This window comes from Saccopteryx leptura, chromosome X (genome assembly GCF_036850995.1).
Source record: "Saccopteryx leptura isolate mSacLep1 chromosome X, mSacLep1_pri_phased_curated, whole genome shotgun sequence".
Classification (NCBI taxonomy): Eukaryota; Metazoa; Chordata; class Mammalia; order Chiroptera; family Emballonuridae; genus Saccopteryx; species Saccopteryx leptura.
Genome location: NC_089516.1, coordinates 19,918,402 through 20,062,580, shown reverse-complemented (window position 1 = coordinate 20,062,580; position 144,179 = coordinate 19,918,402). Strand labels below are relative to the sequence as shown.

The 144,179-nt window shown below is 39.8% G+C and overlaps 3 pseudogenes; 2 read left to right on the top strand and 1 right to left on the bottom strand.

The window, feature by feature from the left end:
• Window positions 1-24,839: 24,839 nt before the first annotated feature.
• LOC136385433 (DDB1- and CUL4-associated factor 8 pseudogene) lies at window positions 24,840-41,212 on the top strand (annotated as a pseudogene).
• A 27,856-nt stretch (window positions 41,213-69,068) lies between these two features.
• LOC136385515 (DDB1- and CUL4-associated factor 8 pseudogene) lies at window positions 69,069-72,773 on the bottom strand (annotated as a pseudogene).
• A 2,150-nt stretch (window positions 72,774-74,923) lies between these two features.
• Window positions 74,924-135,669, top strand: LOC136386229 (importin subunit alpha-1-like; annotated as a pseudogene).
• The last annotated feature ends 8,510 nt before the right edge of the window (window positions 135,670-144,179 follow it).

Here is a 144,179-nt window from a genome sequence, read left to right as displayed (position 1 = left end):
TGCCACTACCAGTCAGGCTACATTTAAAACAAATTTTAAAAGATAACCACACGAAGAACTAAAAAGAATACTGTGAAGACAGGTGGGAGGTAATGTAAGTGCAGTATATCCTCTACTTTCATAGAGAAGAAGCAATAAACACTGCATGCATTTTATATTTGGCAAGTACAACTAATTTTGAAATTTTAATGGTAATTACCCTAACAACTACACTCAAAAACCCTTAACTGTGGATGAGTCTGAATTGCATGGGTGGGGGAGGTGTGAGAAAGAAAAATAGATTTCTACTTTGATCTCTTCTGTAATATTTTCTTTTATATGTACATGGATTTTCTTCATAATAGAACATAATTTAATAAAGTTTAAACTTATTAATGATGTATCAAAAAGCTCAAAAAATTATCTTAATGAAAACCATATGATAACAGTTCAATGATGAACAAATGAACTATAAAAAGGAAAGATATTCTGATAAAGAGTCTAAAAAAGTTATAGGAAGAGGAAATATTATTAAGTGAAAATTGTCAGTATACTAAGAAAAGTAATAAATATAAAGCTATTTCTCATGAAATGTGTAAATATTTATATTGTTATGTGAGGGAAGAATTTCTATGCATGAACACCATGATAGGTGACAGAATGGCAAATATTGTTAAATGTAATTAATTTTTTAAATGCCGTAACAATAGAAAGCAAATATATATGTATAAAATATATTTCTATAAAAATGAGTTGTTGGGCAAATGAGTTTGTAAAATTTACATTTTTTTGAGTTTGTTCACTTTTATTGTTAAAAAAAAGGCACCTGGCAGCCACGTGTGTGCTTGTCCTCAAAGAAGGGCAGTTCATTGCAAATTGCAGATTGAGTTCCTGCTTGGGAGGGGCCGTTGTTTTGTTAATGTTTACTGGAGGAGGGGTCTTTGTGGGCCCAGCCAGTTTTGCAGGGAAAGCAGAGAGAATGCAGAGTGCTGAAGAAAAAGCCAGTTTTGCAGAGTAGAAGAAGGTGTGCAGATGAGGAACCAGAGCTGAGGGGCTTTGCAAACTCCTCTGAGACTGTTGGGGCTTTTCTAAGAGGAACTGGAGAAGATTCTCCTTGTTGTGGAATCGGAGAATGCATAAGCACTTTGGGAGCCTTGAATGAAAGGGAAGTGTTTTCCCTGCCTGTTTGCTCCTCGGCTGGTGCAAGACTTTAATAAAGGAATGGCCCACCATTTTTTGGCTCCACTGTTTCTTTACCATCTGTCTGAATTCAATGAGAACCTGTATGGCCATAATGGTGGCAGTCACTGGTCACACATGAGTGAAAGATGTTGTCATTCTTAAAGAATACTTATATAGCAACAGAAACTAACTTTTATATAAATAATTGGAACATAAACTGACAAATTTTAAGAGTATGGGATGACCAATAATTATATGAAAAAATATTTAACCTCAGTAATATCCACATATTTTGAAATGCGAGTTAGGGTCATTAGATTGGCAAATTTTGAAGTTATAAACACATTTTTGGCAATGAGTACTCTTTTCACTTTTTTGTAGGGGTATATAAAGGAAAACTTTTTTGAAAATCCATTTGCAATGAATATTTAACAAGGGCATTTTCATCAGTCCTGTGAACACAAAGAAATGCAGTCAAGGACATGTACAAAATATTATTATATTATTATATTATATTGTCCATTATATTATTATACTATATATAGTAGCAAAACAATGGAAATAGCTTTTCAAAGAAATGAAAATATTTAAATATATTAAGAAAAATCTATTTTCTTAAAACAATGGAACTTGAAACAAGGACTAAATTATTTAAATTTCACTTGGGAGTTGTCAGCCCAGTCAGTAGGGGTGAGGGGAAGAAAGGAAATGGGTTAAGATCCAAAGAAATGTCAAGCAATGCATTGCTGTATTCACTACTATTTTAAATAAGCCGCAAAGAGACAAAACAGATCACTCTGGAGGCATAGTGACTTAACATATGAGATTTCTCTTCTCTGGAAGGGTAGCCAGTCTCAGGAATAATCCACAGAAAAAAGAAAAGAGGAGTACTTATCTGCCCTTATCTCTTCTGTTGTTTTTTTTTTTTTCCTCTTGGCCAAAATCACCCTCTTGAAGCTGGACTCTGCTCTTTATAATATACTCTATCATCCAAGTTCAAAGAGGGGAAGCATGACTCAGAAATGACTTGATCACAGCTAAGAAAGGGAAAGAAGGAGATGGTCAAGGACATCTGAAAAGTAACACAAGGTTGAAGTCCCAATAATATCTAGATAAATACCTACTATGGAACCCTTATAATCAAGTTTTCAAAAAAAAAGTTACAGAAATAAAATTATGTTACATTTTAGAAAAGCAGAAAAAAATGGTTATATGTATGATAGGAACCCAAGATTATGAGATAGATATATAAATATATAGAGAGATGGACTGATGGATAGATAAATAATCTAGAGATAAAATTACTACCAATATGTTGCTTTCTGTATAAGATGATTTTTAGTTTGAGATTATTTTTTTCCAGAGTCCCTGGAATGTTTATGTAAAGCCAGGAGCCAAGGCCAGAGCCACTACCATCACAGCAGCCCGGCCCATACAGGTTCGCATTGGATTCGGACAGTCGGTAAAGAAACAAAGGAGCCAAAAACTGATGGGCCATAGTCTTTAATTCTAGCTTGCACCCGGCGGGCAAGTAAAAATACACACTGGGCTCCAAAACCCACTCACATTCAGTGCTCACAAAGCTACTGACTTATCCGAGTTTCCTAGAATCAAAGGTTTCTAGCTCACCAGCCTTATTCTCCTCAGTTCCCCATCTCCTTCCTTATCCCAGATACAAACTCTGCACAAACTGGCATCTCACTCAGCACTCCACCATCTTGGCTGCTTCTCCTGGCCTCCTCCATGTGGCCTTTCTCTGCTCTCCTCTGCTCTCTCTTCTAATTATCCCAGGAACCAAGGGCCAATTCCTGTTCTGCCCCCACTTTATATTGTAGCTTCACAACCTCTAATCCAATATACAAAATAGGGAAGTCTCTAATACAAAGTCACTTCTCTGAGGCATGATTGGATTGTACCACCCCACATCAAAAAGGGTGGGAAAGGCTTAACCCCAAAACCAAGCCCCAGGCTACAAGGATTCTCAACACACATTAATATCACCTGGGCGATGGCCTCACGTGGGCAGCGGAGCCATCTTTAACAAAGTGAGCATAATATATTTTATCTGCCCAACAGTTTAAAAACTTACCATGCCCTTGTATTAGTTTTATAATGAGAGTGAACAACAACAACAAATATACATATATTTAATATTTATATCTATATAAAATGATACCTGATTTTACTAAATTTTAATAAATTATCTTTCAATATACATGTTAAATTTCAGCATACTTCAGACAACAGAATAAAAACTCCATGGTATGCATAAAATATAAAATTAAAAAAAACAGTTGATGTGACAGATGTTTGCTTTCTATCATGTCAGAGAAAAAATAGTATACCTTTTTTAAGAAGCATTTTTTGAGTAAAGCTCACTAAACAAATCATCTGTGTTAGTTTGGCGTGTAACTTGACTAAATAAGAAGTCGATTCACATTTGTGGTACCAAGAACCTTTAAAAACACAAAATAGGATCATTTCTCAGTTATAGTTATGTCTTTATTAAAGTAATCTCTGGTACTTTGACTTTAAATTATGTAAAAGGACTGGAAAAATTTCAAGGGCATTGCATAAAGAAGTACTGTGACATAATTTATATTCAGATGAGAGATGGAAAAGAGACCAAACATTTTAACATTTTTATAGTTTAAATCTATATTTTTTCATCTTTATTCTGATAAGATTGCCGCAATACTAAGCTTTTCAAAACAAAACAAAACAACTAGCATTTTGCTTAAATGATTTTGGAATTAGATAGAATAATTTTCCAAAGTCACTGAGATCTTCTAAAGTCTGGTTACATGTGTTTATTTTGTTGTGTTTTCTTTTCTATTTGTTTGATTTGTTCTCTGAAAATCTCACTAGCGCACCATTTGTCCTAGGTAAAACCTCTGAAGCAAGAGAGAGAGGGTTAACAAAAAGAGGGATCAAAATAATAGCGAATACTTAAAGAACTCTATAATTGCCCGCTATAATTCTCAGTACTTCACACTTTAGTAGCTCATTTATCATTGAGAAAACTCTAACAGTGGATATTATTATTGTCCTTCCAATTTCACAGATGAGAAACTGAGGCAGATAGGTTAGATACAAGATTTGAACTAAAGAAGGCTGGCTCCAGAGGCTGTTGTATTAACCACTAAAACAAATACTACCTTTCATTGTCATTTAGGTAACCTAGTTGCTGGAATATCAAAATCATACATTACATAAGAAATATTCTGCCATGAAGAATCTCTTTGACTTCTCTCTGGTGGAAATGCCTAAATATAGCTGATTATTTATGCTACACATACCTACAGAGCTAAGATCTTACATCTGCTTTATGGTCCTTCTTTCTATGAAGTACTGTTCAAACCAGCGTTCCTGAAACTTTTTACACAGGGGGCCAGTTCACTGTCCCTCAGACCGTTGCAGGGCCGGACTATAAAAAATACTATGAACAAATCCCCATGCACACTGCACATATCTTATTTTAAAGTAAAAAAATAAAACGGGAACAAATACAGTATTTAAAATAAAGAACAAGTACATTTAAATCAACAAACTGACCAGTATTTCAATGGGAACTATGGGCCTGCTTTTGGCTAATGAGATGGTCAATGTCCGGTTCCATATTTGTCACTGTTAGCTGTAACAAGTGATATGACTTGTTACATCACTGGAAGTAGTACTGTATGTGAGTGATGCCGCGCTTTGCGGTGCCGCCACATACAGTACTCCAGGAGCACAGGATGCATCTGCCAATGAAAGAAGTACCCCTTCCGGAAGTGCAGCGGAGGCAGATAAATGGCTTCAGGGGGCCACATGCTGGCCGTAGCTTGATGACCCCTGGTTCAAACCATGGAAAAGAAGTGCTTATGTTGATTTGCCTCGTTGGTTTTAATTTTTAGTACACTTTTCATTGGTAATGCTCCTAAGTATTATCACCTTTTTGTGTGTGTGTGTGACACAGACAGAAAGAGACAGAGAGAGGGAAAGATAGGAACAGACAGACAGGAAAGGAGATAGATGAGAAGCATCAATTCTTTGTTGTGGCACCTTAGTTGTTCATTGATTGCTTTCTCATATGTGCCTTGATGGGGGGAGGGGCTACAGCAGACCAAGTGACCCCTTGCTTGAGCCAGCGACCTTAGGTCCAAGCTGGTGAGCCTTGCTCAAACCAGATGAGCACATGCTCAAGCTGGCGACCTTGGGGTTTCGAACTTGGGTCCTCCTCGTCCCAGTCCGACACTCTATCCACTGCGCCACTGCCTGGTCAGGTAGAATTATCACCTTTTAGTCTTTTGATTTTACCATTCCAACATTTAATGCCAGTACATATGACATTGATGATTTAACAATAACATAGCTTCCACAAATTTTGAATTTTCAATTTATTATTTTAGAGGAAGAAAATATAATTTGTCATTTTTAAAGTCATACATTTTATGATTAATAACATGTATAGTATCTGAGAAAGTCTGTAACTTTTATGTATGCAATAAATAAAATATGTTCATAATTATAGATTATCATTAAATTATAGATTTGAAAATAGCTAAGTATAGTGATAATTTTAGAAATTAGCATTTGATGATTCCTGTTAATTTCAATATATAAAGAAAAATAAAGTAAGAATGAAATTGCCTCATGTGGAAGTCTTGAGTTTGATTTCTGGTTAGGGCACACAGGAGAAGCACCCATCTGCTTCTCCACCCCTCCCCCTCTCCCTCCTCTCTGTCTCACTCTTCCCCTCCTGCAGCCAAGGCTCCATTGGAGCAAAGTTGGCCCCAGTGGTGAGGAGGGCTTCATGGCCTCCGCCTCAGGCACTAGAATGGCTCTGGTTGCAACAGAACAACACCCCAGATGGGCAGAGCATTGCCCCCTGGTAGGCATGCCGGGTGGATCCCGGTCAGGTGCATGTGGGAGTCTGTCTGACTGCCTCCCCACTGCTAACTTCAAAAAAATACAAAAAAAAAAAAAAGAAAATGAAATTGCCTGACCAGGTGGTAGGGCAGTGGATAGAGCATTGGACTGGGATGCAAGGACCCAGGTTTGAAACCCCAAGGTCGTCAGCTTGAGCATGGGTTTAAGGCTTCAGTAAGGGCTCACCAGCTTGAGCGCGGGGTCCCTGGCTTGAGCAAGCAGTCATTTGCTCTGCTGTTGCCCCCTAGTCAAGGCACATATGAAAAAAGCACTCAGTGAACAACCAAGGAGCCTCAATGAAGAATTGATGCTTCTCATCTCTGTCCTTTCCTGTCTGTCCCTATCTGTCCCTCTCTCTCCCTCTCTCTGTCTCTGTCACAAAAAATAAAGAATGAAAAGGGAATGAAATTAATTGAAATTATAGAAGCAAAGCAATAGTTCCAGAGACTGGCATGGCACTCACATCTTCAATATAATCTGACTGGACAACCGAAAAAAATGGAAAAATTAGGTAAGAGCAAATAAAACTGATAACAAATGAGATATCCCTTCAGAAATGAGCTAGTGAAAGAAAATTCTGTTGTTTAATCAGTAGGAACTAGATTCAGAAATATGTGGACTTGACATGCTCTTTGCATAAATATATATAAATGAATGTAGAGAGAAAAGCTGTACAAAGAATACATTTTGTTTTAACAGGGACAGGAAGCCTTTGTGATTGCTTACTCAGCTTTCTAAGTTTCAAAATAAAATGAAATACAAATAGACAAAAATAACCCAGGATGTATCCCAAAAGACCACAAGTAAAGTAAATCAATGAATAGTAAGTAAGTATTATACCTCTGAAATTAAGATTAATAATAGTAATATTGGAAAAGACAAATGTTGGATTTGCCAAATTAAAAGATGAACTTCTTGAAGAATCAGACTTGACAGCTTTGTATACCTGAATGGGAAAACAAAAAAACGCAGTTAGAAAAATTTTCATTCTATATCTAGGGTACTGAATATTACTGAATGTTCACTCTCACAGTACTACTTTCATGATACAAAATAGCACAGTATATTGCTTATTGCCTTATTGTTGGGTCTTTGAATTTTGTCAAATTTTCTTTTTTTTTTTTTAACTAGGGTAAGTATCTTTGAACCCAAACTTTCTTCATATTTCTGATTATTTCCTTAGGACACAATCCAAGTGATTTACTACATATTTAATACAGATGATGTAAAAGTAATTTCCAGTGGCTGGTTAGAGGAGAAAGTTGTGACCTAGTTAAAATTTTTTGAACCACACATCTTAGTCTTGCAAAAAAAATGTTTATCTGATATTCTCAATGACTCTTCAATTGAAGCATTTCGCTACCCAAATTAAGTGCTTGATTTTGCAATATGCATTTGAAGATCTTCACAAATATTTTTCTATGAAACCAGCACTGATTTAAAAAGTTCTTTTATTAACTTTTGCCTGACTAGGTGGTCATGCAGTGGGTAGAGCATTGACCTGGAATGCTGAGCACCCACATTTGAAACCCAAAAGTTGCCGGCTTAAGTGTGGGCTCACCAGCTAGAGTGCGGGGTCACCAGCTTGAGCATGGGACCATAGATATCATCCCATGGTCACTGGCTTGAACCCAAAGGTCATTGGTTTGAAGCCTAAGGTCACTGGCTTGAGCAAGGGGTCACTGGCTCAGCTGGAACCCCCCGATCATGGCAATATGTGAAGCAATTAATAAACAACTAAAGTGACACAACTATGAATTGATGTTTCTCATCTCTCTCCCATTCTGTCTGTCTCTCTTTCTTGTGCTAAACGTGTGTGTGTGTGTGTGTGTGTGTGTGTGTGTGTGTGTGTTTTCAAAGGCTCTTTTATTACTTTTTTTTATAAAATGTGTCTTTCACCTATCAGGCAAAGTGATTATAGGCAGGAGAAACTGTGCATTTGCTTGATATAATGTACAAAGACATCTTTGTGACCAAATTTATGTTATAAACTGTTAGTCTTAAGAATAAAGTTGTGGCCCTGGCTGGAGGCTCAGTGGATAGAGTGTCAGCCCTGTGTGTGGACGTCCTAGGTTTGATTTTTGGTCAGGGCACACAGGAGAAATAATCATCTACTATTCTCCCTTTCCCTCTCCCCCTCCCTCTCTTCCTTCTCTCTCTCTTGCCCTCTCACAGCCAGTGGCTCAATTGGTTCCATCATGGCCCCAGGTGCTGGGGATAGCTTCCTTGAAGCACCTCAGCCTCAGGCACTAAAAATAGTTTGTTACCGGAGCATCATCCTTAGATGGGGTTGCTTGGTGGATCCGAGTCAGGGCGCATGCAGGAGTCTGCCTCACTATCTCCCCTCTCACCTAAAGAAAAAAATAATAATAAAATTGTACATTTTATTTATACTTAATACTATGTTTATTTAGAATGCAAATTAGAACTGGTTATACTTCAGTTTGTATGCCTTGAAATTAAGCTGTCAGCTCTAAAAGGAGTGACACTGTGTACTATTGACAAAAAATATGACAGTGTTAAAAAACATGAAGCTGAAAAGAAAAACTCTCAAAGGCCCATCACATGGTTGAGAATAAAATCCAAAGCTTTTATCCAGGCCTAAAGCTCTGTGTCTATCCCCATGAGCTGGCTCTTGGACCCCTCTCCAAAGTCTCCTGTCATTCCTGCCTGCCCTTCCTCTTTCCAGTACTTCTACCTTTCTCACAGTCTCTCTGTCACTTGTTCCTTCTCTCAGGGAACTTCCTATAGAGGTTCACAAGACTCACTCTTCTAGTTTTTTCAGTAAAAAGCTTTTCCTTACTAACCAACCATTCTCTAAGTCTTCACCTGCCTTTTTTTCCCATAGCATTTACTTGTACCTGGTATTATAAAATGTGTATGCTTCTTTATTAGTTTTCTTCTCAATGAAATCTAAACTCCATTAGGAGACTTTGTTGTGTGTGTGTGTGTGTGTGTGTGAACTACTGCACTTTCTATCACCTGGAACACTGTCACATAATATATTCTCAGTATGTATCAAAGGAGGCCTGAAGTGACACAGTGGAATCTTTATATTCTCCATATGAAGTCAGATAATACCCAAACTTTGATTGTAATATGAAAAAAAAATCAGTAAGGTGTTGCATAGATTAATATATGTGATCAAGTGATAAAAAATTTAAAACTCATTATTTACTATAACATTATAATGTATGACTTTTTATGTTGGAAAACACAGTTATTTAGTAATTTATTTTTATCATTTTAAACTAAATTTATTGGGGTGACATTGGTTAATAGGACCATATAGGTTTTAAGTGTACCTTTCTATGATACAATTCAACTAATTATTTCCCTAATAATTACCCACTACTTCCCATAACACTGTCTTCCCCTACTCACTTCATTCAAGTGACTAAGTTAATTGTTTCAGGGGAGGAATGAGAAAGGAGAAAAGAGACTTCAAGTTTCTTCTGGATGTAGACACCTAAAATCTCAACTCCTTCGATAGTGAACATTTTGAGCGGTGGTGAAAATGGAGATTAAATCATAAGAATGAGCAGCATTTCTTCATTTTCTTGATCTTCTCTACACAAAATATCTTCTGAGTTTTCAGGGGACTGCAGAACAGTAGAGTGATTTTCTAGATATAGAAAAACCAGTGCTGCTCTGCTGGAGACCTATAGGGCATATATGTTGGTTGTAAATATCCTACTATATGAGCTATTTTTTTTTTTGTATTTTTCTGAAGCTGGAAACAGGGATAGACAGTCAGACAGACTCCCGCATGCGCCCGACCGGGATCCACCCGGCATATGAGCTATTTTTGAGGTGACCTCCTAGATAAAAGTCTATGTATTGGAATACCCCAGAGAGAGAGGCCAAGCCCTGGGAAAAAAAGAATGGAGGAAAAGAATAGCTACACAGTGAGCCTAATCACCCAAATGGCCTTACTAAGAATCTGTCCCAATTCTTCTGCAACTTGAAGTCCCCAGGAACTTTGACCAAATCTCTAAGAAAAGGAACAAAGCCCCAGCAGACTGAGAACAAGTTGCCACCACTTGTAGAATAGAGACTGTATATAAAACTTAAGTGGGTAAGAGAAAAAATTAAAAGAATTGAACTTTTTGCACAACTAAGCTCTATACACTGATTACTCACAGTGTATACCCAGTAGCAGATTTTTTGTAAGAGCAATGAAACTTAAGCTTCAGGTCCAAGGGTTTCTAGGAATACTTGGAGTCATAGTACATTCTGTAAACAGTTTTCACAGAAAACATTTCTCTATAAGCATTTATAGAAATTTGTCTAAAGATAGTACAAATAAATGAGTCTCAATTGAAACTATTTATAAACATATAATTTTGTATCTTTTTTCTTAATAAGGTATAAATTTTAAGTTTTGCCTAACCTGGGCCCACCTTTATATATGATCATATATACAAGGTGGGGCAAAAGTAGGTTTACAGGTGCTTGTATAAAAAATACAATAATTAATAAACATTACAAGAATAAACTGTTTCACATACTCACAACTGTAAACCTACTTTTGCTCTACCTTGTATTTACAAAGAGACAGCTGGCAGATGCATGCATTGATCTTTGGGAAATAGTTGAGGCAGACTAAGTAGGGAAGGCTTTTCAAATCTTACCTCACATACTTTCATCATTTTTTTCCCGCATCATGGTTTATATTACTTTTCTTTCAGTTTTATTGAGAAATAATTGACATACATCACTGTATAAGTTTAGTGTGTACAACTTGATGATTTGATTTACATATATTGTGAAATGATTCGAATAGCTTTAGCTAACATCCGTCTTTTCATATAGATACAGTATTATATTCTTTTTTTAAATTCCTAGCAAACAGATATAAGATTCTTATTTCTTCAAAATAACTTAGCTTCCAATAAAAGTGCCAAGAAAAAAACAAATTTAAAAATGAAACCAACTGTTTGGATTTGGCAATAAAGGAAAAAACGCTACATCTTTGTTTCTTCACAGCCTAATTTCTACTGTTATTTTAATTTTTAGGTTTTGTTGGGGTATAATTTACATAGCATAAAATGCACACATTGTGTCAATTCAATATTTTTTAGTGAATTTATGAGTGTAGGAAACCAATACTACACACCAGAAATATGCCCATCACTCCCATAAACTGCCTTAAGCAGGTACACAGTCTATAAACATAATTTTTTTAAATCTATTTTTATTTGAAAACCGTTGTCTTCACTAGTTCATCTCTTAATACTATCCTTACTTCACTCCTTTTGACTTCTCCTGTATCACTCATTGGAAATTCCCTTGCCTTGGTCTCCTTTTTGTTGTTACAATTATTGGATATTTCTGACTTTTACCTTACTTGATCTTTTGGCTCTCCTCAGTGCTGTTGGCAACTCCTTGCTTCATGAAATACTCTTGGCTTCTGTGGTAGTGAGTCTAAACAGTGTCTTTTCTTTTTCCTTTCTCCTTACTAAGAAGAATGTTGGCCCTGGCTGGTTGGCTCAGTGGTAGAGCATCGGCCTGGCGTGCGGAAGTCCCGGGTTTGATTCCTGGCCAGGGCACACAGGAGAAGCACCCATCTGCTTCTTCACACCTCCCCCTCTCCTTCCTCTCTGTCTCTCTCTTCCCCTCCCGCAGCCGAGGCTCCATTGGAGCAAAAAAGATGGCCCAGGCGCTGGGGATGGCTCCTTGGCCTCTGCCCCAGGCGCTAGAGTGGCTCTGGTGCGACAGAGTGATGCCCCGGAGGGGCAGAGCATCGCCGCCTGGTGGGCATGCCGGGTGGATCCCGGTTGGGCGCATGCAGGAGTCTGTCTGACTGCCTCCCTGTTTCCAGCTTCAGAAAAATACAAAAAAAAAAAGAAGAATGTTATAGGTTAGATGTGACCAGCTAAAATGTATATATTATCAAGGCCACTTGCATCTGAGGAGGTGATAAGATTTAAGAAATTGGCTGGCATTTCTGGGAAAGATTTTGGTTCCTAATGTAGATGCCTCCACTTCTTGCTTTCCCCATTTTGTTCTTCCTGCTTGAAACACAACAGTTTACTGAAATGTCACAGATTATCTTCTCACCTTGATAAGAATGGAAAGGCATAAAGGTAGTTGCTTGGGATGTTGAGGGCATAATGTAACATGTAGAACAGCCTATCTTTGGACTTGTTTAGGTGAGAGGCATTGTATTTAAGGCCATGATGTTTGGATTTTCTCTTAACAACATCTGATTATCATTACTAACTAAAACAGCTTAGATGGCTTTCTTATTTTGAGCCTATTAGTAATAGTGTCTCCTGGAAAAGCATTTGTAGAAAAAGTCCAGGGATGTTATCTGATGAATTGATCCCTGATATTATCCTATTTGACATCTTCTGTTTCAGAGAAGGTGATTTTAATGGTTGGTTGTCCAAATCTAGTATTTATATATAAGGGAGACCACAGATTTTGTGGACCAAAGTTCCACAGTTCCTTGTAAGAACAAACTGGTGTTCTATGGCAATAAGCAAAGCGGTTTGGAAAATTAGAAGTACCATTTACATGTTAAGGTTATGGTCCTGGGAGGAAACTATCATTTGGTTATCCAAGATACCAAGATGAAGTTCTCTGTAGAGCTATGCTCTTCCTTCCTTCGTTCTTTCTTTCCTTCTTTTCCTTTCCATTCTCTTCTTTTCTTTCCTCCCTCCCCACACACCTGAATCATTAATAAGCCCAAAAGAGCATATAGGAGAAATAATGAAGGAGAGAGTGACCTTCATTTTTGTCACTTCATAACACAGATCTTTTTCATGATTTTCAATACAATGAAAGGATATATTTTGATAGTTAAAAAATATCAGACAGAAAGAAAAATAGAATAAATACTGTAAGAACTGTTTCAAAATATGGTTTTCATGTTTATAGAGTAAGGAAGCAAGCAATGTCTAAAATTGTTGATGGGATAAAAACTCAAACAAATGCATGGAGGCCAACTTTGAGATAACAAAAGCCTTATCTTTTATATATATATAATTTTTCTCAGTGATGTTATTTCTGTAAATTTATCCAAAAATAGAAAATTGCTGAAGCTTGTTTGTAATGAAACCTTATATTAAATTTAAGATCTTGCTTAACTATAATTCTTGTGTACAAGCAAGGCAGTGAATCAGGGTAGGAGGAGCTGCAGGAAGGAATGACATTCTTTTTCCATAAGACTTAACAGATATTTTGGGGTTTTCAGTTAAAAATTTTTTTACACTATTTAAAACATTTAGATGCCCCTGACAAGGCAGTGGTACAGTAGATGGAGCATCAGGGTGGAATACTGAAGACCCAGGTTTGAAACCCTGAGTTTGCCAGCTTAACCACAGGCTCATCCAGCTTGAGTGTGGGCTCATCAACTTGAGCATAGGGTCACTGGCTTAAGTGTAGGGTCATAGACATGACTGCATGGTTGCTGGCTTGAACACAAAGGTTGCTGGCTTGAGCAAGGGGTCACTGGCTTGACGGAAGCCACCCCCCATCAAAGCACATGTGGGAAAGCAATCAATGAACAACTGAGGTGTCACAACAAGGAATTGATGCTTCTCATCTCTCTCCCTTCCTGTCTGTTTTCCCCTGTCTCTTGCTAAAAAAAAAAAAAAAAAAAAAAAAAAAAAGCCCCTTAGGACGTATTTTGTATTTTTCTCTGTATCTAGAAAAAAATTGGTTTGTTTATGACCTAGTTTGATAATAACAGGGACAAATTTCTTCCTATATTCAGTATAGTCATTATTAGACTGGCTGGCCCTACTAATTTTCTTAGGAAATTTTTAAATAAAAAACCTAATAACTCAGAAATCCCATTTTCATTAATTATATGGGATAAGCAACTACCCATAATTAGGTCAGAGGAAATATTTGAAAGGAAATTTTGATACTTTTTATTTATCCTAACATCACTCACAGAAATAGTAATTATATTAGGTGGCACACAAGATTACCTTTAAATATAGTTTTATCAATCTCATAAACATTTTCTTATGTATTTTAAAAATAATTGTTTTATGAATGATACATCTGAAAGAGATTAATAAATTTATTATCTTCAATATTTTGCCAAGAAACTGAATAAGAAAACTTTAGAATGCAGCAATGACCCAGGATTTCCTCTTTGTCCTGTGTAATGATTGTATGTGCAGACATTTATTCCAAAATACCATTTTTTATAGACACCAACCAACTTTTTTCCACATAATCTTCAGTAGTTCTTCAGGAAAGGCCTAACAGCCTCAAAAATGGAGGACACAGTCTTGCCCAAGGCTGTAAAACCTAGTATGTTTCCTAATACCTAAAACAGTGTGACTAAGAATTTTAATTCTTCATTATCTTCTCTCTCCCTTTACAAACATCTTCTTGAGGTCATTAAATAAAGTCGATGCCTCAGGGTAACTCACCACTAGCTCAGCACCTGAATTTTCCTTGTGGCTATCTAATCTAGGAGATCAGAATCACCTAGAACTTTCCAAACAGGAGATGTCCAGCCTCAGCCACTTCAGGTAACTCTTTAGAGCCTCAAATTCAACACTCTTTCTGACATTTTTCTTGTTTTCACTGATAAAACAAAGATGCATCACTTCTTTGGGGGGCCTTTTGCACTTGCTTGACTCCTCTAATTTTATACTTAGGAGGTAATTTTACACTTTATCCTTTATATATTTAATATCTTCATATAGTTATCTTTTTAAAAAAATTGTTTTAACCCTGTTCTTTTGACCATGATGCCATAACCAATTGTGCAAAAGAAGTCTCCAAACTGAAAAAAAACATCAACAAATGAAGGTCTTCATTTAGTTGTCTCATGGCACTAAATCTAATTCTTTATTGGGCACACTAAAGCCAAATGATCAGATCAAATGTTAACCTCTTTTCTCTTCCCAGTTCCCACTGTAGTTCTCCACTTAACAGTAGGCAAGCATTATACTTATCTTTCAGGGTTATTACTATCACATACCTTAGATTTGTAAATATTTTCTTTATTAAAAAATAACAGGAAAACATTATCAATATGCTTTTCAAAAAATAAAAAATGTATAAATCAAGGGGAATTATTTGTACATCTTGGACTGTTATGATGAAATGATGGTGAGTTTCAGGGTATCCTGATAGCACTTGGAAGAGTGCAGGCACAAGAAGTACATAGAATTTTATTATTTAATGTGATAGTGTTGCGCATCATTAAGGTGACCAATTATCCTGCTTTAGGGAGGACAGTCCTTTTGTAAGTTCTGTCCTACCTTGAAAAATGTCCTCCTACATGTCCTCCTTTTTGATATTGGAATAATCTGTAAATGTCTGTATTCGATTGATGCAGAGTGGATCCATTATATGTGATGTGACGTATTTGTATTTGACATGACGATTTGTCAAGGATCAGTACAATGTGGTGAGAAGTGATTACGAGACACATGTGCGCTGCACAGGAGACGTTGAGAGAGCGCATGATATACCGAGTGTGCAAATGGCTTTGTGTACTTCTTACTGAAACACGATGAGGCATATGCGACATTGTAGACTCATGATTATTTTTTTCTCAGTGAATATTCAATCATAGACAGGTAAGCACAATTTACGTTTTATTAATTACCTATTTAGTAATTTCCAAATATGTATAATTTTATTTACAAGTATTTTCCCGAAATTCAAGTTCTAAAGTGGAAATCTAACCTCAAACCATATCTACTAATAATGCATTTTGATTAAATAGTTACATAAAACAGACGTTTTTTAATTAGAAAATGATAAATATACCTGAATATCACTCCAAATTAGTGGTTTTATTTGATATTTTTACTAAATGAGTACTTTTTTTTACAATTAATAAAAATTAATAGGCATGTAAGCATAATTACAATATAAAATATTACAAATGTTTTATTATGCATTTATCATACTATAGTGTATTATTGTTGCAATGAATAAGATGTTTCTTTTATTTCTGATATTGTTTTCTTCAATTTATTTTTGTCCTCCTTTTCATTGTAAAAAAGATGGTCACCTTATCATCGTGGAACTCCTAAAAAACCTCAAAGGAGACAAAAATGTGAATGGTTACTCCAAGAAGGTAAGAAGTCTTCAGCTTCTCATGCTAATCATTATATTTAATAGAGGGAAATGTTTGCAATGATGGTACAACAAACTAGAGAACTGTTATAATATGGGTGTAATGGTTACTAATAAAATGCTATGCATAAGAAAATGGTGTACAAGAAGTACCAAAAACATCTACAATTCTATTGGAAAATATACAGAGTACCTGTGGTGGAACAAAGTCAGTAATGGAATACTGAAATACATAAAGCAAACTAGATCTTATATGTGTACAAAGAGGAATGCTGCATAGGATGGAAACCAATCCAAGAGTACTACAGGAGCCTGGCCTGTGGTGGCGCAGTGGATAAAGCGTCAACCTGGAAATGCTGAGGTCGCCGGTTCGAAACCCTGGGCTTGCCTGGTCAAGGCACATATGGGAGTTGATGCTTCCAGCTCCTCCCCCCTTCTCTCTCTCTGTCTCTCTCTCCCTCTCTGTCTCTCTCTCCTCTCTAAAAATGAATAAATAAAGTAAAAAAAAAATTAAAAAAAAGAAAAGAGTACTACATGACTGGAAGGGATTGATGGGGAACAGAGAAAAGCTCTGGAAAAACCAGTAAGGTGGTTATGTGACATAATGCTGTAAAAGCTGCCTATTGAATCAATATTCTCCCTTGTCTACATTCTAATCTCCTAATTTGAGCTAGGGAACTAAGGAACAGGAGCATTTGCACCATTGTAATTTCAGATATTTTATTAAAAATGCCTTTTGCATAAAACTACTTTCATTCCTCACCCTGTTCCATAACCTATCACTGTTTTAGAATCAGGCCATGGTAAACAGGTATCTTACAGACAGAAGAATAAGTCACAAAATTACCCTAAAAAACTAAAGGGCTAGAAAGGACAGTAGAGAAGCTAAAAGAAGTTGGAAAATACAGCCAGATGTTCTAAGAATCTATCCAGCAGGAATCTCAGTAAGACGGTGTAAGGGAGGGAAAATGATTTTCTTTCTATCCTAAATTCTCCTGGGTGGTTTAATAATCAAATTAACATGGGACAGATTAACAAGAGATAATGAAATTAATTGTATATGCACATTTGGGGTTTCCACAGCACTAGAGGTCCCACAGACAAATTTGGGCAGTTGAGGCTTGTATATTTCTGGACTAAGGAGAGGGAGACGATGTGTGGGACTTCAAAAGGGAACTAAGCAGTTCACAGGTAGATGAAAATGAGCAAACATGTGGGAAACAAATTCCTGGGCCACCCAGAAGCAATGGGGCACAGAAGGAAGTTGAACAGACTTTGCTAGATTCCTTCTTGTCTGCCACACTTAGTTTACAACATGATGGTAAAGTGTTGCACCCTTCCTTTAAACAGATTTTACGTCTTTCTTTCTTCCTTTTCTTTTCCTTTTTTCTTTTCTTTCCTTCCTTCTTTCCTTCCTATTTATTTCTTTTTCTCTTTCTCTCTCCTTCCTTCCTTCCTCCCTTGCTCCCTCCCTCCCACCCTTCCTTCCTTTTACTCTCTCTCTTCCTTCCTTCCTTTCTTCCTTCCTTTTTTATATTTGAGAATTTAAATATCAGTTGTAGTTCCGTTTTAGCACAAAATTATTTTCATTGCTATTTCTTTATCAATATTATAAAATTTCCAACTATGATTTAATTCACCAATGAACTAATTAGTTCAGTTTTCAAATATTATACATAGTAGTTTGGGACTGTCTTTTTCTTAGAGATTTCTAATTTTGTTCAGAAAAGGAAATCTTTTTGACATATATTGTTTGATGTTGTTTAAATTCTTTCTTTATGTAAACAGCTTTTTCTAGCTGAATTTCCTCAATCAGGTAAAGAGGAGTAAGTAAAAGTGTCTTCGTGAGTTTTTTGTTTCTTAAAAAATAACCAGCTTAAAATAATCAACAACAATAATTAAAAACAAAATTAACATTAAAAACCAAAAGTATCAATGGTAATATATATGTATTGCAAAACAGTCCTTCAAAACTGAGAAATTGTTTGAAATTAGTTTCCAAACATCTTACCTTGCATATAACAAACTTATTTCCCACCCTGAGAGTAGTCAGTATAAAAAGTAAATCCAATCCATAATTACTGCACTATCAATGCATGACCTACTAGATAAAATGTGCCTTGGTTTTTATCTTATATATGTCTTTATAAAAAACCAGAAGTTTTTATAGGGTGCTTGGGGACCCATGGGGAGGCACAAGCTATCCCTGACACCACTGTCTGAAAGACCACATTTTTGTTCATGATAATTTTAAAATGTTATTTGCTTCTTTTCACCCTCATTGTCCCACAAATGTACGGATGAGTTTTCCAGACACTGCACCACTTGGGATATTGCAGCAGATTGCCTGAAGAAGCAGGTATGAGAATCCAGATGTCTTCTATTAAACCACACAACAAAGAAATACGTAATATTGTGAAACTAAATTTCTTTTATTTGGGGAAAAAAGCTTTTATAAAATGTATTTTTTTATGTTCACATGTAAAGGATATATCATTCATTTAAAAAAAATAATAAAGATTTAATATTCCTCAGCTTTCTTTCCTAGTGTGTCAAATGTCAGAAGATGTAAATCACACATATACAAGTGCTTGGGGATTCTCTTCTCAATAATTTCTTTAAGAATGCCGAGGGGTTCCTGAGACAAAAGGTTGGAGAACTGCTGCAATAACACATTACAGGTTACAGGCAGGCCTTGTCTCAGACTGATGTTTACGCTTACTCTGGGCTCCAACCATACCGAGACTTTCCGTTCTCTACAATAGGTCATGCTGTCCCCCTCCTTCACGGTCACGGACCACTGTTAATCTCTGACTGACCCCCGCCCTGCCAGAACCCACACAGAAGAGAGAGTGAGGCTGGCTGAGGCTGAGGCAGAGGTAGTGGGTACGTGCACCTCAGGACCCAGAAGGACATTCCACTCAGGGGTATGTGTGCTGCTCTCTTGTTCCTCCTTCAAACAGATGCTCAAACACTTTCCCATCTAAGCCCAATGTCCACCCCAAAACAAGCTCCCATCACTGCTTTCACAGGACCCTCTGTTGGTAACTCAAGTAGCTTACAGCTTGCTATTTCAGTTATTTGTTCATAATGAAAATTGTTCAAGAACATAGAGAATTTCTTTTCTCTTAAAGTCCAAATGGCATCCCAAAGTTTGTGGACTTCATAGAAAATTTTGAATTGTTCCTTCAAAAACCTAGAAAGAACATTGAAGTGTAAGGTTTACCAATACCTTAAGAAATCAACAAAAAAATTTTTCTACTAATTTTAATATGTACTTTACCTCATGGTAATTATCAGTTTACAAGTCTGTCTCCCTCAGAGGGGTGTTATTTCGATGAAGGCAGACAAGGTGAAATAGCCTTTTAGAAAACACTGTCTTGAATCCCCAAGCCTGCTGAAGCAATCAGATAAAGACCCCTCCTTCGATTCCGCTTTCAGAATCAGGCTGCCATGCTGCTGGTCTGTGAGGGTAAGTGAACTATTGATAGAGAAAGGCAGATGCCAATGCATTTCCCTTATAAGAGGAATCTGAAACAAAAAACAAAACAAATGAACAAAGCGAAACAGAAACTGACCCGTTAGATGTAGAGAAGAGCTGAAGGCTGCCAATGGGAGGAGAAGCAAAATAAAAATCAAGGGAATAATTTCAAAACCACTGTATCAATCAGTTCAGAAACCATTCTCATAGAGTAAGACAGATGGCTCCAGCCTCAATTCTTTCCGAAAAGCAGTGGAGTCATGTGCTGAGATATTCAAATGGCTCTCTTTTCCTAGACAAGGAAGACCTTCTCAGATTAAGGAAATGGCTTCTGGGAAAATTAACCTTATCAGTCAGTCATGTCTTAGAATGAATTACTTTTAATCAAATTGTTTTTGCTTTAATGGCTTGGGTGCAGATGTAGTGTTCTGGGTCATCCTGTCTTCCTAACCTTCATATATGCATACAGGCCGTGAGGCAGCAGAGCAAAATGAACATTACTTCTTCTCTGGTGGAACAAGCTTGCTTATCACAGCAAAAGGTAACTCCACTGAGACCCCAAATCAATTCACCCTATCAAATTTACACTTTTCTTTTCCCTTTTTTGTCCTTAGTTCCCTTTTTAATAGTTAAATTCATGGTTCCTTAGTTTACAATTTCCCTTGTAGAATTCAAACTCCTTTGACCCTAATCTCTCCATTCTCTTCAACAAGCAAACGAATTAAGATTTTAGTTGAATATGGGTATTTCCTTACTCCACTCCTGTCCTCAGATCTGAAATAGACAGCAACCAATGGTCACGCTGTCTCATTTGACTATTACGGTAGGGGATCCTCTCTGCTCCTGGGCAACAATGGTCCATTCCTCCGTTATATTCTCAATACCATATTGGGTTGACTATGCCACACCTCTGCCTGAAAGATCCAGCACAGCTTCACCTTCCTCGTTTACATCTGATATCCGTCCTTCCTCATTCACTGGGAAAATGCATGCAATTAGAGGAGGATACGCACATTATTCCACCAGGAAAGCTGACAACCTGCATGTCTCTGAGCTAAACATTTTGTCTCCCCTCCTGTTACAATTCTTCTACCAGTGCATTGAATCCGTAACATTCCAACTATTCAAGGCTTTCGTCCTAAAACTTCTATCTCCCTTTCACTATCAGTTTTCTACCCTTACTACTAAATCATTGTCCCTAGCATATTACAGCCAGTGGTAATCCAGTCTTAAAAAGGATTATCTTGACTGCATTCCCCATTCTGAAAAGATATGGATTCAATCTCTAGATCCCCTTGAATAGTGTGGACATTTCCATTAACTTGTGTCTTCTTTAATTTCTTTCATCAATGTTTAAAAATTGTCATTGTACACGTCTTTTTGTCCCTTGGTTAAGTTCATACTTAAGTATTTTATGGGTTTTTTTGGGGTTTTTTATTCATTTTTGGAGAGGAGAGCGAGAGGGAGAGAGAGAGACAGAGAGGGAGAGAGAGAAGAGACAGAGAGAAAAAAGGGGAGAAGAGCTGGAAGCATCAACTCCCATATGCGCCTTGACCAGGCAAGCCCAGGGTTTCGAATCAGCAACCTCAGCATTTCCAGGTCAATGCTTTATCCACTGTACCACCACAGGTCAAGCAGTATTTCATATTTTGAGGAGCTTTTGTAAATGAGAATCTTTTCTTAATTTCCTTCATTATTAGTTACCCTGAATCCAAAATAAGAAGATACACAAAAACCTGTAGACCAATATACCTGATGAGTATAAAAATGAAAAACCTCAACAAAAAGTTAGCAAAAAAAGTTCAGTAGCACATTAAAAGAAAAATACAGCATGAGCATATGGGGTGTACCTCTGGGATGCAAAGATGGTTCAACAGAAGAAGCCAAACAAGGGGATACAACATATTAACAGAATGAAGGGTAAAAAAAAAATCATACCATCACAATAACTGCAAAAAAAAGTGACAAAATCCTTTACCTTTCCATGAAAACATTTCTTAATAAACTAGTTATAGAAAGAAGTTGTCTCAACATACTACAGGTCATATAAGACAAGCTCACAGCTATAACATCATACTAAACAGTGAAAAACTGAAAGCTTTTCCTTCCAGATGAGGGAAAAAGCAAAAATGCCTGCTCCTGACACTTCTATGCTACACAGTATTAGAACTAGCCAGGGAAATTAGGCAAAATAATATAAAGAAACGATATCTAAATTGGAAAGGGAAAAATAAAATTAGTTGTTTGCAGGTGACAATCTTATGAATGGAAAATTCTAAAGACTACACACACACACACCTAATAGAACTAGTAAATTCAGTAAAGTGAGAAGACACAAAATTGGACCTTTCTCACATTACTCAGGGGAAGTACTGCAGGAGAGCAGAGGGAGGAGAAGACATTTGGGAATTTGTCTTCCTGGCTTCCTCCTTCTGACCTCACTGACGGTGGCCAATGATAGCTCCTGTCAGGCCTCTCTCTCCACATTGCCCTTTCCGTGTCAGGTTTGTGATAACTGCACTCTCTCTTCCCCACCTGTTATATATGCCTAGAGTTATAACGTCTTCCTGTTTAGAAGAGCCCTGATTTCCTGACCTTTCCCTACGGATTTTCCTACAGGCTTCTCTTAGCTCTGTAAAAATCTCACTTAGGAACTGTTTCATATTGACCATGGGATTTGAGTTTCTTCCCTGTAGTTTCACACTCATATTCAACTTATGTGAAACATTGTAACTTCCATTTTCAAGTCATATTCCAAAGCTAGCCGGTTTCCACCACCTGTACTATCCTTGTGCTAGTTTCAGGACCTTGATTTCTCACCTGCATTAGAACAATGGCTCAGTATTTCCACACTCCCCTTCAAATTCAATTCTCCACAGAGCAGCCAGTGTCATCTTCATAAAAGAAAGCCAGATAATGCCACCCCCTGCTTACAAGTCTCTAAAGGTTTTTCACTGTACACAGGATGAAATGAAAATAAAAATTCCTGATGATTAGAAACAAGGTTCTGTTCAGTCAGCCTTTGCTTCTCCTAATCCCATTGTTGGACACTGTCCGTCATGCATACTTGCAGGGTTTCAGTCACAGTGGCCTCCCTGTAGGCCATAGGCAGAGGCAGATTTAAGAAGGACACACCGGGAGGGCACTCTGGTCCCTGACTTCTGAAGGGCCCTGCAAAACCCCAACTCTATACTTGTTTCTATTGACACCAAGTTTGGTTTCATATGTGCAATTTTAACATTAATAGTACATAATATCTTTATTTAAAAATATGATTAACATATATTTTTATTTTCCCTGTATTTTTTCTATTTTTAAGGGGCCTGTAAAGCCAGTAGCCATGGCCACCATCACAGCCATCTGGCCTCTGCAGGTTTGCATTTGATTCGGACAGACGGTAATGAAACAACAAAGCCAAGAACTGTTGGGCATTTAGTTTTAATCCTAACTTGCACCTGGCGGGCTAGAAATGCACACAGTGGGAAGACACTTCCCTTTCCACTCAGAGCTCCCAAAGCACTGTCTTATCCGAGTTTCCTAGAATCAAAGGTTTCTACCTCACCAGCCTTATTCACCTCTGTTCCTCCTCTCCTTCTCTCTGCAAACACTCTGCACAAACTGGCTTTTCCTTCAGCACTCTGCCATCTTGGCTGCTTCTCCTCTCCTCCATGTGGCCTTTCTCTGCTCTCTTCCTGCATGGGCTCCTCTGCCCCATTTTATAGTGTAGAAATCAAAAGCTTTAACCCAATATACAAACACGGAAGTCTCTCATACAAGATCACTTATCTAAGGCATAAACGAGATTCCTCACAAGAGTGTACCACCCCCTATCATGCAACATTCAAGGGTGTGGGGAAAACTTACTCTTAAAACTAAGCCTTAGGGCATAATGACCCTGCCTGCTTACAGCCTGTCCCCCACACCCAATGCAAACTATAAGCAAGCAAAAAAAAAAAAAAAAAAAAAAAAATAATAATATATATATATATATATATATATATATATATATATATATCATATTTAGAAACTTATTTGACCAACAGGGCCTAATATTTTTTCTACACCCAGGGCCTCAACTGACCTTAATCCGCCTTTGCCCAATGGCACTCATATTGTACTACTATTTTAGAGCTTTTGCACTCAGTGTCGCTGTATAAGGGACCTTCTTGTCCTAGGTAGATGCATGCCACACTTCTCTTTTCTTTCAACCCTCTGCTTCAGTGCCAGCCTGTGATTGAGACCTGCTTTGAATACATTATCTAAAATAACAACCTCCTCTCTATATCTATTTACACACCTTTATTTCTCTCCGTACTGGTCATCACTGCCCCAATTGATCTATGTATTGACTTGTCTACTGTTTTCCCACTGGAATGAAAGGATTGCCACTTTAGTCACCACTGTGCTATAAGGACCTTCAAGAGCACATAGTGTTTATTTTGAAGCTCTAAGTAAATATGTGAATAAATGAATGGGTGAATGAAATGGAATGGTAATATACCAAATGGATTAACTAACTTAAATACAAACTTAAATGAAAAACCAATTCATACTCAGTTTGCTTAATTACCATGTAAAAAAATGCAAACTAATACAATAGAATTAGATTAAAATAACCTGATTCAACCTCTTTCAGTGCATCTGTTCCTTGCAATGGGATTATACATATTTCCAAATCCATTAATAAACATGCCTGTTCTGGACCATGTCAGGATGGGCATAATATGGTTTAATCCTCTAGATTCCTGACTTTTTTCTTTGTTTTTGTTTTTGTGGTATATGACTGAGCCAGACCCCTTGTCAATGAACACGGTCTGTTAAAAAGCCTACTGTGCAGTGCATCATACATAGGAATGGGTCTATGAGTGTATAGGTCAAGCACTAATAGTAAAAACAAAAACACATTACCTATATGTAGGGTAAACTATATTTATATACCTACATAACTGTGACATCTTAGGACAAGTGGTGCAGGCCACCAGCCATGAAAACTGAGTACAGCCAGTACATGGCTGGAGGAAAAAAGATAAACAACCGTTAGAAATGTAGCAATATTTTCCACTGAACTCTATGTACCCAGATCAAAGAAGCCCCTACTCTAGAGACTTAGCCAAGAACAAGGTCAGCTAATCGCACCTCTCCCACCCTTGTAAACGTTGCTTGCTTGCTCAGCCTAGATAGCCACCCTATAAAAAGGAGACATTTTAGAAGCTCGGGGCTGCAGTGTTCCCTTGCGTGGGTTGCCTGCAGTCCCTGCGCAGGTTTGCAATAAAACTTATAAAATTCACTTTGGGTTTGCTGTAGTCTGTCTCCTGGGATGTAACATATGGACGTTCCAGCGAGATTGGCTGTGTAAGACCCCTCCTCACGGAGTGGGCTGCAGCAGACGTTGGTAGCTGGCCAGCCTACGGCAGTTGCAGTTTGAAAACTGATTTTGGCTGATTCGAAACATTTGGAGTCTGGAGACTGTTTGGTAAGGAAGCTTCCTTTTTGAATATTTGGAAACAGAGCTCTGGTTAGAAAAGGGTGTAGTGGAGCAGGCGGGATGCCACTTGATTTCTCCCCACCTGGTTGGTAGAGGAATGCAGGACGCTGCCTCCTCCCTTTGGTTTTGGTTTAGAAGTTTTATTTGTTTCGTGTGCATATTTGGTTTGTTTGTCTGCTTCGCCCATTGCTTCCTCACAGGATTCCTTCAAGAGTCAAGGGCCACGGGTCAGGGGCAATCTACTGCCCTAACGCCTCTTCAGTGCTTGCTTGATAACTTTTCTGATTTCTCACGCAGGGCACGAGACTATGGGACTCCTGTTGATTCCGCCACATTGCAGACTCTTTGTGAACTAGAATGGCCAACCTTTGGTGTAGGGTGGCCCTTGGAGGACACTTTCAATTTACTCACACTCTTTGCTGTCAGGGCAAATGTCTATCGGGTCCCGCACCCTGACCTGATGCCATATATAGATGTGTGGATGTGTGTGGATTGAAATAACCACGGGAAGACCAGGTTACGTTAAGAATTTTTTTAAGAACTATATTAAGGGAGATAAAGTCCGGGCAGGAGGAAAAGCTGTCCTATTGGCAACCCCAAACAAAGGCAAAGGGAGGCTTCCCTCCCAAAAACAAGAAACTTTGAGACAACAGCCACAGCCTGCCCGTAGACTTTATCCAGTAATACAAGAAGATCCAGGGGCCGCTGAGTCCTTACTAGATCCCATTCCTCCTCCATATCCAGAGCAAGCCGAGGACCTGCCTAAAGCCATGGGGCTACCCCCCCACAGCAAACCCACAACCTAGACTGGCCCCCTCTTGGGAAAGCCCACCCCATACCCGTACAGGGGCCAATTATGGTCATCCTAGTATGCCACCAGCTCCAAAGCTGGCACATTTGTTTCCCCTCCGAGAAGCTGCAGGGGGGGGGGATCCTAGGGGCCCAGCTAGATTAATTTATGTCCCCTTCTCTACTAGTGATTTATATAATTGGAAACATCAGAACCCCCCATTTTCAGAGAAACCCCAGTGTCTAATTTCTCTTCTTGAAACCATTTTCCGTACTCATCGTCCTACTTGGGATGATTGTCAACAGGTTCTTTATACTCTCGTCACTTCTGAGGAAAGAGAAAGAATCTACCAAGAGGCTGCTAAAGCAGCATTAGGGGGTGGAGATCTACATAGCTTTAGTCGAAGGCAAGAATTAGAGGAAGTTCTCCCTTTGACCCCCCCCCCCTGACTGGGACCCCAACACTTCTAGGGGACAGGAGGTTTTACGCAAGTATCATGATTTCCTGCTCAGGGGTCTCCAGGCAGCAGCAAGGAAGCCAACTAATTTTAGTAGAGTCAGCGAAATCATCCAGGGAAAGGATGAATCTCCTTCGGCTTTCCTTGAAAGGCTTTTAGAAGCCCATAGAACATATACTCCATTAGACCTGGATGCCCCAGAGAATAGGAGGCTCATAAACGTAGCCTTTGCCTCCCAAGCGGCCCCAGACATTAGAAAGAAGTTACAAAAGTTAGAAGGATTTGAAGGAGAAAATAGAAGCAAGCTTTTAGAAGTTAGTCAGAAAGTTTATATGAACAGGGAGGATCCAGAGATATGAGGTGTGGAAAAGGTGACAAAAATACTAATCGCAGCCCAACAAAAGAAACCCGCTAAAGGAAAGCCACAAAGGAAAGGGCAGAATAGTAGACCGCCTCTAGACAAGAATCAATGTGCTTATTGCAAGGAGACCGGGCATTGGAAAAATGAGTGTCCTAAGCTAAAGGAGAAGAAGGGACAGGTCCTCTTCGAGGATCAAGACTGAAGGGGCCGGGGTTCCATACCATTAGGCCCCCAGGAACCCATAGTAACACTGTCCATTGATGGGAAGCCCACAAATTATAGGAACTAACTAAAGACCTAAGAGAGTGCTAGAGGAAGTATAGAGTAGAAACTAGTTTCAGATATTCAGATATTCACCTACTAACCCAAAGAAATTTTACCCATTTAGAAAATAAAGGGTAAGAATTAATATTAAGAAGATACATTGAGAACTCTCTGTAGATTAAAATGGCCAACTTAAGAGCAGACTGGCCAAACCAAGAATTGCTAGACCCATAGAAAACATAGAGAGTCTAGCGTACTATCACCAGCACCCACCCGCAGGCAGGTGGCATGGTCAGTATGCAGCCCAGTACGGCAGCAGAGGTAGAGAAAGAAAAGACAGCCAGGCTGCAGCTGGCTGCAGGAGAAGCAGCAGGCTCCCCTCACAGTTTCGGGCACCTGCCCTCCCCCTTGGGCACCAGGAATCCCAGGCACCCTGACTGATTCCCTTATAGTGTATATAACAAAGAAACCTCTTTCTTAGCTCAAGGGCTGAGCCACTGCTTGGTCAGGCAAAAAATAACAGCGCAGTAAGCTAGAGGCTATCATTACCTTGCTACAGCCCCTGCCCTCCTCTGCTTTGGCTCCGGGAAATCTCCGCCTCCATGTGGAGCCAGACCAGAGGAGAAGATTTAGGGAATATGGCCCCTTCTAAACCCACTGCTTTAGCCATAATAGTCAAGAATTATAAGAAAAGGGTCTTCAGGGAATTATAGGGTTACTATGTCCCTGAGGAAATTGAGGACCTTAAGTAAACTAGAATACCCCACTGTTAAGAAAATAAGTTTATAAAATTGTGTGTTTTTTTAGTTTACTACCCCGACCCTTATAATGACTTAATGTTGTAAAGCTCTATAGGTCAAAAAGAGGGTTAGCATCTCTTTGCCAGCTGGGAAGCCACAAAATAGTAACTACATTTTGACCATTCCTTATTTTTCTCTGAAAATCAGTAGTTCATTAGGGATAGTAGTTTATAATCTCTTATTGTGAATCGTACTAAATTTGTACTAATAATAAAGCATATAGAATTGTATAGTCTGTCAAATACAAAGACTTCCTTTTTGTACCAAGGATCTGTTGTTGTAAAAAACATTTTCTATGTTAGAAATGTATATGTTATTTCAACAGTCTTTTGTTAATTCTCCTTTTCATTTGCTATTTCATAGCCTGTGATGTTAAAATTTTAGTTTAAATATTAGGGGACATGTAATAATTCAGTAATTGTTAATTGTTCAATGTTAGGCCACAAAACCCAGAATAACAAATATTACTATTGATTAGCTTAATAGAAGAATTCTTAACATAATAGGTAGAAAAGAGAACTCTAGAGACATAATCCTGAACCTCCACCTGATTTACCACCCTATCAAACTGCAATTGTTAATCAGCTAAGTAAATAAGTACATTAGGAAAAGTGCAGAGGTGAAACTGCTCAGGTTTTACTTAATATTTCCTATAGAAATGTCATAGATTAGAGCCCTCATAGTTCCAACCGAGTTAAAGGGCAGGGTGCTGATTTAAGGTAGCATAAGAACAATAGTTCAATTACAGCTGATAGTCAAGACAGGAGAAAATAAGAAATAGTTTAAATTCTTTTTTCCAAGTAGCCTACAGAATTAGAAAGCTCAGAACCCCCTTTTCTCAGAGGAGCCTCAAGCCTGAACAGGACTGTTAGAAATCTGTACTATACATAGGCTGCCCCACTTACAACAACTGAGACTACCTTGAGAAAATGTTTCTAATTGCCTAGCCTAAGCGGGACCCCACCACCCAAGCAAGTGAAGAAATTTTTAGACACTTTCCACCAGTTTCTGTTAGCCTAGATCAGAGAAGATACTCAGAAAAACCATAAGTTTATCTAAGGTGTCAGAAGTTATTCAGGATCCTCAGAAGACTTCCACAGCTTTCTTACACTATAGAAAGCTTACAGAGTCTATACACCCCTAGACTTAGAGGAGCCAGAAGATACTAAGGCAGTCAACTTAGCCTTTACATAGCATTCAGCTCTAGGAATTAGAAAAGAAATGTATTATAAGTTTTTCATTAGGTAGAAACATCAGCTGCTAAAACTAAGCATTTTAGAAGGGACGTTGCTCCTCCCTCACTCTCATGGCCATAAATAACTCTGGCCCCTAAGATGGCTGGTTAGCCAAAGACGGGTAAGATTCCTAAAGGCAGGAACAACCTAAGACAGACACAGTCGAAGAGGGGCCATCAGGAGAAGGCTTAAGAACCAGCAAAGGTGAGGCTCAAACTCTCACCCTGGAGAATACAGGAGACTGCTCTCCTGAAGTAGTGGTCATCATCCACTGTCCAGGCCACCTAGAGAGGAGGACTCCATGGAAACTCTCAAGAAAAACCAAGCAAGCAGCTGATGATGCTACCAATAAGGTAGCCCTAAAACCAGTAGGGTTTTAGGAAATTTTAGTAACTTTTCTAGAACCCAGGTTGCCAAAGGTTTTTGGTTTTTTTTACAACCAATTAGAAAAGTCAGACTTAGAATCTAATAGAGAAAGCATAATTTCTAAGTGTTCAGTCTGTACCCAAATAAATATTGAGCAAAGTAAATAAATTATAAAGAGAAACAGAGAGAGAACTTTCCCAGGTGAACATTTAGAAATAGATTTTACTAAAGTAATTGACAGGTAGAAAACATGAATCGGATCTTAAAGGAAACTCTAAACTTGTTTTAAACCGGTAGAAAGTAGCCCACCTTACTCCCCTTAGCCCTCCTTAGGGCGAAGTACACCCTCTACAGGGAAAAATTCACTCCTTTTGAGACAATGTTTAGAAGACTCCCTCCCTTCCTACCAAAACTCAGAGAGGAAATAAAACAACTAAATTAAATAACCACCCCTTCTTTAAGTACTTACAGTAGGTGTCCCCAAACTACGGCCCCCTGAGGCCATTTATCTGGCCCCTGCTGCACTTCCGGAAGGGGCACCTCTTTCATTAGTAGTCAGTGTACTGGAGTACTGTGTGTAGCAGCCCTCCAACAGTTTGAGGGACAGTGAACTGGCCTCCTGTGTAAAAAGTTTGGGGACCCCTGGGTTTTACAGGGTCTACAGATTACTCAGCAGGCTGTCCAAAAGACTGTCCGGGAAGTGATTCCAGCACTGCCAGAAGACCTAATACATCCCTTCCAGCCTACAGACTCAGTCTAGGTAAAGAAGTACACCACCCAAGGACTGACTCCCACGTAAACGGGTCCACACACCATGACCCTGATCACTCCCACTACTGCCAAGGTAGAAGGCATACCTGCCTGGGTCCACCGCAGCCAGCTGAAGCTTGCAGTCCCAGCAGAGACACCCTTGTAGACAGTGGAGACTGACTCCACCAACCCTTGTAAGCTGACCCTGAGAAGGACAGCATGCCCTGCTTCAGCCACAAACCAGAAGTTGACTGGTCTACGCATGGCTAATGCCTAGAGAAACTCACTAAGGACCTCCTTTTAATTAGACTTTAGGGAGGGAGGGGAACTAAGGTCAAAGGAAAGCCAGAATAAGTTGTCTTAAAAGTTAATACATGCACTACTATAAGTCCTTTAGTTAGAAGGGAAGCTACAAGATAATGAAAAATATATGTGTACTTACACTTAACCTATAAATACTAGCTACTTAGAGGGAGGACACCTCCAAGAGGAAGTATACTTTAAAGAAAATTACTTATTGCCAGCTTAGTTGTCACTAAATGTAAAGGTTAAGATTTTTAAAATTAAGAGTTCTAACTGAAAGGAAATTGTAGTTTCGGTAATAAAAGGTATAAGGTATAGAAATACTTTAGAACAAAAAAGGGAGAAAGTAAGTTATTATAAAGCCAGTTATTTCTGAATAGATAAGAAAGTTCATAAAAATTAAAGGTTTATGTAAGTTGCAGAAGGTTTGTGCAAATTGTAAGAAGTTAGTACAGAGAAGAAAAATACAAGGCAGAAAGAAATTAGTATGAGAATTTATTCTCTTCATCCCCTTGGCTCACTATGTTACTTATTGCTCTTAACGGACCCCTCGTTTTACTTATAGTAGGGGGGGTCACCATTGGCTCGTGTATTATCAACTACCTCACGCAGTATGTACAAAAGAGAATTCAAGCCGTAAAGCTTGTAGTACTACGGGCACACTATCAGCGTGCCAGCACATACTAGGGAGGACCCCTGACCCAATTAGCTTATAGCTACAGCTAAAGTAGAAAATTCTCATGAGCCTCAGCAAATCTAATCTTGCTAGCAAAGGCAGGATACGTTCCTTGTGTATCAGGCCTTCAGATATTGCAGGAAAGTAGTTTATTATCTTAGAACAGTGTGTGCTTGTGTGCTTTTGCAAAGATATTGTACAAACGTACTGAAAACATTGTAACCTTGTAGATTTCGCCTATAAATACCCCTCTCCCCCTGAGCTCATCGCTGACCATTGTGAGAGGCGTAGTAGGCTGATCACTAGCCAGTGTATAAAACCCAAATTGATTACATCAGTTTAGGGTCCAGTTCCACTTTGTTGCGGTTGCACCACAGCATTTGTTCGAGAAAGAATAGATACTGTAAGACTTATGGTTTTAGCTCAGCCTTACCAGATTATACCCGGTTCGGATGAGCAAAGTTCAATTATTTGAACTAGTAACAACAAAACGGGAATGTGACATCTTAGGACAAGCGGTGCAAGCCACCAGCCATGAAAACTGAGTACATCCAGTACATGGCTGGAGGAAAAAAGATAAACAACCGTTAGAAATGTAGCAATATTTTCCACTGAACTCTAAGCACCCAGATCAAGGAAGCCCCTACCCTAGAGACTTAGGCAAGAATGAGGTCAGCTAACCGCACCCCTCCCGCCCTTGTAGGCATTGCTTGCTTGCTCAGCCTAGATAGCCACTCTATAAAAAGGAGCCATTTTAGAAGCTCAGAGCTGCAGTGTTCCCTTGCGTGGGTTGCCTGCAGTCCCTGCGCAGGTTTGCAATAAAACTTTGATTTTGCTGTGGTCTGTCTCCTGGGATGTAACATAGATCACCTTCAATAGTGTGGACATTTCCATTAACTTGAGTCTTCTTTAATTTCTTTCATCAATGTTTGGTAGTTGTCATTGTACACGTCTTTTTGTCCCTTGGTTAAGTTCATACTTCTGTATTTTATGTTTTGAGGAGCTTTTGTAAATGAGAATCTTTTCTTAATTTCCTTTTCTTAATTTCCTTCATTGTTAGTTACCCTGAATCCAAAATAAGAAGATACACAAAAACCTGTAGACCAATATACCTGATGAGTATAAAAATGAAAAGCCTCAATAAAAAGATGGCAAAAAAAGTTCAGTAGCACATTAAAAGAAAAATAAAGCATGAGCATATGGGGTGTAACTCTGGGATGTAAAAATGGTTCAACAGAAGAAGCCAATCAAGGGGATACACAAATTAACAGAATGAAGGGGGGAAAAAATCACACCACTATCACAATAACTGCAAAAAAAAGTGACAAAATCCTTTACCTTTTCATGAAAATATTTCTTAATAAACTAGTTATAGAAAGAAGTTGTCTCAACATAATACAAGTCATATAAGACAAGCTCACAGCTATAACATCATACTAAACAGTGAAAAACTGAAAGCTTTTCCTTCCAGATGAGGGAAAAAGCAAAAATGCCTGCTCCTGACACTTCTATGCTACACAGTATTAGAACTAGCCAGGGAAATTAGGCAAGAATAATATAAAGAAATGACATCTGAATTGGAAAGGGAAAAATAAAATTAGTTGTTTGCAGGTGACAATCTTATGAATGGAAAATTCTAAAGACTACACACACACACACCTAATAGAACTAGTAAATTCAGTAAAGTGAGAAGACACAAAATTGGACCTTCCTCACATTACTCAGTGGAAGTACCGCAGGAGAGCAGAGGGAGGAGAAGACATTTGGGAATTTGTCTTCCTGGCTTCCTCCTTCTGACCTCACTGACGGTGGCCAATGATAGCTCCTGTCAGACCTCTCTCTCCACATTGCCTTTTCTGTGTCAGGTTTGTGATAACTGCACTCTCTCTTCCCCACCTATATGCCTAGAGGTATAATGTCTTCCTGTTTAAAAGAGCCCTGATTTCCTGACCTTTCCCTATGGATTTTCCTACAGCCTTCTCTTAGCTGTGTAAAAATCGTACTTAGCAACTGCTTCATATTGCCCACGGGATTTGAGTTTCTTCCCTGTAGTTTCACACTCATATTCAACTTATGTGTAAACATTGTAACTTCCATTTTCAAGTCATATTCCAAAGCTAGCCGGTTTCCACCACCTGTACTATCCTTGTGCTAGTTTCAGGACCTTGATTTCTCACCTGCATTAGAACAATGGCTCAGTATTTCCACATACTCTCCCCTTCCCATTCAATTCTCCACAGAGCAGCCAGTGTCATCTTCATAAAAGGAAGCCAGATAATGCCACCCCCTGCTTACAAGTCTCTAAAGGTTTTTCACTGTACACAGGATGAAATGAAAATAAAAATTCCTGATGATTAGAAACAAGGTTCTGTTCAGTCAGCCTTTGCTTCTAATCCCATTGTTGGACACTGTCCGTCATGCATACTTGCGGGGTTTCAGTCACAGTGGCCTCCCTGTAGGCCATAGGCAGAGGCAGATTTAAGAAGGACGCACCGGGACGGCACCCTGGTCCCTGACTTCTGAAGGGACCTGCAAAACCCCAACTCTATACTTGTTTCTATTGACACCAAGTTTGGTTTCATATGTGCAATTTTAACATTAATAGTACATAATATATTTATTTATTTAAAAATATGGTTAACATATATTTTTATTTTCCCTGTATTTTTTCTTTTTTTAAGGGACTTTTTAAACCAGTAGCCACGGCCACCATCACAGCTGCCTGGCCTTTGCAGGTTTGCATGTGATTCGGACAGATGGTAATGAAACAACAAAGCCAAGAACTATTGGCCATTTAGTTTTAATCCTAACTTGCACCTGGCGGGCTAGAAATGCACACAGTGGGAAGACACTTCCCTTTGCATTCAGAGCTCCCAAAGCACTGTCTTTTTCGAGTTTCCTAGAATCAAAGGTTTCTACCTCACCAGCCTTATTCACCTCTGTTCCTCCTCTCCTTCTCTCTGCAAACACTCTGCACAAACTGGCTTTTCCTTCAGCACTCTGCCATCTTGGCTGCTTCTCCTCTCCTCCATGTGGCCTTTCTCTGCTCTCTTCCTGCATGGGCTCCTCTGTCCCATTTTATAGTGTAGAAATCAAAAGCTTTAACCCAATATACAAACACAGAAGTCTCTCATACAAGGTCACTTATCTAAGGCATAAACGGGATTCCTCATAAGAGTGTACCACCCCCTATCATGCAACATTCAAGGGTGTGGGGAAAATTTACTCTTAAAACTAAGCTTTAGGTGGCCCTGGCCGGTTGGCTCAGTGGTGGAGCATCAGCCTGGCGTGCTGAAGTCCCGGGTTTGATTCCCGGCCAAGGCACACAGGAGAGGTGCCCATCTGCTTCTCCACCCCTCCCCCTCTCTTTCCTCTCTGTCTCTCTCTTCCCCTCCCGCAGCCGAGGCTCCATTGGAGCGGGGATGGCCCGGGCGCTGGGGATGGCTCCTTGGCCTCTGCCCCAGGCGCTAGAGTGGCTCTGGTCGCAACGGAGCGACGCCCCAGTGGGGCAGAGCATCGCCCCCTGGTGGCAGATTGTCGCCCCCCTGGTGGGCGTGCCGGGTGGATCCCGGTCGGGCGCATGCGGGACTCTGTCTGACTGTCTCTCCCTGTTTCCGGCTTCAGAAAAGTACAAAAGAAAACAAACAAACAAAAAAAAAAAACACACTAAGCTTTAGGCTATAACGACCCTGACTGCTTACAGCCTGTCACCCACACCCAATGCAAACTATAAGCAAGCAAACATAAATATCATATTTACAAACTTATTTGACCAACAGGGCCTAATATTTTTTTCTACACCCGGGGCCTCAACTGACCTTAATCCACCTTTGCCCAATGGCACTCATATTGTACTACTATTTTAGAGCTTTTGCACTCAGTGTCGCTGTATAAGGGACCTTCTTGTCCTAGGTAGTTGCATGCCCACTTTTCTTTTCTTTCAATCCTCTGCTTAAGTGCCAGCCTGTGATTGAGACCTTCTTTGAACACATTATCTAAAATAACAACCTCCTCTCTATATCTATTTACACACCTTTATTTCTCTCCGTACTGGTCATCACTGCCCCATGTGATCTATGTATTGACTTGTCTACTGTTTTCCCACTGGAATGAAAGGATTGCCACTTTTAGTCACCACTGTACTATAAGGACCTTCAAGAGCACATAGTGTTTATTTTGAAGCTCTAAATAAATATGTGAATAAATGAATGGGTGAATGAAATGCAATGGTAATATACCAAATGGATTAACTAACTTAAATACAAACTTAAATGAAAAAAACAATTCATACTCAGTTTGCTTAATTAGCGTGTAAAAAATCCCGCAAACTAATACAATAGAATTAGATTTAAATAACCTGATTCAACCTCTTTCAGTGCATCTGTTCCTTGCAATGGGATTATACATATTTCCAAATCCAATTAATAAAGATGCCTCTTCTTGACAATGCCAGGATGGGCATAATATGGTTTAATCCTCTAGATTCCTGACTTTTTTCTTTGTTTTTGTTTTTCTGGTATATGACTGAGCCAAACTCCTTGTCAATGAACACGGTCTTTTAAAAAACCTACTGTGCAGTGCATCACACATTGGAACGGGTCTATGAGTGTATAAGTTGAGCACTAATAGTAAAAACAAAAACAAATTACCTGTATGTAGGGTAAACTGTATTTATATACCTATATAACAAAGAGTTTATGTGTTCTCCCTGCCAATATTAACATCCTCCTATCCTTCTAAAAACTATCCTGAAATTTGAGTTAATTATTTCCTTGCATTTTAAAGTAGTTATCGCATACAAGAACTATAAAGATCTACATAAAAATGAAACGAACTTATCCACTGTTCTTCTTTCACTTGTGTTTTATTCATCATTGTGTTAAAATTCACTCATATTGCTGTATGTGATTTTAATTACTTTATCCTCATTTTTGCCCATCATTCCCTTACAGAATGTATGCTAATTTATTTTCCCGTATTACCTTTGTTAGGCTTTCAGATGTTGTTTTTTCAGGTTGCTGAGTTATTCTTTACACCTCACTATGAATATACTTTTATGTGTCTTTCCATTACTCTTAGCCTTGGAACCGTTCTCTCTCTTTAGACTTCTTACTTGTAAGTTTAATCAACTTTGCATTGATTTTGCAATTACTCTGGGGGAAATCTTGTTTCCACATTCTTGTCAGCAGTTTACTGTAGCACTTCGAAAACTTACTGACATTGCCCAGGATATTTCATTTGGAAAAGTCTGAAGTTCCCACAATTAAGTGTCTCTGATGATATTTCTTGTCCTCCTAAAAGCCTGCACTCCCAAACCTCTTACATATTTTGTGATTTATGTTAAATATTTTTATAGTTCCATCATATCACAGAAGAGGTTCTCCTTTTCAAAAAACTAGGTTGGTGTTCCCTAAGTATCTTAAACTGAACACATCTCAAATCAATACCTAGTATATCTGGGGGGAGGGGAGAAAAGTTGTGTTTCTGTTTCAAATTGGTGAAGCAGTTACTCATTTCAATGTCCACATCAAATCGACCAGTTGATTTCAGCCTTGATTACAGGGAGGGACTAAATTACACTTCTCAGTAAATTAGCCTGCTACATGTAACAAATAAAAGGAGAGGCCTCACAGTTAAATTTACATTTCAAAAAGACAAATATTTGTATTCAAAGTCGTGTAAAATGCAATATATGGGGTCAACTCAAACTAAAAAAAGACTTCAGTTTTAAATCTGAAATGCAGATTCAAATGCAGATTAAATGACAGATAAAATGGGTATTTTATCTGACAGCGCTATGGCTTTTCAACCCATGAGAGATCTCAAGGTTTCCCTTAAGCTGTTAGATTTGCAGAAGGTACTGTTCATTATTTCAGGAACTCATTAGCTGGGGGCCTTAGCAATCTTTCATTGCATTTTTCTTTTCAGTTACTAACTGTACATTAGCTTCAAGCAAAACACTGAGATTCTTAGCATAAGTGTTTTTTCTAAGGAGTCTCAGTTTTGTTCCTGTTTTCTTATTAGGAATGTTTCCCAAAGAGTGACAAGTTTCAAACTTCGAAAAACCACAATCTCATCCGCTGACAGTGGAAGACAGGTGTGGATAGGGGCTCAGGACCTGAGACAATATGGCAGCAGACCCAAAAATACCATGAGATGCTAAATGGGAAGGAGTCTTCAGACCTTCATGAGCTCCCATAGTAGCAGTAGGAAGAGCCGGATATCACCCTCCCACTTACTCCTACCGGAAATATCGTGAAATACCACCAAAACAAGAAGTTTCTTGAACCTCATCAGCCCCCATACTTACAATTGCATCAGCCGGATATCGCTTTTCTGACTGCCTGTACCAAACATCCCAAGACACCAGATGGGCACAAGACTTTTGAACCTCATCAGCCACCATACTCAAAATTCTAACAGTCGGATATCACTTTTCTGAACTTTGCCCCAAACATCGCGAGACACTGGAGAGGCAGAAGTCTTTTGGACATCATCAGCCCCCATACTCGCATTTGCATCAGGAGGATATCACTTTTCTAAACTCTGCCTGCCCCAAGCATCGATAGACACCAGATGGGCACAAGTCTTTTGAACCTCATCAGCTGCCATACTCAAAATTGTATCAGTCTGATATCACTTTTCTGAATTTTGCCTGCCCCAAACATCACGAGACACTGGACAGGCACAAGTCTTTTGAACCTCGTTATCCCCAAACTCACAATTGCATTAGCCGGATATCACTTTTCTAAACTCGGCCTGTCCCAAACATCCCGAGACACCAGACAGACAAAAGTCTTTTGAACCTCATCAGCCACCATACTGAAACTTCGATCAGTCGGATATCACTTCTTTACTTTGCCTGCCGCAAACATCGCGAGATACTGGACACGCACAGGTCTTTTGAACCTCATCAGCTGCCATACTCGTGATTTGGCCTACCGGAAGTGCCCCTGGATGGTGTGGGGAAGGTGCTGTTGGGAAGGTTATCTGCTCCCATGTTGGCGATTTTATAAACTGGATATTGCTTCTTCCACTTTGGCCTAGCCTAAATGGCGTCTGGCCCTTAGGCCTACCTTCTTCACCACTGACCTGCCCCCACACTGTTCTGGCCTGCTGCCTTCTCCAGGCTTCTGAGACTTTGCACATTGCCATCCAGCTACAGCTAACATCATTCAAAATGTCTGCCAGCGGGAGGGGCAGAGATGGCAGAGCTGAGTGGTCAGAAGAGGAGATCAGGAGGGTGGCAAGGCTCTGGACTTTGACTCGAGATGGCCATGGTCCCAGGCACCGTAGTGTATCCATTCTTCTCAGCAGAGGAAATCGTGGAAGGGATCCGGGAATTGAAGACATGGACTCAGAAATCGTGGAAGTCGGTGATGAAGAAGCAATGGACATTGACGATGGCGTGCCAAGAGAGGAAGGCGAGGAGGCTGAAGATAGAGCAGCAGGAGAACAGCCCCAGGTACAGTGCCGGGAGTCCAGGCTTTATCACTGGTTATCAGATGGGGATGAATCTCTGGAAGACTGGGTGTCTTCAGAGACCTCTGCCCTGCCTCTCCCTCGCTGGAAGGCCCTTACTGCCCTTCGAGATAGGCAGCTGGGCTCGAGTGCCTGCTTCGTATACGAGGCCTGTGGGGCAAGAGCGTTTGTGCAGCGTCTCTTCCTGCAGTCGAGGCTTGCAGGCCATTACAGTTGTGTCAATAGTGTTCACTTTAACCAGCGTGGCACCCGGCTGGCCAGTTGCAGCGATGACCTGACAGTGGTCCTTTGGGACTGGGTGCGTGAGAAGTCAGTCCTGACCTTTAATTCTGGTCACAGAAGTAAAGTGTTTCAGGCCAAGTTCCTTCCCAATTGTAGCGATTCCACCCTGGCCACATGTGCCCGCGATGGGCAGGTGCGGCTGGCAAACCTCACCACGATGCAACGATGCAATATTTCTAAGCATGTGGCTCAACACATGGGAGCCTGCCACAAGTTGGCTCTGGAGCCAGACTCCCCTTTCAGGTTCCTGACGGCAGGTGAAGACGCAGTGGTCTTTGCCATTGACATCAGACAACTCCCACCAGCTTCCAAAGTGGTGGTGACCAGAGAGAATGAGAGGAAAGTGGGGCTCTATACAATCACTGTGAATCCTGCCAATATCTACCAGTTCGCTGTGGGTGGGAAAGACCAGTTTGTAAGAATTTACGACCAGAGGAAAATCGATGAGAAGGAGAATAATGGAGTCCTCAAGACATTCTGTCCCTATCATCTGGTCTTCGGTGACTACAACGTGTGTATCACCTGTCTTGCGTACAGCCACGACGGCACAGAGCTCCTGGCCAGTTACAGCGATGAGGATATCTACCTCTTTGACCCCTCTCACTGTGACGGAGCCCAGTATGTTAAGAGATATAAGGGACACAGAAATAGCACCACGGTCAAAGGCGTCAACTTCTACGGCCCCGGAAGTGAGTTTGTGATGAGCGGTAGTGATGGCGGGCACATCTTCATCTGGGAGAAATCATCCTGTCAGATCGTTCAGTTCCTGGAGGGGGACATGTCAGGGAATGTGAACTGCCTGGAGCCCCATCCTTATCTACCTATGATGGCAACCAGTGGCCTAGACGGTGATGTCAAGATCTGGGCACCCACGGCTAAAGCTGCCACGAAGCTTAACCGCTTAAAGTATGCGATTCAGAAGAACAAGTGGGGACGAGAAGCAGACAGATCAGGCCACAGTCTCCTGCTAGGCAGCCACATGATGTCGTTGCTCATGGGTGAGCCGTCACAGAGTAGTCCTCCCTGCCAACACGGCCACATGGGCGATCCCGGAGTTGGAGCCCTGGATGAAGCGTCCCGTGACTCCTCCAGTGCCTCAGATGAACCCGAGGAGGAAGAGCAGCAAGACCGTGGGCATTATCTGCCCTCCTGAATGCCTCATGCCAGCCCCAGGTAGATGTCGCCTCAGGGGGCTGGACTGGAAGTGTGAAATTTGGTTCAGCTAATATATTTGCCTTTTGTCTTTGCTTTTCCATAGTAAAAGCCACTGTTCATCTCTTTCCTGTACTTTTTTCCTTCCTTTCTCACAGCCTACCTCCCTTACTCCTTTCCTCGCACTCGGTATTTTGGCTCCTGTCTCTTTACCCCTTGTTTCTCTGTGGGTATTATAAGCAGGTAGTTCTGCCTCTTTTCCTTTGTTCTCTTCTGGGTGGCCTCTAAAGGTGCCTAAATTTGGTGGAAAATACTAACAGTCTTACTGAATTTACTTTCTCATTTTGACACTGGGGAAGCAATCACCCTTTATCATATTTGGCAGTATATTGTTAAGTTGTTCAAGTGAGCTAGAAAATTTTAGAGATGTGTTTATTATATGTATTTACTTATTTTAAATAAGAGGAGAGGAGAGGAGATAGCGAGGTGGAATCCTGCATGCACCCTGACTGGCATCCACCCTGTCTGGGGAAGATGCTGGACACTGAGGTACTTTCAGAGCCTGAGCTGACCTTGGCGCACCAGGCCACACTGGAATTAATAGAGCCACTGGCTGCAGGAAGGGAAAAGGGACAGAAGGTGGAGAGGAACCGGGGGGCGGGGAAACAAACAGTTTCTTCTCCTGTGGAACCTGACCGGGAATCAAACCCAGGATGTCCATGCACCAGGTCGATGCTCAGTGAACTGAGCCACTGGCCTGGACCGGAAATGTGTGTATTCTTTAAAAGTAAGTAAAATAAAGCATAAGCACACAATATTTCTGCATACACACGGAGACTTCCACAACGACAGAGAGGCAGACAGAGAGAGGGAGAGAGAGAAGAAAATGGAAGAAACGGTAGTTAAATAAATTCCTGGCAAGGAATGAATGGATAGTTTGGGGGTTTTCCCATAATTCTGAACCCATGGAATAATGTTAGTTAATTTGAGTAGATTGGGCTGGTGGGGATTCATTATAATGGGATACATTTCTTACTCTACTTTTTTTTCTCCTTTGCCGAGTGGGAGGGGAGACAGAAGACAGACTCCAGCATTCTCCAGACCAGCATGCCCCCAGCAACCTTGTCTGGGGCCGATGCGCTGCCTACGTGGGGCCATGCTCAGAACCCAGCTCCTAGAACTGAATATTTGAAGTTAAAGAATAATTCATGTTATAATAAAGATTGTTTGTAGTTACACATAACTGTGTGGTTATTGGAAGAAATGTCTCATGCATTGCTTAAAATTCTCTTTGGTTGTTTTCAAGAGGTGAAATTGCTTTTAAACATAAGTTGGTCTAAACCTTATTTAATCTTTTGATGTGAGAGGAGGGAGATAGATGGACTCCTACAGGCACCCCGACCAGGATCTACCCTGAAACCCCTATCTAGGGCCAATGCTCTGTCCTTCTGGGGCCAGGCTGGCAACCGAGGTGTTTTTAGCACCTGAAGTGGAGGATCCAGGGAACCAGCTTCAGCCTCAGCACTCAGGCGATTGTTTCAAATCGAGTCACGTCTGCAGGAGCGGAAGGGGAGGGTGGAAAAACAGATGGTCTATTCTCCTGGGTCATGGAGAGGCCAGGCTTGTACTCTTATCACTGAGAAATGTGGCAAGAGGCACATGTTTTTGTTTTACCCCTGGTATTTGTGTAAGGGATGCAGAGGCCCGCCTTGCCCCCAACACCGTTGTGAAGTAGAGCACACCCTTCTTTGCAGATGTTTGTTGGTAAAGAATGACACGATCAAACATCCTGTGCCCAGACAAAATTTTTTCTGCCATAATATTCCTTAAAATGAATCTCATTTCTGGCCCCTTGAGAGCAGGTTGAGAAATTTATAGCATGAGATGAGATTTCAGAATGGAAACTTCCTTGAGCAAACTGTGTTCACTGAGATTCAAAGTTCAGGACAACTGCCTGGGCATTTGAGGCCCTTGGGTGGCCCCTGCCTAGGTCTGCCAACAGGACAGGACTATAAGTGTCCAAATGACCCTAGTGAGTCTGAACGCAGCACTGGGGTTTAAAAAGGGACTTGGGAGAACAGGGTTATAAACTAAAATCCCAAGTTTGAGACAGCACTGCAAATGGCATGAGACATATGCTACCGACAACATCAACAAATGAAGCGTTTGAGTAGTACGAACGTCCATGTACGTCCCCGTGTTTCCTGACCATCCAGAGTATGATAGGAACAAATATTTTTATTTTACAAATGTGTAAAGCAACATTAAAAAAAGGCAAATGTATGTGCTTCTCGTTTCCATTAATTGGTTATCAAACAAACATGATTTTAAGTTAATAGAACTGTAACTGGAATTAATTTTAGTTTTTTAAAGAAAACTCACTCCCAGGGGTCTGCAGACATGAAAATAACACTACTCAAAGAGTTAAAAAAAAAAACGTTTGGACTTTCTGGTGGCATTGGGTGGCAGAAAGAACAATAGCAAGAGGGGACTACTACCCAGTTCTCTTTTCATATGCTGTTTAGAAGCAAGTCTGTCTGTCTGGGGATTTGTCCTCTGAACTCAAACCCTCTCCAGAGTTCCCTGCATTGCTCTCAGGTTGCCCTTGCAACAAGAGTCACTTGGCGTGAGACTCGGGAGGCAAGGTTAAAGTCCTAAAGCTATTTGATTTATGCTCAGAGAGTGTTGGCAGAGGCACTTTGGTACTTCGCGCTCCTGGCTTCGTTTTTTGTGAGGCAGCAGTCAGGTCGACAGCGACAGCAGATCAGATCTGTCTTCAGTTTCTGCCACTCTATTAGAAAAAGGACCCACTTCTGTCCCACTTGACATGTCACCAAGGTTGGAGGTTTGGGTGCATTCACAGGTATGTATGGGTTTCATTGTATCATTGCCGGTTCTGGCTCTTCCTTGTGGACCCTTCCTAAGTATGTGCTCAAGCAACTGAAGCAAAGACAAAAGCCTCATACGGACTGCTTACCCAGGTCTCAACAGTTACAAGCTATCCTGTATACACACACACACACACACACACATTATGTGAGAGCAGGGGAGGCAGTGAGACAGACTCCCACATGGTCCCGACAGGGATCCATAGCAAGCCCTCTATGGAGGGGTGCTCTGCCTTTCTGGTGTGTTGTTCTGTTGCTAGGTAACTGAGCTCTTTTTAGCACCTGAGGCCAGAGATTCCCCCAGCCATCCTCACCCTCCACTGACAATTGAATAAATCCAGCCATGCTGTAGGAGGGGTAGAGACAGAGAGAAAGTGAGGAAGGCGGAGGAGTAGAGAAAAAGATGGTACCTTCCTCTGTGTACCCTACCAGGGAATAAACCCTAGGCATCCACACGCCATGCCCAAGCTCTACCACTGAGCCACCCAGCCAGGGTCAAACTATGGGGTTTCTATATAAGTCACCTCTTATATCAAAACCAGTCTTTCTGTTTATCTATTTAATCCTGAAGGATGCAACCTTCCACACTTGCTTTGGATTAAGTTACCAGATTGCTAAAAAATTTGTCATTTTGAAGAGTAAATAAATTCCTATGAAGACTGGTTGAACATTATTAAGATAGATATGGAGATAGATAAATATATAGATGGACGGATGGATAATAAGGAATCCAATAATATGAGACATAGAGTTATGCTTTTCAGAGAAAACCAAGCTTGTAGAACAGTTCCCAGAAAATGAAAGTAATATTACCATTTTGATTTATGTAAATGTTGGTCTCCTAGTCCAGAGACAAGACCAATAAAGACCATAAACAACCTTCCATGAGATGGCGGACAAAGCTAACAATTCTATCAAATAAGCAGGCAAAACTTCACCTTTAAATTTAAGTTTTCAACCCCAATTATTTTCATTCCACAGTGGAATTTCTACAGGACAGTTCTGTGTAGGCCCTTGTGGCCTTATGCGATATTATAATTGTCTCCTAATTATGCACAGAATTTAACTGCATAAAGCTGTGGCAGATGCCAAACTGTACTTTTAAAAAGACATCTTCTGGCAGCCATTCCTTCGAAGGACAGGTGTGGAACGACCACAGGTGGAAAAAATGTATACAGGAGCCTAATTGCTAAATGGCAGGCCAAAACAACTTTAGTGAGTTTTGTTAGTCCAACTGCGTCCTTCAGAAGTGCTCCTTCACCCTGTGAGCCAAAGCAGAAAGCAATAAATTTAAAATAGACTCGGTCTTAGCCAACCTGTGATCAACATCTATGAACCTCACTCTCTTAATTTGCCTTGACTTCATTTTCTTCAATAGTAAAATGAGAGGATTCGATTTTGTTCTCACAGCCTGGTAGGACACAACACACATTTCTTTAATGCACAGTAGTTCAGAAATGGGTGCATGACAACAGCTTAGTATACTAGTCCCAAGCTGTGTTCTTGGAAGAACTAGAGAGTTTTGGATGTTTTCACTGGGAGGGCCTTCGGAAGTTTCCTATCTTGTTGTCTTATCCAAGATACAACGTTCATTTTTCCCCCTTAGCTTTGACTGCGTCTTTATCTGTAACCTCATGATATAAGCAACCCGCAATGGAAATTGAATACAGGTGTACTAACAAGTATATTCAAGTGTAATTTCTAGAGAATTCTTCATACCAACCATATTAAAATGAAGGACAGAAAACTTAAGTTCAGAGAAGTTAACTTTCCAAAGTCATTGAGCGAAGACAGTGTAAATTAGAGGATCACATAGAATTTGCAAGTAAATCGAACTGTTGGCAGAATTGTTTTGTGCCTGGTAATGGGGCTTAGGTGACAGTATACACTGGGATCCCACACCTCAAGTTTTTTTCGTGATATTTTTTTCAGTGTTAAGTAGTCTTTCTTTGGTATTATACGTAAAGCACACTAAAATCATGACATTTAAAGGTCACCGTTCATCTGTTATGGTGGCTGTGGTCTCACCTTGGACTTCAGTCAGCTGTATGGCAGAGGTGTTCGCATCTCAAGCCCCTGGAATTCAATTGTAGGCCTCTGAGGAGAACAAGCAAAACAAAAGCAATGATGCAGCAATAAAAAACAAAATACAGATATGGGAACCGTACATTCTGGGGTAAGGCAGAACTTGTAGCTTCAGCTACACTGTGGTTTGGATGACATTGGCTGAAAAGGTCTTTTGGTCGTGAAGGGATCATCGTTCTGCCCCCTGAAGCTGCGTTTTTGGGGTTGTGAATTTTAAGCTGTTCAATAAGAAATGAAAGACTCCCCCTTTCCTGCCCTAGAGATTCAGACAAAGAAACCTGCTTCAGGAGACAGAGTTTGGGTGTCCCCTCAGCCTAGCTCGAGTAAGTGTGGTAAACAAGAAGAGTGCTTCTGGCAGGTGGCTCTTAGCTAGATACCTGGTGTCCCATTTTTTCTGAGTAGGCTAGCCAGGCTTCTCCTGACATGTGGGTTCCACTCTTCTTCAAGTACCCCTTAGTTTACCATTCACACATCTGAAACCTAATACCCTGTTTCCTCCTTTTCCCCTTTGTCCAGATATTTCTTTTTTTTTTTTTTTTTTTTTTTTTGTATTTTTCTGAAGCTGGAAATGGGGAGAGACAGTCAGACAGACTCCCGCATGCGCCCGACCAGGATCCACCCGGCACGCCCACCAGGGGCCGATGCTCTGCCCACCATGGGGTGATGCTCTGCCCCTCCGGGGCGTAGCTCTTCCGCGACCAGAGCCACTCTAGCGCCTGGGGCAGAGGCCAAGGAGCCATCCCCAGCGCCCGGGCCATCTTTGCTCCAATGGAGCCTCGCTGCGGGAGGGGAAGAGAGAGACAGAGAGGAAGGAGAGGGGGAGGGGTGGAGAAGCAGATGGGCACCTCTCCTGTGTGCCTTGGCCGGGAATCGAACCCGGGACTTCTGCACGCCAGGCTGACGCTCTACCACTGAGCCAACCCGCCAGGGCCTGTCCAGATATCTCTTATATACCCAATGTTCCCGTACTGTGTTTGAATTTTTATGTAATTTTTATACCTATATGAATTTTTATGCTCATTATTAAACTTTGATTTTCTCCTGCTAATCTGTTACTTTTAATTTGTCTATTAGCCCTTCCTATAAGAATATAGACTGTAGGCAGTAAAGTATTAATATTTTTTATCCCTCACAGAAGCATTCTCAATTAGCATTGAAACCAAACAAGGAGTCCCTGGCCAATGGTTCAATAGTTAGGGTGTTGGCCTGACATATGTATGTCTTGGGATCAATTCCTGGTCAGGGCACAGAGGAGAAATGACCATCTGTTTCTCCTTCCCTCTATCTCCTCCTTCTCTCCAAGTTCTCTCACTCCTGCAGCTAGGGGCTCGATTGGTTCGAGTGTGGCTCCTGGTGGTGAGGATAGCTTCTTTGGAGTGCATCAGCCTCAGGTGCTAAAAAATAGCTCAGTTAATTCAAGCATCGGCTCCAGATAGGTTCTCCAAGTGGATCCCGGTCAGGGTGCATGCTAGAGTCTGCCTTACAATATACTCTCCTCTCACTTAGGAAAAAAAGAAAGGAACAAACCAGGATGTGCACTAAGATCACTACCATTCAAAGTTATTCAAGAGATCCCAGCAAATGCAGTTAGCAATGGAGAAATAAGAGGTATAACTAGTGCAAAATACATTGAAGTGTAACTACTTGTCAGTGATATAATAGGACATATAGACAATCTGAGAGCATCTCATTAATAAAGAAGAACTAATATGAGAGTTGAATAAAGTGATCATTTACAAAAACTCTTATGTTTACTGCACTAAAAATTAAGAACAATAGCTTATTGTCCTTGCTCTAATATAAGGTTACCAGTGGCTTCTGATTTCAGTGGACAGTTTCCGCCTTTAATATTGATTTCATTAGATCCCACTCTGTACTTTAAATCATGTCTGTGCTCATTTAGAAATTAAATAAACTGTTCTTCTGATTATTTTTCTTTAACTCTAGGAAGGGCCTAGATTTGTGTAGCACTGAAATAGCATTTTCTATGTATATGTGTAGATATGATCAACAGAACATTTTATAAGCATCTTGGTGGGAAGTGTAAATTACAGATGGATCTTAAATGACATTGACATTGCCCAGAAACTATGGATGCCAGGATAATGCCTGTTACCTAATTCACATAGAGGTACTACCTTTGTCTCGAGTGAAGCAGTTCTGCCACACATCTTTATGATCCACTTCCAAGCTACATCTGGATTTCAAATAAAATGTCATTAAAGTGATGGCCAAGGCAAATTTCTTCAGTTACAATTTTATTTTAACAGCTCAATGTTCTTTGAAAAATTTACATATCCCTAGGCAGTTTATACTCTTACTTTCTGAAAAAATGAAGTTCAATTATCTTCTCCTTTTTCAAATCTACAAAATTCCCTTCCCCACTATTCTAAACTGATGGCCTTACCTCATTATTTGCAGGCCAGAATGTCAAAGCGTTGATATAGGGTCCCCAAACCCATCTTCCCACCACCAAACCTGTCAATTTTCTTGCCTGAATTCATGCCATCTGGTCCAGTCCTAAGAATGGGCATTCCTCTACTGGTTTCTAGATCACATCTCTTCAAGACTTGAATCTTGGTGTTTGCCTCAATTTCCTATATCACCTATTTATCACACCCAGAAATTTACTGTTAATATATTTTTTTTCTAACATCCTTATCTTAAAAATAAAGTGTAACAATGACCCCTTAATTCTACATGTCATTTCAGCCTGTCACTCCTCCTTTCTTTTCCTCTTCACAGTCAAACTTCTGAAAGATGCCTACACTCACCATTTCACTCCTTAAAAGCCTTCAACCAATGCAAATCCAGCTTCATTCCACCTCTGTTCTAAAGATGCCCATAAAATTTTACTTACTAAGGGGAAAAATTTCTTGGTAAATGATTAATGCTTTACAGAAAGTATCTATGCAGGGATATTTTGCACCATTCCTAAACACTAAGTACTTTGGTGAAATGTCTCCTTTAAATATTGTTTTCTTTTAAGACTTTACTAAATGTTGTCCCTTAAAATTTCATCTTTAGTTCAGTTTACACTTTTTATTGCACTTTTATTCGAAGCAACTTACCAGAAGCACATCACCGAGCAAAATAGTCAGAGAAATGATGAAAGAAAGAACATTTTCAAAAGGTCACAAATAATGAAAGTTACTCAGCATGAATCACAAAATAAGCAAAGACTTCAAAAACCAAGGGAACTGAATTATTTCTATTGACATGATAAACATTACCAGAATTATTATGACTACTAAAAGTAGAGATTTTTCCATGAATTTTGTTTTAGAAATATAATGCATTTGTTTATTATTTTGAAATAATTTTAAATTTATAGAAATTTCCAAAGATAATACAGACAGTTCCCATGGAATCCTTGCTCAATTTTTCCTAAAGTTAACATCTTACATTCCCCTGGTATGTTTGTGGAAATGAGGACCAACATTGGTTCATTACTATTAACAAAACTGCAGACTTTATTTAGATTTTATAACTTCTTCCACTAATGTTTTCTTGTTCCAGGATCCTATCCAGGATACTATATTACATTTAGTCACCATGTTTCCCTAGAATCCTCTAGTCTCTAGTAGTTTCTCAGCCTTTCTTTGTTTCCTATGACCTTGAAAATTTTGAAGAGTCTGGTCTTGTATCCTGTAGAATATTCCTCAACTTGAGGTTGTCTTGATACATTTTTTTTTCATGGCTACACTGAGTTTATGGGTTCTGGAAAAGAATAACCAGAGTGGTGAATGCCCATACTATAGACGTATTAGATCAATGTGACTTTATCACTGGTTCACTGCTGATGTTAACAACCAGCACTTGGTTAACTGGTATTTGAAGAGTTTTCATTTTGTTTGTTTGTTTGTTTGTTTATTTATTTATTTACTGTTAAGTTACTCTTTTTTTTCTCTCTCTCTTTTTACACTCTGTTATTTGGAGACACTAAATCCAGCCCATGCTCAAAGCAAGAGGGGACTAAAACTCCATCTCTTCATGAAGGAAATGCCTATTTATGCTATTTGGAATTATTCTGTACTGAGATTTATCTCTTTTCCCAATTAATTCATTTATTCATACCAGGATGAATTGATGAATATTTATCTAATTCTTTAGGTCCTAATGTAATACCACATTTTTTGTGGGGGTGGTCATGAAGTTGTTCCAGCTTTGGCCACTGGGGACTCAGTTTTCATGTGTCATTTTGATATACCCTCATCCTACTTCTTTGCTATATGGAACTACAAGATGCTCTAGCTTTATAGTGTATAATCCCAGGCCCAGCACTAAAATCACAGATTTCTCCAAGTATCTCTAATTCTTTTTATTAAAGAATAGTTTTAGAAATCAAGATCTGGGTGCTGAAGGTCCTCATTGTTACTAGGGTGTCACTGTTCCCAGCTATCTTAGTGTAAAATATATGTCAATATATTAACCCATATATACACATATATTCCTGCATCCATCATCTACCTATCTATCTGTCTATCTATCTATTTATCTATCTATCTATCATGTTAACCTAATCATGAATTAATACTGATACCTCCAACTCTTCATTTGATCTTAGCCAAAAGGATGAGGAGCAACATAATTCCATCTTTAATTTAGTACTGCAGGGTTTATCTAGCCTGCCCTCCTTGCTTATGTATAATTTCCCTGATGCTAAAAAATCTTGTTCACAGCATCCATTATCTATTGTTTTTATTTACTCAACCTGAGACATGTATGTAAAACCAGCTGAGAATTATTACTTAAATTGAATCCTCATGAGAAACAAATTTGCCAATAGAATACAGTTTTTACATACATTTCATTTAGTCTTTACCCTAACAGTTGCTCTTCAAAACAGCATTTGACAGTTATTCAGTTTCTTTTTCTCCCACCTGCTTCAGTGAGGTTATGTCATACATATGTAATAGACTTAGATTCGTTTGTTATAGTGTATATTCAATTCTATGATCCCCTGTCATCCTGGTTAAATTTATTTCAGCTTGCATATATTAAAGTTTATTATTATTAATTCTTTTTGAGAGAGAGAAAGAGAGAGAGCAAGGAGAGAGAGAGAGAGATAAGAACATCAAGCTGCTCCTATGTGCCATGACCAGGGAATCGAACCAGCAACCTTCGTGCTCCAAGAAGATGCTCTAACCAATGAAGCTATCTGGTCAGGGCTTTATTTTTAGTGATTTTAAAAAGGACAGAGAGAGAAAGGGAGTGAGAGTGAGGGGAAGGGAAGCATTCATCTGTTGTTCCACTCAGTTGAGTGCTTCACATGTGTTGGGCAGATAAAATATATTATGCTCACTTTGTTTAAGATGGCACTGCCCACGTGGAAGCCTGTTGCCTAGGTGATATCAATGTGTGTTGGGGGCAGGATGTGGGCAGGCAGGATCCTTGTAGCCTAGGGCTTGGTTTTAGGACTAAGCCTTTCCCACCCTTTTTGATGTGGGGTGGACTTTGTATCAGAGAAATCCCTATTTTGTGTATTGGATTAAAGGTTTTGATTTCTGCACTATAAAGTGGGGCAGACCGGGAGCTTGCTCTCTCTTTGTTCCTGAGATTATCATTAGAGCAGAGAGCAGATAAAGGCCACCTGGAGGAGGCCAAGAGAAGCAGCCAAGATGGTGGAGTGCTGAGTGAGAAGCCAGTTTGTGCAGAGAGAAGGAGATGGGGAACAGAGGTGAATAAGTCTGGTGAGTTAGAAACCTTTGATTCTAGAAAACTCGGATAAGTCAGTAGCTTTGTGAGCACTGAATGAGTGGGTTTTGGAGCCCAATGTGTGTTTTTACTTGCCCACCGGGTGCAAGCTATGATTAAAGATGATAGCCCACCAGTTTTTGGCTCCATTGTTTCTTACCGACTGTCCAAATCTAATGCAAACCTGCATGGGCCAGGCAGCTGTGATGGTGGCCGTGGCTTTACAACATGTGTGCCCAGACCGGGGATCAAACCCACAACCTTGTTGATTGGGACAGTGCTCTTAACTAACTTACTTAACTGGCCAGAGCCTAAAGTTTATTATTGTTGATGTACAACTTCGTGAGTTTTGAAAAACACAATGATTCATATATTCACCACTCTAGTGCCATACATGGTAGTTCAATCTCCCTAAGGAAACTGTGGTGGGAAAGCACATGGAACAAAACCTTCCCTCACCTCCAAATATTTAGTTCATTTCCACATTTCTAAAAACATTTTAAATTTTTATAGGTATGCTTACTCACCCCAAACTCATAATTGCAAACTTTTAAATAAATATTCAAGTATGTGACTATCAATTACCACTATACAGGTAGTAGTTTTCAGAGGCTGTAAGGCCAGGGGTCACCACCGTCGTGGGCCATTCACATGCAGGTTCTCACTGAATTCAAGCAGATGGTAAAGAAACAGTGGAGCCAAAATATGGTGGGCCATTCCTTCATAAAAATCTCACACCCAAAGACGAGCAAACAGGCAGAGAAAACACTTCCCTTTCATTCAGGGCTTCCAAAGCCCTGAGGCATTCTCTGGTTTCACAATGTAGAGCAAGTAGCCAGGACCAGGGCTGCCATCACAGCAGCCGCCTGGCCCATGCAGGTTCACATTGGATTCGGACAGTCGGTAAAGAAACAACAGAGCCAAAAACTGATGGGCTGTCATCTTTAATTCTAGCTTGCACCCGACGGGCAAGTAAAAAATACACACTAGGCTCCAAAACCCACTCACATACAGTGCTCACAAAGCCACTGACTTATCCGAGTTTCCTAGAATCAAAGGTTTCTAGCTCACCAGCCTTATTCTCCTCAGTTCCCCATCTCCTTCCTTCACCAGCATCAAACTGCACAAACTGGCCTTTCAATCAGCACTCCGCCATCTTGGCTGCTTCTCCTGGCAACATGGCCTCTTTCTGCTCTCTGCTCTGCTCCCTCTGCTCTCTCATGCTAATCATCCCAGGAACCAAGAGCGCAAACTCTCGTTCTGCCCCCATTTTATATTGTACCTTCACAACCTCTAATCCAATATACAAAATAGGGAAGTCTCTAATACAAAGTCACTTCTCTGAGGCATGATTGGATTGTACCACCCCACATCAAAAAAGGTGGGAAAGGCTTAATCCCAAAACCAAGCCCCAGGCTACAAGGATTCTCAACACACATTAATATCACCTGGGCGCAGGCCTCACGTGGGCAGCGCCGTCTTTAACAAAGTGAGCATAATATATTTAATCTGCCCAACACACAACCAGGAGAATCTTCTCTGGTTTCTCCTAGAATCAGAGGCCCCACCAGTCTCAGCTGAGCTCAAAAAGCCCCTCAGCTATGGTTCTTCATCTGTGCACTTTCTCTCTCTCTCTCTCTCTCTCTCTCTCTCTCTCTCTCTCTTTCTCTCTCTCTGCAAAACTGGCTGGGCCCACAAGGACCACTCCTCCAGCAAACATTAACAAAACAATGGCCCATCCTTAGCAGGAAAGAAATCTGCAATTTGCAATCAACTGCCCAGAGGGCAAGCACACACTTGGCTGCTCAGACGTTTTTTTAACAAAGTGAGTAAACTCAAATAATACAAATTTTACAAACTCATTTGCCCAACATAGGCTAACACCTGAAGCCTAAATTTTGGCTTTTACTTAGAGAGTGGCTCATTGTGGAAAAGAGGCTTCCCTAACCAAGATCTCAATTGTTACCTATAATGGGTTTTAGTCCCTCACAATTTGGTAATACCTGTCAACAAAGGAAGAGAGTCTCTAGAATATCAGGGTTGTTGGGCAGATAAAATGTATTATGCTCACTTTGTTAAAGAGGCCATTGCCCAGGTGATATTAATGTGTGTTGAGAATTGTTGTAGCCTGAGGCTTGGTTTTGGGATTAAGCCTTTCCTACCCTTTTTGATGTAGGGTGGTACAATCCAATCATGCCTCAGAGAAGTGACTTTGTATTAGAGACTACCCTATTTTGTATATTGGATTAAAGGTTGTGAAGCTACACTATAAAATGGGGGCAGAACGGGACTTGGCTCTTGGTTCCTGAGGTTAGCATGAGAGAGCGGAGAGAGTAGAGCCAGTAGCTAAAGGAGGCCACGTGGAGGAGGCCAGGAGAAGCAGCCAAGATGGCGGAGTGCTGAGTGAGATGCCAGTTTGTACAGAGTTTGTATCTGGGATAAGGAAGAAGATGGGGAACTGAGGGAAATAAGGCTGGTGAGCTAGAAACCTTTGATTCTAGGAAACTCGGATAAATCAGTAGCTTTGTGAGCACTGAATGTGACTGGGTTTTGGAGCCCAGTGTGTATTTTTACTTGCCCGCCGGGTGCAAGCTAGATTAAAGACTATGGCCCACCAGTTTTTGGCTCCATGGTTTCTTTACCGACTGTCCGAATCCAATGCGAACCTGCATGGGCCGGGCTGCTCTGATGGTGGCCCTGGCCGTGCCTCCTGGCTTTACAAGGGTCATTATAACTTTTTAGCACAGTAATCAAAAACACCAATGACTAAGGCTAAGATGTGATTTGATTATGAGATTCATAAGTGTGGGTGCTAAAATAATTAATACTTTTCTTTTCACTTTCTAAGGACTTCTAGAATGGCTAAAACCAAATTAACAAAGACAGATTAACAAGAGAAAAACCAAAGTTTAGTGCATGCACATGGAGAATTCACATAAGTATGAAAATTTCCAAGACAATGAGGTAACATTGGGTATAAAAGACATTCTTGGACAAAGGAGAAAGAGGTGGTGTTGGGCAGATAAAATATGTATTATGCTCACTTTGTTAAAGTGGCGCTGCCCACGTGGAGGCTGTTGCCCAGGTGATATTAATGTGTGTCTCTGTGCGCAGGCAGAATCCTTGTAGCCTGGGGCTTGGTTTTGGGATTAAGCCTTTCCCACCCTTTTTGATGTGGGGTTGTACAATCCAATCATGCCTCAGAGAAGTGACTTTGTATTAGAGACTTCCCTATTTTGTATATTGGATTAAAGTTTTGGATTTCTACACTATAAAATGGGGATGGAGTGGGAGCTTGCTCTCTTGGTTCCTGGGATGATTAGCATGAGAGAGCAGAGGGAGCAGAGCAGAGAGCAGCGGAAAGAGGCCATGTGGCCAGGAGAAGCAGCCAAGATGGCGGAGTGCTGAGTGAAAGGCCAGTTTGTGTAGTTTGTGTAGAGAGAAGGAAGGAGATGGGGAACTGAGGAGAATAAGGCTGGTGAGCTAGAAACCTTTGATTCTAGGAAACTCGGATAAGTCAGTAGCTTTGTGAGCACTGAATGTGAGTGGGTTTTGGAGCCCAGTGTGTATTTTTACTTGCCCACCGGGTGCAAGCTAGAATTAAAGAAAATGGCCTATCAGTTTTTGGCTCCATTGTTTCTTTACCGACTGTCTGAATTTAATGCGAACCTGCATGGACCAGGCTGCTGTAGTAGTGGCCCTGGCTGCTGGCTCTACAGGTGGAAACTGGGTATTAAGTTTCTGAAACGAGGATGGGCAATCTACAGGTAGTTGAATACCAGAACACACTTGGCAGGAAAATCCTTGCAAGGCAACTCAGAATCAATGGGACACAGGGGGTTATCTAGCTAACAGGTACCTGTTGGAAGCCCTCTTTTTAACCACACTTAATTCAAATTAGGCTGAAAGGACATGCTAAGTTTCCCTCCTGAAGCAGGTTTCCCTGTCTGAATCTCTTGGGCAGGAAAAGGGGAAGGGTCAAAGGTACCTTTTGAAGTTTTTGATTCTTAATAAACAGCTTAAAGTCAATAAAAAAAAAAAAAAAAAAAAAAAAAAAAAAAAACAGACAAAAATACCAATTTCTAGATGTCAGAATTTTGGTCCCTTCAGTTTTGCCTTTGAAACTTTATTATTTAAAGTTTCACATTTAGAAGCTAAGTTGCTAGAGTGCTCATATTTCATTGATTCAACTATTCATTCCTGAGAATGAGTCAGTTCAGTTAAATTGTTGAGTTTCATTTCAGAAGGTGGTGATGTAGACAGGCTCTCAAAGTGAAGCCTATATTGTGTAAACAAGTAATCAGGTATTTTACAAGGACTATGTCTATGAACATAGAAGAAAAACGAAACAAAGGTTACTGATCAGAGCAAATTATAAACCAGTTTCTGAGTCTGTAAGGCTGTCAGTTGAGAAGATTTTTAGATGTAAAGCTAAAGCTAAGAGTTTCTGTTGGAATTCATGGGAGTGTGAAAGACCAGAGTAACAGGCTTTATTGAAAGGAAGAAAGGAACCCTGCTGGGTACTTCTCGGGGGAGAAGAGCGCTGGTTACAGACTAGGGGCCAGTTATATAGTTTTTGGGAGAGCCTGAAGGGATACTGAGGCAAAAGTCCTGGTATGTCCGGAATGCTCCTCCTTGGGGGGCTTCGAGCATGTGGGTGTTGAATCAAAAGTCCTGGTATGTCCGGAGCCCCTCCTTGGGGCGGCTTGTCAGCTTTTTGGAATTCCTCTGTCTCAGGGGCGATAGTCCAGTAAGGGTGAGGTCTGACAGATAAGTGGAACATCAAGAGGGCAGTTTGGAATACACATATCTATCAGTTTCTTTTACTAGAATGAAGGCAGGCAGTGTCTACCTGATAGTCTCCCGGTCTGCAGTTGAATATCTCTGTTGATGCTATCAGGTGCTCAGGAAAATTCTGCCTGGTTTACACAGCATCAGTCACTGAGATTGTTCAAGTGGGAGCTGTAGTGACAATTTCTCAAGTTTATCTCATGTTTTAGCTGCAATTAGCAATTGCAAGGCTCAGGGAAAAAATAGTTTTAGTTCTCAATAATTCCAAGTTAAAGAACAGGGAGAAAATGAAACATTAGTTTGAAGGGTTATAACCAAATATTTACAAAAACTAGAGTAATTCAAGATCCAGTCATGTTTCTAGGTGAAAAATAAAACTTGAAAGACAAAACTGAGCTAGAATCTAATATCCAAAATCATGTATTATACATCCTGTAGAAACACAATTTCTCTCCCTAAAATCACTCTCATTTTTCTGAAAGATAGTCAAATTAAGACTATTTTATTTCATAAGTCTAGTTTCAATAAAATGGCTCGGTTATTTAAACAAATACAAAAATAGCTATTGACCATATAATCTTTCTTAAATTTGCTTTGCTGGAATCTTATAAAGAATCCTCAGATTGAACTTTTAGTAGCCTCTCAGGGCAAAGAAGCCAAGCCACATAGTTGCCAGACTTTGCTATAATGCCTATAGATTTGGGTGAATTCCTAAGGTTTGATGTTGCCAAAGCTGTCCTGAGGTTTCGCCATGTTCTCGGAAAGCAACTTTCATTATTTACCTGGAAAGACTACTGAAAACCACATAAGGTACTAGGCTGTTTTTCTAAGGGGCTTTTATTAGCTTCCATAGTCTATCTTAATTTCTTAAAGCTTTCTGGTGACATCCAGAGTCTTTGCATGTCTCTCAAACATGATATTCAAGTCAAAGTGTTGCTTAATAAAACCAGTTTCCAATTGTGCCCTGTTATAAGAATAGATTCTTATTGATTTCATGCACACAATTATATGACCACAAAAATAATAATACTCACCCATTAAGAGTTTCCAAATTCTGGAAGTATCAGGTAGGGAGAAAATATAAATGCTTCAATATTGCATATAAAGGTATAATTTACCAAATAATTGCCCTAAGAAAAAGAAGTTTCCCTATGCCTGCAAAAAAGTATTTTAATATAAAGAAAGTTTAAAAATTCTCCATTCTTTCAGTTACTAGAAGATCTTTATTTTCCGTTTAGCTCAACCAGTACAACTCTTATATGCCTTGTTGTGGAAGTGGGTCACATGAGATTAGACAGAGCCATATGAGACAAGGCCTTGGGAATAATGAAAAAAGACCAGCCATCTGAACTAGATGTTCACATAACACCTGAGGGTTGTGGCTGGGAAGTATGGCAGAGACAAGGACGGGTATAATCACTGCTAGGTTTATGATCTCAGTTATGTTGTGGAGCAGAAGGCCAGTGCGACCCCATAAAGCAGCAAGTGAAGGTTATATACTAGACCTTACTCACCACAGAAGCCATCACCAGGCTTGCTCCAGTGAAGGTATATACCACACATCCTATAGCAAGATGAGTGCATTTGTTGCCAAATAGATCCCAAAGCAAGGTAGTCCAGATGGCTACCTTGACCAAATGGAGTGTGTACTTGCAGCAATGGAATGAACTAACAACTAGCCCCCTGAGCAAGGAACTGTAAGCAGTGCTGGGCCAGATGACTTACCAAGATACAGACAGATGACACCCAGGCCTGAAACTGTGAAACGCCCCCTCATCCAGGAAAGGAAGCCCTCCATCCTGGAAAAGGCCTACTACACAGATGGCTCTTGTTGAGGCGTACCACCTAGATGGCATGTGTTTGCACACTAGCCAATGACTGAAAATATTTACATAGAGGACAGTGTAAGGCACAGCAACCAATGGGCTGAATTGTGGGCAGTATGGATTGTCATATTCCATATCCCACAAATCCTATCATTCTGCACTGACAGACAGTATATAGAAGAATGACTGTGGCTCCTCACGTGGGAGTAAGCCAATTGGACCATACACCAAAAACCTTTTCGGGGTCAGGACATATGGGCTGATCTTTGGGGTGTGTGCCAGAGCAAGATTGTCACCGTGTTCCATGTAAGGGGACACGAACCTTTGAACAGTCCCAGAAATAATGAGGTTGATACCTTGGCACAGATCCAATGTTTGGAAGATGCCCTGGCAGTGGACACTGTGGACTGGCTCCATTGGAAGTTGTGTTGTGGGAGACAGTAAAAGCCTGCGGTCTGCCCCTCTAATATATGGACTTCATAGATGCATGTCAGCAGTGTCCAGTATTTGCTGAGAGACCTCCCCACTCTCTCCCACAAGAAGGTGGAAGGATCTGATGGAGGGGTGGCACCTTTGATCTGTTGGTCGGTGGACTATATTGCACCATTACCCCATGCTGAGGGATCCAGTTATGTGCTCGTCTGTGTCAAGATGAGGATGGGACTTCTGAAGGCATACCCAAGTGGAAAGGTCAATCAAAAAGTGACCATCTGGGCCCTGGCCGGTTGGCTCAGAGGTAGAGCATCGGCCTGGCATGCAGAAGTCCCGGGTTCGATTCCCGGCCAGGGCATACAGGAGAAGCGCCCATTTGCTTCTCCACCCCTCCCCCTCTCCTTCCTCTCTGTCTCTCTCTTCCCCTCCTGCAGCGAGGCTCCATTGGAGCAAAGATGGCCCCGGGCGCTGGGGATGGCTCCTTGGCCTCTGCCCCAGGCGCTAGAGTGGCTCTGGTCGCAGCAGAGTGATGCCCCGGAGGGGCAGAGCATCGCCCCCTGGTGGGCAGAGCGTTGCCCCCTGGTGGGCGTGCCAGGTGGATCCTGGTCGGGCGCATGCGGGAGACTGTCTGACTGTCTCTCCCCGTTTCCAGCTTCAGAAAAATACAAAAAAAAAAAAAAGTGACCATCTGGGGGCCACAACAGCTCTGTGCCTCCTACGGCACCCTTGAAGTAAGTGAAAGTGACCAGGACACCCATTTCACCAGACACCTGGTCCATGACTGGGCAAAGAACTGGCACAATGATTGGTGAGTCCATTTACCCTATAATCCTACTAGAGCCAGACTCATTGAATGATATAACAAACTGCTGAAACAGGCTCTGAAGATCGATACTGACTCATATTAGATGAATGATGCACTTGGCAGTCTACTTCAGGGTCTTGAATGAGCAGCGACGGGGTGGACAAGCCCTCCTGATGGCATTGTTAACCCAACCCTGGTCAGTATCATGTGAATCTGACTGTAGTCCACAGCAGACCTGAAGCCTGGGCAAGGCCAACAGAATAACATGCTCCTGCAAACCCCTCAGGATGTTCCCCCAGTGTGGTCAACTCTGATTTGAGGTTAGAAAGTACAGATTAGTCCCAAGTGGTGCTTTATCCTTTCCCCTTGGGGAGAGGGTCTGACCCAGGATCTGCTGTTGCAACTAGCAGTCTCAGATAGCTGGCCAAATCGGATCTGCTGCCAGAATCCTGGTGGTCAGACTGATCCCAAATGAGCATACAGTGCCTCAGTCTGGCAGCATATGACCACACCTATATACCTATCCTCCACAGCTGGGGGGATAAAACCCAGGCATGGTATAGGAAACCAAGGCACATCTCTCAAACTGTGACCATGCTGACACTGGACCGTCCAACTCCTGGCATTTTACCTGATGGTAGGGATGTGCCTTTGTTAGTAACTTTATCTTGCCTGTCTTATCATTCTTAGTTTTAATAATTCCTTCTTGCAATGGCGGGACATTTTGCTGATGTCCAGAATTTCAATGCATGTTGGGTGTGCTTGAAATTTCACTTCTCATTAGCAGACAGATTACTCTGACCAGTACATCCAGCCAATCAGACAGAATGGACCTGGTTGCAAAGGTGGAATCATGCTGACCCTACTTTCAACAGCAGCAAAAACCAGATATTCCTTCTTATCCAGGAGGGCGTACAGCAGCAGGTCAGGATCCAAACTAAAGCACAACACCGACCTCCCCTCAGCTATCCTGTTTGGATTGGACTAAGGTAGATGACCACTGTATTCACTGAGTTATGCATCCTGGTCCCTCATTGCATTGCAGTAACTAATGGAACTGGTAATGTAACTCACTCCATGAAGGTGGCTACCACAGGTTTAAAATACAAGCTATTAAGCATAATAGGTATCTGTCTTTTCTTGCTAGTGCCTGCTTGTAGCTTCTACTGAGTGTGTGGTATCTGGATGCAACGTATCACTGCTTGACCCACACAGGTCCACTGTTGAAAGAACCTTGCATAGTTTGTGAGGTGGAAGAGCAATGTTAGGGTGGAATGCAGAGTTAATGATGAACATGACCCTTCCATATACCCCTTGGCAGATGGCCAGGGCCCAGCCCATCCGCTTTTAAATGTATGTCACGTTCTGCCAAGGAACAAACAGACCTTGAAGAAGGCTTTCTTTCCCTGACCCCCAGCACGTATGCTTCCTATCCTTGGCTTTGTGCCGCTATTGTCTAAGTGCTTTATAAGCTAGACCACCCCTGTGGCCAGTGGGGATCTTACTCGCCCTGCCGGCAGCCACTGGGTCTCCCCGTATGCAAGTGATAAAAGCTATGTTTGCTCCATCTGGTCCTCCTTGTGCGTATGTGTGTTTTAAATATCTGCAGGATAGGTAGACATATCTACTCTCAACTCCTGTGTTACAGTTACCAACAAAGTTTAGAAAACTATATAGAATATAGTATATAATATAATTATTACTGAAAAGTTTTATCCAAAACCCCTCATTTTAGTTACAAATACTTATTAGTTCTTAATAACATTATATTATTTCAAAGTCAGTTATTATCCAAGCCATTTTCTTGACAAATTTTCTAACAGAGATAACATGAACTTGTTTTTGCTGATGCTGGTAAAACAAACATACATAATTTGTGTTAATAACTCTAAAAGATATCAACAAAACTTAAGCCAGTTTTCTGTTTTTATTTAATTTTATTTAATTTAGAAAATTAAATTTAATGGGGTGACATTGATCAATAAGAGTACACAGGTTTCTGGTAAACATCTCTATAGCATTTGAATTGTTGATTATGTTGTATACCCATCACCTTAAACCAGCTTTCATATCCAATATTTTCCTAGATCACATGATCCTGGAAAATATTTGAGATAGTTTCTATTTCTTAATTTATATAAACATTTAATTCCTTTAAGCCAATGACAAAATTATAAACTAGTTAGTAGTAATATCGTCTAGAGGCAGAAAACATCTTATATATATATATATATAAACACAGATTTCACAAACAAAACAAAACATAAACAGAATCCCTAATAGTTGTAGAGCAGACACAAGATCTTTCATTTGCACCTAACAACTTTAAAGGGGGCTATAGGCCCTGGCCAGTTGGCTCAGCGGTAGAGCATCAGCCTGGCGTGCGGGGGTCCCGGGTTTGATTCCCGGCCAGGGCACATAGGAGAAGCACCCATTTGCTTCTCCACCCTCCCCCCTCCTTCCTCTCTGTCTCTCTCTTCCCCTCCCGCAGCCAAGGCTCCTTTGGAGCCAAGATGGCCTGGGCACTGGGGATGGCTCCTTGGCCTCTGCCCCAGGCGCTAGAGTGGCTCTGGTCACGACAGAGCGATGCCCCGGAGGGGCAGAGCATCGCCCTCTGGTGGGCAGAGCGTCGCCCCTGGTGGGCGTGCCAGGTGGATCCCGGTCGGGCGCATGCGAGAGTCTGTCTGACTGTCTCTCCCCGTTTCCAGCTTCAGAACAATACAAAGAAAATAAAAATAAAAATAAAAATAAAAAGGGCTATAGAAGGGGAAGGAAGGTATCCAGTATGGGCATTTTTAACCACTTTTTTTTAAGGTGCCAATTTTTTCCTTCAGTTGCTTCAGCTTCCCATGCTGTGGGCTCAGTTTACATTTCTGATTACCCAGAAGAAAGACATGTTGAGATTTTCAAATCATTTCTATCAGATTTTGAAAAATCAGCTTACATTTCTGTCAAATTTTTGATCAGTCAGTAATTCTTTTAAATCCTTTTCAAATATACCAATTCTTATAAGTCTTGTATCTCAATAACCTTTAAAAATTTTTCACCTTGTTAGGAAATCTATTGGTTTTCCCTTCTGCCTTTTCTCTTTTTTTAAATTACTTTTATTTATTTATTTATTTATTTATTTATTTATTTATTTATTTATATTTATTATTATTATTATTTTGTATTTTTCTGAAGTTGGAAACCGGGAGGCAGTCAGACAGACTCCCGCGTGCACCTGACTGGCATCCACCCGGCACGCCCACCAGGGGGCGATGCTCAGCCCATCTGGGGCGTCGCTCTGTTGTGACCAGAGCCATTCTAGCATCTGAGGCAGAGGCCACGGAGCCATCCTCAGTGCCCGGGCCAACTTTGCTCCAATGGAGCCTCGGCTGTGGGAGGGGAAGAGAGAGACAGAGAGGAAGGAGAGGGGGAGGGGTGGAGAAGGTGGAGAAGCACATGGGTGCCTCTCCTGTGTGCCTTGGCTGGGAATCGAACCCGGGACTCCTGCATGTCAGGTGGATGCTCTACCACTGAGCCAACCGGCCAGGGCCTTATTCATTTTGGGGAGGAGAACAGAGACAGAGAAAGAGAGAGAGAGAGAGAGAGAGAGAAGAGGAGAGGAGCAGGAAGCATCAACTCCCACATGTACCTTGACAGAGCAAGCCCAGGGTTTTGAACCGGCAACCTCAGCATCCCAGGTTGACGCTTGATCCACTGCACCACCACTTATCAGGCCCTTCTGCCTTTTCTTAAAGTTCTCTTGTTAATTAAGCCAATTAGCATTTGTAAGACACAAAAAGCTAAATTGCAAATTTGAAAGTCTTAAGACTAGCTATAGTTCTTCATATTTTTATTATTATTATTATTTTTTTATTTTTTTATTTTTTTCATTTTTCTGAAGCTGGAAACAGGGAGAGATAGTCAGACAGACTCCCGCATGTGCCCAACCGGGATCCACCCGGCATGCCCACCAGGGGCGACGCTCTGCCCACCAGGGGGCGATGCTCTGCCCATCCTGGGTGTCACCATGTTGCGACCAGAGCCACTCTAGCACCTGAGGCAGAGGCCACAGAGCCATCCCCAGCGCCCGGGCCATCTTTGCTCCAATGGAGCCTTGGCTGCGGGAGGAGAAGAGAGAGACAGAGAGGAAAGCGCGGCGGAAGGGTGGAGAAGCAAATGGGCGCTTCTCCTGTGTGCCCTGGCCGGGAATCGAACCCGGGTCCTCCGCACGCTAGGCCGATGCTCTACCGCTGAGCCAACCGGCCAGGGCTTATTATTATTTTTAAGTGCAGGGCTATTGTATTTCCAATCCGAAGTTTGAATTTTTTTACAATATCTGAAATAAACAGAAAAGGGTCTGATTAGATGTTGATTTTGTTCTAATTTCTGCCCATCCATCTTATTAAAGGTGTGTTAATGGCTGTTTATTATACCAATATAAGAAGCTCTCCAAAGTATTTAAATTTAGAAAAAAAACTTTTAATTCAAATCACCCATCATTGAGTCAGTGACAGTAGGATCTTGTGGTGATTTAACCAATAAGCCTTTTACATCTTAACCAAGGAAGCAAAAGGGCTTCCACAAAGAGAATGCAAAACATGCAGCCTTCATAGATCTGAATGTTCATTCCCAAAGAAATCAGAGAAAGTACAGATCTTCATTATACAGGCGGTCAAGATGTATGTGCATACAGTGTTTCCAGTCTCCCACAAAATGTGAGAAAACTTTAGTCACAAATCCACTAATTTGTGGCACCAGGAAGTCACTACTGGAATGGGATTTTCCGGCACTAACCAGCAAGGAAAGTTCAGACAACAAAGGCTTCTTATAGGCTGGGACTCCTTGTGACGAACTCCTCTGATGTAATGGGGAATGGATATACTATACTGCTGATATTAGTTGGACTAGCCATAGAATAGAATTAAAATAAGATTATACTAGGCCTGAACTGTGGTGGCGCAGTGAATAAAGATTCAACTCAGAATGCTGCAATAGCAGGTTCGAAACCCCAGGCTTGCCTGGTCAATGCACATATGAGAGTTGATGCTTCCTGCTTCTCCCCCCTTCTCTCTCTCTTCTCTCTCAAATGAATAAAGTCCTAAAAATAAAATTATAAAATTAAAAAGAGATTATCCTAATAAAATAATTTCTGTAAAGCTACTCATTTTACTTTAGTAAATATTAAACGCAGCTTGTTACTCTATGATTTACTATTACCTATCTAGTAATCAAAGTTATGTATTCTGTAACAAATCAAAAGTATATTATCAATTCTATGTTTTCAGCCCTCACTGAGTTCTCATTATAGTTCAATGTCCTCTTTTCCTCCTGGAATAAGGAATGTTAATGCTGAAATGAATCACAGACAACTGGTTGACAAACATCACATGTTAACATCACAGCTAGAAAATGAACACTCAGCTGCTCTTCCCTCTGGAAAGCCAAAAAACAATGACTTCAGTTTATCAGTTACTTGCTAACTTCAGTTTCAGTAACGAGGCCAAAAGGACCTCAGAAGTCCAGCCAGCCATGAAAATATGAAAAATCCCCTTTCTCGAGAAAGCGCATATCTGTCCTCTCCTTGGGAGTTCTCCTGATCCCCTATATAATCTCGCCAAAGCATCTGAGCTTTAAGATGGGATTTGAAAACAAGAGTACCCCCATCTTCTCAAGGGGCCGGAACTTGAATAAAACTCTTTCCTTTTCACCAGCACCTGCATCACGAATAAAAGCAGCAAAACCTGCATTTGTTAATATTGAAAGCTGACAAAGTTGGACAAAGAGATACTTGGAACCTTGACTATTCAACTGGCCACCAGGACCAACCCAGTCAAGGCGTCTTTCAGATATTGGAGACCTGAGAAAATATTTTCACTGGTCACAAGCCAAGCTCTTAGGAAATACAACAATAAAGAAGAAAAACCTTATCCATTTTCTTCTTTCATTTCTATTTGATTTATTAGAGTGACACTAGTTAATAGAATTATACAGATTTATGGTATAAAATTGCATAATACATCATCTGTATATTATATTGTATGTTCACCACTCCAAGTCAAGTCACCTTCCACCACCATTTCTCCACCGTTTATACTCTTCTACCTCCCCCAACTCACCTTTCCCCCAGGCTGTCAACATGCTGTTGTTCTTGTGCATGAGCTTTTTCTCCTTTGCTTAATTCATTCTCCTTTTTCACCCAGACCCTAGCACTTCTTTCCTCTGAAAGCTATCAGTGTGCGAGTAAACACTGGGTATATAAGATATTTCTGGACAATGTAGAAAAGGGAGGAACGGGGTATTAGGTTTCAGAAGTGTGAATGGTCAACTAAGGGGTACTTGAGAAGAGTGGAACCCACATGTCAGGAGAAGCCTGGCTAGGCTACTCAGAAAAAATGGGACACCAGGTATCTAGCTAAGAGCCACCTGCCAGAAGCACTCTTCTTGTTTACCACACTTACTCGAGCTAGGCTGAGGGGACACCCAAACTCTGTCTCCTGAAGCAGGTTTCTTTGTCTGAATCTCTAGGGCAGGAAAGGGGGAGTCTTTCATTTCTTATTGAACAGCTTAAAATTCACAACCCCAAAAACGCAGCTTCAGGGGGCAGAACGATGATCCCTTCACGACCAAAAGACCTTTTCAGCCAATGTCATCCAAACCACAGTGTAGCTGAAGCTACAAGTTCTGCCTTACCCCAGGATGTACGGTTCCCATATCTGTATTTTGTTTTTTATTGCTGCATCATTGCTTTTGTTTTGCTTGTTCTCCTCAGAGGCCTACGATTGAATTCCAGGGGCTTGAGATGCGAACACCTCTGCCATACAGCTGACTGAAGTCCAAGGTGAGACCACAGCCACCATAACAGATGAACGGTGACCTTTAAATGTCATGATTTTAGTGTGCTTTACGTATAATACCAAAGAAAGACTACTTAACACTGAAAAAAATATCAGGAAAGAAACTTGAGGTGTGGGATCCCAGTGTATACTGTCACCTAAGCCCCATTACCAGGCACAAAACAATTCTGCCAACAGTTCGATTTACTTGCAAATTCTATGTGATCCTCTAATTTACACTGTCTTCGCTCAATGACTTTGGAAAGTTAACTTCTCTGAACTTAAGTTTTCTGTCCTCCATTTTAATATGGTTGGTATGAAGAATTCTCTAGAAATTACACTTGAATATACTTGCTAGTACACCTGTATCCAATTTCCATAGAGGGTTGCTTATATCATGAGGTTACAGATAAAGACGCAGCCAAAGCTAAGGGGGAAAAATGAACGTTGTATCTTGGATAAGACAACAAGATAGGAAACTTCCGAAGGCCCTCCCAGTGAAAACATCCAAAACTCCCTAGTTCTTCCAAGAACACAGCTTGGGACTAGTATACTAAGCTGTTGTCATGCACCCATTTCTGAACTACTGTGCATTAAAGAAATGTGTGTTGTGTCCTACCAGGCTGTGAGAACAAAATCGAATCCTCTCATTTTACTATTGAAGAAAATGAAGTCAAGGCAAATTAAGAGAGTGAGGTTCATAGATGTTGATCACAGGTTGGCTAAGACCGAGTCTATTTTAAATTTATTGCTTTCTGCTTTGGCTCACAGGGTGAAGGAGCACTTCTGAAGGACGCAGTTGGACTAACAAAACTCACTAAAGTTGTTTTGGCCTGCCATTTAGCAATTAGGCTCCTTTATACATTTTTTCCACCTGTGGTCGTTCCACACCTGTCCTTCGAAGGAATGGCTGCCAGAAGATGTCTTTTTAAAAGTACAGTTTGGCATCTGCCACAGCTTTATGCAGTTAAATTCTGTGCATAATTAGGAGACAATTATAATATCGCATAAGGCCACAAGGGCCTACACAGAACTGTCCTGTAGAAATTCCACTGTGGAATGAAAATAATTGGGGTTGAAAATTTAAATTTAAAGGTGAAGTTTTGCCTGCTTATTTGATAGAATTGTTAGCTTTGTCCGCCATCTCATGGAAGGTTGTTTATGGTCTTTATTGGTCTTGTCTCTGGACTAGAAGACCAACATTTACATAAATCAAAATGGTAATATTACTTTCATTTTCTGGGAACTGTTCTACAAGCTTGGTTTTCTCTGAAAAGCATAACTCTATGTCTCATATTATTGGATTCCTTATTATCCATCCGTCCATCTATGTATTTATCTATCTCCATACCTATCTTAATAATGTTCAACCAGTCTTCATAGGAATTTATTTACTCTTCAAAATGACAAATTTTTTAGCAATCTGGTAACTTAATCCAAAGCAAGTGTGGAAGGTTGCATCCTTCAGGATTAAATAGATAAACAGAAAGACTGGTTTTGATATAAGAGGTGACTTATATAGAAACCCCATAGTTTGACCCTGGCTGGGTGGCTCAGTGGTAGAGCGTGGGCATGGAGTGTGGATGCCTAGGGTTTATTCCCTGGTAGGGTACACAGAGGAAGGTACCATCTTTTTCTCTACTCCTCCGCCTTCCCCACTTTCTTTCTGTCTCTACCCCTCCTACAGCATGGCTGGATTTATTCAATTGTCAGTGGAGGGTGAGGATGGCTGGGGGATCTCTGGCCTCAGGTGCTAAAAAGAGCTCAGTTACCTAGCAACAGAACAACACACCAGAAAGGCAGAGCACCCCTCCATAGAGGGACCATGTGGGAGTCTGTCTCACTGCCTCCCCTGGCTCACTATATCTATATATATGAAAAGAGACAGGATAGCTTGTAAGTGTTGAGACTTGGGTATGAGGCTTTTGTCTTTGCTTCAGTTGCTTGAGCACATACTTAGGAAGGGGAGAGGGATGTGAACTAGGGGAAGCAAAGACAGATTGGAATCCACAAGGAAGAGCCAGAACCGGCAATGATACAATGAAACCCATACATACCTGTGAATGCACCAAAACCTCCAACCTTGGTGACATGTCAAGTGATACAGAAGTGGGTCCTCTTTCTGATAGAGTGGCAGAAACTGAAGACAGATCTGATCTGCTGTCACTGTCGACCTGACTGCTGCCTCACAAAAAACGAAGCCAGGAGCGAAGTACCAAAGTGCCTCTGCCAACACTCTCTGAGCATAAATCAAATAGCTTTAGGACTTTAACCTTGCCTCCCGAGTCTCACACCAAGTGACTCCTGTTGCAAAGGCAACCTAAGAGCAATGCAGGGAACTCTGGAGAGGGTTTGAGTTCAGAGGACAAATCCCCAGACAGACAGACTTGCTTCTAAAGAGCATATGAAAAGAGAACTGGGTAGTAGTCCCCTCTTGCCATTTGTTCTTTCTGCCACCCAATGCCAGCAGAAATTCCAAACGTTTTTTTTTTTTTAACTCTTTGAGTAGTGTTATTTTCGTGTTTGCAGACCCCTGGGAGTGGGTTTTCTTTAAAAAACTAAAATTAATTCCAGTTACAGTTCTATTAACTTAAAATCATGTTTGTTTGATAACCAATTTATGGAAACGAGAAGCACATACATTTGCCTTTTTTTAATGTTGCTTTACACATTTGTAAAATAAAAAAATTTTTCCTATCATACTCTGGATGGTCAGGAAACACGGGGACGTACATGGATGTTCGTACTACTCAAACGCTTCATTTGTTGATGTTGTCGGTAGCATATGTCTCATGCCATTTGCAGTGCTGTCTCAAATTTGGGATTTTAGTTTATAACCCTGTTCTCCCAAGTCCCTTTTTAAACCCCAGTGCTGCGTTCAGACTCACTAGGGTCATTAGGACACTTATAGTCCTGTCCTGTTGGCAGACCTAGGCAGGGGCCACCCAAGGGCCTCAAATGCCCAGGCAGTTGTCCTGAACTTTGAATCTCAGTGAACACAGTTTGCTCAAGGAAGTTTCCATTCTGAAATCTCATCTCATGCTATAAATTTCTCAACCTGCTCTCAAGGGGCCAGAAATGAGATTCATTTTGAGGAGCATTATGGCAGAAAAGCTTTTGTCTGGGCACAGGATGTTTGATCGCGTCATTCTTTACCAACAAACATCTGCAAAGAAGGGTGTGCTCTACTTCACAACGGTGTTGGGGGCAAGGCGGGCCTCTGCATCCCTTACACAAATACCAGGGGTAAAACAAAAACATGTGCCTCTTGCCACATTTCTCAGTGATAAGAGTATCAGCCTGGCCTCTCCATGACCCAGGAGAAGAGACCATCTGTTTTTCCACCCTCCCCTTCCCCTCCTGCAGACATGACTCGATTTGAAACAATCGCCTGAGTGCTGAGGCTGAAGCTGGTTCCCTGGATCCTCCACTTCAGGTGCTAAAAACACCTCGGTTGCCAGCCTGGCCCCAGAAGGACAGAGCATTGGCCCTAGATAGGGGTTTCAGGGTGGATCCTGGTCGGGGTGCCTGTAGGAGTCCATCTATCTCCCTCCTCTCACATCAAAAGATTAAATAAGGTTTAGACCAACTTATGTTTACAAAGCAGTTTCACCTCTTGAAAACAACCAAAGAGAATTTTAAGCAATGCATGAGACATTTCTTCCAATAACCACACAGTTATGTGTAACTACAAACAATCTTTATTATAACATGAATTATTCTTTAACTTCAAATATTCAGTTCTAGGAGCTGGGTTCTGAGCATGGCCCCACGTAGGCAGCGCATCGGCCCCAGACAAGGTTGCTGGGGGCATGCTGGTCTGGAGAATGCTGGAGTCTGTCTTCTGTCTCCCCTCCCACTCGGCAAAGGAGAAAAAAAAGTAGAGTAAGAAATGTATCCCATTATAATGAATCCCCACCAGCCCAATCTACTCAAATTAACTAACATTATTCCATGGGTTCAGAATTATGGGAAAACCCCCAAACTATCCATTCATTCCTTGCCAGGAATTTATTTAACCACCGTTTCTTCCATTTTCTTCTCTCTCTCTCTCTCTCTCTCTCTCTCTGCCTCTCTGTCCTTGTGGAAGTCTCCATGTGTATGCAGAAACATTGTGTGCTTATGCTTTATTTTACTTACTTTTAAAGAATACACACATTTCTGGTCCAGGCCAGTGGCTCAGTTCATTGAGCATCGACCTAGTGCATGGACATCCTGGGTTTGATTCCCGGTCAGGTTCCACAGGAGAAGAAACTGTTTGTTTCCCCGCCCCCCGGTTCCTCTCCACCTTCTGTCCCTTTTCCCTTCCTGCAGCCAGTGGCTCTATTAATTCCAGTGTGGCCTGGTGCGCCAAGGTTAGCTCAGGCTCTAAAAGTACCTCAGTGTCCAGCATCTTCCCCAGACGGGGTGGATCCCAGTCAGGGTGCATGCAGGATTCCGCCTCGCTATCTCCTCTCCTCTTATTTAAAATAAGTAAATAAATATAATAAACACATCTCTAAAATTTTCTAGCTCACTTGAACAACTTAACAATATACTGCCAAATATGATAAAGGGTGATTGCTTCTCCAGTGTTGAAATGAGAAAGTAAATTCAGTAAGACTGTTAGTATTTTCCACCAAATTTAGGCACCTTTAGAGGCCACCCAGAAGAGAACAAAGGAAAAGAGGCAGAACTACCTGCTTATAATACCCACAGAGAAACAAGGGGTAAAGAGACAGGAGCCAAAATACCGAGTGCAAGGAAAGGAGTAAGGGAGGTAGGCTGTGAGAAAGGAAGGAAAAAAGTACAGGAAAGAGATGAACAGTGGCTTTTACTATGGAAAAGCAAAGACAAAAGACAAATAAATATATTAGCTGAACCAAATTTCACACTTCCAGTCCAGCCCCCTGAGGCGACATCTACCTGGGGCTGGCATGAGGCATTCAGGAGGGCAGGTAATGCCCACGGTCTTGCTGCTCTTCCTCCTCGGGTTCATCTGAGGCACTGGAGGAGTCACGGGACGCTTCATCCAGGGCTCCAACTCCGGGATCGCCCATGCGGCCGTGTTGGCAGGGAGGACTACTCTGTGACGGCTCACCCATGAGCAACGACATCATGTGGCTGCCTAGCAGGAGACTGTGGCCCGATCTCTCTGCTTCTCGTTCCCACTTGTTCTTCTGAATCACATTCTTTAAGTGGACAAACTTCGTGGCAGCTATAGCCGTGGGTGCCCAGATCTTGACATCACCGTCTAGGCCACTGGTTGCCATCATAGGTAGATAAGGATGGGGCTCCAGGCAGTTCACATTCCCTGACATGTCCCCCTCCAGGAACTGAACGATCTGACAGGATGATTTCTCCCAGATGAAGATGTGCCCGCCATCACTACCGCTCATCACAAACTGACTTCTGGGGCCGTAGAAGTTGACGCCTTTGACTGTGGTGCTATTTCTGTGTCCCTTATATCTCTTAACGTACTGGGCTCCGTCACAGTGAGAGGGGTGAAAGAGGTAGATATCCTCATCGCTGTAACTGGCCAGGAGCTCTGTGCCGTCGTGGCTGTACGCAAGACAGGTGATACACACGTTGTAGTCACCGAAGACCAGATGATAGGGACAGAATGTCTTGAGGACTCCATTATTCTCCTTCTCATCGATTTTCCTCTGGTCATAAATTCTTACAAACTGGTCTTTCCCACCCACAGCGAACTGGTAGATATTGGCAGGATTCACAGTGATTGTATACAGTCCCACTTTCCTCTCATTCTCTCTGGTCACCACCACTTTGGAAGCTGGTGGGAGTTGTCTGATGTCAATGGCAAAGACCACTGCGTCTTCACCTGCCGTCAGGAACCTGAAAGGGGAGTCTGGCTCCAGAGCCAACTTGTGGCAGGCTCCCATGTGTTGAGCCACACGCTTAGAAATACTGCATCGTTGCATCGTGGTGAGGTGTGACAGCCGCACCTGCCCATCGCGGGCACATGTGACCAGGGTGGAATCGCTACAGTTGGGAAGGAACTTGGCCTGAAACACATTACTTCTGTGACCAGAATCAAAGGTTAGGACTGACTTCTCATGCACCCAGTCCCAAAGGACCACTGTCAGGTCATCGCTGCAACTGGCCAGCCGGGTGCCACGCTGGTTAAAGTGAACACTATTGACACAACTGTAATGGCCTGCAAGCCTCGACTGCAGGAAAAGACGCTGCACAAACGCTCTTGCCCCACAGGCCTCGTATACGAAGCAGGCACTCGAGCCCAGCTGCCTATCTCGAAGGGCAGTAAGGGCCTTCCAGCGAGGGAGAGGCAGGGCAGAGGTCTCTGAAGACACCCAGTCTTCCAGAGATTGTTCCTCATCTGATAACCAGTGATAAAGCCTGGACTCCCGGCACTGTACCTGGGGCTGTTCTCCTGCTGCTCTATCTTCAGCCTCCTCGCCTTCCTCTCTTGGCACACCATCGTCAATGTCCATTGCTCCTTCATCACCGACTTCCACGATTTCAGAGTCCATGTCTTCAATTCCCGGATCCCTTCCAAGATTTTCTGTGCTGGGAAGAATGGGTACACTACGGTCCCTGGGACCACGGCCATCTCGAGTCAAAGTCCAGAGCATTGCCAACCTCCTGATCTCCCCTTCTGACCGCTCAGCTCCGCCATCTCTGCCCCTCCCGCTGGCAGACATTTTGAATGATGTTAGCTGTAGCTGGATGGCAATGTGCAAAGTCTCAGAAGCCTGGAGAAGGCAGCAGGCCAGAACAGGGTGGGGGCAGGTCAGTGGTGAAGAAGGTAGGCCTAAGGGCCAGACGCCATTTAGGCTAGGCCAAAGTGGAAGAAGCAATATCCAGTTTATAAAATCGCCAACATGGGAGCAGATAACCTTCCCAACAGCACCTTCCCCACACCATCCAGGGGCACTTCCGGTAGGCCAAATCATGAGTATGGAAGCTGATGAGGTTCAAAAGTCCTGTGCGTGTCCAGTATCTCGCGATGTTTGGGGCAGGCAAAGTTCAGAAAAGTGATATCCAACTGATAGAAGTTTGAGTATGGCGGCTGATGAGGTTCAAAAGACTTTTGTCTGTCTGGTATCTCGCAATGTTTGGGGCAGGCCGAGTTTAGAAAAGTGATATCCGGCTAATGCAATTGTGAGTTTGGGGGATGACGAAGTTCGAAAGACTTGTGCCTGTCCAGTGTCTCGTGATGTTTGGCTCAGGCAAAGTTCAGAAAAGTGATATCAGACTGATACAATTTTGAGTATGGCAGCTGATGACGTTCAAAAGACTTGTGCCCATCTGGTGTCTATCGATGCTTGGGGCAGGGAGAGTTTAGAAAAGTGATGTCCTCCTGATGCAAATGCGAGTATGGGGGCTGATGATGTCCAAAAGACTTCTGCCTCTCCAGTGTCTCGCGATGTTTGGGGCATGCAGAGTTCATAGAAGTGATATCCCACTGATACGATTTTGAGTATGGCGGCTGATGAGGTTCAAAAGACTTTTGTCCATCTGGTGTCTCGCGATGTTTGGGGCAGGCAGAGTTTAGAAAAGTGATATCCTGCTGATGCAATTTCGAGTTTGGGGGCTGATGAGGTTCAACAGACTTGTGCCTGTCCAGTGTCTCGTGATGTTTGGGGCAGGCAAAATTCAGAAGAGTGATATCCTGCTGTTGGAATTGTGAGTATTGGGGCTGATGAGGTTCAAAAGACTTGTGCTTGTCCAGTGTCTAGCAATGTTTGGGGCAGGCAAAACTCAGAAAAGTGATATCAGACTGATATAATTTTGAGTATGGCAGCTGATGAGGTTCAAAAGACTTGTTCCCATCTGGTGTCTCGCGATGCTTGGGGCAGGCCGAGTTTAGAAAAGTGATATCCTCCTGATGCAAATGCGAGTATGGGGGCTGATGATGTCCAAAAGACTTCTGCCTCTCCAGTGTCTCGCGATGTTTGGGGCATGCAGAGTTCATAGAAGTGATATCCGACTGATACAATTTTGAGTATGGCGGCTGATGAGGTTCAAAAGACTTGTGCCCATCTGGTGTCTTGGATGTTTGGTACAGGCAGTCAGAAAAGCGATATCCGGCTGATGCAATTGTAAGTATGGGGGCTGATGAGGTTCAAGAAACTTCTTGTTGTTGCGGTATTTCACGATATTTCGGGTAGGAGTAAGTGGGAGGGTGATATCCGGCTCTTGCTACTGCTACTATGGGGGCCATGAAGGTCTGAAGACTCCTTCCCATTTAGCATCTCATGGTATTTTTGGTCTGCTGCCATATTGTCTCAGGTCCTGAGCCCCTATCCACACCTGTCTTCCACTGTCAGCAGATGAGCCTGTGGTTTTTCGAAGTTTGAAACATGTCATTCTTTGGGAAACATTCCTAATAAGAAAACAGGAACAAAACTGATACTCCTTAGAAAAAACACTTTGCTAAGAATCTCAGTGTTTTGCTTGAAGCTAATGTACAGTTAGGAACTGAAAAGAAAAATGCAATGAAAGATTGCTAAGGCCCCCAGCTAATGAGTTCCTGAAATAATGAACAGTACCTTCTGCAAATCTAACAGCTTAAGGGAAACCTTGAGATCTCTAATGGGTCGAAAAACCATAGCGCTGACAGATAAAATACCCAATGCCTACTTCCTTGCATTTGAGATTTAAAAATGAATTCTTTTTTTAGTATGAGTTGACCCTATATATTGCATTTTACACAACTTTGAATACAAATATTTGTCTTTTTGAAATTAAATTTAACTGTGAGGCCTCTCCTTTTATTTGTTACATCTAGCAGGCTTATTTACTGAGAAGTGTAATTTAGTCCCTCCGTGAAATCAAGGCTGAAATCAACTGGTCGATTTGATGTGGACATTGAAATGAGTAACTGCTTTACCAATTTGAAACAGAAACACAACTTTTCTCCCCTCCCCCCAGATATACTAGGTATTGATTTGAGATGTGTTCAGTTTAAGATACTTAGGGAACACCAACCTAGTTTTATGAAAAGGAAAACCTCTTCTGTGATATGATGGAACTATCAAAATATTTAAAATAAATCACAGCCCTGGCCGGTTGGCTCAGTGGTAGAGCGTCGGCCTGGCGTGCAGAAGTCCCGGGTTCGATTCCCGGCCAGGGCACACAGGAGAAGCGCCCATTTGCTTCTCCATCCCCCCTCCTTCCTCTCTGTCTCTCTCTTCCCCTCCCGCAGCCAAGGCTCCATTGGAGCAAAGATCATCCCGGCGCTGGGGATGGCTCCTTGGCCTCTGCCCCAGGCGCTAGAGTGGCTCTGGTCACAACAGAGCGATGCCCAGGAGGGGCAGAGCATAGCCCCTGGTGGGTGTGCTGGGTGGATCCCGGTGGGGCGCATGCAGGAGTCTGCCTGACTGTCTCTCCCCGTTTCCAGCTTCAGAAAAATACAAAAATAAATAAATAAATAAAAATCACAAAATATGTAAGAGGTTTGGGTGTGGAGGCTTATAGGAGGACAAGAAATATCATCAGAGACAGTTAATTGTGGGAACTTCAGAGCTTTTCCAAATGAAATATCCTGGGCGATGTCAGTAAGTTTTCGAAGGGCTACAGTAAACTGCTGACGACGAATGTGGAAACAAGATTTCCCCCAGAGTAATTGCAAGATCAATGCAAAGTTGATTAAACTTACAAGTAAGAAGTCTAAAGAGAGAGAACGGTTCCAAGGCTAGGAGTAATGGAAAGACACGTAAAAGTATATTCATAGTGAGGTGTAAAGAATAACTCAGCAACCTGAAAAAACAACATCTGAAAGCCTAACAAAGGTAACACGGGAAAATAAATTAGCATACATTCTGTAATGGAATGATGGGCAAAAATGAGGATAAAGTATTTAAAATCAAATACAGCAACATGAGTGAATTTTAACACAACGATGAATAAAACACAAGTGAAAGAACAGTCGATAATTTCGTTTTTATTTAGATCTTTATAGTTTTTGTATGCGATAACTACTTTAAAATGCAAGAAAATAACTCAAATTTCAGGATACTTATTAGAAGGATAGGAGGATGTTAATATTGGCAGGGAGAACACTTATAAACTCTTTGTTATACAGGTATATAAATACAGTTTACCCTACATATACGTAATTTCTTATTGTTTTTACTATTAATGCTCGACTTATGCACTTATAGACCCGTTTTTATGTATGATGTACTGCACAGTAGATTTTTTAACAGACCGTGTTCATTGACAATAGGTCTGGCTCAGTCACATACCACAAAAACAAAAAGAAAAAAGTCAGAAACCTAAAGGATTAAACCATATTATGCCCATCCTGACATGGTCCAGAAGAGGCATCTTTATTAATTGGATTTGGAAATATGTATAATCCCATTGCAAGGAACAGTTGCACTGAAAGAGGTTGAATCAGGTTATTTAAATCTAATTCTACTGTATTAGTTTGCGGGGTTTTTTTTTTACACGCTAATTAAGCAAACTGAGTATGAATTGGTTTTTCATTTAAGTTTGTATTAAAGTTAGTTAATCCATTTGGTATATTACCATTGCATTTCATTCACCCATTCATTTATTCACATATTTATTTAGAGCTTCAAAGTAAACACTGTGCTCTTGAAGGTCCTTATAGTACAGTGGTGACTAAAGTGGCAATCCTTTCATTCCAGTGGGAAAACAGTAGACAAGTCAATACATAGATCACATGGGGCAGTGATGACCAGTACGGAGAGAAATAAAGGTGTGTAAATAGATACAGAGAGGAGGTTGTTATTTTAGATAATGCATTCAAAGAAGGTCTCAATCACAGGCTGGCACTGAAGCAGAGGGTTGAAAGAAAAGAGAAGTGGGGCATGCAACTACCTAGGACAAGAAGGTCCCTTATACAGCAACACTGAATGCAAAAGCTCTAAAATAGTAGCACAATATGAGTGCCATTGGGTAAAGGCGAATTAAGGTCAGTTGAGGCCCCGGGCGTAGAAAAAATATTAGGCCCTCTTGGTCAAATAAGTTTGTAAATATGATATTTATGTTTGCTTGCTTATAGTTTGCATTGGGTGTGGGGGACAGGCTGTAAGCAGACAAGGTCATTGTAGCCTAAGGCTTAGTTTTAAGAGTAAGTTTTCCCCACACCCTTGAATGTTGCATGATAGGGGGTGGTACACTCTTATGAGGAATTCCGTTTATGCCTTAGATAAGTGACTTTGTATGAGAGACTTCCATGTTTCTATATTGGGTTAAAGCTTTTGATTTCTACGCTATAAAATGGGGCAGAGAAGCACATGCAAGAAGAGAGCAGAGAAAGGCCATGTGGAGGAGAGTAGAAGCAGCCAAGATGGCGGACAGCTGAAGGAGAAGGTTGGGCAGACAGATGGGGAACAGAGGTGAATAAGTCTGGTGAGGTAGATACCTCTGATTCTAGGAAACCCAGATAAGACAGTGGCTTTGGGAGCCCTGAATGGAAAGAGAAGTGTCTTCCCACTGTGTGCATTTCTAGCCCTCCGGGTGCAAGTTAGGATTAAAACTAAATGCTCACCAGTTCTTGGCTTTGTTGTTTTATTCCATCTGTCCTAATCAAATGCAAACCTGCAGAGGCCAGGCGGCTGTGATGGTGGCCATGGCTACTGGCTTTACAGGCCCCTTAAAAAAAGAAAAAATACAGGGAAAATAAAAATATATGTTAACCATATTTTTAAATAAATAAATATATTATGTACTATTAATGTTAAAATTGCACATATGAAACCAAACTTGGTGTCAATAGAAACAAGTATAGAGTTGGGGTTTTGCAGGTCCCTTCAGAAGTCAGGGACCAGGGTGCCGTCCCGGTGCGTCCTTCTTAAATCTGCCTCTGCCTATGGCCTACAGGGAGGCCACTGTGACTGAAATCCCGCAAGTATGCATGACACAGTGTCCGGCAATGGGATTAGAAGCAAAGGCTGCCCTGGCCGGTTGGCTCAGCGGTAGAGCGTCGGCCTGGTGTGCAGGAGTTCCGGTTCCGATTCCCGGCCAGGGCACACAGGAGAAGCGCCCATCTGCTTCTCCACCCCTCCCCCTCTCCTTCCTCTCTGTCTCTCTCTTCCCCTCCCACAGCCAAGGCTCTATTGGAGCAAAGATGGCCCGGGCCCTGGAGATGGCTCTGTGGCCTTTGCCTCAGGTGCTAGAATGGCTCTGGACACAACAGAGCGATGCCCCAGAGGGGCAGGGCATCGTCCCCTGGTGGGCATGCCGGGTGGATCCCAGTCGGGCGCATGCGGGAGTCTGTCTGACTGCCTCCCCATTTCCAGCTTCGGAAAAATGAAAAAAAAAAAAAAAAAAAGAAGCAAAGGCTGACTGAATAGAACCTTGTTTCCCGTCATCAGGAATTTTTATTTTCATTTCATCCTGTGTAGAGTGAAAAACCTTTAGAGACTTGTAACCAGGGGGTGGCATTATCTGGCTTCCTTTTATGAAGATGACACTGGCTGCTCTGTGGAGAATTGAATGGGAAGGGGAGAGTGTGTGGAAATACTGAGCCATTGTTCTAATACAGGTGAGAAATCATGGTTCTTAAAACTAGCACAAGGATAGTACAGGTGGTAGAAACCAGTTAGCTTTGGAATATGACATGAAAATGGAAGTTACAATGTTTACACATAAGTTGAATATGAGTGTGAAACTACAGGGAAGAAACTCAAATCCAGTGGGCAATATGAAGCAGTTCCTAAAAGAGATTTTTACACAGCTAAGAGAAGGCTGTAGGAAAATCCATAGGGAAAGGTCAGGTGTCAGGGCTCTTCTAAATAAGAAGACATTATACCTCTCTGCATATAGGTGGGGAAGAGAGAGTGCAGTTATCACAAACCTGACACGGAAAGGGCAATGTGGAGAGATAGGTCTGACAGGAGCTATCATTGGCCACCGTCTTTGAGGTCAAAAGGAGGAAGCCAGGAAGACAAATTCCCAAATGTCTTCTCCTCCCTCTGCTCTCCTGCGGTACTTCCACTGAGTAATGTGAGGAAGGTCCAATTTTGTGTCTTCTCACTTTACTGAATTTACTAGTTCTATTAGGTGTGTGTGTGTGTAGTCTTTAGAATTTTCCATTCATAAGATTCTCACCTGCAAACAACTAATTTTTTTTTCTTTCCAATTCAGATGTCGTTTCTTTATATTATTCTTGCCTAATTTCCCTGGCTAGTTCTAATACTGTGTAGCATAGAAGTGTCAGGAGCAGGCATTTTTGCTTTTTCTGTGATCTGGAAGATAAAACTTTCAGTTTTTCATTGTTTAGTACGATGTTATAGCTCTGAGCTTGTCGTATATGACCTCTCTTATGTTGAGACAACTTCTTTCTATAACTAGTTTATTAAGAAATGTTTTCATGAAATGGTAAAGGATTTTGTCACTTTTTTTTGCAGTTATTGTGATGATGGTGTGATTTTTTTTTAACCCTTCATTCTGTTAAAATGTTGTATCTCCTTGATTGGCTTCTTCTGTTGAACCATCTTTGCATCCCAGAGGTACACCCCATATGCTCATGCTTTATTTTTCTTTTAATGTGCTACTGAACTTTTTTTGCCAACTTTTTGTTGAGGTTTTTCATTTTTATACTCATCAGGTATATTGGTCTACAGGTTTTTGTGTATCTTCTTATTTTGGATTCAGGGTAACTAACAATGAAGGAAATTAAGAAAAGGAAATTAAGAAAAGATTCTCATTTACTAAAGCTCCCCAAAACATGAATTACAGAAGTATGAACTTAACCAAGGGACAAAAAGACGTGTACAATGACAACTACCAAACATTGATGAAAGAAATTAAAGAAGACACAAGTTAATAGAAATGTCCACAGTATTGAAGGTGATCTACAGATTGAATCCATATCTTTTCAGAATGGGGAATGCAGTCAAGATAATCCTTTTTAAAACTGGATTACCACTGGCTGTAATTTGCTAGGGACAATGGTTTAGAAGTAAGGGTAGAAAACTGATAGTGAAAGGGAGATAGAAAATTTAGGAAGAAAGCCGTGAGTAGGGGTAATGTTCAGGATTCCATGCACTGGTAGAAGAATTGTAACAGGAGGGGAGACAAAATATTTAGCTCAGAGACACGTAGGTTGTCAGCTTTCCTGGTGGAATAATGTGCGTATCCTCCTCTAATTGCATGCATTTTCCCAGTGAATGAGGAAGGACGGATATCAAATATGAACGAGGAAGGTGAAGCTGTGCTGGATCTTTCAGGCAGAGGTGTGGCATAGTCAACCCAATATGGTATTGAGAATATAACGGAGGAATGGACCATTGTTGCCCAGGAGCAGAGAGGATCCCCTACTGTAATAGTCAAATGAGACAGCGTGACCATTGGTTGCTGTCTATTTCAGATCTGAGGACAGGAGTGGAGTAAGGAAATACCCAGATTCAACTAAAATCTTAATTCGTTTGCTTGTTGAAGAGAATGGAGAGATTAGGGCCAAAGGAGTTTGAATTCTACACAGTGAAATTGTAAACTAGGGAACCATGAATTTAACTATTAAAAAAGGAATTAATGACAGAAAGGGGAAAAGAAGAGGGCAAATTTGATAGAGTGAATGGATTGGGGGTTTCGGTGGAGTTAACTTTTGCTGGGATAAGCAAGCCTGTTCCACCAGAGAAGAAGTAATGTTCATTTTGCTCTGCTGCCTCATGGCCTGTATGCATATATGAAGGTTAGGAAGACAGGATGACCCAGAACACTACATCTGTACCCAAGCCATTAAAGCAAAAACAATTTGATTAAAAGCAATTCATTCTAAGACATGGCTGACTGATAGGGTTAATTTTCCCAGAAGCCATTTCCTTAATCTGAGAGGGTCTTCCTAATCTAGGAAAAGAGATTTTTTTTTTCTGAAGCTGGCGTGCGGGGGACCCGGGTTCGATTCCCGGCCAGGGCACATAGGAGAAGCGCCCATTTGCTTCTCCACCCACCCTCCTTCCTTTCTGTCTCTCTCTTCCCCTCCCGCAGCCAAGGCTCCATTAGAGCAAAGATGGCCCGGGCACTGGGGATGGCTCCTTGGCCTCTGCCCCAGGCGCTAGAGTGGCTCTGGTCGCGGCAGAGCGATGCCCCGGAGGGGCAGAGCATCGCCCCCCTGGTGGGCAGAGCGTTGCCCCTGGTGGGCGAGCCGGGTGGATCCCGGGTCAGGCGCATGCGGGAGTCTGTCTGACTGTCTCTATGTTCTCGAACAATTTTCATTATGAACAAATAACTGAAATAGCAAGCTGTAAGCTACTTGAGTTACCAACAGAGGGTCCTGTGAAAGCAGTGATGGGAGCTTGTTTTGGGGTGGACATTGGGCTTAGATGGGAAAGTGTTTGAGCATCTGTTTGAAGGAGGAACAAGAGAGCAGCACACATACCCCTGAGTGGAATGCCCTTCTGGGTCCTGAGGTGCACGTGCCCACTACCTCTGCCTCAGCCTCAGCCAGCCTCACTCTCTCTTCTGTGTGGGTTCTGGCACGGCGGGGGTCAGTCAGAGATTAACAGTGGTCCGTGACCGTGAAGGAGGGGGACAGCATGACCTATTGTAGAGAACGGAAAGTCTCGGTATGGTTGGAGCCCAGAGTAAGCGTAAACATCAGTCTGAGACAAGGCCTGACTGTAACCTGTAATGTGTTATTGCAGCAGTTCTCCAACCTTTGGTCTCAGGAACCCCTCGGCATTCTTAAAGAAATTATTGAGAAGAGAATCCCCAAGCACTTATATATATGTGATTTACATCCACTGACTTTTGACCCACTAGGAAAGAAAGCTGAGGAATATTAAATCTTTATTATTTTGTTTTTAAAAAGAATGATAGGCCCTGGCCGGTTGGCTCAGCGGTAGAGCGTCGGCCTAGCGTGCGGAGGACCCGGGTTCGAGTCCCGGCCAGGGCACACAGGAGAAGCGCCCATTTGCTTCTCCACCCCTCCGCTGCGCTTTCCTCTCTGTCTCTCTCTTCCCCTCCTGCAGCCGAGTCTCCATTGGAGCAAAGTCGGCCCGGGCGCTGGGGATGGCTCTGTGGCCTCTGCCTCAGGCGCTAGAGTGGCTCTGGTCGCAACATGGCGACGCCCAGGATGGGCAGAGCGTCGCCCCTGGTGGGCGTGCCGGATGGATCCCGGTCGGGCGCATGCGGGAGTCTGTCTGACTGTCTCTCCCCGTTTCCAGCTTCAGAAAAATGAAAAAGGAAAAAAAAAAAAAAAAAAAAAAAAAGAATGATATACTCTTTACATGTGAACATAAAAAATACATTTTGTAAAAGCTTTTTTCCCCAAATAAAAGAAATTTCGTTTCACAATATTACGTATTTCTTTGTTGTGTGGTTTAATAGAAGACATCTGGATTCTCATACCTGCTTCTTCAGGCAATCTGCTGCAATATCCCAAGTGGTGCAGTGTCTGGAAAACTCATCCGTACATTTTTGAGCGAATGAGGGTGAGAATAAGCAAATAACATTTAAAACTATCATGAACAAAAATGTGATCTTTCAGACAAGGGTGTCTGGAATAGCTTGTGCCTCCCCATGGGTCCCCAAGCACCCTATAAGAACTTCTGATTTTTTATAAAGATATATAAAAAAGAAGGAGCATTTTATCTAGTAGGTCATGAATAGATAGTTCAGTTATTTATGTACAGATTGGATTTACTTTTTATACTGACTACTCTCAGGTCGGGAAATAAGTTGGTTATATGCAAGATGAGATGTTTGGAAACTAATTTCAAAGAATTTCTCACATACTGTTTTGAAGGACTGTTTTGCAAATACATATATATTACCATTGAAACATTTGTTATGTGTCCTGTGTCCTCTGCTCAAGTGTAAGTTACTTGAAAGCAAGTCTTGCTTTTGTTACATCTTAATAGCTAGGCTTTTGGTAGAGGTACAGAGTATGAACTAAATAAAGACTTGTTGAAAACATGAAAATAACAACTAAATGGCTATTAGAATATTGCTGATGAATGATGGTCTAGTCTTGAACTGAATGGCGCTGGCAATACAGGTGGAACAGAGTCCTGAGATTCATGGAAGTCACTATTGTGTGGCTGGGAAGGCTGTGGACCTACTTGCTGGATAAGGACTGAGAAAAAGAAATAAGGACACCATTATTCCATTCATGTAGCTCATGTGATCCTGACTCATGAAGAATAGGAGGGATAGGATGTGATGAGGTTTGGAGTGGTGATTTTCTGGTTTCATTTTTTTTTTCTTTTTTTTCAATTTTTTAAAATTTTCTATTATTTTTAATTTATTGTGTTTGCATGGATTCGAGTGTCCCACTGAATATAACTCTCTCACCCTCCCACCCATGTGTCCCTTTTTATACCCCCTTTACCCCCTTCCCCCTAACTCCCTCACCCTCTAGGATTTGCTGTGCTGTTATCTATATCTCTGTGTTATGTATATATAGTTTCACTAATCCATTTACCTTCTCTGATTATATCCCCTCATCCCCCTTCTCTCTGACTCCTGTCCCTCTGGTTCCTGTAACCACATCTCTGTTAGTTCTCATGTCCTTTATTGCCATGTCTATTCTGTTCCTCAGTTCACTTTGTTCATTAGATTACACATATATGTGAGATCATATGATATTTTTCTTTCTCTGCCTGGCCTATTTCACTTAGCATAATACTCTCCAGGTCCATCCATGTTGTCACAAAAGGTAAGATTTTCTTCTTTTTTACAGCCACATAGTATTCCATTGTGTATATGTACCACAGCTTTTTAATCCACTCATCCACCAACGGACACTTGCACTGTTTCTGGATCTTGGCTATTGTAAACAATGCTCCAATAAACATGGGTGTGCATATCTTCTTTTGAATCAGTGATTTGGTATTCTTAGTGAACCAACAAGAAAAATCCCTGGAAAAAGAACTGAATGAAATGGAAGTAACCAAAATACCAGATGCAGAGTTTAAAACCATGATTTTTAGGATGCTCAAGTATCTTAGAGCAACAATGAATGGACATAATGAGCACCTAAATAAAGAGATAGCAAGCATCAAAAAGGACATTGATATCATAAAATAGAACCAGTCAGAAATGACAAATACAACATCAGAAATGAAGACTTCATAGAAGGAATTAATAGCAGGCTGGATGAAGCAGAGGATTGAATCAGCGATTTAGAGGACAAGATAATGAAAGCACAGAAGCAGAGCAGCAAAAAGAAAAGAGGCTCAAAAAGTTTGAGGAAACTCTAAGAGAGTTCTGTGACAATATGAAGAGAAACAACATCCACATCGTAGGGGTTCCTAAAGGAGAAGAGAACAAACAAGAAATAGAGAATCTGATTTCGTTTTGAATAAGATAAATTTCAGGTGCTGTGGGACTGGAGCCTTTCCTAGCACCTTAGGTGGTTTTAAAGTTACATGGTGTTTTATCTAATTAAGCCAGGATCTCAGTATATTTCCATATTTGTTTTCAGTGCTTAAATATTTTTGTGTTTGTTTTTATACTTTTGATGTTTAGTGTTTATTTGTAATATCTTAGTATTTTAAATATTTACTCAGAATTTTAGATTTTTGTTGTCCTATTTCCACTTCTATTAGTGGATTCCAATTTATTGTCAATGAAGTGTGATTAATATGGCTATTGCACAGTGGCTTGTTTTCAAGTTCACTACTTCTATGTTCTATCCATCATGTGGGGAATTGAATTACCCCTACAACTCTGTGAAGGGATGTGTTGACCTACTCTCAATATGGACATGCATTACAAAGGAGGAGATGCTGTATTTGACTTATTCATAGTAACTGACCAAATCTGTCACCATCCACCTACTTCACAAGTCCCAACTAAGATTGATGACACATTTAAAATATGCTTATCAGGTAGAATGGGCTTTCATAATTCACATTTCATTAAATAGACACCATGCAATTTAAAATAAAGAAGCATTATGCAATGAATGTGTTGTGAACAAGTTAATGTGAATTCAGTATGTAATAATATCAGCCTTCATGTTTTTGAGAGAGTAGCCTCAACAGACAGGAAAGAACACTGTAAATACTAAGGATTCAGTTTTCATGTCTTTTATTGCCATGTATCTTTCCATTTGCTGAGTTGCTATCTTATCCAGCATTTCCCTATTTAGTGCCATCCTGTCCTTACATTTTGTTTCCAATCCAATCTGCAATCCTAATTGTTGCCCTGTCCCAGGAGGATGATGTGAATAATTTTAAAGTTAGAAAGAGTAGCATCTGCACTGATAGAAAAGAGCACTCATTTCATTATTAGTCTATTTGTCTTTTTTATTTATGCCAAAAATGTATCAATCTCTACAAAGAATGAATGACTACCACCTATCTTAAAAGCTGAATGCAGCCCCCTACTCTAAATTATTTTCACTGCTCTAAATTTTTCAAAATTGTGTTTGTGAAAGTTTGAGTTCTTTCTATTTAACACACGTTTCTGTTGGTTGTATAATTCAGTCACTTACAGATATTGTACCATTCAAGAAAAATAAAAATATTGTTGTTGTTTTTTAGTGAGAGGTGGAAAGGCTGAGAGACATACTCTCACATGCACCCAACCAGGACATATCTGGCAAGTCCCCTACAAGGTGGTGCTCTGCCCATCTGAGGCTGCTGCTCCGTTGCTTGGCAACCAAGCTATTTTAGCATCTGAGGCAAGGCCATGGAGCCATCTCAGCGCCTGGGACCAATTTCTTTGTACCATTTGAGCCATGGCTGTGGGAGAGGAAGAGACAGACAGAGAGAGAGAGAGAGGAGGAGGGGTAGAGAAGCAGATGGGCACTTCTTCTGTGTGCCCTGACTGGGAATCAAACTTGGGACTTCCACATGCTGGGTCGATGCTATACCACCGAGCCAAATGGCCAGGGCCAAAAATATTGTTTTTAAAACTAAATTGTTTTTGATTTTCATAAATTATTAATGTGCATTTAATAAGGCAAATAGCATAGAAAACTGAATATTCATGAATCTCACTGGAGATATTGATTTATTTAAGTGAACAAGAGAACATTATTTCTAAGATGGATAGTCATGATAATGTGGGAAATAAAACTATAAAACTAAAATACAAAAAGATTCTGATATGATGGAATTTTACCACCACTACAACTACCCTCTCCAAGAATTAAGCACATTATATTTAAAAGTAAACAAAAGTCTATTTTATTAAGCATCTATTTTTTCAAATTATTTTATTTATTCACTTTAGAGAAGAGGGACAGAGAGAGAAAGAGAGAGAGAGGGAAGGGGAGGAGGAGTAGGAACATCAACTCCCATATGTGCCTTGACCAGGCAAGCCCAGGGTTTTGAACTGACGATCTCAGAATTTCAGGTCAATGCTTTTTTTTTTATAAATAAATTTTTATTAATTTTTATGGGGTGACATCAATAAATCAGGGTACATATATTCAAAGAAAACATGTCCAGGTTATCTTGTCATTCAATTATGTTGCATACCCATCACCCAAAGGCAGATTGTCCTCTGTCACCTTCTATCTAGTTTTCTTTGTGCCCCTCCCCCTCCCCCTCTCCCTCCTTCCCTCCCGCCGCACCCCGTAACCACCACACTCTTGTCCATGTCTCTTAGTCTCGCTTTTATGTCCCACCAATGTATAGAATCATGCAGTTCTTGTTTTTTTTTCTGATTTACTTATTTCACTCCATATAATGTTATCAAGATCCCACCATTTTGTTGTAAATGATCCAATGTCATCATTTCTTATGGCTGAATAGTATACTATGGTGTATATGTGCTACATCTTATTTATCCAGTCATATATATATATATATATATATATATATATATATATATATATATATATATATATATATGGTGATTAAAGCCTTTAAGCAAACTCTTGGCCAATACAGCAAGAATCTATAAAAGAGTGGTGTCCTTAACATGTTCACCAAGTCCAAGTTGGCACCATCACCATGCCAAATCCCTGAAAAATGAAACCCAACCCCAGTTCAGTCTGTTAGGAGCTGTCACAAGGAGCAGGAGTTCAGGAAAAGTCCACATCCAGGAAAAGTCCGCATGACACTGGAATCGTCACAATTCTATACTTTGCAGCTCACGTCCAAGTCCCAATGACTGCTGCTTCTAGCTGGTAATGATTCAGGTAGACTGGAAAAGCCATCTGCAGCATGTGTGGAGATGGAGCTTCTGTTCTCCTCTGCCTGGAGAGGTGAGACCAGGTTGCTTTTCCCTGGAGCTCTGTGACTGTGGCATGGTAAAGAGAACCTTGGGATACACTAAGCTGGGTGGCAAAGGTAGATTCATAATAGAAGTTGGCAAAAGGGGGAAAGAGAGCTCTAAATTAGGAGTATGTCCCAGCCTGAAATATGAGTGGGGCATTGAGGTAGGAGGAATAAAGGAAACACTATATATTAAACAAAGCAGCAGAAAATAGGACTATCAACACCCACAACAGAGATCTTCGAGGGAGGAATAAAAAACCTGACTATTCAGGCAAGACATAGTTAAGTGGCCCTTGTGCAAGTGAGATCAGTTTACCTGCTTCTTGGAAGAAATACCCTAGGCTCATCCACAGTGTCGTAGATGGGGCCGACGGCCCTGGGCACCTTCAGCCTTCAGTGGCAAACCCCAGCATTCTGGGCAAGGTTAGGTCATAGGTGGCTGGAGCAGGGATGGAAGAGACTGAACCCTCCCTTAGAGGAGCGAGGGGGAAGCCTACCTTCCAGTGTCCCTGTTTCCTCACAGCAGAGGCATGTAAGTCTGGCAGGCTTTAGCTCAATGACCTTCCTTTCCACTATTGAAGCAGGACCCAGATGGCATCCTATGAGACCCCTTTGGGGCGTTGGAGCCTTTAAAGGCATATCCTAAAAGCTGGTATTTCACCTGATCTCTGTTGGGCTTTTTCTGCCTTTTGGTATCTTAAAAGCCATGCTCAGAAGATCTCGTTGAGGGGTTTGAGGATCCCCATCCGCCTATATAAACCTTTTCCATATATCTGGAGCTATTTGGAAAAAGACAAAACAGTGTTATTAGCTGGATCTAATAAAAGAAGGTAGAAGTTTGCAGGAGAAAAAAAATTGGCGTCTCCTGTTCAGCAGCATTCAAAAGAAATTTAAAAATTTTTAAGTAAAAAGCATGATATGGTAGACCTGTAGGAGTTCCAGGATATGACTCCCCCTTACTTTTAATTTTTTTTAAAATTGACCTTAAAATATTTTCTGGGTACACTTGACTTTAAAGATTATAAGAAATACACATAATTTGAAAGGTTTGACAAAATACAGTAAATGGTTTTGCTCCATATGCACAAGCATTGTCAGTTTAACTAGTTTAGGAAATCCAATAATAGAACAATGATACAGACAATGAGCTATAACATGCTTAGCAGCCTCTCCTGTTCTGACAGAGGTTACTATAAATCCAGAATATGTATCCACTATAACGTGGACATAGGACTGTTTGCCAAATGAAGGTATATGAGTAACATCCATTTGCCAAAGTTGTCCTGGTAGGGGTCCTTGAAGGTTAACTCCAAATGAAGGGACAGATTGTAGAATAGGACCACTTGGACAGGATTTCCCAATCTGCCATGCTGCTTCCCGAGAAAGTTGAAACTGTTTACACAGGGCTGCAGCGTTCTGGTGATGAACAGTATGAGACTGAATTGCTCGATCTGTCATGATTGCTCCAAATAATTTTCTTTTGGGTAGCTTGATCAACAAGGGCATTCCCTTGTTCTAAAGCTCCAGGGAGCATGGAGTGAGCTCGAGTATGTCCTATAAAACATGGAGCTCTATGTTGACATACAAGTCTTTGAAGAAGGAGGAACTGCGGAATAGTTCATCAGCAGTTGTCCCTAAGACAGCAGTCTTTATAGTGGAAACACCACAAGTAAATATTTGCTGTCTGTATATAGATTAAAGGGGGAATATGGCAAATGCTGAAAAGCCATAATAATGGCATATAATTCTAGTCTTTGAGCTGATTTTAAGTTGACAGTTTCAGTATAAAGTTGTCCATTGATTTGCAAGAGCGATTTGCCATTTAGTGGAAGTTTCCCAGAGCCATTGTTGTTGGTCCTTTGAAAAGAAGAACAACAATAATTTTGAGGCTCAAAACCTATAAGCTGTAAGGGTCACCTATGCCCCTTGATAATCCAGGAGGCAACAAGATCAAAATATGGAAGTGTATTCCATGGGATATTAGATGGTTCAATGTGCCCAAGCTGTAGCTGCTCTTGTACCAATTGAGCAGCTGCCCTAAGTTTCTCCTGAGAAAGGGGCCCTTGGTCTACCCATACAGGATTATCTGATTTCCAAGTAATTGGGTCTGCACAATGCATTATTGAGGTAGCAGGAGCTACCAAGGCCCCTAAACTAAATTTTGATAACTTAATCCACACCTTCTGGTATTGGGTGCCACTTCTATGGGGGTGAGAATTCCTCGCTGTTCTTTCCCTAGTCCCTTGGTGGGCAAAAATCCCCGATCAAGCATCTGAGTACTGACTAAACCATTAGGACTGACAAGCAACGCTCCCATATTTTTCAAAACATCTCTACCCCACAAATTAACTGGCCATCCAGGGAGCACATAAGGCTTAAAAAATCCAGAATGACCTTCTTAATCTTCCCAATGTAGAAAACTAGAACTTTGTTGAGGGGATTTACTCTGTCCTATACCTTGTAATTCTGTGGCTGCTGCATGAGTGGGCCAGGAAGGAGACCAATGTAGCTTAGCAATAACAGATACATCAGCTCCAGTATCTAAAAGTCCTTTAAATTTATGCTCATGTATTGTTAGTTCCATTTCAGGGCGTTCCTGACCTATTTTTTTAAATCCAATTGGCAAAATCAGAGGAGCCAAGTCACCAATTTTCTTGCAGCCCTTTCTGCAGGATGTGGCCTGAGAAGCAGAATTAGCATCCTTATACTATTCTTCTAACTGCCTGAATTAGCCGTGAGACAAATTTTTTTTTAATTAATTTTAATGGGGTGACATTGATAAAATTGTCTTCCGTCACCTTCTAACTAGTTTTCTTTGTGCCCCTTCAGGTCAATGCTTGATCCACTGCACCACCACAGGTCAAGCCTAAACATCTATTATTATGAGTAGTACCTCTATTTCTTTCTTTTCTCATTTACATGCAGAAGAAAATTTCTAATTTTCTCCCTTTTTGGAGTACTTCTGTTTTTTACTTCAATTATGATACTTAAGACTCGGAAATGTGGCAGGCCACACTTCACCATTAAGCAGAGTCACTGATCATGGGAAACACATCCCCTTGCTTTCTTGCCCACACTTTTGCCTCAATGTTCAGATATCATGGGCATTTGGGGCTTCTTGTCAACATGCAGTAAGTCTACTTGGACAGTTCCCAGGGGTCTGCCTTTGGTAGAAGTGCTTTCCATCCTTCTTGTCGCTGGTGCTGTCTTTTACAACTGAATCTCTTAGTGAGATGGACATGACTTCCTTTCCTGTGTACTGTTTGGGTACATAGCTTGACCTCTCTGCAGATCACACCAACTCTCTATTTAAGTGTTTTGTCTCTCCAAACTGCCTTCCCTCCATTAACCCACCCACTAAATTAGTGCCAGCATTTAGATTTGGGGTTTGTTAGGTGGTCTCCACTTCAACTTTTGACTTTAACCTTGTTTTCCAGTCCAGGTTTTACTGGAGAATGTTGTTGCTGGGTGTAGATAGTGAGAGGTGGGAAATGGTGATTAGAAAATGCTTTTAAAATTAATGAACCCACTTAATGGGAAAAGGGATGAATAGTAAGATTTGGTCGCTTGGAGCCACTTTTATAAAATGAAAAGGAGAGGGCTAGAATACATTATTTTTATGGCTAATTTTAGTCAAATACATGTTGACTCTGTGGTACAACATGGTTGATTTTCTTATGTAGCTCCTAAGAAAACCCTAAAATCAATTTCAAACAAAAAACCTGAGACTGCAAATGTAATATGGGAAGCATCATGTCCTCTGGAATAAATGCATAGCTATCCACAATGACTACTTTGAAATATGGTGTGTAGCATCCACTGGGTACAAGAACAAACGTCGGAGACTTTCAGGAGTTAAGATGTTACTTTAGCCAGTTTAACCTGCGCAGGGGCGAACTACCAAGATGTCCAGAGACACCGTGCTCACAAGGAGCTGCAAATGGGAGCTGCGCCTGGAGCTTACAGCCAGGCCCTTATATATCCTAAGTGAGCAAGCATAGACAGAAGCAGATGTGGCAGTTTAGCTATTGGCTAGGGAGGTCACACGCAGCATAGCAACAGGGGCTGGCATAGCAACAGGGGCCAGTTTTTAACTTAGTGGCGAATTTCAAACCTAAACTTCTGATAAGGGTCTCTGACCTTCTTTGTTCCCAGCCTCACAGGAGCCATATCAACACTTACTGTTCCTTCAATAGTTACACTCTTTGCAGCACTCCCTGTTCCTTCAATAGTTACACTCTTTGGCAGCCCCAGTACTCCCTGAATCTAACATGGTGCTCATTTAGAACTGAAAAGATTTAGAGCGTTTGTTAAAAATTAGTGATATTGTCATTCATTTTACTTTCATCATTTACATCCCAAGGGGAAGTCATTCAAATATCACGTGTTCATTACTGAATGAGCTGTAAAGATAGTTATAACCAAAGAGATTCAAAATAAGGAGGGCTTCCAAAGGTGTGGGCAGTTGGGGAAACAACTGAAAGAGTTGAAAGAGAGAACATTTTATTTATTTATTTATTTATTTATTTATTTATTTATTTTTCTTCTTTTCCAATTTGAGAGGAGGGAAGATAGACAGACTCCCACATGCTCCCAACCAGGAACCACCCGGCAACCCCATCTGGGGCCGATGTTCTGCCTATCTGGTATCATGGGAGAGGATACAATGTAAAGGAGCATGTGGGAAAGCTGGGGAGATGATGGAAATAACCTGCATCATGATTGTCATGGTAGGTTGTGTCAGAAGTTCAGAAGTAAAACCATTGAATCACTAAATTAGTAATTCGTAAAAGTTCATTGTGCAAACACCAAAAAGACAGTTTAGAAACTGGGAACACTCAAATCAGAGAATGAGAGTCACGTGTATATTGTTATAAAGCAGCTTATAAAGTGAGAAAGCAATAACTGTTTATTCTTCACAGCGATTGGTTAAAATATTAGAATTTTCAGTGGTTACCTTGGGAAACAGTTCAAGTTTTGCTTCTGATTTGCAGAGGAATAAGCAAAAAATGACCCAGGATGAAGTTAGTCTTCCAAAATAAGCTAAATTAAGCTTGGTTTATATGACTAAACTGGTATCTGTTTGGGAAATTTTTAAGGCTGGTCTGTTTTTATTTACAGTTATATAATTGAAAGCATTTGCTAAAACTCATGATACCATACACTTAATTTAAGATGGATGGACTGTATTGCATATAAATTATACCCCACTAAAGCTACTTACTCTTATTTTCCTTTATTCTCTCACCTTAAAGAATTGAAGATTCCTCATTTTTATTTTGCTAAACCTTATATGTGTTATACAACTTCTATTTCCAGGGAGCTTTAATTTCCACCCATTTTAAAATTTATGTTTTAATTTCAGTTCAATAAATTAGTCCTACAATAGTTATGAAATCAGACATTTTCTTATTTTACCATTTTTACATAAATGGAAGCATGCTGTTCACATTTTTTTTACCAAAACAAATTCACTCAGAAAAATATTTATTGAATGCTTACTAGATAAATGTCAAGCAGTATTATAGATGCAATGAATAAAAGAGTGAAGAAGACAAATAAAACCCATATCCTGATATATTAATATTAGGTGATATGCTAAGTACAACAATTAAGCAGGATATAAGCATAGAAACGCTGGGATTGGATTTTTTCAAAAGTCTAGACAAAAAAAGACATGGAGAATGTACTGATTGAACGTAGACCTTAAGAAGGTAAGGCACATGGGTATATATAGCCTCCATCCCACTACTATATATGGTTATATCATTATATATTATATATTTATATATAATACTTAAAATTTAAATTTATGAATACTTGCTTTGCTTGTCTAGGTCATGTTGCAGTGGATAGAGAGTCAAACTAGAACGCTGAGGACCCAGGTTTGAAACTCCAAGGTCACAGGCTTGAGCATGTGGTTATACACATGAACCCATGATCGTTAGCTTGAGCCCAAAGGTCACTAGCTTGAAGCTGGAGGTGGCTGGCTTGAGCACGGGGTTACTGGCTCTGCTGGACACCCCCCTCCCCCATCAAGGCACATATGAGAATGCAGTCAAGGAATAACTAAGGTGCTACAACTGTGAGTTGATTCTTCTCATCTTTCTCCTTTCCTGTCTGAAAAAAAAATAAAAAAAAGAAAAGTGTACCTACCTTAATGTGTTCTTAGAAATATATGTGTTAACACATGTCTTCTGACTGGCACAAAGGAGGTATGTACTCAATATTATCTGGAGAAAGAGTTGTTAAAGAACTGATACCCCCAGTCTCATTTGGATTAAAAGAAGAGTGAGAAGTTATGAGAACTGATAAGGGAGAGAATAATTAATTTAGTTGTCTCTGGAAAAATTTCGTATGGAGATGGGGAGTGGAGAGGGATGCCTTAAGGAGCGTTTAAACATGATAATAGAATGTGGTCTTTGGTTTATGTTGTGATACAAACTTTGATTAAAGTGAATAAAGTACGCTAGGGAGACACTGTAGAGCTATGATGATTTACATAATACAAAACCACTACAGTAGGTTGCTAACTTATTTTTCTTGTCCTTTTCAAAGATAGCTATATTAATGATGGGAAATAAATGGAAAGGACATTTATATTTGCAGGACTTTATTTTTTAATGAGGTTCTGATTTATATTTGTATATATTACTTTATCTTGTGTATTTACACTTAAAAGATTAACAACTTACTGTTGTGAGCAATTTTAAAAAATTGTATTATTCTTAAGAAGTTATATTTTAATATTAAGTTTAATTTATTTTTTATTTTTATTTTTTTGTATTTTTCTGAAGTTGGAAACAGGGAGGCAGTCAGACAGACTCCCACATGTGCCCGACCGGGATCCACCCAGCATGCCCACCAGGGGGCGATGCTCTGCCTATCCGGGGCGTCACTCTGTCACAACCAGAGCCACTCTAGCGCCTGGGGCAGAGGACAAGGAGCCATCCCCAGCGCCCGGGCCATCTTTTGCTCCAATGGAGCCTCGGCTGCGGGAAGGGAAGAGAGAGACAGAGAGGAAGGAGAGGGGCAGGGGTGGAGAAGCAGGTGGGCGCCTCTCCTGTGTGCCCTGGCCGGGAATCGAACCCGGGACTTCCGCACGCCAGGCCGATGCTCTACCGCTGAGCCAACCGGCCAGGGCTCAAGTTTAATTTATTTATAATAATTTTTAATTTTCAATTTATATCATTCATAGTTAGCACTACCCAGTGTGTGTGTGTGTGTGTGTGTGTGTGTGTGTGTGTGTGTGTATTTAGTGGCACTTAAAATACAGTGTATTATTTTTACCTTTATAATTTCTAGCCATTTATATATTCAGCTCATCTACACCTTTAGAAAACAAAATCTGAAAATAAAGAGTGAAAACATAAATATATTACCGTTTTAAAAATGCCAGCACCTATAATTCCTAGGTCAATTGTATTATTTATAATTTTTGCAAATAAATGTGTTCTTGGGTAGAAAAAAAAAACAATTTCAATCCTAGCTGCTATTAACTCTCAGTGTAGTTTCCATGTGGAGATTGCTGATTTGATCCTTTCTTTTAATACTTATAGAGCATTTGATATGTAATAGAAGGGGAATGCATTCCTTACACAGTTAGCATGTCTTTTGGAAATGATACTTGATTGAGTTTTTTTTACATGTTACAAACTGGACTGTCACTGGGGAAAAAATTTACAAGACTGCTGAAAGATTCAGCTAAAGATATTGACCTGATCCATGCAGTGTGTCCTTGTAGATGGAGTCTTTCTATCCTGAAATTAGCATGTTCTACATATGATCGTGTCTCTTATTATTATCTTTTTTAAAGATGGAATTGAAAACATGGACAAATAGATGGTGGTGGTAACTGATTTGACTTTGGATGATGGACACTGAACACAATCAAGAGTTTAAAAATTTTTTTAAAGAAAAAACATGGAATCTATGATATTTGATTTGAATCCCATAATATCATTATTTTTTTCCTTAGTAATTACTTATTATTAAATATGTTTATCCAAAATTTTACTCCATTTTCTCAAAAACAGAGTATGTACACTTATTTATTTATTGTATTCATTTCCTTTTGGCTAAAATATTCCTTGTTTTTATCCCATTTTAAAGTATATCCGATATGGATTAATTTAAAGTAGAAACATATTTAGTTAAAACTCAGGCATCGAGCTATCATGTTGTTGATAAACGTGAGTATAGTTCTATTATTTGGAGAATCTGTTCTATAGCAGTGAAGAACTAAACATGCCTGCATCTTTTGTGCTTTAAAAAATTGAATTGACAAAATGGGTTTTTATAACCTGCTTTTCTGTTGCCAGACCAATTTAACATTGTATATTCCAGCAAAGTTAGTAGACAGGTCACCGACTGAATTATTATAGCTAGAGTAAAAAGGGTTTTGTTTGCTTGTTTGTTTGTTTGCCCTTTTATTTCCGAGAGAAAATTAAACCTTTTCTGTAGTCCAAATTGTTACAAATTCACTTTCTCAGTAGTTTATTCCAGTCTTCAATAGTAAGTGAAATAAACAAGGTTCACTGTTCCACACAAAGAGCTAGACAACCATTAATAAAACACTTTTGTATTTCTTCTTAAAGAAAACATAGGATAAAATCTTTGTCATACCAGCTCTGATGAAGTTGTTTCAAAAGGACAAAGAGCACTTATCCATAAAAGACAAAATAGATTTTTGCCCTTTAATAGACATGGTTAAGAAAATGAAATTACTTGCCAATTAATGGGAGAAAATATTTGCAAGTCTTATATTTGACAAAAGACTTGTACCCAGAAAATATAAGGAATAACTTTTATTCAACATTAGCAAAACAAACCAAAATCTTTTGAATGGGCAAAAGAATTGAAGAGCTTTTTAACAAAAGGAGATATATGTATAGCCAATGGTCACATAAAAAGATGCTAATACCACTAGTCATCAGAGAAATTTATATTAAAACTTCAATAATATACACACAAGAATTGTTAAAATCTTTAAAAAAAACTTAAATGCTACATTTTGACAAGGATATGGAGCAACTTCATTTCTCCTTCATTGCCGGTAAAAATGCAAAATGGTACAACCATTCTGAGAAAAAACATTTTGTCAGTTAAAAATGCACTTATCTCATGAGCTAGCAATCTCACATCTAGGTATTTACCCAGGATAAATTTTAGGAAGTAGGTTCACACAACGACTGTGTTAACCAGGATTCTACAGAGAAACAGAATCATTAAGATGTACGTGTATACTATATATGTCTATAAACATAGACATATACATAAAGATATGTATTTAAGGAATTGGCTTATGTGATTATGGAGACTGAAAAATCCCAGGATCTGCAGGCGGCAAGCTGGGGATAGAGGAGAGCCAAGTCCTAGTTGCAAAGCTGGCAGGGTTGAGACCCAAGAAGACCCAAGATGTTTCAGCCTGAGACTGATGGCTGGAAAAGGCAAATGCTCCAGCTCAATCAGTAAGGAAGGCAGAGCTCCCTCTTGTTCAAGAGAGGGTCAGGCTTTTTTATTCTTCAGACCTTCAACTGATTGGATGAAGGCCATTCACATTCAGGAGGGCAATCTTCCTTACTAAGTGTATCTTTTAAATGTTAGTCTCATCCACAAACACCCTCACACACACCCAGGAATCAAATATCTGGCCGCCCCATGACCCAGTCAGGCTGACACATAAAATTAACCACCACAGATATACAGTGTATCCGTAAAGTCATGGTGCACTTTTGACCAGTCACAGGAAAGCAACAAAAGATGATAGAAATGTGAAATCTGCACCAAATAAAAGGAAAACCCTCCCAGTTTCTGTAGGATGATGTGGCAGCATGTGTGCATGTGCAGATGATGACGTAACACCGTGTACACAGCGGAGCAGCCCACGGCCATGCCAGTCGAAATGTGGATGGTACAGAGGAAAGTTCAGTGTGTTCTGTGGCTCGCTAAATTCGAATCCGTGACCAAAGTGCAATGTGAATATCGACACGTTTATAACAAAGCGCCACCACATAGGAATAACATTACTCTTTGGGATAACCAGTTGAAGGAAACCTGCAGTTTGGTGGAGAAACCCTGTTCTGGTAGGCCATCAGTCAGTGACGAGTCTGTAGAGGCTATATGGGATAGCTACCTAAGGAGCCCTAAAACATCTGTGCGTGAGCCCACATCAAACTGCACTGAATAGGTATAAAACTGGGAGAGTTTTCCTTTGATTTGCTGCAGGTTTCACATTTCTATCGTCTTTTGTTGCTTTCCTGTGACCGGTCAAAATTGCACCATGACTTTACGGACACACTGTATACACTACTTTCCAAAGTAGCATTACTAGTATTAGACCCAAACTGGAAAAAATAGACAAACAACAACACAAAAATTCAAGTGTCACATAACTGGTGAATGAATATACAAATTGTGGTATATCCATACTATTATATACTACTCAGTAATAAAAAAAAGAAAGAGGCCCTGGCTGGTGGCTCAGTTGATAGGGCGTCAGCCTGGCATATGGACATCCTGGGTTTGATTCCTGGTCAGGGCACACAGGAGAAGCGACCATCTGCTTCTCCCCCTTCCCTCTCGTTGTTCTTTCCCTCTTCTTCTCCTGCAGCCACTGCTTCAGTTGGTTAAAGTGTAGCCCCAGGTGCTGAGAATAGCTCAATTGGAGCGCATCAGCCTCAGGCGCTAAAATAGCTTGGTACACGAACATCAGCCCTAGATGAGGTTGCTCTTTGGATCCCAGGGCACATACAGGAATCTGTCTTACTGTCTCCCTGCCTTTCATCTAAAAAAATGTAATGAATGAATGAAAGAAAGAAAGAAAGAAAGAAAGAAAGAAAGAAAGAAAGAAAGAAAGAAAGAAAGAAAGAAAAGGAAAAGAGATTGATAAACAAGAATAACATGGATTAATCTCAAAATCATGATGCTAAATTAGAAAGTAAAACATAAAGGAGTACATAGTATATAATCCCATTTATATGACATTCTAGAAAAGGCAAAGTTATAGTAACCTAAAGCAGAGCTGTGGTTGCTTGGGGCAGAGGTTGAGGGGAATAAATGCAGAGCCACCAGGCAACTTTTTTTGGTTGATTTTAAAGTTCTATATCATGTTCTTTGGGACAGCTATACAGATTCATGTAATTGCCAAAATATATCAGATTGTATATTTAATATGAATTGATTTTACTGTATTTCTCAATGAAGTTGGGAAAAGGCAGATGTTATTTACAGCATTGTTTATGAGAGTAAAAGTAAAATATGTTATAATAGAGAAACAATCGTTTTGATATTTTGATTGAATGAAATATTAATCATTCAAGAAATTGATGGAATTGAAAATGTAATTGGAGAGCCATACATGGTTGGTATGCTGTGATTGGAATTGTTCAGAAAATAACACATTTCAATAGAGACTTAAAGGAGACCATGGGTTTTAAAAAAATAAATATATACTTTAATATTGCAAGAATAAATACAGTCTTAAAGCAAAATGAAATAATTGGATATCACAAGTTCTACAGCCTCAGATATACATCTAGTCTCAGTTTCCCCCATTTAAAAAACTTAATGGAAAATTTCCCAAAGGATCTTACAGTAAGGGTTGGAAATCCAATAACACAGAGACTGTGGTATTGTTTTAAATTCTTTAAAAAATGAAGATTTTATAAATACGAGGAAGATGTTGATATTCAAAGAAAAGGTTTTTAAATTCACTTCCGATTATTCTTGTCTCATTTTTATGACAAGGTTTCTTTGTGCTTTTCAATTGCTTTCTGTCGTTCATCACATATCAGAATTAATGGGAACATTTTTGCATTTGACACCGAGTAATATTCAAGTAATTTTACTGAGTTCACTACTATTTGTAATACCCTCACAGTTTTACATTTCAGTTAGATTCTCCCTGTGCTTAAATCATTCTCCGTTAATGACTTAGGCACTGGGGGCATATTAAAGCTTTTAACCACTAAGAGATCACAGGCCTTTCAGGAAATTACTGCTGTCATGCATAATTTGGTACTCATAGCACTCACCTGTGCCTGTAGCAATTAGCAATTTCCCCACTGATTCCACAACAACCTGAAAGAGTTAATAGACCTCTCTGATAGTGCAATTTCCTAACAGGATCAAGCAAATTGTTTCAATGCAAGTCTAATCAGATTTCTTAATAAAAATATAAAGTCACCAAGCTATTGGCATTCCAGTTTACCAGATGCCCATGATGAGGGAACATAGTACATTTAAATTTAAGTTTATGCAGTGCATGGCTTGAAAATGTTCAGTAATAATGTTAAAAGTTCAGAGATAGAAAAGTAAAAATATTTTTATTCATTCCAAAGAAAGGGATATAATTAATGTATCATTAAGTATCTTAAAAAGTCTGGTTGTACTTACAGCTAAAGTGATTGAGGAAGAAATGACCTGGGAACAAACATACAAATGTGAGCTTCCCCACTCTTTGTCTTATTATGACACAGCTTGAGGTAGTGATGCCCCCAATTATTTTCCTGTGTCACTTCCTTTTGTATTAATAACTTCACACATTATATTATTTTTATTTAACTGACACTTATTGTGCCAGGCACTGTTTTAAGTTTTTGAAAAATACTAAAAGATTACTCCTTATAATAACTCTATAAAGTGCGTATTATTCATGTCTCTGTTTTACATATGAGAAACCAGAGATCTAGAGACATCAAGTAACTTTCCCACATTTTCATGCATATGTATTCTTTTTTTTTCTATTTTTCCGAAGTGAGAAGTGTGTGGGGGGGAGCAGACAGACAGACTCCCGCATGCACCCGACCATGATCCACCCAGCATGCCCACCAGGGGGGTGGAGCGATGCTTGGCCTATCTAGGGCATTGCTCTGCTGCAATCAGAGCCATTTTAGCACCTCAGGTGGAGGCCACGCAGGCATCCTCAGTGCCTGGGCCAACTTTGCTCCCATGGAGCCTTGGCTGCAGGAGAGGAAGAGAGAGATAGAGAGGAAGGAGAAGGGGAGGGGTGGAGAAGCAGATGGGCGCTTCTCCTGTGTTCCCTGGCTGGAAATCGAACCAGGGACTTCCACATGCCAGGCCGACGCTCTACCGCTGAGCCAACCAGCCAGGGCCATATGTATTCTTAACCACTGAGTTAAAGTACATTTATAGTTTATTACTTTTTTCCAAATTCCAACCCTATATCAGGAATATATTTGGTATTAGTTATTTATGACTCCTATTTCCCCCATGTAAGTTATTTTCCTTAGGAATTCTGGAACATTGTGTTTTGTGGAAGGAAAAAATATTAGTACAATAAAAGCATCTTAAGTCCCCAGCATAAAGGTGAGGATCTATTTTCAGAAAATTTGATATGCACCCAGAAATATATGCCTTGGAAGTTTTTAAAAAATCATATATATATATATATATATATATATATATATATTTTTTTTTTTTTTTTTTTTTTTTTTTTTTTACTTTAAACATGTTTTATAAGGTGGCTGAAGGGTTTTTGGCCATAAGACTGAAGTAATATGGCCTCAAACCCAGGAGAATCTGAAAAACAAATATGTGTAGTTACCTGAACATAATTATGGAGGAGTAGGGAAGGTAGGCAAGTTGGAGAGCTCTTGCCAATATATTCCATCTCTCAGAAAACATGACGTTCTCAAATATACATGTCCTCACTGCTATTATTTTTGCAATCTCCATAATTTATAGCACCTTCTGTAATGATGTTGGCTGCCAAATACTCCTTCACCAAAATAGAATGCTTTCTAAATCTTAATGATGCTGAAACAGTCATTTTACACAATAAAAATAAATATTTCTCTACTATACTAAGCGGATATAGTGAAAAGGTCTTAGGAGTTGAAAACAAAGGGCTAGGAAAGAAGCTGCTAAGAAAGCTGCTTTGTTTTCTCAGGATATACAAACTTAAATATGAGGTGCACTTTTAGAACAGTCTCAAGTGAGAAAAATAAAAGAAGCAATGGTTGAGTATTCCATTGGTTTGGAACACTAAGGGTTAAAAATCATTTCAGCCTGACCAAGTGATGGCGCAGTGGATAGAGCATCGGACTGGGATGTGGAGGACCCAGGTTCAAGACCCCGAGGTTGCCAGCTTGAGCACGGCCAATCTAGTTTGAGCAAGGCTCACCAGCTTGAGGCCAAGGTTGCTGGCTCAAGATAAGGGTCACTCGGTCTGCTGTAGCCCTCCAGTCAAGGCACATATGAGAAAGTAATCAATGAACAACTAAGGTGCTGTAACAAAGAAATGATGCTTCTCATCTCTCTCCCTGCCTGTCTGTCTGTCCCTATCTGTCCCTCTCTCTGACTCTCTCTGTCTCTGTCACACACACACACACACACACACACACACAATCATTCTAAAAGCTTGATTTCTTAGACCAATCTATCTTTTAAAGCATTTAGTACATAAAAAACAACAACAAAAAAAAACAAAACGGAATTAGGGTTATGGGAGAATCCCTTAAAAGGTATTATTTTGCATTTTTCTCTTTTTCAGCTAGTATAAAATGAACTTGCTTTTTAGGATGTAACAAACTGAAAGTATAGTTGTCAAATATCAATTGCAATTAAATATCATTATTTTTTATCACCATCAATGTTTCTCCTTGATTATTCAGGTATTTAATAGGTTTTCAGGCCGGAGATGGCCCAAGTCAGTGTCATTTTATCGAAATACAAATGTCAATATCAAAGTACTTGTAGATTTCCTTAATCAATTAAAATCAGCATATACATTATAAACTATATAATTAGCATGTGTGAAAATATACTAAAAACATCTACTAATATTAGCTAAAAGAGATTATGACACAGAACCCAAGCAAGAAATAGGCATATAGTTTCATCATGCCTCAAGAGAGACCACTCAGCCCCATTCTCAGCTTCTTTTTTGAGGTAGAAGGCAAGAGGCATTAATTTTCTAAAGGACTTTCTGTAGTGACAGTGTAAGTTACACCTAACTGCCAGTGGCCATGTTTGCCATAGGTTATTTCCTGTCTAATATTGAAACTAATGGAAGGGAAATTAGCCCTTAGATGTGGAGAAAAAGGTACAATGACCTGAAGGTATTCATTTATCATTTTGATAAAGCCATACTCATGATTAACAAACAGCCTGGTAAGCAGAGAAAAGATATTTTCAAGGAGAAAGTAGTAGTGATTCTATTTCTACTAGCAGGGGTTATGATTGGGATAGGTAAAATTTAAGATGTTCAATCCAGAGATGGATTGGATAATTAAGGTTATGAAAATGATTTAACATTTTCTAACATGGGGAAATAGAAGTATCAGAAAAGTTCTACATGCATTTATAACCAATCATCTTCTATTCTTTTTTTTTTGTATTTTTCTGAAGCTGGAAACAGGGAGAGACAGTCAGACAGACTCCCGCATGCGCCTGACCGGGATCCACCCAGCACGCTCACCAGGGGGTGACGTTCTGCCCACCAGGGGGCGATGCTCTACCCCTCTGGGGCGTCGTTCTGCTGCGACCAGAGCCACTCTAGCGCCTGGGGCAGAGGCCAAGGAGCCATCCCCAGCGCCCAGGCCATCTTTGCTCCAATGGAGCCTCGCTGCAGGAGGGGAAGAGAGAGACAGAGAGGAAGGAGAGGGGGAGAGGTGGAGAAGCAGATGGGCGCTTCTCCTGTGTGCCCTGGCCGGGAATCGAACCCGGGACTTCTGCACACCAGGCCAACGCTCTACCACTGAGCCAACTGGCCAGGGCCCAATCATCTTCTATTCTATCTTCATCAGAATCCATATTTCCCTTCACATCAAATAATTTATATACTTATACACTAGATCTTATCAAGGCTTGCCTAGTCAAAACCTTATTTTTTTTCTTTTTATGCTTTTATTCAGTGAGAGGAGGGAAGGCAGAGACAGACTCCCGCATGTGCCCTGAATGGGATCCACCCACAAGTTCACTAGGGGGCAATGCTCTGTCCATCTGGGGCCTCTGCTCCATTGCTCAGCAGCCAAGTCCTTCTCAGCACCTGAGGCAGAGGCCATTGAGCTATTCTTAGCACCCAGGACCATCCTTGCTCCAATTGAGCCATGGCTGCAGGACGGGAAGAAAAAGAGAAGCAAGAGAGTGAGGGGTGGAGAAGCAGATGGGCACTTTCTCCAGTATTCTCTGACCGGGAATCAAACCCAGGACATCTGCAAGCTGGGATGATGCTCTACCACAGAGCCAACCAACCAGGGACAATTTTTTCTATTGTCCTTTTTTTCTCTACATCAGGTGCCAGTAAACTGTGGCCCACAAACCAAGTCCTGCCTTTCATCTGTTAATTAATAAAGTTTATTGGAACACAGCCATGCCAGTTCACTGAAATATTATCTATGATTACTTTTGTTCTACAATGACAGAGCGTAGTAACTGTGACAGAGACCATATGGCCCAGAAAGTCTAAATTATTTTATTTGCCAACTAATGTTCGACAGCCTCAATATTATTTTCTTCTTGGTTAGATTATTCCTATTAGCAAATAAACATTTTGTAATATTTTTCATTAAAAGTGATACCTCTCCTGCCTCTGCATTTGTCCTTCAATTACTATCTTGTTTCTCTATTTTCCTTTAGAGAAAACATCCTCAAAACACTTGTATAGGATGGGAGTAAAGAGGGACCAATATACAGTGACAAAGAATGAACTGACTTTGGCCGATAGGCACACAACACAATCAGCAGTTCAAATGCTATAGAGATATTTTCTTGAAACCTATGTGTTCTTATGTACCAATGTCACCCCATTAAATTTAATTTCTAAATTAAAAGAAAAATAAAGCTTATATATATCCTAGCTGTTTCCACCTTTCCTTTTCCATTTTTCTTTTCTTTTTTATTGAATATGGTTTTTATTTTTTTTTTTTATGCCTGCCTCTCTTTTTCAAATTTCTCTGCCCTTTCTACAGAGGGAACTTTATAGCTTTAAATACATTTTTTAGTAAATAAGGGAGATCTAAACTTCTTGTTCTAAGGTTTTATCTCAAGAAAGTGAAAAAAAAAGCAAAAGGCAAACAGAAACCATTAGAAATATGAAAATAGCAAAGGCATGTGAAACAATCAAATGATTATCAGACACATTTAGTAATGAAAATAACAAAGCGAAAATCTGGTTTTTGAAACAGACCAATGAAATTCACAACCCCTAGCTATATTGATAAAGAATAAAGGAAAATAAAATGCACTTCATCAATACCATGAATTAAAAAATAGATATCACTACTGATCCTATATACATTAAAATGATAATTAGAGATTATCAGCAACTTTATGCAAACAAATTTTAAAACATATGAAATGGACAACTTCCTTTAGAGATTCAAACCAGCAAACTCAGTCAAGAATATTTAGATAACCTAAATAGTGCTTTATCTATTAACATTTTTGAACTCATAGTTAACAGTCTTCTTCAAAAGAAAACTCCAGGCTCTGGTGGTTTCATTGTTGAATCCAAACTAACATTTAAGAGAAAAATGATGGCAATCACAAACACTTTCAGAAAATAGAAGGGGAGGGAACACTTTCCATATTCAGTTTATGAAACCAGCATTACCCTGATATCAAAACCACACGATATTACAAGAAAACTATAGATCAGTATCCTCTATGAATTTAAATGCAAAATCCTAAACAGAATATTAGCACATCTACTCCAACAGTATATAAAAAAGATGATGTAGCATGACCAAGTAGGTTTTAGTTCCAGAATACAAGTTTTATATACAGTAATACTAAAATAATTAATGCAATATAAAATGTATTAAGAGAACAAGAAAGAAAAATAATATCACCATTTCAAGAGATGCAGAAAAATTATTCTACAAAGACAAATATCAAGTAGAAACAGAACTTTTTCAGTTGATAAATGGTATCTACAGAAAAAATAAAAAAGAAACCCTGAATCTAATACTCAATGGTGAAAAAGTGAGTGCTTTCTCCTAAGATCAGAAATAAAACAAGAATAACCCTTTCACCAATTTTATTAAACTTTTTGTTGGAGATACTAGCTGTAACAATGAGAGAAGAAAAAGAAATTAGTCATAGAGATGTTAAAGTAAAAACTGTGCAGTCTGACTGGGAAGGTCAGTTGATAAGAGCATTGTCCCATTATACCAAGGTCACAGGTTCTATCCCTGGTCAGGGTACATACAAGAATCAACCAATGATTGCATAAATAAATGGAAAACAAATCAATCTCATTCTCTTTCTCATCTTCTCTCTCTTTAAAAGTCAATCAAATTAAAAATTTTAAATTATGTTTACATGTAGGACATGATTGTTTAATAAAATAATCCTGCCCTGGCCGGTTGGCTCAGCGGTAGAGCGTCGGCCTAGCGTGCAGAGGACCCGGGTTCGATTCCCGGCCAGGGCACATAGGAGAAGCGTCCATTTGCTTCTCCACCCCTCCGCCGCACCTTCCTCTCTGTCTCTCTCTTCCCCTCCCGCAGCCAAGGCTCCATTGGACCAAAGATGGCCCGGGCGCTGGGGATGGCTCTGTGGCCTCTGCCCCAGGCGCTAGAGTGGCTCTGGTCGCAACATGGCGACGCCCAGGATGGGCAGAGCATCGCCCCCTGGTGGGCAGAGCGTCGCCCCATGGTGGGCGTGCCGGGTGGATCCCGGTCGGGCGCATGCGGGAGTCTGTCTGACTGTCTCTCCCTGTTTCCAGCTTCAGAAAAATGCAAAAAAAAAAAAAATAATAAAAAAAATAAAATAAAATAAAATAAAATAATCCCCAGGAATCTACAAATGACTACCAAAGAAAAAATTAGTGAATCTACCAAAGTCATGGGGTAGAAAGTTAATATACAAAACATGCCAGACAGGTGGTGGCGCAATAGATAGAGGTCCCAGGTTCAAAACCCCAAGGACAACGGCTTGAGTGCAGGCTAACCAGCTTGACCACAGGGTCTCCAGCTTGAGTGTGGGATCATAGACATGATTGCATAGTTGCTGGTTTGAGCCCAAAAAAGGTCACTGGCTTGAATCCCAAGGTTGCTGTCTTGAGCAAGGGGTTACTGGCTGGGCTTGGGACTGCCCCGCCCTCTGTCAAGACATGTATGTCAAGGCATCAATGAAAACTGAAGTGCTAAAACTACCAGTTGATGCTTCCTATCTCTCCCCCTTCCTGTCTGTCTGTCTCTGTCTATTTCTCTCTCTCTCACTAAATACACACACACACACACACACACACACACACACTAATGTTTAAAAAATTACATTTACAATAGTGCCACAAGTTACCATGTACTTAAGAATACATTTAACAAAAGATGTATAAGAGACAAAAATTAAACCTAGAGAACACTGACAAGGAAATTAGAGAATATTTAAATGAATTAAGAAATAGACTCTAATTCTGGATTAGAATACTCAAAATAGATAATACACCAATTATATCCAAATGTACCTAATATTCAACAAAATCCCAAAAACACTTTCCAGGTTATTTTTTTTTTTGGTATAAATTAACGAGCTGATAGCTACTGTTTAATTGTATTTAGTAAATGATAAATAAAAACCCCCAGAATAACTAGTTGCAAATTGTATGTTTAGTTTGTTTCAGATCAATTGTTTTATAGAATTTCCTGAAAAATATACAGTCCTCCAACCCTGCCTTTAGTATACAAATTTAGCTAAACACTAATGATTCTTATTAAAATGTATATAAAATATATGTATATCTAATTTGTTATACATTATTGGACATTATTGTCATTTTCTCAACCCCAAAAGCTTATCAGGAAACATAAAGACTATATACATATCCAGACTTCTGATTTGGAAGAAGAATTTATTAATGGTAGAAAGTGCTATATAATAGAAATAGGAAAGTTGACATAAATTGATATATTTTAATATTATTTAATAACCATTGCATATTTTTTATCACCTCTACAAAGTTCTTTCTAGGCCTTTTCCCTGTCAGTCTAACTAGTACAAAATTTTGACCTTAGTTTCTTTTGCTGGATATTTTTAGCTGAAAAGAAGTGTCATTCAGCTTTTAACCAAGTATCAAGGGTTAGGTCAGGTTAAGAGAATACTGTACACATTTTTTTAAAGAAAGCATTTTCAAACTTTTTGTCGTGCAAGTAGTGGTACCGTCCTCAACCCTTTTTGACCCGATAAACTGATAATGTCAGATTGAGCTTCCCAATTTAGTTGTGGATATCTCCTTTCTGAGATATTATTAATTCTATAAAAAAATGCTACTATTTCTAAAGTTCACAAAGCTTTCCAACTTGACTCTAAATGTCTTCCTTGCCATTGTGTTCTGTATCTAGACTGCCTTATGGAGTCTATTTAAAGAGAGATTCAAGAATCAAACTCACTGACAGTTCCTCAGAAAGTTTTACTATTGTACTTGACAGGAAGTGGCTTATCAATCATCTGGAGGTCTTTTGTTTAGAAAACTAGTGTTTAGGAGGAAAAGTAAAGCAAATCTTGAGGGCCATTTGCTTATAACTTTTCCATGCTTATATACCTTAAAGTATTTCTTCTTATTAAAGAGTATTTCTATATAGATTTAGATGAACTGAAACTATTTCTTAAATGGTAAATATCAGGACTTAAAACACAAAATGGCTTGTTAAGGTATCCAGTCTAAACTTTTCTTTTTATTGAAAAACATGGTTAAACAAAGCAAAGCAACTCTTTCAAGGTCCCATAGCTAGTTAGTCAGGCTTGGCTGTATTCTTTTTTTCACGCCACTCAATACCTTACATTTTAATTTTGATAGGAGTATTAAACTACTTATACTGAATTATAAAAACTTAAACTTACATGCAAATTCAAATGTAAATTTTAAAATGAAACATTTGAAATTTGAATCATGGTTCTTGAAAACAAGTTAAAGAGCTTCTTCCTTTTGAAAGGTAAAAGACTTCTAAAGGACAGTTAATTAATGACTAATGACGGAAGACAGATCCCATTTCAGATTTGTGATTTCAAACCTATGCACTTATCTTTCTTGATAATTTCAAAGTGGCATTCTCTGTAGCCCATGTCAATAGTGAATTGAAACTATTTTTCTTCTGGTTTAATTTAAAATTTTTCATATAATTTTTTTGGCAACTAATATTCTGCATAAACTCCTACATATTACCGTAAATCCAACCTGCAAAAATAATAATAACCTTCATAAAAAATGATCCTTATGTCATCCTTAGTCTTCTCTTAATTAAACATAGAATTTTATAACAAGAAAGATCCTTAAATTTTATCAAATATAAACCAATAATTTCAGAAGGGGAAATGGAGACTTATTAATGTGAGGGATCAGAAAACCAATTCACTTCCAGAAGTGTGTGAACTCACATAGACAGCCAGGTCTGAAAACCAAATCTTCAAACTCTTCTGTCTGCTCTGTATGCTAGGTGAACTGGTGTGGCAGAGGTAGGAAAGGAGCATAAAAGAGCAATTTGAAACCCATTTTATAGGCAGAATTCAACTTGATGAGGTGGTATTTTGTGAATAAAAATGTCCTGCAGTGTAGTTACAGTGTCATTACACTAGCTATGTTTACATGTGAAGTAAGTCTTGTGTCTATTGTCATAATAATGAGAAACGAGGCTGGCATGGGATATCTTAAACCTCAGAGACACAAGACAAGAAATAATGCATGTGGCTATCTCCAATCTAGTTGATATCCATGTATACCTGAAAGTTATCAGTAGAATATTACTTTAAAATTTGGGTTTCTTTTAAATTGCTATTAACATAATTATTGACAGATAAAGAGGAAAAAATATGAACCTCTCTTTAATTAGACAGAAAGATAATCTTTTTAATTCAAATATTTGAATTTTCAATGTTATTTTGGATGTAGCCATTACTTAACAAGTTTTAAAGAAACAATGGTTAATTATCTCCCTTTCACACAAACATTAATATTAAATTGTGTACTTGATAAGTAACATTGCTTATCTGATATTTAGTTACCGTACAAAAAGTTTAGGTTGATAGACATGTTAATATTTTTTTGTTTTCAAATAAATTTAAGCAAAGTTAAATGGAGATATTTAAATAGAAATAAATGAAATTACTTAAAATATAATGATAAACTTGTAGAACAGGTTTTATATAAAGAGGAAAATAACAAAGGGAAAAACCAAAATAACCTGGTTTTTTTTTTTTTTTTTCTGTATTTTTCTGAAGCCGGAAATGGGGAGAGACAGACAGACTCCCACATGCGCCTGACTGGGATCCACCCGGCATGCCCACCAGGGGGCGACGCTCTGCCCACCAGGGGGCGATGCTCTGCCCCTCCAGGGTGTTACTCTGTTGGGACCAGAGCCACTCTAGCGCCTGAGGCAGAGGCCGAAGAGCCATCCCCAGCGCCCGGGCCATCTTTGCTCCAGTGGAGCCTCAGCTGTGGGAGGGGAAGAGAGAGACAGAGAGGAAGGAGAGGGGGAGGGATGGAGAAGCAGATGGGCGGTTCTCCTGTGTGCCCTGGCCGGGAATCGAACCCGGGACTTCTGCATGCCAGGCTGACGCTCTACCACTGAGCCAACCGGCCAGGGCCCCAAAATAACTTTTTAAGAATATATTATTTAACTAGAGTAGAATCTAAGAAAATGGGAATTATGCATCAGGTGAAATGCCAAATGCTTCTAATGTGAATACTAGCAAAACAAATGAATATGATTACTTCAGTTAACACTGCTGTATGAAAATTTCTCATCACAAGGAGAATTTCTTTTCTTCTGTTTATTTCTTTTTATTGTATGTATATGAGATGATGGATATTAACTAAACTTGTTGTAATCATTTCAAAATATATGTAAATCAAACCATCATGCAGTACACCTTAATCTTATAGTGAGGTATGTCAATTATTTTCCAATAAAACTACAGGGGGAAGGAAAAAAATGCGTAATTTATGGAGACTTAGCTTTCTTTTTCATCCCTACATTTAATTTTTAGTCAATTCAGACACTCAGACATGCAGTAGTAGTTACACTTGATAAGTTTACTAACATATAGAGCTAAGTTTCTGCAGTTATTTGTTAACAGGCTCCATGCTTTTACTGATGAAACAAAGTATATGGGAGTTTAAATTCATATCTGTTAAAAAGCTTCAGAAAAGACCCTCTCAAATATCTGTGTGTATTTTTTTAAGGGAGGGAGTCATTTAGTGTCAGAAGATTCTAGTAAAGTGATAGGCTTTTCATTATAGTTCATAATACAATTCACATATGAAATATATCTATTAATGATCTGATTAAAGTAATTGTTTCTGCCCTGGCCGGTTAGCTTAGTTGGTTAAGAGCATCTTCCTGAAACAACAAGATTGAGGGTTCAATCCCCGGGCAGGGCACACGTGGGAAGCAACCAAAGAATGCACAACTGAGTGGAACAACAAATGAATACTTCCTTTCATCCTCTCCTCTCTCTTCCTTCCTCTCTCTCTGCCTTTCTAAAGATCAATAAAAATTAAACCCTGGCCTGATAGCTCGGTTGGATGGAGCATCGTTCTAGAGCATGGAGGTAGCCAGTTCAATTCCCTGGTCAGGGCACATACAGGAGCAGCTTGATGTTCCTGTCTCTCTCTCTCTCCTTGCTTCTCTCAAAAAAAAAATGTTTCTTACACTAGCACATAGGTTAGGTTGCATGCCAAAATATTGGAGCCCATCTCTTAGGGGCTGGCATGGGTTAAGACCAGGTTTTTCAACCTCAACACTATTGATAGTTGGGGCTGGGTAACTCTTTTTTGTTGGGGACTATGTTATGCACTGTAGGATGTTTAGCAGCCTTCCTGCTCTCTACCCAGTGCCTTTAGAGCCCTCCCTTCCCTTCCCCATGTCATGACAATTGAAAGTATTTGCAGACACTTGACAAATGTTCCCTGTAGGATGTAATCGCCCCTGGCTGAGAATTACTGGGTTAGGGGGTATAAAATATCTCACCAAAGTAAGGAAACTCTTTTCTCTAAGTCTCTAATTCTTCTCTTCTTTAGGGTCATGGATCCATTTGAGAATCGAACTAACTCTCTTCAGAATTTTCCACATAGCAACAGCATTTTTATATTACGTCTCTGTGATCAGGACCCCAAACAAACTCAGTTTGTTGTGTGATAGCTAGGGAAGGGCCTGAAAGACAGGGAAAAAAGGAGAAAAGGAGAAAAGAGAGGTGGCCAGGGGCTGATCATGGAGGACTTTGTAAGTCATGGTAACAATCTGGCATTTTATTGTACTTAAAGTAAAAGGCTATTCAGTATTTTTTTTCTTTTAGCAATGAACAATTTTATGTAATATATGCATGTGATAAAAAAGTCGTTTAAAAAATTTACACCACAGAATCAATCATGTTAATATTTTAATAATTTTTCTGTCTTAATTTAGCCCTCAGCCTCTCTTCAGGAGTATTCACTATCAACAGTGTCTTATGCATCTTCCCAAAATATGTCTCATGAATGCACATAATTACATATGTGTATTCCCCCCCCCAATTTTAACACAATTAGAGCTATAATAGTCAAATCATTCTGTTTATATTTTTATTGAACAATATATACTATATACTTTTTGTTATGATTTTTAAAATTTTTCTTCATGACACTTATCAGCACATAAACTTGTTCTGAGGATTATCGTGCAATATTTTGGGATATTCCATTGCCCAATATCTTAATAACAACATATATACTTTTAATGAAAAAAGGCAAAAAAAAACCCAGAAATAGATGTCTCAATGAAGATTAACATTATTTAGTCATATTTTGATATTTCTATTAAATATAATTACATCTTTCCATTCCAACAACCAATACTCCAGTTTTGACCTGTATTAATGATTTATGTAGAAATTAAAAATTGTATTTTAATGAATTACAATAATATATTTTTCCCTTCTTGACATGGATTTAAATTCACTTATAAATGATCAGAAAACCTGGAATATCCTAGTGATGTTTCTCTTAAAATAACATTCTAGAAATAAATGAAGCAAAAAACAAAGTCTATTTAACATAAAAATAATTTGTAGTGTAAAATCAGCTTGTTAGATTCATAAAGTTAATAAATTGCTACAATTGATTTGGATCTTAAATATGATATTTTATTAGCTTTTTCCCCTTAATATATTAAATGTCATTCTGATAGAATGATAAATGTGCATATATCTAAAGAAGATTCAGGTAAATATGCAAAGAAATACAGAAAACTTGCTTCGTACAGGGAAATGCATTTTCGTCCTTCATTAAAAACAAAAATGCTTATTTCAGTGGGACTTGATGACACATGGAAATATTGATGGATATGAGCCTAAATGCTCTCAATTTGTACTTTACATTTAAGTAAAAAAAAAAAAGCTTCAAAGTAGCTTATTTTAGGGATATTAGTTGTTCTAAATAAAATGACTGTATCAAGTCAATCAAATTGTAAATGGTTTATATCATACAGACTATTAAATGTGCAGGCTCAAGAGAGAAAAAGAGCAAAATTCATTTGTTGTATGATAGCCAGTGAGGGCTAGAGTGGGACAAAACGGGCAAAGAGAGGTGGGCAGGTCCTAATCATGGAAGATTTTGTAAGCCTTGTAACAAGCTGGCATTTTATTGCAGTAATAGTAAAAGGCTACTTGATATTTTTTTTTTCCTTTTAGCAGTGAACAATTTAATGTAATATATGCCTGTGATAAAAAATGTGTACAAAATTTACAGCATAGAAAGTTATAATTTAATCATGCTAATATTTTATTGATTTTTTTGGTCATAATTTAGTTCCTTAGCCTCTTTCTAGGAATTTCCATTATCAAGTGTCTTATGCATCTCCCCCCAAAATGTCTCATGCATATATGTAATTATGTATATTACTTCTAATTTTGACATAAAGAGAACTATAACAGTCAAATCAGGCTATTTCTTTTTTTTTATTACTGAGCAATAGATATTTTTCTTCCTATTCTTAAAATTTTTCTTCATTACACTCATCAGCATATGATATACGTGATATATTTGCTTGTTTTTCTGTTTAAGTCCTGATTCTCTCACTGCATTGTAAAATCCAAAGAGGCAAGGACTTTGTCTTGATGATGGTTGCATAGCTAGTGCCTAGGACTTTCTATGCATGCAAATGCTCGCTGAATGTAATACTGACTGAACCACATCAGCTCATATCCTCTGTCAGCCCATATCTGCCATCCCGTTCTTCTTCTTCTTCTTCTTCTTCCTTTTTTTTTTTTTTAGGTGAGAGGAAGGGACATAGTGAGACAGACTCCCACATGTGCCCCAACTGGGATCCAGCTGGCAACCTGTCAAGGGCCAACGCTTGAGTACTGAGGTATTTTTAGCACCTGAGGCCGATGTGCTCCAAGGAAGCTATTCTGAATGGCCAGGGCCATGCTTGAACCAAGAGTCACTGGTTGCAGAAGGGGAAGAGGAAGAGAAAATGGAAGAGGGACCGGGAGAGAAGCAGATGGTCACTTCTGTGTGCCCTGATCAAGAATCAAACCCAGGACAGCAATACACAGGGCCGATACTCTATCCACTGAGCCACCAGCCAGGGCCCATCCCATTCTTCTTAACAGTTACATGGCAATCCATTGTGCAATAACACTAAATTTTTGAAACCATCTTTCAATTTCTAGTTGTAAAAGCTGTAATGTGACAAAGTATTCTTGTACATATATCTTTGTGTGTATGTGTGAGTACATTTGTTATATATGCATTTTAAGTATGTTAATTAGATGAATTCTTAGAACAAAATTGTTAAATCAAAGTGTGTGTGCTTTTAAATTTAATAGATATAGCCAAATTATACTCCTAAAAGGGGGTGTAAATTTAGAATATAGCAAAATAATGTGTTTTACCGTATCCTTTCTGGTCATCAGCTTGGGGCCTCAGATACCAGCAGTAAGCTGAACACATCATAGAGAACACTAATTAGATATTTTACCTTTTGGAAATTTGAGTTTATTTATCTATAAAGTAGAGATGATAATAAAACTTATCTTGAGTGTGGTTTCAAAGAGAACAAATTGTCCTTGGATTTGAAAATGAATAGCAAATGAAAGTGAAAAAAAATGGCCTCCATGTGGTTATTTATCAAATATACTAAAATATGAATATTTTAGTGGTTATTTTCTCATTGGCATAATTTAAGACTATACATTTCCATTTCCCCTACTGGAAAAATTATGCACTTCTAACATTTTGAAGTGTTCTGACCTGGACTTTTTCATAAAAATAACCCATAAAAGATAGTTCTAACATTGATACGTAAAGACACATGCAGCCCCATGTTCATTGCAGCATTGTTCACAGTGGCCAGGACATGGAAACAACCAAAAAGCCCGTCAATAGATGACTGGATAAAGAAGATGTGGCACATATACACTATGGAATACTACTCAGCCATAAGAAATGATGACATTGGGTCATTTACAGCAAAATGGTGGGATCTTGATAACATTATACGAAGTGAAATAAGTAAATCAGAAAAAAACAGGAACTGCATTATTCCATACGTAGGTGGGACATAAAAGTGAAACTAAGAGACATTGATAAGAGTGTGGTGGTTCGGGGGGGAGGGGGGAAAGGGAGAGGGAAAAGGGGAGGGGGAGGAGCACAAAGAAAACTAGATAGAAGGTGACAGAGGACAATCTGACTTTGGGTGATGGGTATGCAACATAATTGAAAGACAAGATAACCTGGACTTGTTGATCTTTGAATATATGTATCCTGATTTATTGATGTCGCCCATTAAAAAAATAAAATTATAATAAAAAAAAGATAGTTCTAGATTATCCTTTTAAAATTGTTAAGAGATTTTTTTTCTTTTCCAAGTGAGAGGAGGGAAGATAGAGAGACAGACTCCCGCATGCACCCTGACTGAAATACACCCAGCAACCCCCATCTGGGGCCAATGCTTTGCCCATGTAGGGTCATCCTCACAACAGAGCTATTTTTACCACGTGAGGCAGAGGCTCCACAAAGACATCTTCAGTGCCTAGGGACAATGTGCTCAAACCAATCAAGTCATGGCTGCAAGAAAGGAAGAGAGAGAGAGAAGGGGGAGGAGGAGGGCTAGAGAAGCAGATGATCGCTTCTCCTATGTACCCTGACTGGGAATCGAACCTGGGACATCCATACGCCAAACTGATGCTCTACCACTGAGCAAACAAACCGGCAAGGGCAGATGATTTTTTAAGACAAAAAACCACTAAGAAATAACAACAATCTTTTTAAAAAACTGCTTTTTGAACAGTTATTATAGATGATTATCATGCTAAATGCTTTCTAAATATTTATTTGCTATTCACAGTTATCCTTTTGAATCATGTGTTATTTCAATTATACAAATGAAAACAAAACAAACTATTGCACAACAGTGTTAAGTAGCTTATCCAAGCCTAGAAGTTAAGAACCGTGAGCTCTAGAGCTAGATTTGTCATTGACTTTTTGAGTTAAACAATTTAATTTGTGTCTATTTCTTGGACTAACATAAAAGATGAGAGATCAAATGGTCACATGTTCCCTTGAAGTTCTAGTATTTATAAATGTGACTGATGAAATAAACTATTCTAAACCTCATCATGACCAGCCCATTCTACTCTTCCTCAATTAAATACTTAACTAGTTCTTCATGTGTATCTGACATCTTTCTTCATTTCATTTAAGCCCATTTCCTTTTATTTGATCCTCTGCAAACAAAACAATATTCCATTCAAAAATAATTAATTCATTTTAAATTTTATTTTCTGTATAAGCAGAACTTTATTTAGCCTTTTAATATAACTAGATTTCTCCCTTTTAGTATTTAAAAAAAGAACTCTTTGGCATACACTTTAATTTCTTCATATTCTTTTTCTTTTTTTTTTTTTAATTTGAGAAAGAGAGAGACAGGAAGGGAGAGAGAGTGAAGAAAGAGATGAGAAGCATCAACTCGTAGTTGTTTCACTTTAGTTGTTCATTGATTGCTTCTCATATGTGCCTTTACCAGGGGACTCCAGCTGAACCAGTGATCCCTTGCACAAGACAGCAACCTTGGGCTCAAGCCAGCAACCTTGGGCTTCAAGTCAATAACCTTTGCTGTTAAGCCAGCAACCATGGGGTCATGTTGATGATCCCACGTTCAAGCTGGCGACCTCATACTCAAGCTAGCAACCTCGAGGTTTCGAACAGCAACCTCAGAGTTCTAGGTCAATGCTTTACTCACTGTTCCACTATCAGTCAGGTTCTTCACATCCTTTATTAAAAAAGAAAATCAAATTAAACCTAATAGTCCAATAAGAGTTAAGCCAAGTACCTTTATTAAGGAAGAATTATTGATATTTCTTAATGCATTAATATCATTGTTTTTTTGACATGTTGCAGAATCATGTGGATTTCATTCTTATCATTATTTCACTACTATAGTTTAAAGGTGATTTGTTGTTATTGTTTTTATTTGGAAATATTTTTAGAACTTATATCTAGTTATATTTCTCTTGCTATCTTATTTTGAGCTTATGAAAATCTTTATTTTTAATCATTCAATTTTATTCATTCTTGAAAATCTCCCCCTAATTGTTTAAATAGATTTTATTCTAACAAGGATGTGATAAACAAATTTTATAATTATAGTTTATTTCCTTTATATAGTTATTTAATACAGTCTTTGAACAAAATTGTCTTGTGGAACAAAGTCTTGTCACCCACAAATCATTTATTTCTTCACTGAAATGACTGTTAAACTCTTGAGATATTCTCTTGGCATGGCCTGTCCCTAGTGTCCTGCCTACTTAAATGTGATAGGGGCAATACCAAACTTGTTTACTTTGTTTGGTATCACTTTGATTTTCCCGCCTAGATTATTTTTTACGTATTATTTTAAGTTAGAAATTGGTAAACAAAATTTATTCTTGATTTATTCATGAGCGATCAATTTGCCAAGCATCAAATTTCTTCATAATGCCCTCAACAGCAGAAAATATATCATGATGTATAAGCTCGGTGAACAATGTGATGCCAAAGAAGAGTGATCAGAAGGCCTCATCATAAAAATGATGTTAAAGTAAACATGAGTTTGTAATTTATAAAAGGAAAATTAAAGAGGAATCCGTTTGTCACCTCCCAATATTATAAATAAGTATAATAGAGTTAAAATGTTTGTAACTGAGTGGGCCTACAAATGGTCACAAATCTCATGAGTGAGTGACTTTATCATCACTAAAATGCTGAAAGCAAGTCAGTAGAATTAAGAATAAGAATTTTCTCTTTTGTAATTTATTGATTTTAGGGAGAAAGAAGGAAAAAAGAGAGTGAGATTTGTTGTTGTACTTATTTATACATTCTTTGGTTGATTTTTGTATGTGCCCTCACCAGGGATTAAACCCACAATCTTGGTGAATCAGGACAATGTTCTAACCAACTGAGCTACCCAGTCAAGGCCAGTGTAAGAACTATTAAATCTATGTTGATGAATAGCTTGGCCTAAATGACCTTTACAAATCTATGTATATTTAATTTATGTCAAAGGAATGTATACCCTCATTGGATTAGGTAGAACCAAATAAAAGTGATTACTTTTTTTGTTTTTTACCATTTTGACCTACATTAATAATGCATAGTTCCACATTATATAGTAGAATTCATTATTAGATTCCGAATGTCCTAAATGTAGCCTATGTATGTCTTCTGACCTTAGAGGAATTTTACATGCTATCAGTCTCTAGGCTAGTCTATTAATTTTTCTTTATACTGTCCACCTGTCCGAGTCTTACTTTAACTGAGAATAAGGTAGTCTTTGCAATTCAAATCTGCAACTATTTATTGAGTTTTAATATATAAAAAATTCTGTTTGGCCTCTTCTGATGACAAAAGATGCTAGGATAGAACTTGGATGTGTCTGATATGTCTCAGATGATGAGAGTCTATTCTCTCCTTCTCATGCTGCTTCCCCTTTATTTCCTAATGACAGCTGTGCTGATCCTATCTCTGGTCACGCTGCCTGTCACTTCTCTTCTGGTTGCAGAGATAATTAGCTCTTTGAGGTAGTGATAATGCCATTGTCTCCTTTTTATCTCTCTCAGTACCTGTTACTGAGCAGGTATTCAATAAAAGGGTCATGTAGTGAATGCAAAGAACAATTCCAATATGCCTAGTGATGCCACCAGGAGGAGATATTTTATTGTGACAGTGATGTCTCTATTGTAGGTGTGTCATAAGTTAGACACAAACCCCCGATATGAGGATCTGTGTTAAAATAATTTAAGGAAGTGTTCCCAGGGATTTCCTGCAAGATATAATAGAAGCCAGGGAAGGGGTCAGTTCTCCAGTGAAAGTCTCCCAGATAGTTTAGCTTCAGTCTGATCCTGCTGGGAAACTCTGGATGGTAAGTCATGCCTCATATTTACCCTTATTTGAGGCTAGGGAGCAACATTTTCATACCGCTACACGGTTCAGCCATTGGCTAGAGGCTACCGGATGGTGAGCACATGAACTCCCAGATGCCTCAAAATATTTTCAGCTGTGGGCAAAAGCAGCTCCAGTAGCTTGAGGACAAGAGCTACATACTGATTCTGGTGCTTGGAAGGAAGAGGGAAATGGGTGATACCCCAAAAATGGGAAAAGGGTTTTGAAAGGACCTGGTTGGAGTATGAACATTAACAGTTACAGGGTGCTTATAAGCTGATTTTCGGGGAGAAGTTGTTGCTAGAGCATATGCTGATGGAGACACAGAAAACAATAAATACACCTTTAAGAAGTTTGTAGAAACCCAAGTAGAAAGATGCAATTAAAACTAAAGTCATGGTGAAAAAATACTATTCGCTTCCCAAAACTTTTTGGATAGAGGGTTCGGATACTACAGTTGTCACACTCCACTTTATGCAGATTGAATTAATAACATAAAACACAATGGTGGACAGCAGGGACTGGCCATGGAAAGGGCATCTGGAGTTCTCACCAACTACTGCTGGCAAATTAGCAGAGATGAAGCCAATTACTTTTCTTGCATAAACAAACAAACAAATAAATAAATAAAGGTTTGCCAGTATAAAATCAAAAGCTGAGTTAAACGTGCTCAAGGCTAGGAAGATGAAATATACAACACAATCCTTAGATACTAACTATTCTTTTTTAAAGACTTTAGTTTCAAAGAAGTCTCATATGTGATTATAATGATTTTGGGACAAGCTATGATATGTTACATGTGAGATGGGCTTTCTTGTAATAGCTGCCAGTTCCTGAAGACTAAAACTTCAAAGATTTATTCAAATGGAGCGGTGACCCAACTGAGAACCTCTTATTCAATATCTTGAGGCTTTAACTGGAACTTTTAAATATGTCAAGAAGACAAAGAGTCAATATAAAGTACATAAAACTTTACAGGATTTTTTTTCTTGAGAAATAGTCTTCTTCCTTTAAACATAAGACTGGGAAAAAAAACTCTTCCCAGCTTCAAAAACATATAAAAATACTCATTTTGCCAACATCATAAACTTGTGTTGACTTGAAGACCTAATCTTTTATTGTACGGAAATTTAATCTTTATTATCTACAACTAATAACAATGTAATTCTATTATATAAATTAACATTATTGACACATATGAGGTGTTTATTCCCTAAATGTAGACAGAAAATTTTCTCAAGAAGATCTAAACCTCAGATAAAATAAGTTACTCTAAAGTAAAAGGCAATAATTCATTTTTGTTGCACACTCTTTAAAGTAAATCATTATATTTTGCTTTCTCATATGGCCTTTTAATATTAGTCTTTCCTTTCCTAATTTCATAGGAAATGCCTGCATTCAGAGACAATTCTTAAAATTTCTTAAATATACCAGCAGTTTGATGTTAAAAAATATTTTTAAGTGTCTGGCAAATCTCATTTTAAAATTAAACCTCCTCCACCCTGGCCACTGGCTCAGTGGATAGGGTGTAGGCCCAGCATATGAGCATCCCTGGTTTGATTCCCAGTCAGGGCCCACAAGAGAAGTGATCATCTGCTTCTCCTCCCTCCCTTTCCACCTTCTCTCCCTCTTCCCTTTCTGCTGCTGGATTAGTTCAACTGTGGGCCTGGGCACTGAGGATAGCTCCTTTGGAATGCATCAGCTTCAGGCACTAAAAAAAGCTCTGTGTTCCAGCACTGACCTCAGATGAGGTTACTGGGTGGATCCTGGTCAAGGTGCATGTGGGAGTCTGTTTCTCTGTATCCTCTCTCCCCTCCTTCACCAAGAAAAAAAAAAGAACAAATAAAATTAACCCCCTTCCAAAAAAATAAAATTAAAACCAAAATATATGATGCAGTTTATTTCTTGTAATCTATGACCAGAAATAATTTTCTGAATTTCTACAGTGTGTTAAGTATGCAGTAAAAGTAATTTTTGTAGCATAAACATAGAGCAGGAATTTCAATTTAGACAATATATAGTATCCGGAAAATCACATAGTAGAGACCAGTTATCTTACAAATAAGCAAACTAGGGTCAACAAAGATTCAGAGAGTGAAAGTTTAAAATGTGGGCTCTTTCTGAAAGATATTTCAATAAGAAATTGTTCAAAGTCTTGATATACCATATCAGCTATAACTTTAACCCAATCATATAAGGTAAATGATACAGCTTGTTTTAATAAAATGAATTACCACTGACTGATATATTTTTACATGATGAAACGTACAGTAAATGATCTGACTGAAATCGGTGTACTACATTTCTTTTCTTCAGTTTGCTTCAGCTAATGAGATTTAATTTTAGAGTGGGCCTCCTAAAAAACAATGCAATTCAGGATGGTGCAGCTCAAATGACCTTGTTGCTTTGTCACACCATTCAAGAAAAGAGACCTAGCATTTCATAATTAAAGAATATAATATTATGCCAGGGCTATTCCCTGTCTCTATTCTTTCTGACTGTCTCTGCTTTTGCCACCACTCTCACTTCTTTCTATTCTTACCTAATGACAAGACCTATACTGATTCACTGCTTCTGAAAACTGACATGTGGTGTGTGAGCCTGCACATGTCCATGTGTATTTAATTTCTGCCTTTGCTATAAACAGCCATGCCATTTCCATTCAGACTTACCACACAAAGGATTCCTTTATTCACTGCTGGTTATAAGGAATCCTCCATTAGTCCAATGCAAGGGTGCTAGCCACCTATCGATATTTACTTCTAAGACAGGACTCCATGTTCATGCAATAAACTCTGGTCAGAAAAGCTGTTGCCACCCATCCAGTGACATACTGAGTCTAGCCTTCAGCAAGGCCATCCCTTACTGACTTCACCTCTCCAGTGTGTGTTTCTAGGTGAACAAGGACAATGCAGATTTAACCTTCTAATTCCAGTTATCTAATCATCTAAAACTGATGAAGTCAACTGTATCAATAACTCAAAATATATTTCTCCTTGCTTGGCAATGTCTGAAATTCTACTTTTTACTTTACAATTGAAAGAATTAAAGTACCAATTCTTGGCTAACATAATTCAGGGAGGTCAATTAGCTAATTATTCACTACTCTAAATGCTTAAATTTAGATACTTTCTTGTTTCAGTGAGGAATTGGACACAGGGGATTAGATGGAGAGAACAATACAGAAGGGGTGGATAGCCTATGATGTGTAGGAATCATGATAAGAAGGAAGACCAAGAATAAGTGAATAGCAATTCCTAGTACTTAAAAGATGTTTCATTACTGTTTACCTCTAAATCTGTGCAAAAAGATATAGTTTATAGAGTGTTATTTTTTTTTCTCATACACATTCTTACTCATGCATACATTAACACTATTATTAAGATCCTGCATGGCTCTGGACAGTAGTATTGATGCTTTATGAAATTTGTTTTTTCTAACTGAACCATATACACTGTATAAGAGTTTCATTATCTTGAGATTTGCAAGGCAGGAATAAACATTCATAATCTTGCTACAGAGATGTCCACTCACAGTGTCTGTGCTGCTGCTTAGTCCACAGGGACCTCAACTAACTCTTCTTCCTATAGGTTGTGATGAACCTCTACACCAGGAGTCCCCAAAGTACAGCCCCCTGAGGCCATTTATCGGGCCCCCGCCTCACTTCTGGAAGGCGCACCTCTTTCATTGGTGGTCAGCGAGAGGAGCATAGTTCCCATTGAAATAATGGTCAGTTTGTTGATTTAAATTTACTTGTTCTTTATTTTAAATAATGTATTTGTTCCCGTTTTGTTTTTTTTACTTTAAAATAAGGTATGTGCAGTGTGCATAGGGATTTGTTCATAGTTTTTTTATAGTCTGGCCCTCCAATAGTCTGAGGGACAGTGAACTGGCCCCCTGTGTAAAAAGTTTGGGGAGCCCTGCTCTACACTGATGACTTCTCATAGTAGAGTCTAAGAAGGAGGAAGTAAACAGTACTTTAAATGCCTGAGAATGACACCAAAGATTGGGAGGGACAGGTTTTTATTACCTGGGAAATTATTTTTTAAATCTCAGTGATCTCGTAGAAAACATAGAATTTATTTATACATCTTCATTTCTTTAACACTAAATAAGCTTGGCTGACTTCTAAAAATATTTAAGAAATATACCACGTTATATTGTTCTAGTTAGACCTATTTGCTGGATAAAGCAAAAACCTGCCCGTTTCAGTGGAGACCTGGGCAAAGGACTTTCTAGCTGGTCCAAGGTACAGGACAAGTGGCATTACCAACTGGCCCTTATAAAACAGCAACTGTTGTGTTTTGATCGTAGGAGGCAGATGGGATGTACTATCAAGTCTGTTGTAAACCGTGAAAGAAGAATCATGGAGATCCAAAACTTTTGGAGCAAAGTTTGACCTTCTTTCCTAAACGGCTGTTTCCTTCTTGAGAAAAACCTCTGCTTCAGGGAGGCGAGGCTGAATTCTTGCCCTAGGGACCCACAAGAATACCTGAACCCAGCCACTCTTACAAACCGGATACAATCTGTTACTCCTCGCCATAAATTCTGGTATACTCAGAAGCTTTTAAATATCGAGTGAAAAGATATATGTACAGCACTGAGCCTGTGCAAGTTCTAAAGGCATAATTAACAATTTGCCTGAGCAAATAACTCATACTTCCAGAGTGCCTTATTCCTGCCAAATTTCTTCTCCTTCTTTAAACCACATCTGTGGACTAATGTCATACTGAGGGGGGAAAAAGCTCAAACTGGCATTACAAAGAACTCTGCCTTAAAGCAAAAATGAACTACATTAGCATTACAGCCCCAGGAGGAGTCTTTAAGATAAGTGAGAAATGGAATTCTTCCACCAAGAGGTATTCAAGTAACATTGAAACAGTATTGATCACTGGCTCCTAGAAATGTCCCTGCCCCTTAATTTCTCTGATACTATTCTCTTTCTGTCTTCCTCCCAACTTTCTAGTCATCCCTTCTCTTTTCTGTCCCTTCTGAAGATGAATCCTCCTCTGTATACAATTAATACCTGAGTTCATCAGGTTTAGTTACAGTGTGTCCGTAAAGTCATGGTGCACTTTTGACCAGTCACAGGAAAGCAACAAAAGACGATAGAAATGTGAAATCTGCACCAAATAAAAGGAAAACCCTCCCAGTTTCTGTAGGATGATGTGGCAGCATGTGCGCATGTACAGATGATGACGTAACACCGTGTATACAGCGGAGCAGCCCACAGCCATGCCAGTCGAGATGTGGACGGTACAGAGGAAAGTTCAGTGTGTTCTGTGGCTCACTAAATTTGAATCCATGACCAAAGTGCAACGTGAATATCGGTGCGTTTATAATGAAGTGCCACCACATAGGAATAACATTACTTGGTGGGATAAGCAGATGAAGGAAACTGGCAGTTTGGTGGAGAAACCCCGTTCTGGTAGGCCATCAGTCAGTGACGAGTCTGTAGAGGCTATATGGGATAGCTACCTAAGGAGCCCTAAAAAATCTGTGCATGAGCCCACATCGAACTGCACTGAATAGGTATGAAACTGGGAGAGTTTTCCTTTTATTTGGTGCAGATTTCATATTTCTATTGTCTTTTGTTGCTTTCCTGTGACCGGTCAAAAGTGCACCATGACTTTACGGACACACTGTATACTCATTTTTCTTTCTATCCTATATTCAAAGTAAGCAATTTTACTTGGTTTCAATTGTCATAGATATGGCCATGAGACTTTTATTTACATCTCTAGCTTAGTATTCTGAGCTCTAGATCCATATACTGCAGGTCTTTTTTTAAAATTATGGCAAAATATAAAGAACAAATAATATAAAGTTTTAATTATTTTCACGTTTATAATTCAATAGCATGCAGGGCATTCACATTGTTGTGCAACCATTACCACTGTCAATCTCCATAATTTTTCATCTTCCTGAATTGAAACTCCATATTCATTAACCACTAACTGCCATACCCTCTCTCTTCAGGCCCCAGCAACCATCATTCTATTTTCTGGCTCTATGAATTTGCTTATGCTGAGTACTTCATGTAAGTGGAATGATACAATATTTATCCTTTCTGTGTCTGTCTTATTTCACTCAGCATAATATTTTCAAAGTTCACCAATGTCGTAGCATGTATCCAAGTTTCATTCATTTTAAAAGTTGAATATTATTCTGTTGTATACATATAAACATATTTTGTTTATCCATTCATCCCTCAATAGACATTTCTGTTGTTTCTACCTTTTGGTCATTGTTTAAAAAATGCTTCTATAGCCTTACCAGGCAGTGGTGCAATGGGTAGAGCATTTACCTGGGACGCTGAAGAGCCCGGTTCAAAACCTTGAGGCCGCCAGCTTGAGTGTGGGCTCACCAGCTTGAGCATGGGATCATGACCCCAATGTTGCTGGCTTGAGCCCAAGGTCACTGGCTCGGCTGGAGACTCCTGGTCAGGACACATATGTGAAAGCAATCAATGAAAAACTGAGGTGCTACAAAAAAGAATTGTTGCTTCTCATCTCTCTCCCTTCTTATCTGTCTGTCCCTGTCTGTCATCTGTCTGTCTGTCTCTCTCTCTCTCTTGCAAAATAAATAAATAAATAAATCAACAAACTAATAAATAAATGCTTCTACGAACAGTGGTGTACAAAGATCTGTTCAAGGTCTCTGCTGTCAATTCTTCTGTGTCTGTACACAACAGTAGAATTACTGGATCAAATGGTAATTCTGTTTAATTTTCTGAGGAACTAACATATCACAAACTTTTATTTATTTATTTATTTATATTTTTTGAAATTAGAGGCAGGGAGACAGTCAGACAGACTCCTGCATGTGCCCGACCTGGATCCACCTGGCATGCCCACCAGGGGGAGATGCTCTGCCCTTCTGGGGCATTGCTCCCCTGCGGCCAGAACCATTCTAGCTCCTGAGGTGGAAGCCATGGAGTCGTCCTCAGCACCTGGACGAACTTTGCTCCAATAGAGCCTTTGGCTGCGGGAGGGGAAGAGAGAGATAGAGAGGAAGGAGAGAGGGAAGGTTGGAGAAGCAGATGGGCACTTCTCCTGTGTACCCTGACATGGAATCGAACCCTGGACCTCCACATGCCAGGCTGACACTCTACCGCTGCCACAAACTTTTTGTATACTTCCTTTCTGTTTAAATTGACATAGACTCTCCAAAATTAGTGTTCCTTTAAAAAATAGTAGGCACACCCTGACCAGGCGGTGGCGCAGTGGATAGAGCATCGGACTGGGATGAGGAAGGACCCAGGTTTGAGACCCTGAGGTCGCCAGCTTGAGTGCGGGCTCATCTGGCTTGAGCAAAAAGCTCACCAGCTTGGACCCAAGGTCGCTGGCTTGAGCAAGGAGTTACTCGGTCTGCTGAAGGCCCCTGGTCAAGGCACATATGAGAAAGCAATCAATGAATAACTAAGGTGTCGCAACACGCAACGAAAAGCTAAATGATTGATGCTTTTCATCTCTCCGTTCCTGTCTGTCTGTCCCTGTCTATCCCTCTCTCTGAGTCTCTTTCTGTCTCTGTAAAGAAAAAAAAAGAATAATTAAAATTAAAAAAAAATAGTAGGCACAGAAACCTGAAAATAAGAAGTCATCCTTAACTGAACCCTCTTCCTCGCCTTTTATATCATTGCCTTGTCAAATTTAACTATTAAGTATTTTCTGAATCCATTTACTTATTTAAATCTTTATCAGCATTTCTTTAGAAAAAATTCTCATGATCATTTTTTTTTTACAGAGAGATGAGAAGCATCAATCATTAGTTTTTCTTTGCACATTGTGACACCTTAGTTGTTCATTGATTGCTTTCTCATATGTGCCTTGACTTTGGCCTTTCAGCAGACCAAGTAACCCCTTGCTTAAGCCAGTGACCGTGGGTCCAAGTTGGTGAGCTTTGCTCGATCCAGATGAGCCTGCGCTCATTCTGGCGACCTCGGAGACTCGAACCTGGGTCCTCTGTATCCCAGTCTGATGCTCTATCCACTGCACCACCGCCTGGTCAGGCTCTCATGATCATTTTGATGATTGCAATTCCCTTCTAACTGGTTTACATTTATCCATTCTTACCTTATCTCCTTACAAGCACTGCTCTACAATATGACCAGAAAAGTTATATATAATCATGTCACTCACCTGTTGAAAAATAAATATTCTGTGGTTTAACATTATGAAGATAAAGATCACAGGTTTTTTTTCTTCTTATTTTCCAAGTGAGAAGAAGGGTGATAGAGAGACAGCCTGTCTGTGCCTCGACCAGAATCCACCTGGCAACCCCCATCTGGGACCGATGTTCTGCTCACCTGGGGCTGTGCTTGCAACTGAACTATTCTTAATGCCTGAGGTGGAGGCTTCATGGAGCCATCCTCAGCACATGGAGTGATGCATTCTAACCATTGAGCCTTGGCTGCAGGAGAAGAAAGAAAGAGAAAGAGAGAAAGGAATTGAGAGGGGTGGAGAAGCAGATGGTTGCTTCTCTTGTGTGCCTTGACTGGGAATTGAACCCGGGACATCCACATGCCAGGCTGACACTCTACCACTGAGCAAACTGGCCAGGGCCAAGATCACAGTTCTTAATATGGCTGGCAAAGTCTTATATGATCTGGACTCTACTTTCTCATCTTCATCTCCTACAAAGTGTATCACTTTTTCTGATCTTCCATCATACTGAACTTCCTAGGGTGTTTAATAGGTCTCCTATCTGGAGAAAGGACATAGTGAATGATGTTCACTCTAACAAGGAACCTACCTTCTATTCCTCATCATCACACATTGAAACTATCTTTCACCTCTAAAATCTGGTTAAACTCCCTCTCATCAACTCTCATTAATGCATTTCTCTTTTTCTTAACATCTTATGGAAAATTTTCTAAATTTGGGGTTTTTTTCATTAAAATTTATCTTACTCTTTAGAAAATAAATTTCAAGAAGTAACCATCATGTTTACTTTTTCTTTTTTTTTTTTCTTTTTTTTTTTTCTTTTTTTTCATTTTTCTGAAGCTGGAAACAGGGAGAGACAGTCAGACAGACTCCCGCATGCGCCCGACCGGGATCCACCCGGCACGCCCACCATGGGGCGGCGCTCTGCCCACCAGGGGGCGATGCTCTGCCCATCCTGGGCGTCGCCATATTGCGACCAGAGCCACTCTAGCGCCTGGGGCAGAGGCCGAGGAGCCATCCCCAGCGCCCGGGCCATCTTTGCTCCAATGGAGCCTTGGCTGCGGGAGGGGAAGAGAGAGACAGAGAGGAAAGCGCGGCGGAGGGGTGGAGAAGCAAATGGGCGCTTCTCCTGTGTGCCCTGGCCGGGAATCGAACCCGGGTCCTCCGCATGCTAGGCCGACGATGTTTACTTTTTCAAACCTCTATATAGCAAACAGATAATGCAGTTCCTAACACAGAGTAGACATTCAGTGCTTCTGGGATGAAGGAATGAATTGATTTATGTTTCTATCATCTCACAAGAATTCAAGTTTCATTCTCAGATAAGGGTCTGACATTGCCCTATTCATGATGGCATCCTCAACATCTAGCATATTTAGGGATCGATCATGTTTGCTGAACTGAACACCCTAATTCCAAATTCAATAAAGCTTTAAAAATTAGCCAGAAGCACACCCTTTGTCCACAGTTATGTTTCTATCTTTCTCTATAAGTAAATCCTACAAACCATATTCCCTTTCTTTTGTAGAGTGTTTGTCTTACTCTTTCTTGTTCCTAGAGGAAGAACATAGCATTTTGTTGAAGCAAGAAGTTAAGATAAACAAGAAGAAAAAAGTCTAGGGAAAGTTGAGAAAGAAAGAGTCTAGGCAAATTTGTCCCAGGGTGAATGCAAACTACTTCTGGTCATCTCAATGTGTTGAAATGGAGAAAAATACATTCAGAAAATCAATAAAGGAATACTGAATGCCAAGAACTACACTGATTTCCTCTAGTTAAGAAAACACTTATCTGCAGCAGCAGCTACATTTGGAGTCATTGCCTCATTAAGGTCAGAGAAATCTACTGTCTTTCTCCAAGTCCCATAAACATTCTGAACTGGCCAAACTGAAGAACTAACAGTGATGTGCTTACAATTACCACTTCTACTTCTTCTGTTTCATTCATGGTGGTTCTAATCTCTGCTATTCACCCCAGGGATGTTATATTTATCATTTTGACAAGAAATAGGAGGTTCAAAGGATTCTACTTGAAACTTACTAAGGTAACAAGGCATCCATGTAAAAGATTCTGCTATTTTATAAGTAAGTGTGCATTTACACACACATCCATACACAAATACTTAAATATACTTCTATATCAAATCATAAAGACTTAAATTGAAATGCCTTTGAAATATAAGTACGGAAAATTCCTACTCCAGACTAGAGTGTCATTTGCATCTTTAAGAATTAGTGTTAATCAATACCTGTTACAATTGTACCTGAGGTATTCAGATTTCACTTTCTCAGCACCTAGTGATGCAGGTTAATCAGCGTAAGTCACTTTGGGAAGCCTAGAAAGAAATGTAGAGCCCTTACTCAGTGTTACAGGATAGACTTCAGTGGTATCGTAAACTGCTCTGGGTTTGGGGACTGACTCAAGATTGGAAATGGGGTAATAAACTGTGGCTCTCATGTTGCTTTAAAGTAAGACTAAAGTTCTATTTCAATTTGCTCTGCATTTGATTATGCAGATTAAATCCAAGTTAAGGTATCTTATGATTAATTAGGCACAGCCAGAGACCTTTGCAAGTCAAGGCACCCTTTGACAGGTGATTACCATGCTTCCTTTGCTGCCTGTTGTGTTAAGGATGGATGGTCCTTTTACCACAGTGGATGTTAAAAAGGGCAGCCCCCTTCTCAACCTTTTTTTTTAATTTTTAAAATTTATTCATTTTAGAGAGGAGATAGAGAGAGAGAGAGAGAGAGAGAGAGAGAGAGAGAGAAGGGGGGAGGAGCAGGAAACATCAGCTCCCATATGTGCCTTGACCAGGCAAGTGCAGGGTTTTTTTTTGAACCGGCAACCTCAGCGTTGCAGGTCGACGCTTTATTCACTGCACCACCACAGGTCAGGCCCCTTCTCAACTTTTAAGATGCATAAAGTCCTATGGTTACTCCAAGTCAAACACAAAGCCTCAATTCTGTAATTTAAAGCATACAATTCAAAATATTGCTTAATCTCTTCATCTTAATTAAGATAAATCTCTTTTCATCTTTCATTTCTACTCTTCCCTCAGATCCCTTAAACTCTGCCACTGTCAGTTCATTGGGAGAGATGAACAGTAAGGGAAATAGGCAAGTTATTTCCTGACAGGCATTACTGTATGATGGCTTCATACTCAATGAGTCTCAACATGAGAAAGTCAGTGTCTATACTTCTATAGATCCTGCAGAGGTGCTACTGCCCAGCTACTTCTCCTTTGACAGAGGGTGATACATTCTACTCCTCCAGCCTCTAATCCCTACCTTAGATCCTAGTTTTCTAGTATCCCACTCTTTCTAATTTTGTCTAAACAGAGAAAGCCTATATAATTAATATTTTTGACTAATGTGACTTACATTCTTCCTGGAAATAAGCCGAGAAGGCAAAATAACTAAAGTAATGTATTGAAAAGAATAGATGCTTAGAAAGGTGATACTACATAAACATGCACATACATACACACAAGTACATATTTTTCTTTAATCTTTTACATAATAATAAATTTATCTTCCAATTTTACAGAAAATTGTTAAAGCAAGGCACAAAGAAATTCATTTATCCCATGTTACTTGACATAATAAGTGGGAAGGTATGTCTGATTAGAAGTCTATGCTTTTAACTATCCTAATTTACTAAGCAAATAACTCCTTTGATTCTTAAAATCAGTTATATTTGGAAAACTGTGGGCATTTGTGAGTTAAGATGAGTGACTCAGGATGTGAGCTCCAAGTGCAGGCTCCCAGGTTTGATATTTAAAGTGTTTTACTTTCTAGTTGTGCAGTCTTGAGCAAGACATTTGAACACCGTGCCTAAACTACCTGATCTAAAAACCAGGAATACATACAGAGAATTGTACCTCCTAAAGGGCTGTTATAAAAAAATAAACAAGTTAATTGCATGTGAAGCATTTAGAAAAATGTTTGGCATATACTAATGATATAATACATATAAAGTGGCTCAAAAAGTATTTGATATTTAGAAAAATCTCAGTTAAAGTTAGTAGTAATAATAATAATGTTATCATTATTATTATTATTCCTACTCCCAAGTCATATCTAAAGCTCAGATTGGTCTTTGATTCTTCATAACTTTCAATAAAATAAATTATGATCATATACACATAACTGATATATATGAGAATACTTCCTAGCTGCCCTGTTTTAGAGGTAGTGTGAGTATGTATGATTGTGTCTTTGAGGGAGAGGATGAAGTTACCCAAAACTTCTCAGGAGCTTGTGGGGACTCTGATAGGCTTCCATTATATATTTAAGTCAAGATGTCCTGAGGAGAAATTTCATCTCTCTTCAAACTAAAATAGTATGGAAGCAGTTGCTAGCTTCGTAACTAATTTAAATAATATGCAGAAACTATTTTCTTATCACTCCAACTGGAAATCCAAATTTGACACGTGAAAAGGCAACGTGAAGATTTTGAGAAAATAACCATGAATTACACTTTATCTGAAAGAGAGGGATTATATTTATCAAATATGAAAAGGGTTACCCTGTAGTCGACTTGGCCTCAAGTCTTCAGACTACATTAGTCAGAAATAACTTTTTGCCAACCGTGTTTATTCCTGCTATAGGTGAAGGCTATTTTCTCAAAGTGATTAACTGGCAGTAGTACTAAATCCATTTATCCTCTTTAGTCTCCCCAATTGTAATGCATCACAATGCTCTCCGCTCTCTGTGTAGCTACAAATAGGTAGTAGCTGTGAGAACTTGAGTTTAGAGTTTCCTAAAAATGAAAGACAAAGACCAAATGAAATTGCTCCAACCATAATGTTGGGGGTTTTTGAGAAAATGTACTCTTCTTGAGTGGTTTGGCAGATGTTGTATTTTAACTGATCACAAGAGAGTGAAAATAATGTTACTGAATAATTAATTAGGATAAGCTAGAAGCCCTAGCCAATGCAATGTTCAAAAGTGATTACCCACATAACCTGGGCCCTAACCTTTGCATGACTTCAGTCTACCTTTCAATAAGTTAAACTGCACAAACTAGACTTTTTGTTTGGGGTTTTTTTTTAGATTATATTTATTCATTTTAGAGAGAGAGAGAAAGAAAGAGAAGAGGGGATGTAAAGCCAATATACACGGCCACCATCACAGCTGCCTGGCCCATGCAGGTTCACATTGGTCAAAAAGTTTGCAAATATGATGTATATATTTGCTCACTTATAGTTTGCATTGGGTGTGAGGGACAGGCTATAAGCAGGCAGGGTCCTTATAGCCTAAGGCTTACTTTTAAGACTAAACCTTTCCCACCCTTTTAATCCTAAAATCTTTTCAACACTAAGTTTTTCCCCACACCCTTAGCTGTTGCATGATGTGGGGTCGTGCACTCTTATGAGGAATCCCATTTATGCCTCAGATAAGTGACTTTGTATCAGAGACTTCCTTATATGTATATTGGCTTAAATGTTTTGATTTCTACACTATAAAATGGGGCAGACCAGGAGCTCTCTCACTCGGTTCCTGAAATTAGCATTGGAGAGGAGAAGCAGCCAAGATGGCAGAGTGCTGAAGAAGACAGTTTGTGCAGAGTTTTTGCAAAGAGAAGGAGATGGGGAACAGAGGAGAATAAGGCTGGTGAGGTAGGAACTTTTGATTCTAGGAAACTCGGATAATAAGTCAGTGGCTTTGGGAGCCCTGAATGGGAAAGGGAAGTGTTTTCCCACTGTGTGTATTTCTTGCCCGCTGGGTGCAAGCTGGGATTAAATGTAATGGCCCAGAAGTTCTTGGCTCCGTTGTTTCATTACAGTCTGTCTGAATCAAATGCGAATCTGCACGGGCCAGGCGGTTGTGATGGTGGCTGTGGCTACTGGATTTACACCATGTGTAACATCAAGGACGATTTTAAGACTGTATGGCCAGGGCTGCCATCATGGCCATTCACAAGCAGGTTCTCATTAGATTCGGACAGACAGTAATGAAACACTGGAGCCAAGAACTGCTGGGTCATTACTTTTAATCCCAGCTTGCACCAGATGGGCAAGTAAAAACACACACTGGGCTCCAAAACCCACTTATTCAGTGCTCATAAAGCTACTGACTTATCTGAGTTTCCTAGGATCAAAGTTTTCTAGCTCACTAGCCTTATTCACCTCTGTTACCCATCTCCTTCTCTCTGTACAAACTCTGCACAAACTGGCTTCTCCTTCAGCACTCTGCCATCTTGGCTGCTTCCCCTGGCCTCCTCCATGTGGCCTTTCTCTGCTCTCCTCCACCATGGGCTCCTCCTAGAATGTAATCACTCTTCTCCCAGAATGTGATCTCTCTTCCTTTTAAAACCTTTTGGCGCGAAAGCCCTCCCCCAACACATATTAACATAATCACGCCCATCCCAAGCAATCACCTGGGCGACAGGCTTCCATGTGGGCAGCGCCATCTTTAACAAAGTGAGCATAATATATTTTATCTGCCCAACAAAGACACATTAGATAAAAAAGCAAACACCAAAAAAGTAAAACAGAACTTAGGAATTGTGGCGGCAACAAAGCAGATTTTTTGAAAAAAACACACACTATGAAAGATGGAAGAGCTATAGAATTGATACTAGAGAAACTTGTTTCTCAATATCTTTTTTAGAAATAATGGCCAGGTAATTTAGACTAAGAAACCCTGAGGAATTAATCATTCACAAATGAAGCTCATCTATGTCCAAGGCTAAGTTGTCAACAGAAAGCTTTGTAGATAATCAAAGTTTCATTAAACAGTAACTGTAAATGTTTCCTATCTCTCACTTGGCAAATACATGGATATATTCCTTTTATTGTTTGATAATGTCACTTTTTTTGTGATAGAGTAAGTGTAAAGCCAGAAGCCAGCATCAAAGCAGCCAGTCCCATGCAGGTTCACATTGGATTCGGACAGTTGGTAAAGAAACAAAGGAGCCAAAAGCTGATGGGCTGTCATCTTTAATTCTAGCTTGCATTCGGTGGGCAAGCAAAAATCACACACTGGGCTCCAAAACCCATTCACATTCAGTGCTCACAAAGCTACTGACTTATCTGAGTTTCCTAGAATCAAAGGTTTCTAGCTCACCAGCCTTATTCTCCTCAGTTCCCCATCTCCTTCCTTATCCCAGATACAAACTCTACACAAACTGGCATCTCACTCAGCACTCCGCCATCTTGGCTGCTTTTCCTGGCCTCCTCCACGTGGCCTCCTTCCGCTGCTGGCTCTACTCTCTCTGTTCTCTCATGCTAATCTCAGGAACCAAGAGCGCAAGCTCCCGCTCCGTCCCTATTTTATAGTGTAGAAATCCAAACCCTTAATCCAATATACAAAATAGGAAAGTCTCTAATACAGTCACTTTTCTGAGGCATGATTGGATTGTACCACCCCACATCAAAATGGGTGGGAAAGGCTTAATCCCAAAACCAAGCCCCAGGCTACAAGGATTCTCAACACACATTAATATCACCTGGGCAACGGCCTCTTTAACAAAGTGAGCATAATACATTTTATCTGCCCAACAGTAAGGTAACACACACATTTTTTTTTAAAAAAAAAGCATTTCCATTTTTAAAAATCATCCTCAGTTTATTAAGAAAACATGACAAACTTAATTTTTAATTTAACCATTATTGAAGTTGAACATCTTTTAATGTTTTTTATTATATTTAGTCTTTCTTTTGTGAATGACTTCATATCCCTTTTCTGGTTTTGTTGTTGTTATTCACTTTAATTTTCAAAAAATTGATTTTCTAAGATCTTTGTATGTCGTGATTATATTAACCTATGTCTGTCATATATATATACTATGATATTTTACCTTGTGTATAAATGGAAGCATTTCTGACACTGTCTTCGGGCTCATCCATGGTGGATGTTTTCAGGGCAAACAAACCACAGCCTGTGTGCACCGCACCATGTCCTGTGAAAGCCTGAGCCGACTGGATAGATTTCACCCTTTGTTTGATAATCACGTCCACCAATGAGAAAGCTAATTCACCAGCTGCCCATCTTAACAGAGTGAAGAACAAAGGGAAAACATGGAAATGAGGCACCATGGAAAAGAAGTTAATGTGGAGCTGAGGAATGCTAAGAAGGACGACCAAATGCTCAAAAGGAGAAATGTCAGCTCATTTACTGATGATGCTACTTCTCCACTGCAAGGAAGAAACCCACAACAACCAGGGCACTGTAAATTGGTCTGTTGAGGACATGGCCAAAGGCATAAATAGCAACAAATTGGAAAGCCAGCTCCAAGATACTCAGGCTGCTAAGAAACTGCTTTCTAAGGAAAAATAGCTACCCTTAGACAACATGATCCAGGCTGGTTTGATTCCAAAATTTGTGTCCTTCTTGGGTAGAAGTGATTGTAGTGTCATTCAGTTTGAATTTGGTTAGGACCTCACTAACATTGCTTCTGGGACTACAGTCCAAAGCTGTAGTGGATGGAGGTGCTATCCTAGCATTTGCTTTTCTCTTGGCATCTCCCCATGCTCACATCATGAACAAACCGGTTTGACTCTAGGAAACATCACAGAGGTTGGTTTAGTTATCTGAGTCTTGGTTATTGTGTATAGTGCAGGAGACCCACTGTTGGTTTTTCTTTCGGTTCCTGGTATGTCATTTTTAGCATGTATTTACTTAGATAATGTTACTTGGACAGTTCCAAAACTTTGTTGCAATAAGAATCCTGTGTGCCTGATAAATGCTGTTGAACAGATTTTTCCTACTAGATGGTTTCCAATATCCTGATGATCCACAAGTGCCAGCAGACAGCTGCTGGATCATTTCCTACTTTACCAATTGTCCAAATGAATGGACTGTAGTGGTTATGAAAGCAGGAGTTGGACCTCAACTTGTAAGGCTACTAGGAGCTACTGATTTGCCTATGTGACTTCTGCACTAAAGTAATAGGAAATTATCTCGCTGGGACAGATGAATAAACTCAGTTTGTAATAGATTTGGGAGCATTTGCCATCCCAGCCTGCTAATGAACTCCAAAACTAGTATTTAGGAAGAAGTTACATGGACAATGTGAAACATCAGAGCTGGTCCTGGCTGCCAAGGCCAGATACAGCAAGTTGTGGGTCATGGATTAATCCCATTCCTCATTGCTAATCTCTCTAAGGCAGATGTTAAGACACAAAAGGAAGCTAGCTGTATGGGAAAAACCCAGAGGGAAGGAGGAAGGGAATCGGGGAGGGGGCAAAGGAGGTGTAATGGGGGCATGTTGTTCAGGAGTAAGGGTGTTATATTGAGTGGACACTTGAATCCATGTTAACATAATAAATTTTAAAAATTAATAAAAGAAAAGGAAGCTGTATGGTTTGCAACCAACTACACAAGTGATGAAACAGCTGAACAGATTGTATACCTCCTTCATTGTGGCACAGTAGAACCACTGATGGACCTCTCAATTGTGAAAGATACCAGAATTATTCTGATTACTCTGGATACCATTTCAAATACCTTTCAGGCTGCTGAGAAACTAGGTGAAACTAAGAAACTTAATAAAATGATTGAGGATTGTGGAGGTTTGGAAAAAAATGAAACTCTACAAAACCATGAAAATGAGCCTCTTAAAAAACTTCATTAAAATTTATTAAGAAGTATTTCTCTGTAGAGGAAGAAGATCAAAATGTTGTTCCAGAAACTCCCTCTGAAGGCTGGCACTCCTGGGACCTTTAACTTTCCAATTGTCCAGCTGAGGTAGAAAGTTGTTTGTTGTGTGCAATGTTTGATACAAGTTTGTCTTACCATTTCTCTAAGAACTCTTTTTAAAAAATGTGGTTTGTTATTGTAGCAGCTTTTACAACAAAACTATACTTGAAAAGTTCCAAACTGTACATATTGTGTGAAGCTTCTCTTCTCAATGAGTTTCTTATTTCTATGTGGAATTTCATACCTTTCAGTGTCCTTTAAATGAAGATTAAATTAAGGGGGAAAAAGGCATTTCCTTTATGGTCTTGTTTTGGATAATTGGGAATGGAAGCCTATTCTGTCTGTGCCCTCCTCTTATTCTATCCAGTCATTTACTATTTGTGTGCACATGGCTTCCCAGTTTGTTTTCACTTCTATCCACCAGCACCTGTATTTGTCTGAAAAATCCCCTCAGGCCACATAACGGCTTTGTCTGACATAAAGAGCCAGAAGTTCCTGGTAACTTCTGACTCCCAAGGCTCAGTCCTTAACTACTGAAGCTCGGCCAGCTGGTCACAGGCATATATACACTCCAGCTTCTTTGCTCTCTGGTTAAAGCAACTCTAGGTGAGATCTATGCTGTCCAGAGGATGGTAACTTTGACACTAATTCACAGTTACCTTCTGTGGAACTGGCTTGTTATATACACTTTTGGGGGGCCTTTCCCCCCTGCTCCATTTCTTCTTATCTACCATTTTTTCATTATTTGTTTGGTTGTTTTGTTTTTTTCCCCCCACTGGAAAGCTTCCTAATAAACAATTTTTATGCAAAGCTTCATCTTGGGGTCTGCTTTTGGAAAACCAAAATGAGAACTGGATGTATCCTTTTTATTTATTTATTTTTTTTAGGTAAAAGGAAGGCAGATAGTGAGGCAGACTCTCATATGTGCCCTGACCAGAATCTGCCCAGCAACCCCCGTCTGAGGCCAATGCTTGAATACCCAGATATTTTTAGTGCCTGAGGCTGATGTGCTCCAATGAAGCTATCTTAAGTGCCTAGGGCCGATGTTTGAACCAATCGAACCACTGGCTGTGGGAGAGGAATAGAGAGAGAAGGAGGAGAGGGTGGGGCAAAGAGCCAGATGGTCACCACTCCTGTGTGCCCTGACAAAAAATCAAAACTGGGATGTCCATACATTCCACTGGCCAGGGCCTGGATGTATCCTATAGGCTAACACTGTCTTAGCTACTAGGACGTATTGAGGACTAAGTCTTATTTCATTATATTTATCTCATTGTGGGTCAAAAAGAGCCACATGCTGAACCTGACAAGCTCAGGTAAAACCTGCTTGGAGCCTCAGAGATCTAAAGTAACCACACAAGATATTCGGAAATTAAAACTTACTAACTAAAATCAGTTCATGGTGGGTAGTCATGATCTAAGGAGGTATTTTTCTCTCACAAAGGTCAATGCTTAGCTTAATGAAACTTGTCTGTTGTCTTTTGCATCTACAATAACATATCTGATAACATGCCTTTGAAATGTAAGAGTAATCTTTTCCTGCCCCCAAGTTGGGGACAGGCATCCCACCAGTGCAGGAACCAAAAAAACCCCTCGTTATTATCTTGTTAATTAACTGTGAAGTATCTTATTCCTGCTTATGTAAAAGAAGTTTGAGTATATACATTTTTACTTTTTATCCAATCCCAGAGATATCCCTACTTTGCTTCTCCTACCTCCCTAATTTATCAGCAATCAATTTCATGTAACTCCCTTACATTTTCCCCTTTGATTCTGATGTATACTGTATTTTTCACTCTATAAGATGAACCTGACCATAAGATGCATCTAGGGTTTTAAGGAGGAAAATAAACAAATATTCTGAACCTAATGGTGTGTTAAAATATTTAATAAAATATACCACAATAATATTTCAACAATGTAAACTCAACATCAGTATTAACAACCATTAGCACTGTTATTAACAAATGAGAGGAGACTTTAATGTTCAAATACTCTTCTAGTGGTCCGGGAACCCCAGGAACTCATCATCGCTAGTGTCAGAATTTAAGAAGTTCATTTGCTTATAATCACTGGTATCACCTTCTTCGCTATTTTCATATATGATACCATCTTCAGTGCCATCTAAGGCATTGCTAATGCCACATTTTTTGAATGACCGTATCACAGTATCACAGTTTCATTCTTCACTGAATTTCATGATGTTTTCACCCATTCACAAACTTGAGTGATAGTGGGTCACTTCATTTGTCCAGTTGGTGTCAGAGCATGATAACCAGCAGCCATCCATTTGTTCCACTCTTCTTGCATAAATACTTTAAATGGTTTGTTGATGGAAACATTGAGAGGTTGCAACTGGTTGGTAAGACACCCAGGAATTACAGCTAGATGAGTCTTCACTTCTTTAAAGTTTTGTTTTGTGGTTTTGCTAATATGTACTCTAAACTGGTCAAGCACTAACAGGGCAGCAAGTGACATCAGCACTTCACACAGAGCTCCAGCAGCTGCACACAGCCCTCTACTGCTGCAGTGCGCCTCTCACGTCTGCCCTGGATGATGTCAGATGAATGCGCCCTCACAATATCATTCACCTTCCCTCCTGTGCTGCATGCAACTGTGGAAACCAGAACCAGGAGATCACTCAGCAGATGCCGGGGTTGTGCACGCCTCTGTGGTGGGTATGATTACTCTCCCACTGGTGCACACTTTACATATATTTACCAGCACAGCATTCTGTAGCAGCTAAAAAAAAAAAAACAAAACATTTACTTCATAAGACGCACGGGCATTTTCCCCTCTACTTTTTGGGGAAAAAGTGTGTCTTATGGAGCAAAAAATACAGTATATTAAGTGATAAAGCTGCCATTTTCTAGAGCACTTTCTCAGTCTGTTGAAATTGAGCTTCCCAGCAATTGTCAACAGTTTGGCTCAAATAAACTGACAAAAAAAATCTTACAAGTTTAGATATTTCTTATGTTGACATCATGATAATATCTTTTAGAAGCTATTTCTCCCTAATAGAGATATTTTCCCCTCATGGCCAATAATCTTGTGATTTTTATATTGATAAAAATGCAATGACTGATTACATGGATGACATGGAAAAAGTCATGGATGACTTTTTCTCCACTTAGGAAGGAGCCTTTACTGACTGGAACCATTTCTTTATCTTGAAAGCTTCCAGAACCACAGCTATCACCTTAAGAGTATGCCAGAGTGATAAAATAAGCCTTACAAATCCATTCTCTTTCAGTGAAAGATTATCATGGTTTTTACTAAGTCAGGTTATAAACAAACTCTAATTCATGCCCTAGATGTCTATATCTTTTATATGGAAAACAACACAACAGGAATATTTGAAGTGAAACTTGATAAATTAGTATGTTTGAATCTTGAAAATTCTCTTCCATAACATAAAAGGATCACAGAGAACAAAAATGATTTTAAAGTATTTTGACAAGCAAATATTCTCCTCTTCAAACTCTATTGTTATTCAGTAATTTTTTTAAACAAAATCATAACCTCAAGCAACTACTTACTTGCAAAATATTTGAGTCTGTCAGAATTTGATTTGTTCCAGCTTAACTGCACTTTGGACCTCTAGATTGTCTTTGCTCTCTGTTGCAGGTGAGCTATCTTGTCCTTCTCTGTCCGATTCTCCTCTATAGTATAAAACAGACCTTTGAAACTACCACTGGGCTTATTATTTTTTCCTATAGTTAACCTTACTGTCTTCTTTCTTTTTGCTTTGTACATGTCTTTAAGGATTTATTTTGAGGTTATTAAAAAAGATGGTTTATGCATTCACTCATTGAGCCTCACGTACAGCTTAACCTAGCTGTAGCTTACCAGACAAGAAAGGATTTTTTTTACTTATTCTTAATAGACAAATAATTAAAAAAAAAATAAACAAAAAGCCCTGGCCGGTTGGCTCAGCAGTAGAGTGTCGGCCTGGCGTGTGGAACTCCTGGGCTCAATTCCCAGTCAGGGCACACAGGAAAAGCACCCATCACCCTTCCCCCTCTCCTTCTTCTCTATCTCTCTTTTCCCCCCCTGCAGCCAAGGTTCCATTGGAGCAAAGTTGGCCCGGGTGCTGAGGATGGCTCCATGGCCTCTGCCTCAGGCACTAGAATGGCTCTGGTTGCAACAGAGCAATGCCCCAGATGGGCAGAGCATCGCCCCCTGGTGGGCATGCCAGGTGGATCCTGGTCGGGTGCATGCAGGAGTCTGTCTGACTGCCTCCCCACTTTTAACTTCGGAAAAATACACAAAAAAGCAACAAAACAACAACAACAAATAAACCCCAAAGCAACCGCTTACAGAACAAAGATCACTAGATCAGTATCTATACTTGTCAAGGGAAAGTTATAACACTATCAGTTACCTAGTATCTTTCCTTTGGTAATCCTCCTCTCCCCACCACCCCATGTGTCTTTTATTAATATATTCTGGCTACTCCACCTGTAGTCTTTGAACCAAGAGAATCTGGAAGTATCATTGGGAACCTGGTTAGAAATTCAGAATCTTTGGCTTTCCCCAGACTTACTGAATCAGGATCTGCATTTTAAGCCCAGTAGTTTCATATGTACACGAAAGTTTGAAAAGCACTGTAGAGAACAGACTACAGTGTTTATTGTTGTAATCAACTGCCTTTTTATTTATTTGGGTAATGTATTACAATTAAAGGATATAGTATTGGAATTGCTTTCTTTTTAAAATGGCATTAATTTAAGGTATATGTATGTATATATATATATATACCTTACTATACTATAGAGATAAAAAATACTATAGAGATAAAAAATATGTTAAAAATAATTCTGTCTGATACAAATTGGATAGATATTTTGCTTTACATCTTTGGAGCACAGAAAACAAAATTATCTTTTAAGCCAGAATCCAAAAAAAAAATTATCATCTTTCTAGTGCTTACATAGCACATTCCACAAAATAAAACTGAAAAACAAAGAATCTGTGTTACTGGCAAGGTTTGTCTGAGTTACAAAGATCTAAATTATTCAGACTATCTTGACATTTTTACACTGTAGAATATTTTCTATCCAAGAAAAAATATGTTATCTGTTATCTGGATAGATATGACCTTAAAGTGTGCAAGCTGTTTACTTGTAAGGTTAAGTAGTTGCTTCTCATACTGTTTTATAAAGTAAGAAGTGTCTCTCATAAAAACCAAATGTATACAAATACAAAATAGGCCTGTCCAGAAGAAACTGTTGTCAAATAAAACTTCCAAAGTTTTTTTGAGGCAACTTATTAAATAAAAACTGTTTTTGTTGTCTAAAATGTTAGAGGCTCCACCGAGGTTTCATACACCTTAAGATTAGTTCTTATTTTTACTGCAAATTTTAATAATTTGTTTTGTAAATGTTTATTATTTAATATTTTAAAAGGACACTATTTAGAGCCAAAATACAATAAAATATAAAATTATTTATTAAACTGAATATCATTAATTTTTATTACATTTTAAATTATATCAAATATATATTATATGAGTTTTTTCACAATCATACATATTTACAGAAAATCCCTATCGTTAATGAGTTTGTGTTGTTCTTTTTGTTGTATTTGCTTTAACTGCATTAATTTTGCATTATAGAATACCACTATGATATGTTGGGAGGTTGTCATTATCAGCTTTGATTTATCCTATTCTATACTCTGAAGCTTGGAGTGACCAGAATTGTTTTCATATACCATTAGCTGATACTCTTTCAACAAATATTTGGATGCCTATTATATGAAGAATGCAGATTTGATATCAGGAATGCAGTAATAAATAAAACATAGTCTCTAACTATAATAACTCATACTCTAATTGGAGATGATGGACAAATAACATTGCAATTGCTATTGAATACTAGAAACCTCGGATCATCAAAAGCAAATACGGAAGCACATGAGAGGGACACTGAACTTCTATGCATCAGGTCAACTTTTTCTTTCTTTATTCTCTGTGACACAATGTTAGGAGTAATCTCTCTTAAAAACTTGTATCTAGTTCAGACAGACTGTAAATTCATATAACCACTGTGTAAAGTGTTTGACCACAGTATCACAAATATTTTAAAATGACAGTTCCAATGATCTATTTTGAACCAATAGTTCCACATCTAGGAATTTCGTTAGACAACAAATGTGCAAAAGGCTCTACGTAGAATATTCACTTGGGTATTGCTTATGATGATGCACCGGTTACATGATGCTATGCTGCCTAGAAGATGATGCAGTAGAACATATTTAATGACAATGAAAAATATAAACAATATATTAAATGAAAAAAATACGAATGAAAATGAACATTATCTCATTTTTAAAAGAAAAGACAAGGACATATATTTTGTTGAAAATGTCAAACTGATAGTGACATCAGAGAAATGGCACCGTAAAGAGCGCTCCTGATACCTCTCCTCAAAATTTCAACAAGTTCTACAACCAGTGACAGAAAAATCTATCCTTGGAGCATCTGGAAGTCCCACACACTGAACACGAAGGTATCATCAAGCGAAAAATTGACTAAATATATAATCAACCCTGAAGGAAATAAGATGGAGAATGGAACCTCCGCCTTCCTCACTAACCTGAGCAAGGGCTGTTTTCACTTGGAACTGAGAGAGAGTGAGGGCTGGGAGTGCGAGGGAACTGGGCTGGGGCACAGACGTCCAAGCCGAGGAAAGACTGTGCCCACAGTGACTCAGCCCATGCAAGGCAATGCCGGCACCGGACCCTGGCAAAGGCTGGCGAGTGACGGCCTCCATTACCCCCATATCCTGGTCTGCGAGTGTGGATAGTGTGCGAGAGGTTCCTCCTAGCGCCCTGGGCATTGCTGGACAGAGGGGCAGGGTCAGAGGCCTTTGCGTGGGCTGCAACCAGAGTCTCGATGTGGTCCCTGCTTCCCCAGCAACAGCGTGTGGGGAGTGAGCAAAAGTGAAGTTCTCTATGCCCGAACTTCTCTGGGTGGGTGGGGCACCTCTGCCAGGCTAACAAAGCACATTCCCAGGGAAGAAAAAATACAGAAGTGCTAAGGGAAGGGGTACACAAGCAGCTTGCAGTCTGTCTCTGGAGCAGATCTGTGGATCCAGTTGCTGAAATGACCTTAACCCAGTCTGCTCACTTCCCAACTGACTTACGTGGCTCTAATTGACAAGGTCTCTCTCAGATCAGCGATCTAAGACAAGAGACGTGATATGTTTAGTGTCTTTTGCTATGCATGTAGGGCCGGGGGCAACTTCCTGTCAGCTGATACAGGGTGAAAAACACATTCCTAAGGAACAAACCTCAGAGAACACTGCAGAAGTTAGACAGAATAGGCTGTAGGCTTTTTAACAAGGAAGAAGCCTGCAGGAAACAATCCCACAGAACATTAAGGCAAATTTAACTAGATATACCTGGGTAACTAAACAGAAGTCAACATGCCCCCCTACCTGCTTAAGCTGGTGGCTCTGATTGGCAGAGCTTTCATACTCAGGGCTGTATGTTAAAAAGAGGGACTTGGCAGCTTTTAAGACCTCCTGTTCTGCAGGCAGCAACTAGGGCATCTTCTTCCCAGCTAAAACAGGTTACAAAGTGCAAAAAGCCTGGGGAGAGTGGTCCCACAGAGTGCTGAAGCATACTGGACACACCTGGAGGCTCATAGAAAGGCACCATGAGAGCAATTGGCTCCCAGCCCTGCCTGATTATGTTGGCGGCTCTGACTGACAGAGCCTTATGCAGAGCCCTGTGCTGAGTGGGGTTAGAGTGGGAACTTGCCAGCTCTTTGAGCCTCCTAATCTCCAGGCAGAGGCAGCAGCAACCTCATAGCTGGATCATCAGCTGCTAATTCAGGAAGGAGAGACTAGGAGAGAGGCTCTGGGAAAATGGACTTTCCCATTGTTGGAGCCTGCAAATGCTAACAAGTGCCAACTACCAACTAGACTGAAGCCTAGTATATGACATTGCCACAGAGACTCATCAAATGCAAATCTCTACCTAAGCATGCCACAGGAGCAGGGCCCGGGGTACAAAGCCACTGACCAAGAAGAGGAAGAGGAAAGAAAAAGGAAGAAGATAACCTCTCAATATCAAGAAAAATCCACAGACTTTATAACTTTTTCCATTTTTTTGTTTCTTTCATCTTCTTGTCTTTATTATTATTATTTTTTCTTCCACCTTGGTCCTTTTATTCTCTGCCTGTCTTATTCTTTTCTCTTCATCTTGAACTACATTACCCATAAGTGTTACATTTCTCATTTTTTTTCCTTTTCTTCTTCCTTTCTCTCTATGAAGGTTACACTCCAAAACCCTTAACTCTCCTTTTTTTTTCTTTTTTCTCTTTTGCTTTTTTCTCCCTCTCTCTTAGTTTCTTCTTTTCTCCTTTACTTTTCCTCTCATTCAATCCTCACTCATGAACAAATTATTTTATTTGGGACTCAAAACTTTTCTTTGGGTAATTTTGTGTGCTTTTTACTTTGCTTTTTAACTCATTAGCATTCCTCCTAACCCCAGCTCTCCATTCTATCTAGTTTTTGTTCCACTTAATG